Source organism: Ochotona curzoniae, unplaced genomic scaffold (genome assembly GCF_017591425.1).
Source record: "Ochotona curzoniae isolate NIBS_2020 unplaced genomic scaffold, NIBS_Ocur_1.0 contig_291, whole genome shotgun sequence".
NCBI lineage: Eukaryota > Metazoa > Chordata > Mammalia > Lagomorpha > Ochotonidae > Ochotona > Ochotona curzoniae.
The window spans coordinates 629038-748091 of NW_024465649.1; the positions used below are offsets into that span (position 1 = coordinate 629038).

Here is a 119054-nt window from a genome sequence, read left to right on the forward strand (position 1 = left end):
CTGAGATCAGCAGTTCAGTTGGCGGGATCTCCAAAGAAACTTCATCTGAGATGATCCCAAACCTGATTCTTGTGTGAGTTTGCCGGTACAGGGACTGGCACTGTCCATCGCCCCAATCAGCTTATGCACATGCTGGTCGTTGCAATTGCTGGGTCAGTTCTGTTTCCAGCCCTGTCTTCCACGTGAACCAATGGGTGTTGTAGTCCAGCTCGATCCTGCCCACTTCACACTAGGTCCCCATGCAAACCAGTGAGGTATGAACTTTTTTTTAAAAAAAAAAAACTAATTGTGAGTTTGACAAGGTTTCAATTTTAATCTGTTGCTTCAAGTGCTTCTCATGATTGACCTATCACCCTTCCATCCTGGTGGGCGACAGAACTGAGTCCTGTGGGCTGGGGAAAGGGGGACGAGCCCCCTTCGGAGTCTGGAGCAGTGGGATAGGTGACAAAACAGTTCAGATCTAGTGGAAGAAAGCTCACAGTTCTTGGGCCTTGGGTGTTGGTGGAGTTGCAATTAATGGAAGCTCAAAAATTGGGAGGAGTTTGAGGGAAGATGGCAGTAAAGGGAAGAAAGCTAAGTTATAACAGGTTGACTTTCCTGTTGCTTATAAGGTAGACAAAAGCTCAGGAAATCGAATCTTTGGCTTCTAGGACCGAGAGAGCTCCCTCAAATGCATCCTTAAGAAACACTCCTGCATGCATTGCTGTGGTAAAGTCAATGAAAAATGGGGTTGGGGCCTGGTGCAGTAGCCTAGCAGCTAAAGTCCTTGCCTTGCATGTACTAGGATCCTATATGGGTGCCGGTCCTAATCCCGGTGACCCCGCTTCCCATCCGGCTCCCTGCTTGTGGCCTGGGGACCCTGCACCTGTGTGAGAGACCTGGAAGAGGCTCCTGGTTCCTGGCTCCTGGCTTTGGATTGGTGCATCTCTGGCCATTGCAGCTACTTGGGGAGTGAATCAGCAGATGGAAGGTCTTCCTCTCTGTCTCTCCTCCTCTCTGTGCATCCGAAAAAATATTTTTTTTTTCAAAGAAATGGACTTATTCAAATATTGTAAAGTCAGAAGCTGTTTAAAAAAAGAAAAAGAAAAGTGGGGTCGAATGGGAATTGAAAGTGAAAGACTAACACAAACACAGCTGCCTCCCTATCCCCTTGCACCCACTTCCCCCTCCATCCTCATTCCCCCAAGCAAGAGTGCAGCGTAGTGAGGCTTCTGTCTGGAACAGGAAGAGACCAGAGGGAATGGCAGGTGACTGCTTTTTACTAGTAGCCAGCTATGCGTGGACCAGGAACAGTATTGGAAGGTACCCTGCTTGCAAGCTGCTCTCAGTACAGGAGAGGAAGTGACACGGGAATCATGCTAGGGAGCATTCTGACATTTGGCATCAAGGAAGCGACCTGCTAAAAATACAGATGAGGACAGCTTTATCAGCCAGGATTCTAAATAAAAGGACAGGGTGCATGTCTGGACATAAGAGGGCAGCAGGGAAGGAGGTGAGCAAGCCAGGGAAAACACGGATTGCAAGAACACAGTCGAGTTAGCTTCCATTACCAAGACAGGAGGTGGGGAGAGCTGCTTTGAAGCAGGAGGCCTTGTGGTGATCCACAACACAGACATGCCAACGCTGGAGCTGGGATGCAAAGTGTGGGGATGTTGCTCGACAGACTGGAGATGCCCAGGAAGGTGCGGGAGCTCGTCTCGGAGTGCCTGAGACAAGCACGTGAGGCACTGGCAGGCAACAGGAGTAGCAGTGTGGCATAAATGAGCAGAGCCAATGTTTGTCACTTCAGCAGGAAATCTGGAAAGCAACGGCTAAGAACAGCTGTTTACACAGGATGGGGACACGTATCTTGCTATGAGCAACGAGGGGGTTGATGCTCCGGAAGAGGGCCAAGGCAAAATACAACAATTTAGCAAGCCTAGAAGTAGGGGAAAGGTTCCTTCTGAGGCTTCCACAAAGAAAGTCAATTGTGACCATCTTGGCCTCATTCATAAGACTGTGCTGACATTATTTTGAAGACTATTATTATTATTATTTTTTTTTACAGTGACTCCTTCATCTGGCCGGAAAGACATTCACCCCCAAGCAAGACACCCCTATGAGGAACCTAGTTCCAGCCCATGCCACTGTTGAAGCCCCTTCCTTTTTTTTTTTTTTTTTTTTTTTTGTGCAGGCCAGCCAAGCTGGGACACAAAACCAACTGCAAAGTGCCAGGACTGAGACTTGGTACAAGTCATGTTAGGCTGAACCACAGGACCCCTAGCAGATGCAAGATCCAGGGCTGGGAGCATGCCTGGCAGGGGAACTGTTGGCACTTCCCTGCTAGGCTGTACCTGCCACTGGTGAGTATTAGAACCAGGGCTGGAGGTGGGCCAGCCTGGATAAAACAGTAGAATCTATTGGCATATGTGAGGGCCAGGTCTGGGGGCAGGGAGGGTTGAGCTAAGCCACAACATCTATGGCTATGTATGAGAGCCAGATGGGATGTAGGCTGGGCTAGGTTAGGCCACAGCATAAGCTGACACACACGTAAACTGGGGTTGGAGATGAGCCTAGTAGAGGTTTTGAGGGGTCATCCCACTATGCTATGGTACCCGCTGGTATGCATGAGGCCCAGGTCTGTGGTAGACTGGCTGGGCTGGGCTGCAGCGCCCATAGGTTAGCACGAGGTGTGTGGCTGGGGCGGAACTGACCAGGTAGCTGCATCCACTGGATGTGCATTTGCTGGTGCAGGTGACATATCAGACCTGATTGCAGTGACGGGTTCACAAGAGTCACGTCTGAGGTGACCCCAGGTGAGGTTTCTTGGGGAACTCTGAACCACCAGCCACAGGGAGAATCACAGGATGTGTGATCTGACTTTGGAGTGCATGTATCAGAACTGGGTCTTCAGTTGCTGATGCCCGTGCAGTGGACAACATATCCAAATATACAAGGAGGACATGTCAGCCAGCTCATCTAGGCCAGCAGGGGATGTCGAGTGCCTGGTCAGAAGATGGAAAGCAGAACAAGTTGGACGATTCTTGTGGCCAAACTTTGCACCAAGTATCTGGATGTGCGATGCACTGAGGTAAACTTTGTCAACCAAAGTTGGCATTAGTGTATCTGTCACCTGGAGCTGTGCTCTTCAATCCAGTCACCAGTAGCCAAGCGTGGCTGTTTAATCTCCATCAAAATGCAGCTTCTCAGTCACATTGGACATCCTGCAGATGCTGGATGTTTCTGTCATCTCCACAAGTTCTAGACAGTCCTGTGCAGTGAGCATGCAGGACATACGAGGCACTTGGTAGATACATCGTGGAATCAGCAGGCGTCTGCATTGTTTGCTGTTACTGCAGGGAGTGTGGATTGCCACTCTTGTCCCCTCCTTTACTTGCTGGCCACTGTGGCCAAGTTGCCCAGGAATGCAGCTGGGAGTCTCCAATCCACAATGGAGGACGTCATCTTGGGGAAGGCCAGCTCTCCGAGATCCACCCCGAGCTGGCTCACCTGCCCTCTCACTGCAGCCAGAGCCCAAAGCAACAGCAGCAGAGACGGGCCCATGGCCACTGGCCAAGCCCCCAGCCTCAGCACTCAGAGCCCAAGGGGGTCGCAGCCCATCTTCAGCTGATCCAGAGTCAGCTTCTCCCCACAAGAGAAGGGGAGCTGTTGAATGGAACTGTAAAAAACGGAAAAAGAGATGTGCTGAAGCTGCAGGTCTTCCCCGGGCTCTGGGAGAGGAGCTCCACTGGGAGGGTGGCCATCTGTGTTGGAGGGTAAGTAGCCCTCGTGCGTGGGTATGTAGTCCACTGGCAGGCCCGTCATGGGACCAGCAGGGCTCCCTGGCTTTGAGTCAGGAGCCCTGGTCCCCAGCATCTTGTACAGATCCACTGCTGGTCTTGCCTCAACTGCAAGAGCTCTTGGGGGCAGTGGGTCAGAGGCGCTGAGCACCGTGTCTCCCTCCAAGATACAGTGACCTTGGACTCTCTCTGTGAGTCCAAGGGGAGGTCTGTGGAGTGCAGTCACGACGTGGATGACTTCATTGATGACCAGGGGCTCGGGCTCATCAGGAGAGGCCCAGGGGCTCCGTAGCCTCTCGGAAAGCAGCTGTGTCTGCTCCTGAGGGAAAGGAGCCATACAAAAGTATCAACCTAAAACAATCAGCTGGTTATAAGTTCACTGCATTTCCAGTCCTACTGGGAGCCGCTGTGGCAGGGCCAGATCAAAGGATTCCAAGGGCCTTCGATGGCACCTCTGCTGAGCTGATACTAGGGCAGTCCTGAGAGATGTGCAGTAATGTCCAGATAGGGAAGTCATGGGTAAGGAAAGATGGAACATTCTGGAACCTGCTGGTGATTTCTTATGACTGGCAAGCTGAAGCTTTGGAACCAGAAGGTAATCAAGTCATGAAGATCCTTTCAAGGGATGCAACCACAGCTTCTCCTGGGTGCAGGGTTCCAAGGCATTGGGGCATGCTACACTGCATTCCCAGACCATAAATAAGGAGCTGGATGGGAAGTGGAGTAGCTGGGACACAAACCAGCACCTATATGGTATCCTGGCACTTTGCAACGGGAGGATTAGCTAGTGAGTCATTGTACTGGGCCCAGCTGCTCCCTTTCTGGTTCATTTTACTGCTAACGGTCTGGGAAAGCAGTAGAGAATGGTTCAAGTGCCTGGGATCTTGGCACCCTTGTGGGAGACCTGTCCCAGCTCCTGGTTTTGGATCAGCCCAGCTCCAGCTACTGTGGCCACTTGGGGAAGTAAACCATCAGATGGGAGATCTGTTTGTTTTCTATCTGTAACTCTTTCAAGTAAAAATAAATAAATCCTAAAGAAAAAGAAACAGCCCTGGAACATTTTTGTAAGAAATTTTCATCCTTTTTCTCCTCTCATTTCTTTTGTTTCTAACAGACAAAATTAGCTTATCATTCTGAAAGTTAATTAACTAACTTTCTCATTTTCTTCATATCCTGTCAGTTTCCAGCTCTTCAAAGTCACATTCATTTCCATTCCCAACTCACCAGCACTCCCCAGGTCCCAGCTGTGTGCCCTTGAGACACATCCCTTTTCTCAGGTGTACCTGCTGACAGCTGGTCGTTCTAAAGCATGACTGCAGTGCCTTGGCCTCCTGTGCTGACACCAGCCCTTAGCCTCGCCAGTCACTCCTGCACGTTCCTCCATCGTTAGGCTTTCCACCCAGAGCCTGCTGTTTCAGCCTCATCGTCCTGTTCCAGGAAACACACGCCTTGCACAATGCTACCTCTGCATGTCGGCTTCCACTGCCAGGCTCCAGCTGGTGTTGCCTCACGCCAGCTCCCCCTGCTTGCTCTCGTCCCCTTCCATTAAAGCCTCTGCTCTTCCCTAGACAATTGAGAGACTACTGATTGGTGCTTTGCATTGCTACTTTTTATTTATTATTACTATTTTTTAAAGATTCATTTTATTTTTTTATTGGAAAGCCAGACATACAGAGAGGAGGAGAGACAGAGAGGAAGATCCTCTGTCCGTTGATTCACTCCCCAAGTGACTACAAGGTTTGGAGCCGGGCTGATCTGAAGCCAGGAGCCAGGAGCCTCCTCTGGGTCTCTCACATGGGTACAGGGTCCCAAGGCCTTGGGCTGCCCTTGACTGCCCTCCCAGGCCACAAGCAGGGAACTGGATGGAAAGTGGGGCCTCTTAGATCAGAATTGGTACCAAAATAGGATCCCAGTCGCTAGGCTACCACGCTGGGCCCTGTGTTGCTACTTTTTAAAAAACATGGCCTGCAAGCTATCAGCACTTGGAGACCATGCCTTAAGAGAGAAGCAGGTTGACAAAAATTAGCCTTGGAACAGGGCAAACCCTAGGGCTGGTCCCAGTACTGGAACTGCAGCCTGGGAAAACTTTGCCAGCATCTCTGGGTCTGTCTGCCTTGGGCATGACCAGTGTCAAGAGAGTGAGTGACTGCACTGACTTGGGCTGGACTTCCGTGAAGGATTTTCAAAAGCTAGAGGGTGTGCATATGTGTTTCCCTTGTGGGGCATCTGCTCTTTTCCAGTCGCTGCCTGAATTGGTCCTGGCATGTTGATGTGGCTATGGCAAGCAGAATGGCCCAAGAGCTGCTATCACAGCTGGGATTACACGGTGTGGAGACAGCTCACTGTCTGCCGGGTGTTTGCCCTGTCTCCATGAAAGTCTCCCAACTACGGATGAAGGCTGTTCTTCGAGACTTTCCCAGCATGAGTTCTCTGGTTAGGTCCTTTTGGAAAGATCTCTCAAATCCCCCGTGGCTCGGGCACCTGGTAATGCCATTTTAAGCTATCTATAGTTGGATTACAGCCCAGTGACCTGGTCCGTTTGGTGGGCTTTTCCTGCCAAGCGTGAAGGCACGTGGTTTCTCAGCCATATCTGAGGAAAGGCTTGCAATGTCGGAGCACGTTTTGCTGGAGGTGAAGGACACATGACTGGGCCTCTGTTGCTACCCCAGCCAGGTGCCAAGAGAGCATTTTGATCTTTAGACTCAGTCTCCCCTCTTCCAGGATCAAGCCACATGGGGTTCTGAGGCTGCCTGATAGCCTTGCAGGCCAAGCTACTGACACTGAAATATTTTTTAAATACTTGGTTATTATTATTATTATTATTATTATAAAATATGTGCACATAGTTTTATAAAGTTTTGTTTGAAGCTCAAAGGGAATAATATACAATGAGAGTAAGAGGCCCTCGCACTCGCAACCCTTGCCCCAGAGACAACTACCACTGAGGGATTCCATGTGTAGGCATCGCTAAATGTCCTGCATACATGCTGAAAGTGTACCACAGTCTGCCTGCTGCTTATACACATGAAATCCCACTACAGACAATTGCTAGAAATTGCACTGTTTTCACCTCCAAGGATCTTGGGGATCTTTAGACACACAGTGATCTCCTTTTTGCAGCTGTTGCCCAATATCCTGTATAATCTACCTGGAATGTTTCACCTGCCGCCCCTAAGTGCACTTTACATAAAGCCCGATTTTCACTCCCTCTCTTACTTTGCCTAACCTTTGTGATCTTTCTCAGCATTTCTTCTAGATTTTTCCCGACTCCTCCAGTGGCTCTGTATCCTCCAGGCAGAGGCAGGCAGAGCCCGTGACACTGAGCCTACCAGCTTAGAAGCCAGGTGTCCGCAGCTGACCCAGAGCTGCTTCCCGTGTGCTATTTCAGGCTTTTAGGACTATGGAATCTCAGCATGGAAAGAGACTTTAAATCTCAGCCGCTTCAACTCCTGGTCCTTGGATCCCTTCTAGCATGAGCAGGTACATCCTTATAAGGCCCCATGGCTTATTGTGTATGTTCCTGTAAGTCATGACCTTGCACTAAGTGAGGCTCTAGCGTGTGAACAATGAGTAAATATTCCTATGTAATCACTTTATCATACTGAGTATATATCAGATTTATTATATTGTTATATACTGTATTACATGTAATTATATGTCGTATTATATCTATACCATTCTTATCACTCTTCGGGCTGTTGCAACTTAACAGGGGCAAAATTCCTTAATGGAGAGTGGGGACTGCAGGCATAGGCCTTTTGGAGAAGTAAACAAATGATCTTTGCTGGATGTGATCCACATGCTTTCCATGCCATCTTATGGAATCGCCACACCAGGATATGAGGGAGGACTGCTGACTGCTATTTCATGGAGGATGAAATAAGCGCTCAGATAGTTGGGCAAGTTGCCCAGGAGTCATACACGTAGTAAGTGGTAGAGGCAAGGTTGGCCTCCAGGCTCAATTCCAAAGACACTAAACTATAGTGACAGCAGGCAGCTCTTGCCCTGAGCAGAGGTTTCTCTGGGACCACTAACTTCTGGCCTGGGGCAGCATGCATGGCTAGCAAAACTCATTCAACAGCTGAAGAGAAGAGTCTTGTAGAAGGGCTCTGAGGAGGGAGACAGGAAGTCTGAGGTCACCAAGGGCCCAGGCAATGGAGCCAGTGTTGGTGTGCTGCACCCCAGCCCTGCCACTCCCCTACTTGCTCCATGTTCAGTTGCCCTCTGCTTGCAGAGCCTTTGCCAGCAGTGGTTCCTCTTGCCCACTGAGCTGCTCTTCTCTTACCAGGCAGTCTCAGCTGCTTTTTTCCTTCCCAACCCTTCCTCTCAGCTCTTATCTGCCGGCAAAGCAGCCTCTCCTTTAAAACCCTTTCCTTTGCCCAATAAAATGACTCACTGGCTCCCTGCCAAGACCAAAATACTATGGGTTTTATTTAACTGTTCTTTGCTCAGACAGGATTGGGAAAGTCAAAAGCCTCAATTATCCTGAATGTGGATGAGTCAACGCTCAGGCTAGTGCTGAGCAAATGGCGAAATGCTTGCTCTCATATTTCTGTGGAAGTACATGGAGGTGAGGAGGGCAATGGAAGGCATACAGAGGTTTGAAAAACTAGATCTTTTGGTGGTAAGCTTCAGAGAGCCCTCTGTGTGGATTGCTCTGAAGTCCAGGAAGAAAAGGAAGGCTGATGACTCAGTAGCAATGCAATAGGAGTGACTCCAGCTTGCCCCCAGAACCCAGCACCTAGTTTCCTGTAACCACAATGGAACACTTGGGTGGGGTTATCTCTAGAACCCTAACAACAGACCACTCAGGCTCCTGCATCTTACCTCCACGATGGGATAATTCTTGGCCCATGTGCTATTGGCGGGGTCTGGAATTTTTCTGCTACACCACTGAGGTCTGAGGGCCGAAAGGAGAACAAACACCCTACACAGAAAACAATGACAGGTGGTTACGTGTGTTCACAGCACCATGGAAAGTTAGTGCAGCAATTTTAATGTAGGGGTTGTATACAAATGAGTAAAATACAAACACTGAAAGACAAAGGTGATGTGTCCTTTAAGGTTGGGGTAGTTTTCAGCGAGTTTGGGTTGATGAACAAGAGACAGGATATATGGTCAGGTGTTAGGATACAACAGGGTATGCTGCAGCCTGTGATGTTGGCATCCCATAAGGGAGTGCTAGTTCAAGTCTTGGCTATTCTCATGTTTCAATCCAGCTACCTTATAATGTTTCTGGCAAGCAGCAAAAAATGGCCTAACTACTTGGGTTTCAAATACCCATGAGCTGGCCCCTATTCCTGACAGCAGCTAGGGTCCATTCTCCTGGGGGGATGTGAGGAGTCAGATGGGGAAATAGGCAATTAGGGTCTCTGGTCCCTGATGAAGTCATCTTTGTGTAATATAAAAAAATTGCTTCCCCCATTTCTTGCCCTTCCAAGAGCATGTTCTCCCTGGTTACATTCCTCAGGCCCCATTTACAAAATAGAGAAGGAGGATTTGTAGGAGGGCAATTGATTGAATATCATTTGTATGAGAACAACTGATTGGATATAATTTGAATGGGAATAATTGAATATACAAAACAGAGATATTTTCAGACAAGGGCGTAGAAACAACTGATGGGTTCTGAAGACAGGTTTATGGGAACTATGTAAGCTCCTAAATACCTCCTGTCTTATCCTATGTGACCCTCAGTCTATAAAATTGATGCCACTAATAAACTTCACCTATTGACCATCAGCCAGTAGTCCGTGCACCAAGTCCATTGATGCAGGACAGTGAATACATGTGGGATTAGATGGAGTTCTTGGCTCCTGGTTTTCGCCTGGCCTAGTCCCAGCTATTGTGGGCATCAGGGGAGTGAATCAGAGGATGGACAATTACTGGCTCAACCCACTGTGCCACAATACCAGCTTTAATAAGTCCATGTTGGGAGAGAGAGAAAGAGAGAAGGTAGAAATGGGATTTCTGAAAGGAATCTTGGCTTTGGCCTTTGTTCAACATGATGTTTAGCAATCTGTCATTACCCAGCCATACATGCACTCAATAAATACTGACTGAATCCTTAATATATGAGCTATGCAGTGCCACACAGAATAGAACAGCAAACACGAAAAAGTCTAGAAGTGTTACAGTGAAATACCTGAACTGTTAACATGACTGTGTGTGGCAATCAGAGGCAATGTGGGGTAAGAAAAAGACATTAAGATCTTTCTTATAAATATTTGTGATAAGTATTTTGAAGATACATGTGTATATATATGTATAATTTATTTATTTTCATTGGAAAGTCAGATATACAGAGAGGAGGAGGGACAGAGAAGAAGACATTCCATTTGTTGATTCACTCCCCAAGTGGTCAAAATGGCTGGAGCTGTGCCAGTCTGAAGCCAGGAACTAGGAGCCTCCTCTGGATCTCCCATGTGGCCACAGAGTCCCAAGGGCTTCGGTTGTCCTCAGCTGCTTTTGCAGGCCACAGGCAGGGAGCTGGATGGGATACAGGGCCACCGGGATTCTGGTACCCATTTGGGATTCCAGAGCACACAACATGAGAACCTCAAGCTACTAGGTTACCATGCTAGGCCCTTGGCTATATTTTAAAAGATGTATTCCTTTATTTGAAAGGCAAAGTTATAAACAGAGAAGGAGACAGAGAGAGAGAGATAAATCTTCCATTTGCTGCTTCACTCTCTAAATGGTCAAAATGGCTGGGGCTGAGCTAAGCTGAGGCCAAGAGCTCAGAACTCCACCCAGGCCTCCCACCTAGTTGGCAGGGATTAAAATCACTTACGATCCTATCTGCAAATACAGCCACCATTAATATTGGCATATATCCTTAAGGCAAGAGTGTTAATTGCCATCCAATACTCATTTCTCCCTCTTTCTTAGAAGAGGACTCCATTTTACTAGAATGGCAACTCTGCTAAAAGACCACAATGTTAAATCTCTCCTGGCCCACCAAGTCCTGACTCATGAGATGTAACCCAAAGTGTCATTTGTGACTTCTTGAAGGATGCTTATAATGAAAGTACAGACAACTTTTTTCTTCCTATTGCTGCAGAGAAGACTGAAAGCTGAACTTGGGCGCAGAAGCTAATAATGCAACTCTGGGTCAGAAAACATGGATGAGGCGCCAAGGTCACTGGTGAATACGAAGCTGCTACAATGCCTTTCGCCTGAGTGTATTTCTTTAGCTAAGACATATGTATAAATGTACATGGGTGTATATGTACTGTTTTTAAGAAACAAAATATTATTTTGAAATTTATTTTATAATATGGCAAATATTGGAACAATTTCGTTTCCTTTTCGGTCATCTATTACACACACATATGTTACCATTTAAGACTCATCATGACTTAGCCAATCCCATAGCACTGGACATTTAGGTTGCTATTTCACACTGTCCTTTTGGAACACAATTTCAGTGAACATGTTTTCCACAAAATACTTTATCTGTGATATGCTTGGAATATATTTCTACTTAGAAACTATTAAGTCAAAAGGCATGTTTTTATTAATTTAATAAATTGAATCTGCCACCACCAATGCATGAGAGTTCATTTCTCTGACTCATATCAGTAACAGCTATCATCCTGATTAAAAAATGTATCTTCCTAGTTATTATTTGTAACCAACTTACTTTTGCCGGAAGTAACGCACTGAGAAAAGGCCGATTATGATGACAGCAACGCAAATGCTTGGTGCCACAAACATGTTCCAATTGGATTTATCTGAAAAGTGAGCAAATTGTGTGACTGAGTCATCTTCAATGAACATTCCAAAATATTGTAGTGTGACCCTCCAGGTTCCACCCACAGCTCGTGATGGTTTACTCAGGAAGAAGAGCAATTAGCTTGGTCCATTCATTTAGGGGCAAAGGGGACAAGTTCTATGATGCTGCAAGGAAGTGCGGCCCTGTTTTGGTTCTCCTTCTCCCAAGGACAGAGAAGAGGGGGCTATGGTTACAAAAGACTGCCTGTGAGCCGGGAAACCCGAGTGGTAGTCCTGCTGCTGCTGTGTGTGCTCAGCGAACCTCAGGCTCTTCACCTATAACATGAGAATGTCAGTGTCGGCCTTTCATCAGGAAGGTTAAGATGGCATTTTTACCCTAGCTGTAGGCAACTACCTAGGTTGCTTTGTACCTAGGCAAGTGCTACACTGCGGGGAGAAAAGCAGTCGATAGCTGGCGGGCATTGTGGACCTGGTTAATGCCAAATCTGTGTTAACTATGCCAGTATGCCAACATAGTTGCCTTTTCTATCTTTTTAAGTTATCTTTCCCACGTACATGGCAAGAACACAACATCTGCTGGCACATGCGAGAGCCAGAACAAGGTATGAGCCACACCTGCTTGGCTTAGGCTGCAACACCAGCCAGTGAGAGCTGAGACTGCAGGTGGGCCATGCCAGGATGGCTGGGACATGCCATTCTGGCCTTCTAGGCAGGGGACTGCATTGCTCAGGGATGGGCGTCTGGGGACATACTGGAGTGGGAATAGCTGAGGGCATGTTTGACAAGGGAAGAATACTTCTGAGGGATTCCACAGACTGGGCCGCTGCACTTATAGGTAGGCAAGGGTTTTGAGGCAGAGTGGTTTAGATGAAGGAAATTGGAGGGCATGTCCAGGTTAGGCCAAGGCACTCACCTATGTGTGAGACCTGGGCCATGTTAAGTTCCATTGCCCGCTGCCTGCTGGCACATGCAAAAACTGGGGTTGCGGACATGCCTACCTGCGCTGGGTCAGAGTACCAATTCACAAGTGTTAGAGCAGGAGTTGGCCCACATTAGACTGTGCTATAACACCCACAAGAATACAAGAGAACTCAGTCTAGGGTCAGATTCTGTAGGGGACTTGTGAGTTTGCCTTTATGGAATTACAGCACCCACTAATTTGTGTGTAGAGCTGGGGGTGGTGATAGGTTGAGCCATGGTGGATCCAGAAATTGCTTGACACCTATGGGAACTGGGCCTGGAAGAGGCTAGGCTGGCCAGGAACTTACCTGACACTCATAGGAACCGGGGCTGGGAGGGATCAGGCTTGGCCATGCTGTAGCACCTGCCGGTATATCAAAGGCTAGGAATGAGGGCAGACCATGCCAAGCAGGGCTGCTGCACCTACCAGCATATGTATGATCTAGGGATGGCAGAGGGCCTGGTAGGGAAACTTGTAGAATTCACCTGCGAGGATATAGCTCCCGCTGGTGAGTATAATAGCCAGGGCTATGGAAAAACCAGGCCAGGCCAGGTGGCAGCACTCATCGGCATGTGTGTGAGCCAGGTCTGGTGGCAGGCTGAGCTTGGCAAGGACATAGCATCTGATGGCACATGTGAGAGCCAGAACAAGATGTGAGCCATACCTGCTTGGTCTATGCTGCAACACCTGTCAGCAAGAGCTGAGACAGCAGGTGGGCCATGCCAGACTGGGTTGAAGCACCATCAGCACATGTGAGATCCAGAGCTGGGGACTGGACTGGTAGGGAAACTTTGGGGACTCTCCTGCTAGGCTATAGCTCCCACTGGTGAGTGTGAGTCAGGGCTGTGGATAAATCTAGCTGGGCAAGGCTATAACACCTGTCAGCATGCATGTGGGTTGGGAGTGGATCTGGCTGGTCAAGACTGCAGCATCCAAAAGCATGCATGTGGGCTGGGTTTGGCGGTGGGGGTGGGATGGGGACCTGGGTAGGTAAGGCTGTAACACCTGCTGGTACTTGCAAGAGCCAGAATGGGTGTGGGTCAGGTCAAGAAAGGCCAAGACACCCACTAGTTCACATGGGCCAGACAGTGTCAAATTGTAACATACACCGGAGAGCCAGATGGATACAGGACTAGGTTGCAGTACCTGCCAATGAGTGCCAGGACTGGGGTCTGGCCTTGTCAGGCTGAGCCTCAGCACCTGCCGACACACACAAATTTCAGCGCAAGACCTAGGGCTGGAAGTGGGCCTGATAGGGAAACTGTGAATACTCTCCTGCTGGGCTACAACTCTCACTGGTAAGCATGAAAGCCAGGGCTGGGGGCCAGACTGGACAAAGTGGCAGTACCTATTAGCATATTTGTGGGGTGGGTCTATGGGTGGGGTACACTGAGCTAAACTACAGCACCCATTGGTATGTGTGAGTCAGATATATGGGATGGACTGGGTTAGGGGGCAGCTTGTGCCTGAACATGCAAAAACTAGGGTTGGGGGTGGACCTGGTAGGGACTGCCGGGGTTGCTCTGACCTAGGCTGCTGGACCCACTAGTATGTGTGAGGACTGGGCCAGTGGTGGTCTGGACTGGGTTTGGTCAGTTCTGCCTCAGTCATATTTCTCACATTTCTCATGCAAACTGATGGTGCTGAGGCTTAGCCCAGCCAAGACCACTATTGGCTTGACTATTGCAGCCATTTGGGAAGTGAACCGGCAGATAGAAGATCTTTCTCCCTGTCTCTCCTCTCTCTAAATATACCTTTCCAATAAAAATAAATAATTCTTAAAAAAAAAAAAAAAGAAAATACCTAGGAAAAGAAGTTCGACATTGGAAGGAGTCCGCTAAATGTATAAATTAAGGAAGAGCAGACCAGAGAAAGAGAATGATGCAAAAGCATAGAAGAGAGGAACAGCTTAGCTCTTCCAGAAAACTGCAGGTACTCTGGTGTTGCTCTAGCTTATTAATGATAAGCTTGGGGCAAAGGATAAAAGCAGTTAGATACATGGGACCATGCAGGTCCTCATTGCCTGAGCATTTTTTTTTTCTTTAAGAATTATTTATTTTACTTGAAAAGTGAGAGTTACAGAGAGAGAGGACGAGACAAAAAGAGAGGTTTTTCATCTACTGGTTTACTCCCCAAATGACTGCAAAAATCAGAACTGAGCTGGTCCAAAGCTGAGAGTCAAGAGCTTCTTCTGGGACACCCATATTGGTACAGGGGGAATTTGTCCATCCTCTGCTGTTTTTCAGGGCCACAAGCAGGAAGCTGGATGGAAAGTGGAGCAGTCGGGACACAAACTGGTACCCACATGGGATTCTGGCACTGGTAGGCAGAGGATTAGTCTGTTATACCACCATGCCAACCCTGTAACTAAGCAGTTTGACATCTAGTTTGAAGGTCCTTGGGAAGCTGCTGCTAAGTAGCAGCACAAGGTGCAGTGTCAGCGTCAAGGGTCTTATACAATGATTCTTCTGACTCAGCAGAGGATGGTCCAGGAGGGAGGGAAAGACCAGGAGGAATAGAGGCAGAGTTCTGCTAGGCACTCAAGAGGTCTTAGTCAAAACAGGCAGCCTTTCTTCCACCATGTGCTAGGCAGATTCTGACATTTCTGTAACATCTGTCTTTCCTCCTGGGAAGATGGGGCATGGCTGGAGCCCACCAGTTGAAAGACACTGACTCTTCGATCCACATCAATCGCTCATATGTTAACTTTCATGGGATTGCTGGGGAGAGAAGAGGACTTGTCAGTTTTCCCAGTGGATAGCTTCTAGTGACAAACAACAAGGTCCAGAATGATCAAGGCACGTGTCACCAGGCAAGGACAGAGTGATTCAGCTGAAAACAGATGCAAAAGAGCATTGCTGGGAGAAGAGAATAACTTGGCCGGGGAAGGAAAATTCCTGTTAGCTGGATCACTCACTTATTCATGTACTCAAACGTAAGATCATTCAAGTAGATCAAGTCTGCCTTTGATTTGCAGTTCTCCCACTCACCATCTCTACACTCGAGTAATATTTCTGTATTTGAATTCTTTTACTTGTAAAAGTGCATAACAATCCCTCATTCTTATTCATTGCTAATTGGGTGTCTGGTAGTATGGTCCAGCACAATCACATAATGAACACATTAGCACCACTATATGAGATGGGATGAATTGTGTGTCCCCAAAATTCCTATGCTGAAGTCCTAACCCCAGATCTGAGAATGTGATGTTATTTGAAGACAGAATCATGAGATGAGATGATGCTGGAGTAGGATGGACCCTCATCCCAATTGTTACTGGTGTCCTTATAAAGAGGAGAACAGGACACAGAGAATTCCTAGATGCAGGCAGAAATCTACCAGCCAAGGAGACAGCCATGGAACAGACTCTGTCTTGTGGTCTTAGAAGGAGTTAACCCTGGTGATCCCCTGACCTTGGACTTCTAGAGGGTAGACAGTACATTCTTGTTGGTTAAATCATTATTTGTGAAACTTTATTACAGCAGTTCCAGCAAATTCACAGAGTATGCAATCACTGCCTTTGTTATTTAGCGTGATTCTTATTATTTCTTGAACAGCTATTTAGTGTGCAAGCATGATCAGCCTGCCTTTTCCATTGGTTCTGTATCTGTGAATCAACCAACCATGAACGGAAAATACTTTTAAGAAATTTGCATCTGTATCAAACCAATACAGATTTTTGTCATTGTTTTCTAAACAATGTATTAACTATTATTACAACATTTATGCTGTATTAGGTATTAGAGATAATTCAGAGACAATTTAAAGTCTATGGGAGAATATGTACAGGTGATATGCAAATACTGTTCTATTTTACATATAGGATGCAAGCATTCTAGATTTCAAGTCTAGGTGGCAGATTCTACACCTGTTCCCTCAGATGCTGGCAGACAATTATGTTATCCTCTGGGTATCACTCTAGGCCTGGTGGCTACAGAGAAGTTGAATTAATTTCAACTCACTGGATGCAGAGTTTTAATTAGATGTCAATATCAGTGAATTATCAAAGGGATATGGAGATGTGTTTGGGAGACTTTCTGGAAGAGCAAACATTTCTGCAGAGATTTGGAGAAAAAAAAAAAGCAGACACTATCTATAAGCAGCTAGTGGAGAGGAAGAATGGTCCCGTTAGAGGAAACAGCAAGGGAAGAGATGTGGCAGCAAGAAAGTAATCAGTGAAGTAAGGGAAATCCGATCCTCTCTATGGCAGCCACTGTGGGAGTGTACGCCTCCAGAAGAACCCGGAGTGGACTCCCTAAAAGCTGTCTCTTACCCGGCAGACAGAATTCCCTCTCGTTTCCTGGGGCACTTTCACCAGCTGCAGTTAGAGCCGTCATCCACAGGACATACCTCACTTGGGGCTGTAGGCTGTGTATTGGATGTGAATTCTGGGAGACTTTATAGGGAATTTCTACAGAAAAAAAAAAGAAAGGCATTAAAGGAAATGGTGGACTATGAACTTGTGTTGATTTTTCATTTTCAATGCTTCATTTACATTTTTAAAGATTTATTTTATTTGTAATGGGCTTGGTAGTGTAGCAGTTAAAGTCCTCACCTTGAATGTGCCGGGATCCCATATGAGTGCCAGATCTAGTTCCAGCAGACCTGCCTCCCATCCAGCTCTCTGCTTGTGGCCTGGGAAAGCAGTCGAAGACAGCCCAAAGTTTTTGGTTCCTGTACCCGCGTGGGAGACCTGGAGGAGGTTCTAGGCTCCTGGCTTTGGATCAGCGCAGCTGTGGCCACTGCAGTCACCTGGGGAGTGAATCACTGGACAGAAGATCTTTCTCTCTGTATTATCTCATCTCTGTGTATCTGACTTTGTGATAAAAATAAAATAAATCTTTAAAAAAAATTTCATTTTTTGTTTGAAAGGCAGAGTTACAGAGAGAAGGAGAAACAGGGAGAGAGAGCCTCCATCTGTTGTTTCACTTCCCAAATGACCACAAAGGCTAGAGCTGAGCCGATCCAAAGCCAGGAGCCAGGATTTTATTCCAAGTTTAAGGACCTGAGCCGTCCTGTGCTGCTTTTCCAGGCCATAAACAGAGAGTGGATCATAAGTGGAGCAGCTGTGACATGAATCAACGCCCAAATGGGATGCTGGTACTACAAGTGGAGGACTGGACTGCTATGCCATCATGACAGCTCTACTTCATTTTCCTTTAAAGGGAAAAATATATTGCTATTTTCAAATAGTCCTAATTTGCCTGAGTGATTTAATGGGTCCTAGACACTGTAATTTATGGAGACACTCCACAGCGTATCAGAAAAATCAGTATTTTTTTGGTGACAAAGTCTCTTGGAATATATCATCATTTTTGCTTTTGTAATGACTTACCTGCAGAAAACCTTTTTATCTCCTATACCTACAGTGTTCCTGGTATTTATCAGGTATATTTCAGAATTCTTGAGGAGGAAATTAAATGTGAAAAATAATTTTTGAGGTCAATGCAATGGCTCAACTGGTTAATCCTCCACCGCCAAGCACCAGCATACTATATGGGTGGGTGCTTGTGTCTTAGCTGTTCCACTTTCCATCATTCTCCCTCCCTGTGGCCTGGGAAAGCAGCAGAGGACGGCCCAAAGTCTTGGGTCCCTGTACCAATGTAGGAGACTTAGGAACTCCTGGCTCCTGGCTTTGGATTGGCTCAGCTCTGGCTGTTACAGTCATTTGGAGGGTGAACAAGAGGACAGGAGATATTTCTTTCTTTTCTTTTTTTAGATTCATTTATTTTTATTGGAAAGTCAGATTTATGGAGATAAAGAGAGAGAGAATGGATCTTTCATCCGCTGTATCCAGGTTGTCTTAGTTTTGGCAGCCTAAGGCCTGGATTTTCAGTTCCTATGTTCTCGACACCCGTGTGGTTTTCCTCTCTGCATGGTAGATTTTGTTTTTTGAGCAATACACTGTTTTTCTTCTCTAAGAACCATGGGTGCCACTAGCCTTTAGTCAACAGGCAATCTTGTCTTCCAGGATGTCGGAGTAAGCTGAGGAAGATGATTAGGTAAAGGACAGAACTTCTGCAGAGCTGGCCTGCCTGTTCATCTGGATGATCGGCACCTGCATAGGTCATCAGAGAGTGAACACTAGGACTTGGCGTTTCACATGCTGGCCCATCAACCCAGAGAGGTTAGATAGTGTCTGCCTGCTCCATCTATTTCTGTAGCCACAAATATTTAACGACTGCCAATGCAGACAGAGGCACTAACAACCCAAAGCACAGAACCTAGCTCAAAAGGTTCACCATTTAATAGGAAAGCTGATCCCTGAAGCTATCCTGTCCTCCTGCTATTGGCAACTGGTGAGATAGAGCCCTATAATAACACCTCAGTTCCAGGCCTTTTGGAAAAGGCCTGAAGCCTAAGCAGATAGTTTTGCAACTGTAACTATCAGAAAAATTTCTCTATTTCACATCCTGTTGGGAAAAGTACCTTGTGGAAAATTTCCCAGTCACTCTAGCCTGGTGAAATCACTTCAGTGACTTAAGCTGTACGGCTGGGTGCACACACAAAAAAATCTTTCCCTATTTCTAAGGCTGGGGATTAAAGCATTAATTTTAGAGAGAGCTTCTGCTCTTCTTGCTGCAGCAAAACATCAGCAAGCAACAGAGTGAACCATGTAACTGTGTGAAGGTATTCTTAGCTCTGAGAGTGGAATGAGGCGATGGAACAGAAGGCAAAGGATCTGTATGGTCTGCCGGGCTGATAAGGTTTATTCATACACGTGTATTGGAAGAACAAAAATAGAAACTCTATGGGGGAGCAGAGAGGATCATGATGGTGTCAGCAGTTTGTTTGGCAAAACAGGCAGAGTTGCATAACAGGAGAAACAAGTCAAGAAGTCAAGCAGGAAATACCGGTCCCACCTCCCTCAGCTGTGATCTCGGCAGAGATAGAACAAGGCATTCAGGCCTTGGCGCTGAAATTTTAGACTCTGGATGGCTAAATGATAAAGGCACCTGCTTAGGAAGCTGTATTAGTCTAATCATCAAACAGGCTCTGGGCAGCAAGGTCAAGCAACCAGGCAAAATAACTGCATTGTTACTGGAAATACACTATTTACCCAATTATCTCCATTGGTTTCAACAAAAAGGAGAACAGTATTCATCCACTTCTTAATCAGCACATGCATTTTATTAAATACTGGCATTAAGGGCCTGGCTGAGTTCTTGGTAGATGGGAGACATTGGTGAGCAAATTGCTCTGGGTTCTACCCTTGTGATGACTCAGGGCTATTGGTAAATAGCATTAGGAAGTAACAACACACGATGTATGCGCGTTGGGTAGAGAAACACTCATGCTCTCGGTCCATCAGTGCATGTGGCAATATCAACAAACTTCCAGAGGAGTAGCTGTGTACCAGAGCATTCGGGCCCCCAGCTGTTGGACAGCTGCCAGTCATCTGAGCAGGTAGTCCATTTCTGCAGAAACGCTGTCCTTGACCTCACAGTCTTCCTTTGGAGAAGTCGCTGCAAAACCTTGGAGGCCAAGGTAGCCTATTTGCTAAAGGCTACTGACCCGCAAGTCTTCTGGAGAAGAAAAATACCATCAGGGCACTAATTGAACTTTCTGGAATGCAGATTCCTTGGCCTACTTCAGTTCTTCAACCTCTCCTTTCCCCACAGGCAGCATGAGATGTCTTTTGATTTTTGCTCCTGCTACACTCTCTGTGTGTTCTTAGTACTTTTGGCTGGTCAACTGTCCCAAAATACAAGTAAAACAGGGCTCTTTCTTCTCCAAGTCACCATCATCATTTTACTATGTGATGCCTATTTTCTCCCTCTTCCTCAACCTGTCACTTCCTAAATCTTTCAAGAAACTGCCCTTGCGAATTTACCAATGATTGTTGGTTGCCAGACACAACAGGTAATTGGCAGTCCTTCACTGTAGCAGGTACATCTCTTTTATGTAGCTTTTAAAATCTTTCTCAGTAGATTGTAAACTCTCTGAAGAAACGGGTGTTATTCATCAATAAGTGCTCACTGAGTTAAAAAGAAATTTAATCTAAACTGGTATGAAATACTGTGAATCTGTATTTCTTTCCCGTTTTATCTTATTTGAAAATATTCTTTCAAAGGTTTCAGAATCATCAGATTTGTGGCAGGCATTTTCCACATCTTCAAGTGCACCTTCAAGATCCAACTGATCATATCTGGTGCTAAGCAGGCATTTCAGTTTAAATCAGTCTGGTGGTAAGCAGGCATTTCAGTTTAAATCAGTCTGGTGGTAAGCAGGCATTTCAGTTTAACCCAATATTTTGAGGGGAAAAATTCATTTGAGTAATTCCTGACAGTCCATGAAGAGGCTGACTTGGCCCAACAGGTACAATGAGAAATTTGTTGGTGTGAAGCCTGTTTAATCAATAGGGTGGTGGTAGCATTGTGACACAGTGGGATGCCTACATCTCATACTGGAGTTCCAGTTGGAGTCCTGGCTACTGCAGCTACCAATCCAGTTTCCTGCTTATGTAGCTGAGAAGACAGCCAATGAAGGCTCAAGAATTTGCATCTCTGCCACCTATGTAAGAGACTCAGATAGAGTCTCTGGATCCTGCTTTCAGACTGTCCCAGCCCTCGCTGTTCTAAGCATTTGGGAGTAAATTAGTAGATGGAAGACCTCCACTCCCCCACTTTCTGTCACTTGCATTTTTCAAATAAAGAAACCTTTTAAAAAAAATCAGTGGTAGATTAGTGAAACTAATGTTTTTAAAGCGTTATGGTGAAGTACTATGGAATCAGAGGAAAAGCCACATGAACTGATGTGAGATTTCCTGTACATATTATTGAGAGAGAAAAGCAAAATATAGATGTTCGAATACAAAAAAAGACCCCAAGTATATTATGCCTTTTAATAACTGCTTCCAAAGGAAAGCCAGCTGTTTACAAAATAAAAAGCAGGCCAAACCACCTCCCAGGGGTGGGGGTTAGATTAGATCAAAGATTAGAACATCAAATCCAGCAAGTGATTTGGAATGGCTGCATGAATGAGTGATTCATAAAATTCATAATGCTAAAGCCAGAATTTATTTTAATTGCTTTAGCCTTATAGTTAAAGAATAATTATGGTTCATAAAGACATACTTATTTTATATACTATTTTATTCACTTTAAGAATAACTGAATATATACTTATGGTAATTGCCAATTTGGAGATTTAAAAATTCCCCAAATGCATTCCTTGTGTCTCTCAAGTGTCTACACAGGGGCACTCCAATGCCTTCATTGCTTAGTGAATTACTGCCTATGTGTGCGAGTCACCGCTGCAGAGCCTTTTGGTTTCCTTCATATCTGTAATCTCTCTCTCTCTTTTTAAAGATTTATTTTATTTTTATTGGAAAGGAAGATTTACAGAGAGAAGGAGAGGCAAAGAGAAAGATCTTATGTTGTTTGGCCATTCCCCATGGGGACACAATGGCCAGAGCTGAGCTGATCTGAAGCTAGGAACCAAGAACCTCCTCCAGGTCTACCATGTGAGTGCAGGGTCCCAAGGCTTTGGGCCATTCTCCACTGCTTTCCCAGTCCACAAGCAGGGAGCTGGAAGGGAAGTGAAGCAGCTGGGAGAAGAACTGGCACCCATATGGGATCCAATGCATGTAAGGCAAGGATTCAGCCGCTGAATCACTGCACTGGGTTCCATTTCTGTATTCTTAGCCATTTATGTGTCATGTAGTTTTGCATGTGTGTGGGGTTCTACTGTCTCTGTTTTTCCTTCAGAAATTCTCGTACTTGTGGAGTCTTAGCTTACACACGTTTGTGTTTTCCTGATGTCGAGAGACAAAAGTCCCCACTGCACCTGGTTGTCATACATACCACAGAACTGATGTTGGGAATTGGAGTCCCGCTCTTTCCAGTGTATCCTGTAATGGAGAACACAGCCCCTTTGCTCCTTGGCTGGAAGGTGGTCCCAGGAAATCAAAACCCTGCCCTTATCCTCTGTGATGCTGTTGATGTGAGGGCCCCTCAGCGGTGCTGCAAAATAGAACAAAGCAGGCTTCTGTCACTTGCCAAATCCAAATTGTTCTCCTAAAGCAACAGTTGGCAAAGGGTCCATGCCTCACCTTTATGCTTGGAATTTCCCAGGATGGAGCTGCATCCCACCTGCCCCGCTGACAGTGCATGCACACGGATTTTATAACACATGTAGGGTTGGATATTCTCTGCAAGGAAAGGGCAAGTTTTTACAAGCCTGCCATCGCCAGTGAGACACTAACAAGAGTCATCTTAATATCTACAGCCTAGGAGTTTCTGGCTTTTTTCTTAGGGCGAAGATGGCTTAAGCACGGGCTGGACTAAAAGGAAAGGAACAAATGCCGAGCTTTCTATTTGCCAAACACAGACTTTAGGAAACCACTGCTTCCAACTCCTACACATGAGATAAACCGACCAGACTGAGTTTCTTCCCATGTAAGTGAACAGGGTCACTCAAATGTTCACCTTCCAGAAAAGAATTTGACTTTTACAAGTCAGTCTTTGGACTGTTTACGAAAGAGTGAGGCTGCAGTTTTGCAGACACAGCACCCGGATGACTTTCCATGATGCTTATCGGGATCCGACCCAGCAGTATGGTGGCGGGTGTGACTAACCTGGGTGCTCTCTGATGCAATCTGATCCCTGCTTCCTTCCTAATCCCTCCCGGACCACATTTCAGTGAGATCTCAGTTGCTTCCCGGCCTGAGAGATTTGGAAGGTGCCCAGGTATGTTAATCTCCTTTCTAGTTTTCAAAATGCACTTTATAATTTTTGTTTGCTTACTGGCAAGTCTTTCAAGCCCAAGCTCCTCATTTCCTTGAGTTCAATTTCTGTCATCTGTGAAGCAAAGGACCCTCTCATACATATTGCCTTTGACACATCTTTACATCCTAATACTTCGAAGGAAAAAGAGAGGGAGTTACCTAATTGGTAACTATAATAAGAGTTGGCCAAAGTAAGGAGTCTGCCCCATGCTATTTGATGCCTTACTAATAGACAGCTCGGATTCCCCACGCTGACAGTTGATTAGGACTTTGTAGCTTCCTTTTGAGGGAAGGGCAATTTTCTAGCACAGGATGTTTTACTTAAGATGTATACTTCAGATGAAAATCCATCATCCCTTACATATTCTAGAAAATAGGTAGCACATGAAGCCCAGTCATTCCACCAGTGCCGTGAAATAAGAACAAGATCAAAACACATGCCATGGGTGTGTTCCAATTCAAGTTCATGAACCCGGTGAAATGGAGAAAGGACACAGTGAGCTTAGTTCCACAATCCAAAAATTCTTCTTGGGTATCATCCAGACACAGAAGCCCAAAGGGTAACACAGAGTATAGAGTCATGTTTCATTTGGGAGGGTCTGCTATGTGACTTTTTGCTCCCAGGGTCTGTTTGTTCTGCCTTTAGCTAAAGAAGGGGCCACTCATGGTACTCCTAGAGCCTGCTAATGGTTCCATTGCTTTTTGCCATGCAAAACGTGGTTCAGGGCAGGGGGCATTGAGGACTGCTGAATCCCAGGGGCTAGGTTTGATCTTGGGAATGGTTTGATCTGGAAAACTACCTGGCTCCAAAACTCAGCAGGCATTTCCATTTCAACCCAGAGGAGCCTTCCCAGTAAGCTTGTTCCCTGGTTCTGACCACTAGGATTCCTGTTTAACTGGTTGATTCTTTTTTTTTTTTTTAAGATTTATTTTTATTTTTATTGGAAAGGCGGATATACAGAGAGGAGAGACAGAGAGGAAGATCCTCCGTCCGATGATTCACTCCCCAAGTGAGCGCAATGGCCAATGCTATGCTGATCTGAAGCCAGGATCCAGGAACTTCTTCCAGGTCTCCCACGCGGGAGCAGGGTCCCAAAGCTTTGGGCTGTCCTCGACTGCTTTCCCGGGCCACAGGCAGGGAGCTGGATGGGAAGCGGGGCCGCCGGGATTAGAACCGGTGCCCATATGGGATCCCGGGCGTGCAAGGCGAGGACTTTAACCACTTGTGCCATCGCGCCGGGCCCCAACTGGTTGATTCTTGTATGAAAAAATTTCTAGATTTATCCCAAGCCAAAGAAACCTTCAATGGATGAAGCCCACGGTCCTAAAGCAATCATCTCTTCTCTGCAGTCTGCCGCCAGTTTCTGATTCATTGTCCACTACTCCCAACACGTACATACCCACCTGGCACTGTTGGACAAAGGCCCTGTCTCAGTGTTTCTAAACCTTCTCTCAGGTGTTTTTTCTGCATAAGGCTGATTTCACTTGTCAAGGGTAGAAGAAGGCAAACATTATGTGATCAATAATGAGGAGCAAATTTAGAAGTCATGAAAGTGGCAATGTGCACATGAAGGGCCATACTAGTGTAGGCATCAAGGGAGGCTTCCTAGACACCAGGATCTTATGTGTTTGTGAAAGGAGTGGCCTTTCCCAGTAAGAGCACTTTCACTGGGACATGGCGGGACTTGTAGGCCTCACAAAGCTACAATCTAGCAGTCAGGTTACAGTCTGGCCTCCTCCCAGACACCCAAATCAGCTCCAGCTCCAGTTGGGGAGAGCTCAAGCCTTTCCAATTGCATTGCATGATCTTAGTGACTGGAAAGAGCCATTTTTAGTCCATTTTAAGTATGAATTACTAAGTTATCTAAGTATTTATTTCCAGAATGTAAAATCAACATAAACTAATGGCTACCCAAGTGCTTTCAAGCAGGAGAACAATTTTAATTAATAAAGTTATTTTCTCATTAGTATATTGATTTTATTCAAATGAGCATTTCTCAAGTACTTACATTTTATTTTACCAAGTGTGGAAAATACTCCCTCTTGTCCACTCTCCTGTGGTTTTTGTATAGAATTACAGGAATCATAAGGAACCATATGTAGTATAAACTATCCTATAGGGGGTAAGCCTGATACAGTTTATAATAAGTGTTTACAATTGCATTAGTTACTAGGCGTCCCAGTTTCCTCCTCTGCATGATGGACACAATGACTCTTAGAGCATGGGATTCTTCTGAGAGCTGCATACGTTCCTCCCAGTGAAGGTGCCTATCACACTGATCAGCTAACTGATTTCTCAGTCATACGTATTTGGTCCAATTACCCTTCACCTTATTTGGCACTATGCTCTTAGTGGGTATTTCCCAGAAAAACCAGTCTTTGCAGACATCTTGTTGTTCTTCAGCGGCAATGGGACACTCAGGCACTGCCTTGAAAGGCCAAGGGCATCACATGTGTCCCTTTTCATGCAGTCACCTCTAACTGGAAGCAAAAATTATAGGTTGTGGCCTGCAATTTCTCCAAACAAATGTGAACCGAGGATCCCTCCAGAAGGTACCTGACAGCACAGCAGACACACGGTAGGGCGGGAGCCGCAGCCAGTTCAGAGGGGGCTGTGTGCTGCCTCCCGGAAGGAGCTCCTTCCAATCCACCACATACTCCAGAACCGCAGGGGCAGCTTTCTTGGGAGGCTGCCAAGTCACCAGGATGCTGTCCGTGCCCTCGGGGCTCACAGAGACTTGGTGAGGAGCCAGCAGCCCTTTATGGGGGAAAAGAAGTGGGAAACTACGAGTGCATGAAGTTACAGAAAAGTAATAACTTACACCAGCTGAATTAGAAGAAGAAGCAGTTTTTTGTTAAGGATTGCAGGGTCACAAATTTTATTCAATTCTTTTAAAAATACTATTTCTTTTTTATGGTTTTGTAAGTATAGGAGTTCTTCCCTTCCCTACTCTTCCTTCCTCCTCATACCCGACTCCCCACACCCTACTATTATTTCCCTAATTATCCAGTAGCGTAGTCCTTTAGTAATCATTACAAGGTCCACTTTCTGCTACTGAAGTTTATTGTGACATGATATAGGTAGAAAATTTAGTATCATGCTGTATATTTACACACTTCAAAATGGGAATCGTGCTTTTATTCAGGAGTAGAGATGTGGATCACAACATAACTCCTTGAGCTGATCTCTGTTACGTGGTTCATCTGTGACAGTGCATTTATCTACTTGAATACCTATATGTTTGTTTTGTAATTTGTGTAAAAAGCTGTCATATCATAGAGAACACATGGTGTTTGTCCTTTTGGGACGGGTTTATTCCGCTAAGCACGATGGGCTCCAGTTGGGAGCACTTTGTTGCCAACAGTAGGATTCCATTCTTTTTTATGGCTCAGTAGTATTTCACAGAGTAAATATACTATTGTTTCTTTATCCATTCATCTGTTGATGAACATCTGGGTTGTTTCCAAGTTTTTGCTTTTGTAAATTGTACTGCTATAAATACAAGCTTGCAGGTTGCTCTCCCAAACTCTCCATAATGACTTCCATATTGGCTGCACTTGTCTATACTCCCACCAACAGTGGAGTAGGATAGCTTTTCCCCCAAATCCTCACCAACAGTTGCTGTTTGTTGATTTATTTCATGTCAGTCATTCTCACTGGAGTTAGGTGGAATCTCAGTGTGAATTAATGGATGGAAGATCTTCCTCTCTGTCTTACCTCCTCTCTGTATATCTGTCTTTCCAATAAAAATAAATAAATCTTAAAAAGATAGATTTTGATCAGCCAGAGGGTGGGAATTTGAGGAGGGTGTAGGGAAATCCCAGACCCTATGGAATTGTACCATAAAATTCAAAATTAAAAAAATAATAAAGTAGTAAAACACCAGACTTCACTTTTTAGAAACAGTTTTAGGTTGACAGCAAAAGTGTGCATAAAGCAGAGATTTTCCATAGCCCCTTGTTCCTAGCCTTGTGCAGCTTGCCTCTGTTCATTATCCAGGTCCCATACTTGTTAGAATTGATGAGCATACACTTGAAGCCTCTAAATCAGGGTTCACTCTTGATGATGTATATTGTATACTGGTGTTTGAAAAAGATACAATGATTTATATCCATCATTGTGGAATCCTACAGTATTTTTATTGCCCTAAAAAACCCCTCTTTTCCCACCTCTTGTTCTTATCTTTTCTGGCGATCAGCAACTGAGGAGTGACTGTCTTCAGGGTCTTCCTTTTGCGGAGTGCAGTGCAGTTGGGATCCTACAGTACACAGCCTTTCAGCTTGGCTTCCTTCACTTAGTAATGTGCATGTGAGGTTTCTCTGTCTCTTCTTGACTTGAGAACTCATGTATCTTTACTACTGAAAAACATTTAATTGTCTAGAAGTACTTCACAGTCATGAATCACTTAATGACAGGGAAGCACTCTGAGAGCTACACCGTCAGCCAATGTCATCACCGTGCTAAGATCACAGAGTACATTCATGCAACCAAGGAAGCTAAAATGTCACTAGGAGATAAAAATCTTATGAGTGTTCCTTAAATGAGCTGTCATTATATGTGTGACTGCACCCACTGAGTGACAGCTGGCTTGGCTTCTTCCAGGTTTGAGCAATTGCAAATAAAACTGCTGGAAATGTTTATGTCTATTTATTTTGGATGGACATTAGTTTTTTTTTTTGAGAAAATATTTATTTTATTTATTTGAAAGGCAGGGTTACTGACAGAGAATTACTGAGAGGAATTACAGAAACAGAGAGAGACCCTTCCATCCATTGGTTCACTCTCCACAGGGCCAGACAGCCAGGTGTGGGCCAAGCTGACGCCAGAGGTCTGGACATTCCTCAAGCCTCTCATGTGGGTAGCAAGGACGCTGGTACTTTGGTCAACATACACTGCTTTTTCTGTCTAATTGGCAGGGAGCTGACTCAAAGCAGAGCAGCCGGGACCTAAACTGGTTCTCCTGTATGGGATGCTGGAATTGCAAGTGGCAGCTTAATCTGATGAACCTACTTGGGTAAATACCAAGTAGTATAATTGCTGGGTTATATGATGAAAGTAAGTTCAGTTTTGTAAGAAACTGTTCTCCAAATTAGTTGTGCTATTTATACTCCTATTAGTAATGAATGAATATTTTGCTGCTCTGTATCCGTATTAGCAATTCACGTTGTCCATGTGTTGGATTTTGTCGTTCTCATAGGTATGTAGTGATATTTCACTGTTGCTTTACTTTGCAATTGCCTAATGATCTGTGACAATGAAACTCAAGACATCTGAATTTCATCTTTTTTAGTGAAGTGTATCAATTGACATTTTTACCTGTTTTTAAATAGTTGTTGCTCATTTGGTTGATCAGTTCTTTCTTTCATTGATTGCTCCTTTGGTGTTGAATTTAAAAACTATCATTGGGTTGGCACTGTAGTTTAGTATGCTAAGCCTCAGTCTGTGGCACTGGCATCTCATATGGGCACTAGTTTGAGTCCCAGCTACACCCTTCCCATCCAGATCCCTACTAATGTGCCTGGGAAAGTAGTACTTGTGTCCCTGAATCCATACAGCAGACTTGGAAGAAGTTCCAGACTCCTGGCTTCAGCCTGCCCCAGCCTGGGCTGTTGCAGCCATTTGGGGGAGTGAATCAGCAGATGCAAGATTCTTTCTCTCTAATTCTTTCTCCCCCTCTCTCTCAATTCCTCCTTCCCTCCTGTCTCCTCTTTCTGTAACTCTGCCATTCAAATATGTAAGTAAATAAATAAATAGATAAAATAAAAATCTTAAAAAAGCCATCATCAAACCTGTGATGATTTACACTTTATCCTTATGTTAATTATATGACATTTCATTTTATAATTAGGTCTATAATACACATTGAGTTTATTTTTTGGTAAACTTTATTCTATTACTTATTTTTATTCTTGTCTCTAATTTATACAAAATGAGTAGATTTACATTTTCACAATACAGGTTTAGAAGCATAGGCATTCCTTTCTCCATTTTGCTGCTCCTTTTCTCACTCCACCTTATTATTTTTTCTGAAATTATTACTGTAGTACACATTTCATAATAACAAGCCTACCTTTCTGACACATACAGATATCAAGACATAGCAAGTAGAGGAAGGAGAAACAAAAAACGTGAGCCAAAATTAACATGGAAATCCTGTTTTTGTTAAGAATTGATGTCTAAGTCTGTGCATATGGATGTCCAGTTATCACATTTGTTGAAAAGACTTTTTTTCAATTGCATTCTCTTACTCCTTTGTCAAAGATCAGGTGAATATATTGCTGTGAATCTATTTCTGGGCTCTTTATTATAATCCATTGATGACACTGCCTTGATCACAGTAAGTTTTAAAATTGATTATTTCCACTCTTCCAACTCCGAAGTTTTCCCCTTCAATATTGTTTTAACAATCCCATTTGTTTGCCTCTTTGTGTACATTTTAGAATTAGCTTGTTAATATATGAAAAATACATGTAAATATCTGGGATTTTGGCTGCAGTTGAATTGATAAACTGTCATTATTGAGGTCTTTTATAAAAAATATGAAATATTTCTCATTTAGTGCTTTGATTTATTTCATCATAGTTCTGTAGTTTTCTTCAAATATACTTTGTACATATTTTGTTGAATTTATGCCAAAGTATTTTCATTTTGGGGGGTGAAAATGTAAAGGGTATTCTGTTTCAAATGTCAAATTCCACTTGTTCTATGAGAACAAGCATGTAAGGAATTGATTTTCATATACCCACCTTGTATCCTGAAGCTTTGCTATAATTTTTTTTTGTTAGTTTCAAGAGCGCTTTATTTTGCCATTGATTTTAAAAAATCTATACATAGATGGTCATGCCATTTGCAAACAAAAACAATTTTTATTTCTTCTGATTCTGTACCTCTTTTATTTCTTCCTCTTATCTCTTTATACTAATGAGTTCTTCCAGTACACAATGGTGAGGAGAGACATCTTGCTTTGCTCTTGATCTTAGTGGGAAAATTGCCAGTTCTCACTACTAAGTATAATTGTTAGCTGTAGAATTTCGTGGATGGTCTTTATTGATAGTGTTTCCCTCTATTCCTGGTTTACTGGGAGTTTCCATTGTGAATGGTCATTGGATTTTGTCACATGCCTTTTTCTGTATTAATATGATTATGTGATTTTATATGCTTGGTCATGCTTTTAATTTTTAAGATATTTTAATTAAAAGGCAGAATTACAGAGACAGAAGGAGACAGAGAAGGAGAGGGAAAGAGAGAAGGGTGTTCTTCCATCAACTGATTCACTTTCCAAATTGCCACAGTGGCTGGGGCCGGGCCAGGTCAATGTTAGGAGTTCTGGATTCCATTCAGGTCTTCCACAGAACAGGTGTCCAAGGATTTGAACCATTTTCTATTGTTTTCTCAGTGCATTAACAAGGAACTGAGTGGGAAGTAAAGGAACCGGGACTTGAATCAGCGCTCACATAGGATGTTTGCATCACAGGTGGTGGCTCAACCTTGCTGCTCCACAAAAGCAGTCCACACGTTTAATTTTTTTTTTTTTATGACAGAAATGCATACCTGGGACAAATCCCACTCGGGCACAAGATATCACTTTGTTGGATTTGACTACTGATTATCTGGTCAAGAATTTTTGTATCTATGTTCAGTTGTCCAATCTTCCTATTCCTATAACACTTGTTATCTGGTTTTGATATTTGTCACTGATAGAACGAGTTAGGAAACACTCCCTATTTTCTGAACAAGACTATGGAAAATTAGCATAATTTTTCCTTAAATGTTTGGTTGCATTCACCAGTGAACCTATTTCATTCTTCCTTCTTTGGAAGATTATTGATTATTGACTTAGCTTATGTAGAATTTATAAGCCTGTCCCAATGATTTATTTCTTCTTATTTGTTTTGGCAGATTGTGTTTTTCAAAGAACTGGTACATTTCATCTAGGTTATCAAAGCTTGTTCACAGTAATCATTTATTATCCCTTTTAGATCCGTAGGATAAGAAATGATAATCATTTTAAATGTATGGTATTGGTAATTTGCTTTCTTTCTCTTTCCCCCTCCCTTTATCAATTTTATCATCTTTGAAAATAATTAGCTTTTGGTTTCATTGCTTTTACCTTTTATTTCCAGTTTTAGTTTTCAGTCACTTCTGCTCTGATTTTCCTTTTTTTCTACCTACCTTGTATTTAATCTGACTCATTTTTTTTTTCAAGTTTCCTATGGTAGAAGCTTAGATGACTAATTTCAGATCTTTTGTTTCTCCTTATAATGTATGCAATTAATGCTATAAATTTCTCTTTAACACTCCTTTTATTTTTCCTATTGCATTTTCACTTACAATTAGTACAAAACAGTCTTTGAGTAGTTTTTTCTTTTTTAATATTTACTTATTTATTTTGAAAGTTAGTGTTAGAGGGACTATCTTCCATACAGATGGCTACGATGGCCAAGATTGGGCTTGGTTAAAGCCAGGAGCTGAAGTCTATCTGAGTCTTCCACATGGCAGAGGGCCATCTGGGGCCATCTTCTGCTGCTTTTTTGAGGCACATTAGTAGGGAGGAGGATGGAAGTGGATTAGCCAGCACATGAACTGGTACCCATATGAGATATTTGCATTGGCAAGCAGGGGCTTAACCCACTATGTCATAATGCCAGCCTTCTACATTTTTTTTAGTTTATTTACAAACCAGTGTAACAGAGAGAAGGGATAGGGAAGAGAAAGAGGAGAGGGAGCGAGACAAAGAAAAACAAAAAGATAGAGAAAGAGAGAAATAAATTTTTCCACCTGCTGACTCACTTCCAAAATATCCACAGCAGCCAGGACTGGGTTAGACTGAAGCCAGGAGCCAGGAACTTCCTTCTGGTCTCCCAGGCGCTTGGCAGGGACCTAAGCATATGTTTCATCATCCGAGTCCTCCTGCATTAGCAAGAACCTGGACTGGAACTGGAGGGGAAACTCAAAGCTAGGCTCTCTGATGTGAGGTGTGGGTGTCTCAAGCAGTAAATCAACCCTTTGTGCTAAAATGCCCATCCTAGTTTAGAATATTTTAAAATTTCTCTTAAGAGTTGTTCTTTAGGGCCCAGCATGGCGGCCTAGTGGTTAAAAGTCCTTGTCTTGAAAGCACCAGGATCCCATATGAGTGCCGGTTCTAGTTCCAGCAGCCCCGCTTCGCATCCAGCTCCCTGTTTGTGGCCTGGGAAGGCAGTCGAGGACAGTCCAAAGCCTTGGGACCCTGCACTCATGTGGGAGACCCAGAAGAACTCCTGGCTCCTGGCTTTGGATCAGTGCATCTCTGGCCATTGGAGCTACTTGGGGAGTGAATCAGTGGACGGAAGATGTTCCTTTCTGTCTCTCCTCCTCTTTCTACTTATCTGACTTTGCAATAAAAATAAATACATCTTAAAGTTGTTCTTTAATTCATGTGATATTTAGAAATATGTTGTTTACTTTCTAAGCTTTTGTGGATTTTTCCAGCTACCTTTTTTGTTACTGATTTCTTTCTTTCTTTTTTCATTTTATGACACAGTTCCATAGGCTCTGGGATTCCCCCACCCCCTCTCCATTGCTACTGATTTCTAATTTCATTCCACTGTGATCTGATTAACAATCTGTGGTTGTTACATTTTAAAGTCTATTTGGGTGTATTTTATGGCCCTGGAGGTGGCCTATCTTGGTGAATGGATGATGTTGGTATGAGAAGGATGTACATTCCACTGCTGTTGGATGCCTATAGATGCAAACTATGTTTCTGTAATGATTTCACATCTGTAGAATCTGTCCATTTCTGACTGACAGATGTAGAGCTATTATAGAAGATTCATTTATTTCTCCTCGCATTTCTATCAGTTTTGTCCCATATATTTTGAGACTTTGTTGTTAAGCCTCTCTATAGTAAGTATTGCTATTATCTTTTTTGAGAATTGGCTCTTTCATTTCTTGTTTACTTTTTAAAAATTATTTGCTTATCTATTTTTCCCATAATTTATTTATTTTTTTAAAAAATTATCTTACTTAGTTGATTAGGGTACAAAGGGTCAAGGGATACTGGAAAGTGGGTAGTACCATTGTTTCCACACTAATATCATTTTTTTCCCCCTGTATCTGGGTGCTTATCTATTTTAAAGGCAATGTTACTCCCTGGGAGTGTCTTTATTTTTGTTGGTCTATTTATTTTTGGGGCAGTGTCTGTCCATGCGGTCTCACTTTACTGACTGGATCCAAGAAAAAGTGTTCATTTTTCAGTAAGTTCAACTTTAACTTGCCACATGACAGAGTAATGACTTCAAAGTGACTGATTGCTAGAGTGGAAACCAGAGGCACTTGAAACAACTTTCAAAATGATCTAATTCTCTCCTCAGGCAAGACAGAGGGAGATAAGGGGGGGGGGGGAGAGAGAAAAATGAGAGAGAGAGAGAGAGAGTAAGGAGAGAGGTTTTTCTTTTTCATTTGCTAGTTTACTCCTCCAACGCGTTCAATAGCCATGGCTGGGCGAGGCTGGAGCCAGGAAGCCAAGTTTCCCATGTTGGAGGCTGGAAGCCACTTGGGCTATCTTAGGCTGTCTTCCCAAGTACTTCATTAGGAAGCTGGAACAGAAGTGGAGGTGCTGGGACTTGAACCCGCCTTCTGATGTGGCATGTGGGTATCACAGGAGGCAGCTTTCCTATTCTGCCTCATTACTTGCCTCATTCAAGTCACTGATTATTTAAGTTATGTGTCAAAGTTAAAAATTGATATAGTCAATATTTTTATTGTACTTGCTTTACCTGGTTTTGGTATCAAAGTTAAATTAGCCTCACAAAACACTTTTGGAATCCATCTTATTTTGTATTTTTTATAATAAACTGTGTAACATGAGTTTATCCATATTTTCAGAATTTAATTGTAGGCTGGGGGGCTTTTTGATTTTTTTTTTTTTGGAGGGCATGTTGGGTATAAATAGCTTTGACTCACACTAAATTATTTTCCCCTCAAGTACTTAGTAATTTATTCTTTTGAAAAGGAGAGTGACACAGAGAGAAGGAGTGACACAGGGAGAAGGAGCGACACAGAGAGATCTTTCATTTACTAGTTCATTCCTCCAAATGTCTGCAGCATTGGGGCTAGGCCAGGCCAAAGCCAGAATTCCAGAACTTTATCCAGTTTTCCTGGCAGGGTGGCAGGGACCCAGGTACCTGTGTCATCACCCAGCGCCTCCCAGGCATCATAACAGGAAGCTGGATGGGAAGATTGGGACTTGAACCCGGCTCCTCATTGTGGCACTCAGGAGGCCAAAGGGGCTGCTTAACCAAGTGTGCTGCAGCATTCATTTCATCCTCAAATTCCGTAAGGATTATCAATTTTAAAAAAAATTATCATTTTCCTAAGTTGTAAAAACTTTTTCTCACACTAATTTTAGTATTCTTTTTTCCCCCAAGTATACTCATTTCATGTAGGTTTTAAGGCACCAAATTTTCTTTTCTTTGTTGTTGAATGTATTATTTACATCTTTCATTCTCTCTCCTTTCACCATCAGTTCTGTGTGCTTGGTCTATCTAGAATCTAATCAGGGGTCTATGTAACCTATTAGGCTTTTCAACAAATGAGCTTCACATTTTTTTCATTCATTTTTATTAACCTTGTAATTTTATTGCTATGGTCAATTTTATGGATTTCTGTTATCATTTTATTTTATATTATTATAATTGTAAAGATTTATTTGTTTCACTTAGAGAGTTACAGAGAAGGAAAGACAGAGAGAGAGAGAGAAAGAGAGAGAGAGAGAAACACTTCCATTTACTTCGTAAATGGTCACATTGGCCAAGCTGAGCCAATCCAAAACTAGGAGCCAGCAGCTTCCTTTGAGTCTCCCATGTAAGTGCAGAGACCATCCTCTGAGCCTTCCTAGGCCATAAACAGGAAACTGGATTGAAAGTGGATCAGCTGGAATATATGGAATGCTGATGCTGCAGGCTAAAGATTAACCTGTTGCACTACTGCACTGACACCAATCTTTATTATTTAAAATGTTTTTTCTTTTTAGTTTTTGAAGACTTTGCTTATCTGAAAGTTGAAAGAGAGAAGGAAAGCAAGACCTTTTATCTGATATTTGCTCCCCAAATGGTTGCAAAAGCTGTGCCAGGAAAATCAAGAGGTAGATGCTTTTTCACGGTTTCTCATGTGGGTAGCAGGGGCCCAAGCACTTGGGCCATCCTTCACTGCATTTCCAGGTGCATTAGCAGAAAGCTGGATTGAAAATGGAGCAGCTGGGACTGGAACAGGTGTTCACATGGGGTGCTGGCACTAGCACCACTAACTTAATCCATTAGGCCATAGTGCCACCCTATTATTATTTTTAAAGATTTCTTTATGTATTATTAGGCAAAATTACAGAAAGAGGGAGAGAAGAGAGAGAAAGAAAAGAAGATCAGTTTTCTGTCTGCTGATTTATCTCCTAAATGACTAAGCCAGGCTGAGGCTAGGAGCCAGAGACTCTATCTGGTTTCCCCACGTGGGTGACCAGGGCCAGGTTTTTTTGGCCATCTTCTGCTGCTTTCCCAGGCACATCAGCAGGGAGTTTGATCATAAGTGGAGCAGCAGGAACTTGAACTCGCACTCCTGAAATGCCAGTGTTGAAGGCAGCAGTTGAAGCTACTGTGTCACAGCACCAGCCTTACTTTTATTATTTCCTTCTCTTTTGTTTCTCTGAGTTTACTCTATGCTACTTTGTTTACCTGTGCTTCATTGTCATTTCTATTTAATTTTTTAAAAATATTTATTTATTTATCTAAAAGGTAGAGTGACAGAAAGGAAGAGAGAGGAAAAGACAGGTCTTCTGTCCTCTGGTCCACTCCCTTAAGGTCCGCAACAACCAAAGCTGCACCAGGAGCCAGGAAGTCATATTCCAGTTCTCCCATTAGGGTGGCAGGACCCCACCCTAACATCCACTGCATCCCAGACACATTAGCAGGAAGCTTGAATGGAAGTTTGGAGTGGCAGCGACTCAAACAGGCACTTCAAAATGGGATGCAAGTATCCCAAGCGGGAACTTAATCTATTGCACCACAACGCCAGCTCCACTCACATTTCCAATTGGTGGTTTCATTGAATAAACATTTCCAGATTCAGAGATCTTTTTTGTCTTCAACTTAAAAATATTACTTTGCTGTATTTTATATTCTTTTCTTTATTGTTGTTAACATTATTGGTGTCCTCTGTTTCTTGGATCCTTAGTAAATAATTTGCTTTTCCTTCCCAAATGCCTATTATACTTTTTAAAAATTTGTTTTGGTTTTAAGGAAAATTAATTTCACTATATTTGCTTTTTTCACTTGCTTTTGAGTTTCCTGCTCATACCCTTTGATTTCTTACATATTTGAAAAAGTTATATAGATTTTGGATATGTAGATATCTATAGCTAACTTTTTTCCTTCCAAACTTTGTAGTAGATATTAAATGTCCTCTTACAATATTATATGTATATAATATATAAAATATATAATAATACAATATATAATATATAATATAAATCATATATAATATATTGTATGTTATATAATATTATATACCCACAATATATATAATGTATATTATATTATTTGGTATATTTAAATATGCAAGGATTACATGAGTTTTAAAGCTTTATTTTATTTTACTATGCATGAAGTTGACGTGTTTCTTCTACTGACACTCATTCTTCCCTTGAAATATTCCTCCTCAGCTGCCTCTCCCCTGTGAGGCACACACCTTCTCCTCATCTACTTTAACAACAAAGTGTTGCTGTCTGAACTATATTTCTGAGCCTCTTTGGCAGCTGGTGTGGGCCCAGTAAACGGGTCACCATGAGACCTTGGCAAAGCTCCTTAGAGTGACAAGCAAGTTTTTCCTTTCATCCTTTTTTATTGCTGTCCAGAAGAAAGTAACTAGAGCAGTGGCAGCCACCTTGGATGAATTCCACCATGAGGATGAAAGCCAAGCATGGCAGAGGAAGCAAAAACACAGTCTTGATGAAGCCACAAAGCTATCACACCAGCTCTGGGCTGTCTACCTCTGCACTAGCACACGAGAGAATCAATTAGTCACGCTTTTGAGGAAAGCAATTTTAACTCCTATGAGTAATTCCTAATTCATATGTCAACTCAAGGTTGTCATTTGTGTGTGTGTGTGTGTTTTTTTTTTCAGATCATTTTCATCTACTACATTCTCAGGTATATGACTGAAAAGACACATAACCAAGGCCCAACAGTATAAATAAAAGAATGTTTTCATGGAAGTATCTTCAACTTATTGCAAAATCCACATATGGATAAAATTGTCTCACTGAGTTTCAACAAGGAACCTAATTAAAGAGTTTTATTTATTTTCCTTTTTTTTTTTTCTTTTTTGACGGTAGGTCAATGATCTTAACCTGGAATCCTTTTGGAATGCAGATCTTGAAAATAGCATTCATTTCATTACCTTCTTGAGAAGGTAATCTTAAGAATATACGACTGTGAAATATAAGGCTAAGGAGTGTTCAATAAAGATTACTGAATATAAACTAAGACTGTATAATAAAGAGCTGTAGTATAGCAAAATTTTACTAGAGTTTCATTATAGACAGAATTTGATTTTAATATTATTGGTTTTAAAATACGTTCTGGCAGTAAGTATAAAATGTTTTTCTAGAATTTAATACAAATATGTATATATATTCTTGCTTCTGTAAAACATATATACTAGTGTTCAACTTAATGTAACTAGGATTTTTTAGCTATCATTTCTCAAGTACTTAGATATATTTAATCTTGCAAGGACCTACAAGACAGATAATATCATCTCTATTTTGGAGAGGAGAAAATTGAAGCTTAGAGGTGTTAATTCGCTCATCCAAGGCCACTCATTCTACACTGCTGACTCCCAACTCTAAATTCCTGAGAACTCAAGCCAAGCCCAGGGCTGGGTTGACAGGAAGAGATATGACATCAGCAAGACACAATTTCCATAGTTAGTATTAAGGAAAAGTTGGCACTCACCTGTCCCGCACAGGTCTGTCATGTTAATATGAGTAGGTAGGGAAATGCCTTTTGAGTTGGCTGCAGACACAGTTGCAGCCCAATTCCCAGTTCTTGGAATAACCCAGGTCCAGGAGGTATGTCTTGTGAAGTTCTGTGCTATAGTTTTCCTTTTTGCCATCTCCTGCAAGGTCACTTGATAGTAGAGGATTCTGCCTCTTGCTTCTGAGGCACTCAGATTCTGCAACAGAACACATTTACCTACTGTTTACTCCAGACAAGACAGCTGAATGCTCTGTGCTTTGTGCCTGGATCAGGCCACTGCTGGAGCCAGGTACATGTGAGTGACTTCTTTGTTTATATCTTCACATCTCATCTATACATTTGTATGTAAGCATCCCCACCCATCCCACACAGACAATTAAGAGGATGAAAGTACCTTTTTAAAGATAATTCTTTAAAACACAGTGATTTTCCTTATTAGTAGTAGACTTACTATTGGTAGACAACTTACTAATGGAAGACAGCTTGATTATAAATAATGAAACAAGCGTGGAATTGGAACTCAGATGATCTGGATTGGAATTGCAGCTCTACTAATCCGGCAGACCCAAAGGAAGGCATGCAGAATCTTTGAGTCTCCATTTCTAAATTTGTGAAACACACACACACACACCACGTGCATGTGACTTTTATATAGAAAGCACGATGCAGTTCAAGACATCAAGCGCAAGATTTTTAAGAGCTAAACTAGTGAGATCTATACTTAGTGCACTGAATTAGCCATCTGTGCTAGGAAACTAAGACACTGTTCATAAATGTGTGATTAACACGTTTTGGAACGGCAAAAATTCCAATTGAAATCAATTGGGAGCAATCCCAGAAAGCAAGCATCACACTAATTATTTGTATTGCAGCCCTGTTTGGACAAAGACTACAAGAAACAGAGGCAGGGAGAATGAAGAGTCATCATGTCCAGCATGAGCAGTGCCCGTCCTTGCCTACTGCAGGGAGATGAAGGCCTGCTTCCCCCAACTTAAGCATTATAGGTTTTTTTTTTGGCCAGGCTGTTCCTCCCCTGGTGAATAGAGTCTCCAGCTGTCTTTGCTGAAGAACATGCCTTAGGATCAGCCATTACTCTTGACTTTGACTTCATGTTCACCAATCTTTTAGCAATTTTGTTTCCTATGTAGTTTATATGTAAGGAAAAGCTGAGCTAACATGAACACTTGGTTCACTAAAAATTTATGTTTTCACTTTAAGTGATTAAATTGGTCTTCTGATTTTAATTTGGCTTCTGAAACAATTAGCACACTGGGAGAAAATGTTCCAATTTGCTGATTCAAGCCTTCTGTTTGGTCCAACAGCTGCATTTCTCCCTGTAAATGGAATCATGAACATCTGACTTTGTATAATTCCATTTTTGGAGGCTTGATTAATGCAGGTCTATTCTGAGAACCCTTCTTGGATTCATAAGGTCCAAGACTAGATCTTAAATTATGGTCAGTACCTCAGGTGAATGTCATGTTTGTGGGAGATGCTTTTGGGTGAATGCTCAATCTTTTCTAAAGCTGCCATTTTAAATATCTGTCACAGCTGATTGTGCATTAAAATAAGCAAGCACTTTTTAAAGCATAGTGCTTTAAACTGTTATTAGCAAGCATATCCTTTCCTTTGTCAGAGGAGAAAAACAGGCTACAGTAAAATCCGCTAAAGGCCACATCCTCAGCTCTTGCTCACTCCATCCTTCCCTCTAGTCCCAGAGGTAGGACTATCCTCACCCCTTTCACTAGCACCCTGCACTCTAAGACCTCCCACGAGAGTTTAACTGTATTCATGAAACCCTCTGTTCTTGTTAGGGACCTAAGAGGCATTAGTTTCACAATAACAACCGAGGAAACACCCATCACAGGAAAATAACACTTTACAAATCATCTTTACTTTCTCTCACTGTCTTTCATAGAAGCTCTGGAAATCTTGCCCAGTCTTATAATAAAAGGTCGAAACTAGGGGAGAACATGCCATCTTGGATCTAACGAACTTTCATGGTAATATGGTGTTGAAAATCAAATTAATCAGAGTGATCTAGTAAACAGAGGTGTGGATCTGAAATACTATGGAATTTCCCGGGGAGTAGTGAAGGTTCTCACCGCAGACCCTTGCATTTTATTCTCCAAATCCTATGTTTTAGTTAAAAAGATCGGTGAATAGGTAAGGACGGGGTAGAAGCACTTAGACAAGCAAATGTGGCATCCTGTGGTTATATTCATGACAAATGTCAAGTTCAAATATCAGGGTAAAAGTTAGCTTCTCTTGTATAATTAGCCTTAACCAAATTAAAAAACAGATTTAATTGGTCCAACTGGGTCCATGGAACAAAAAGTTCAGTGAGCCAACAGGAAAAAGGGCATTTACACAGATGGCACTTGGTCTCTTAAAGGAATTAAAAACAGCATCATTTGATTTAAAAGAGTGAAATAAAATGTGCAAATACTGTGCAGAGTCAACCACTTTTGGATTATGTCTGTCTCTGGTGGAACGGAATATCATCATGAAACCAGCAGATGGAATGGATGATAGTGTTCCCAATTGATTCAACATTTCATTTTACAAATGGAGAAACCTGAATCCAGGGACACAGGGATAGGTGGAAAAGGCAGGGGGCAGAATACTGAACTCTCAACATCTCAGTCACTGTACCCTTTAGTATGACGCACTGCTCGGTACACCAGCAACGTGATGATGAACTGGTGGACCCACACAGCCGTCTTTCAGAACCGGAATCTCCAGTCACGCTAGTGGTCACAACTTGCAAAACACCTTCTTTAGCTGCAGTACATTCTGATGCTGAACATCAGCAGAAGGCATGAAATCGGCAGTTTGGGAAGGTGAGGATCCAGAATTATCTTTTTCCTCAAAATCAGTAGGTTTTGAGTCATAGGAAGCAAGCTGTGAACCGCAACTCCCCATCCCCACCTCCAAAAAAACAAACAACAACAAACCAAATAAACAACAAACAAAAAATGCCCTGCAAATCCAGGGATCCAGCTGAGCCTCCTCAGATAACTCTGTTTATACTGAAAGGCTGAGCACAGAGACTGACATTTATAGGGCTCTGCCATGAGTCAGGGATTCTGCATGTTTAGACACATTTTGCTTCTCACCCCCATCTTTTTCAGGACATTCCATCTTTAATTGCCTTTGATCCTATATTTGCCACAAACTTGTTTGTAGATATCCAATATTTGGAAAAGACAGAGTAAATAATAGGTTAATACTTTCTCTTCTTTTGATCCAGAGTTTCATACCTACATTATTTCAAACAACAGAAAAAACTTGTCTGCAAAAGGTACTTCAGTAAGTTGATCTGTAACACTGTGCTTTCCATTGTCATAGAAACAGGATAACCCTTTAATGGCTATTTCTATTAAAGCAATACAACACATACGAACGACTCCTTCACCCTCCCCACTTTTGTTATTTTTCCCTCCCCGCTTTTGATGGAGTTGAAGCTTGGAGAAAAGTAATGAGATTTTAGAGTGCCCTCTGGTGGATATGAACGAGGATCTACCTAACCAAGGTTTGCACATCTTTGTCTCTGCAAGTTCTTGTACCTTCTCTAGTAGTGCTAGACTGGACCTCAGGCCGGTGTTCCTATTGTTATTGTCACCTTCTTCTGTCAGTAAGAGTAGGCTAAAACAATGTCTTATTGATTTCCTTCTTCAGTTTTCTTTCTGTTGTGTAGCAAATCTTTATTAAATTTTTTTTTTCTTTGAGAGGTACAGAGAGAAGCTATCTGTTGGTTCACAACTTAGATGCAGTGAGTGCAGCTACTGCTGCTGCTTCCCAGAGTCTGCACCGGCAGGAAGCACACGGCAGGGCTGGTGCAGGGAACTGAACTCGGGCTCCAATGTGGGAGGCAAGCCTCTTCCCCACTAGGTTAAATGCCTGCTCCAGTGGGAAGGTTCTTACAGTTAAGATGGAATACCTTTCTCATTTACATTTACCTAAGAAAGGAGGGGTGAACAGCTCCTTCAATAAACCTATTGTGAGAGTTTTGCTCCCTGAAAAGGCTGTTATTGCCAAAAATAACTCAGTGAATGTAATGGATAGTAGGAAAAAATTGGACACATTTTAGAACACAATTCACATTTTTTTTAAACAAGTAAAACTCTAACTTTGTGACTAGATGATTTCTTCCAAAGACTTAAAAACCATACTGTGTTCATTATAAAGTAATGCTTTCTTCTGAACTTGCCTTGGTGCAGCTATTGAAGAGGAGTACGGTGGGGCTCAATCTGCCTCCTAGGAGAACGTCAGTAATCTCCTTAGAACCTGGAAGAACTGGAGCCCTCTCCATCACTCTCTTGGGGTTTTGCTGTGGAATGCTCCTGATTTCAGTTCTCCCATCAGGATAGATCCTTTGTGTTCTTTCTCTACCATATACCAGCTATGTGAGCTGGGACAAGTTACTTTGCCTCAAATTCCTTATCTGAAAAAGAAAGATAATTGCATGGGCCTCACAAGCATTCTGGGAGGCAGAGTTTGGAAGCATGTTTTGCACATGACCTGTTTTAAGCCTCTTGGTGAGTTTCCGACTTTCAGTTACTCTGAAGTGATACAAAAGTCGCTGTGCTTGGCTTTCTCCCTATCACTCCTACAGCAACCTGGAGAACAGGGACTTCTTGGGTCTTGAGTTGTATTCGGGCTCTACCCAGAGAACAGAACTCCATTCACAGGATCAACTTTGAATAGCTGGACCATGGCTAGCACCTCCTAGTGGGTCTGCTATACTGAAATGATTCAACTGACAGTGAGACCTCAAGGTACTTTCCCTGGCGTAAATAATGTTTAGTGTGTTTGCAGCTTAGAAAAACAGAAAAACTTCAGAGAGCACAACTTTAGCTCCTTTCCCTTCTCTGACTTCTTTCTTCTATTCATGCTCTGCTACCCACTCCTTTATTTTTGTCACTGGCTGCATTTTGCTTTCCAACCACAATTCTTTGAAGATGCTGTGCCAGTCTGTGATGGGGCCAGGATCAGGAAGGAGAAGGATGTATATTGTAACAAAACTCTACCATCTGTTGCTTTTGTGTTTAGATATTAATGCTGGGCCTAAATAGCACCTATAAGTATAAAAGGCTCTGGGTACCTGGGAGCCAGTACTTCCTAGGGATTTACAATAAATCTTCAGCCTATGGCAACAAAAATCAGGTAACAAATAACTTTTTATGAAGCCTCTTTCATGTGAAGTGCCTAAAGAGTCCACCCCCTTCAGCACAGTGTGATAGAGGCTGGAATATTTGTTCTGTTACAGAGAAACAGAGGGGAGAGAGAGATAAAGCAGGGTGCTGGATAAGCTGTCCGAGCTGCAGGTCTTCTCTCTAAGACTGGGTTGCCCACTTTTTTTTTTAAGTGGCTCAGAAGAAAGCTTTATTGACTGGGGCCATAATAGAAGTAGATGGTAGCAGGAAGGTCAGGCTCCCACAATCGCAGTAGCAGCATAGGCTGTCCACTTGCTTTTCACTGTCTGTGGTTCCAAGACATCAGTTTGTGAAAATGAATGACTTTGCTCAAAAAATGAATAATAAAATTCCAAACCTTTCCCCCCTTTAGGAACCAAGAGCTTTCTTAACTCTTTGTACTGCTTGTCAAAGGTCCAGAGCTGTGCTGTCCAACACAGGAGGAAGCCACTTACCATGGGAAGCCAGTAGCCCTCAACCAAGGCCACTCTAAGCAAGATGTTGTGCCATCTGGACAGCAAACTCCCACCACTGAACTGTACTGGGACTTAGTAGACACAGTGGCACACCGGAGATCTGAGAGAAAAAAAACAAGCTCCTTCTGGGTCTCCCATGCCGGTGTAGGGTTCCTAGTCTTTTGGCCATCCTCGACTGCTTTCCCAGGCCACAAGCAGGGAGCTGGATGGGAAGCGGGGCCGCTGGAATTAGAATCTGCGCCCATATGGGATCCCTGCGTGTGCAAGGTGAGGACTTTAGCCACTAAGCTACTGTGCTGGGCCTGATGATTATATGTTGAAATGACAATTGTTTTAAAGTACAAAATTGAGCAAATGGAGCTTTCAGGATAAACCAAGGCATGGGAAAATACATAATTACTTGGAAAATACGATAATAAAGATCACCTTCCCCTTCATCTCAAACACATTCACAGAAATACATATATACTCACTTTACACTCACAAACCACCCCCACACTCACACCCACGGTCTTCCCGTGTATGCTCATACCCACGCACCTTCCACACACTCAATGCACATATACATGTATAATTCATACACTTCTACAGGCACACACACGTACATAATCCTTCTGACTCATCACTCCTGCATGCATGCTCAGTATCTACACACCCATATTAATACATTGCTTACACATAAACTCACGTGCATTAACACATATTCAGACACACAACATACACACATGTGAGGTCTTCAAATAGCTCATGAAAAAGATGTAAAATAAACATACGTAATTCCAAATTTTTTGTATTAAATAAACTTATCCTTTACCTCCATTTTCCATGAATTTTTGAATTACCCTTTTATGCCCTCTGCATCTACTCACTCCCTTCATTCCCCAAATGCCTTCTACAGAGGTTGCACCTATTCAGCCTTGTTGGCTTTCTTCAGATGTAAACATCCTATAAAACCTAAAGGCCACTGCACAGATACAAGAGTAGCAAGCTCTGCTGGGGTTTACCTGGGGCTTCCTTTGGTGCCACAAACTGAAATTCCCCTCTCTTCATTCATGCGGTGTCCTTTACACTTGGTTTCCCACTGTTGCTCACAGTAAAAAACCCACCACACGTGAGTCTTTGCTTCCTTCCCCCCCACCCATGAGCTATGCCTTGTGCTGCACCACAAAGCACTTTCATTCTGCTGTGACATTTAGATGAATCCTTGTACTCTCTCACTGTCCAATCAAGCCAGGCAGCCTGTGTGGGGGTGCCAGAAGGGGTCCCCAGCTGAGGAGGAAATGGAGCTTTCTGAGGGGTTCACTCAGAAAGGACAAGTACTTCCATCTAAGAAGGTCTCCAGCAGCAGCCATCTCCCCTGAGAGCCCTTCATTGCAAATGACCTCTTTTAACCTCAGTTTCACGTCTGTCAAATGAAGGGGGCTGGGAACTACAGGCTAGCTAATTCTCTAGACTCCAGACATCTGTGATTCCATGGTCCAGTGCAGGACTGCTTTTCTAAGGGACTCTGGTCAGTATTTGTGACCCTATGCCCAGGTGAGTGGCATGAGGAAGTTCAGGATTTGACAGAAAAGGACATGGTCCTGAAAAAACTGGGGCTGCATGCACTTGCCTTGGGGCCCCTTAGGCTGGCTTGGAAGTTGCCCTCTGATAGCCAGCAACTGGTTAGAAACTTCTACCTTTTTAAATTTCTTATACAAACCAGCTCTATTCCATAGCATCCTGCTTGGGTCCAAAGTTCTGGCTTCTCACCACAACAGGGATCCACCCATGGCACAAGCTATTGGAGTCTGGCTCCAGCAGAGACACCTGTGTATCCTGGCAGGAGCAGGAGTAATGTTCACAGGAAGAGAGCATAGACCAGAAGGATATTGAAGGTCCTTCAAATTCCAAAACTTCATTCCAGAGCTTAAACATAGGATAGAGATAAGACCAAAAGAGTAGCAGAGAAGAATCTGCATGTGTATACATTTGCTAAGCATTGCTTTGGCTTAAAACAAAACAAAACAAAACAAAAAAGCCAACCTTACCAGCATGTGCTGGGCATGTTGCTTTCACCATGAAGATCAAAACTAATGGCATGGTTCCGTTTAATTTCATCTGCTGATCCCCAGATTCTTACATGTGTGTCCTGTCATTGCTAGCCCACACAATGGTTTTTGTCAGTGCTACAGACCGCAGCATTGTTACACTCATTCTGTTGAGGGAAACCCGTGAGAAGATGGGGTGACGTAGAACTATCACATCTGTCAGATCACCACTAAGGATGTTTTATGGGGAGAAAACTTTACGGTAAGGATTTTGGTTTTAACCAAATTTATTTTTTTAAATGAAAACCAATAGCTGAGAACTAGGCTTTTTTTTTTTTTTTTTTAATATTCTTAGGTTAGTATTGTTCTGAATGGCCTGCTTTGAGAATGGAGAATGGTCTTGCTATTAAGAGAGACAGTGAGAGACAGAGAAGGAAATGGCTTGTTTCTCAAAATTAAAGACAACCGCAGTTAACAAAATTCATCATATTAGAATAACCAGAGGACGTTGTAGTCATTGCTTTGACTATTCTATTTTCTTACTCACTGGATTCATAATTCCAAGACTGTTTAGTTACACCTAACCAGAACAGTTTAGTGGAAGGTGCTTGAGTTTTGAGAAATAAAGAAGAAGACACAACCCTGGAAATCCCTTCAAAGAAGCATGTCAGTTAGTAGCTCAATTAAATTAGTATTTTCTTTCACAAATATGAGTCATGATGTAGCAAAAAAAGTTCTGGATGGTTGGGGTGGGGCAGCATTGTGGTGCAGAAGCTTAAGTCCCTACTTACAATGCTGGCATCCCAAATCTGACTACTGGTTTCACTCATGCTTGTTCCACTTCAAATCCAGCTTCCTGTTAATTTGCTTGGGAGTGTAATAGAATATGCCTCAAGCGTTAAGGCCCCTGCCACGCACATGGGTGATTCTGATGGAGTTCCAGGCTCCTTGTCTCAGCCTGGTCCAGCCAAAGCTGCTGGCAGCCACTTGGAAAGTAAAAAGTGGAAGGAGTGCCCTCTCTCTGACTTTCAAATAATAAAACCTTCTTTGTTTAATTCCATATTTTCACTTAGTAGCTGGGTGGCTTTGAATATGAACTTCCTCTCTGGCAACTGGTTTGCATATCTGCTAGCTGGGGAAACCAGTGCCTCCCTCAAGCGGCTTCTGTGCAGATTGCAAGAAATGGCGATGCCAACTTCCAGCACTTGGTGGAACTTGTACATTATATAGTAATGTTAAGTCTCATTGGCTTCTGGAAGGCTGTTCAATTTACTGCTGACCAGGGCTCCTTTTCATTCCTATTTATGTTTTTTTTTTTTTCCCACTGTTATTGCCATTCCTCCTGTGAGGTAGCTTTTTTCCTATTCTCTACTTTTTAGGAACTATAGAAAATGTATTCTCAAATACCCACACTTACAATTTCCTCACCTTTGTTTTCCCACTGAGAAGTAAGAAGATAAGGCATCAGGGTCACTGCTGGGCATACTGGCTTAGGGAAAGGAAGAAGTAAAGAGGGAGATTTAACAAACAAGAGGGACAGTGTTGTGGCTTGGTGGGTAGGGGTACCATCTGTGATGCTGGCATCTCTTATTGCCAACTGCCCCTGCTAATGGACCTGAGAAGGGCAACAGAAGATTTTTCAAGTACTTGGGCTCCTGAACCCATGTGGGAGACCTGAAAGAAGCTTTTGGCTTCAGACTGGTCCAGCCTGTCAAACAGCCATTTGGAGAATGAACAAGTAGAGGAAAGATCTCTGTTTTTCTCTGAAATTCTACCTTTCAGATAAATAAAATAAATCTTAAAAAGAATCACAGGAGAACTGAGAGTTGGGGGTCAGAGAGTAGAAAGTGCCAAGGTGGGAAGGGATCAGCATTGGATACAAAATGCATGGAGAAAGGAGGTGATGGTATAGAGGAAAGAACTCAGCCAGAACTGCCATCCGTCTCTGGTAAAGGTTAGTGAGACTGCATCATGCACCTTGTCTGAGAAAATGAGCTCCAAGAAAGTTGCTGAAGCATCATATCCAAGTCACTGAGGATGTTGAAATTCATCATCCAAATGCATAACTCCATTGGATGATTTTTTCCAAGATTTAAAAAATTAATTTTAAAGTGTTCATCCACTGGCTCACTCTCAAATGCTCACAGTGACAGAGGCTGGGTCAGGCTCAAACTGGGAGCTGAGAACACAGTCCAGGTCTTTCACGTGAGCAGCAGGGACCCAAGCACTTGAACTGTCACCTGATGATTTGCAGGTGCACATTAATAGAAGCTGAAATCAAGAATGGGCCCAAAGCAGTAAAAGAGGCACTCTGACATGGAGTAACCTGCTTAGCGCTTAGGTCAAACACCCTGAGTTTAAGGTTGACACTGAAAACCTACCTTCCAGAAAAGAAAAACATGTTCTTTGTTGTCGTCCACGTGCTCTTTCATGTACCAGACATCTAATGTTCCAGTAGGTTCTGTTTTGAAGAGGAAAAAAAATAAAACCATATTTTCACATAGATGTATATTGCAGTAGCCTTTAAAAGTGAACTGTCATTCAACAAACAACTCTTGGAGGGTAAGGTTTTAGGATAATCTCAACTTTCTTTGTGTCCAAGTACTTCCCTTTTTCTTCTGTTTAACAATGAACACATACATATTTTCAGCCTCAATTTAGGAAAAACAAAGCTTACTGTAGAAGCTTACTGTTAAATTTAAACATTATAAGGAGAATGTTCATTTTCTAATTTTAAAGCATGTATTAATAACAAAATAAATGTGCATGCTTTTTTGCTGTAATTCAGGAAAAATTCTAAACAGAAAAGTGAAGACAATAAAAATGGTTTCTCATCTTGTAAAAACAGAAAATTAATACAAAGGACAAGTCTTGCATTTAACTTTGTTTCTGAACTAATGTGAGAGTGTAAACATTTGCTTTCAAGTCATTAGATAACTTATTTGAAGAACATATATCTCATTTACCTGAATGTTCCCTGTACATAGCACTGTATTTAGATTTAACAGACTACCAATAATGTGTCAATGATGAATTAACAAATGACCAATCAGAAGATGGCCAATTAGGCAATAGGCAATGCTCTTTGATGCTAGAAAAAAAATAAACAAAACACTGAACCAAAAGAGGGAATAACCAGCAATCAGCAAGTCAGTGGTCAAATACGGTTTTATTTAGCTTGAGAAAGTCAACCTAGCATATTTTAGAAGAGACTCAACAGTCAGCTCCTGTGTGTGTGTGAAGTAGTTTTGTCTCCTCTGTTATGAAGTTACAGATTTGTTTCTATCTATAGCCCAGACTTATCTATACCAGCTTAACTTCCTTGATGGTGAAACTGGGAGTGGCCTCAGGCAACACTGAGTAGAGGTTTCTTATAGGATAGAAGCTTCCATTTAACCAGATGGGAAATGTCTAGACAATTAAGTCCCACTATGTGGCTACCAGAAGACAAACGCCCAGGGAGAGGGCAAGAGGGAAAGGAAGGGCACACTTGCCCCACCGTGGGGAGCAGAGCCTGTGTGTGCCATTCACAGTTCTGTCTCATGTCTTCCTTACACTCTAGACTTGGCTTCAGTGCAGTGCCAACACATGAACTCCAGGGGTCCATCTACAGGTAAAGCCTGGGCTCTGTGACCATTTTTTAAAGTTTATTTCTTTAATTATTTCATTTACTCTAAAGTATATGGCTGGGGTTTAGAGTCCAGGACAAGCAGATTTGATTTCTGATGGGTCAGAGAACAACTTGGACACATTTGTGGGCTTATATCTCCTTTACTTACAGTAATGGCAAGAAATGCACAAGGAACAGTAACTAATCCTTAACATTGGTTGGGTCACAGGAGATACCCACCTCTGTCTGTGGTGACAGTCAGACATGCAGACAGACAAATATACACAAATCCACACACAGTCATATACAGATGTCCACATCTATCCACAAGCAGTCAGATCCACCAATAGCCATGTCTAGCTGTGCCCTCGAGCTGGCTATATAATACATTTGGATAGCAGATCGGCCTATTGGTTATCATGACATGAGTTGCCATAGAGACACATAAATAAGGGGGCATGGACAAAATGTATGGGAATTTGATAACTTCACCTTTCCAAATCTTCAAAAACACAGACAAACGGTTGGCATTGCAGTGCAGGGGTAAAGGTGCTGTTTATGAGGCCAGCATATTATGTGAATGCAAGTTGAAGTCTCTGCTGCTTTCACTTCCAAGCTGTTTCATTGCTAATGTGTCTGGGAAAACATCCAAAGACGACCCAAGTGCATGAATCCCTGCCACCCACATGAGAGACCTGGGAACAGTTCCAGCCTCATGCCTTCAGCCTGCCCCAGCTGAATGCATTGCAGCCATTTGGGGAGTTAACCATCAGATAGAAAATCAGCCTCTTTCTCTGTAACTCTGCTTTTCAAATAAATTAAAAATAAATCTTTAATAAAAAGAGACACTAAATCCACAGTTATCCTCAAAAGTCAAGGTAAGAACAGGTAGAGGGCGGGAGCCAGAAACTCAATCCAGGTCTCCATGAGTGGCAGGGGCCCAATGACTTAAGCCAAATCTGCTGTCTCCTAGGATGTACATAATCAGGAAGTTGGAATTGCGGGTTGAACCAGACCTTGAACCCAAGCAGTTGGATACAGAATGTTCCAAATAATGTCTTAACTGCTAGGCTAAATGTTGGCCTTCTGGTTCTGTGATCTTGAACAAACATTAGTTGCATTCTTTAGCCAGTTTCCTCATTTATCAAATGAAAATATTAATTCTAAACATGACATGGAATCTTCAAGGGAATTTAAATAAACAGCACTGACAAGCGACACAGCACCCGTAAACATAAGCTGTTATTTTGTTTGATCTGAAAAGGTTCAGGATCTTATTGAATATCTCAGAACTAATATTCAGAGAAGCCAGGCTTGGGACCTAAGTCTGTTTTATCCCATAGCCTCTGGTCTAGTTTCTGCAGCAAAAGTTGCCTGGCTCTGAGGAAGTTTGCCATTTTTCTCCAATGCTCCCATTCCCCACATGTGCCTCTTTCTTGCGCTATTGTCTTCCTTTGTCACCTCCTCCTCCTGGAGCTCACTCTCTTCTCATATATTTTCCAAACTACTACTACTGCTGCTTCTTCATTTTCTTCTTCCTTCTCTTCCCATGCTTCCTCCTTCTTACACACCTCCTCCTTCTTTTAAGATTTATTATTTATTGCTTTTAAAACTCAGAGTCACAGAGAGGGAGAAATAGATCTTTCATCCTGTGGTTAATTACCCAAATGGCTGTAATGGCCAGGCTGAAATCAAGAACCAGGAGCTTCCTTTGTGTCTCCTATATAGCTTGCTGCTTTCCCTAAGGAAAAGGAGCTGGACTGGAATTAGAGCAGCCAGGACACAAACAGGTGCCTATAAAGAATGCCAGCATTGAAGCTGGCAGTTTTATTCACTATGCCCCAAAACTTCTTTTTTCTTTATTTTTTAAAAAGATTTATTATTTATTTTTATTGGAAAGGCAGAAATACAGAGATGAAGAGAGAGACAGAAGAAGATCTTCCGTCCACCAATTCACTCCCTAAGCAGCCACAATGGGCAGAGCTGAGCCAATTGGAAGCCAGGAGCTTCTTCCTGGTCTTCCACATGGGTACAGGGTCCCAAGGCTTTGGGCTGTCCTCGACTGCTTTCCCAGGCCACAAGCAAGGAGCTGGATGGGAAGCAAGGGTGCCAGTATTAGAACCAGCACCCATATGGGATCCCAGCGCATGCAAGGTGAGGACTTTAGCTGCTAAGCTACCACGCTGGGCCCAACATCTTCTCTTTTCTTTCTTAAGTCTTCTGCTTTCTTCTCTTCCCATTGGTGGTAATATTTACCCTTGCTATGAGAAATAAAGGATAAGTAATGTTAATGGAAACATTTGAACATGCTCTCAGTTCTCTAGAATGAATGAAGACTAACCTAAGAATCAAGCTCAGAGCTTCTGTGTGGTAACTCAGATGTAAAAAGGGAACTGAACAGAACAGAAAGCAATGGTATCTGATGTTAACTCACCCACTACCAAGGGTCAGGTAATGTTTGCATACTTTATAATATAATCTCATTTAACTTCCAAATAATTACATTGGGAGTATCTGAGAACAACTGCTTCATAACCGAGAACAGGGAGGCTGGGAGAGATTAGATGCCCGACAAAAGACCTAGGGCTAGTAAGTGGGCAAGCTGAAAACTGAGCTCAGGTTTTGCTTTCAAAGACACTGCTCTCCCCATTATAATTCACCATATTGGGCAAAGATTTAAATGCTCCATGGACTAGATAACGCACAGACACTGACTACACAATCAGAATTTGGAAATTTGAGCGTACTCTGGGTAGATTCCAAGCCAGATGATTTATTTCATAGATGTAAATGTCTGCAGTTAATTACATATTAGTAAGGGATTTAAAAAGAACATCATTTGCCTCATTAAAGATCTGCAACTTCAGAGATTATTACCAACCGCAGAATCAAATTTTAGAACCATCCTCTCTTCACAGGACAAGTTGCAAGGGAAAGTGAAATTTTAATGGCCCACCTGCAGTATATGCCTCTCTGGGGGAGAAATCATTAGTTGAATCTGTATGAGTTTCAAGTGAAAATTTCATGACCGGGTGTCAGATTACTGCTGCTTTAAGCAATATAATCTTTGATATGTGATTGTCGCAAAATCACTTAAAGTCCTAACCTCAGTGTCATTGAACAACAATTGGTTAAAACTATCATAGGCAAGTAAGAAATAGTAAGTTAAAGGCTTATATATTCAACTTATTTCAAAATAAATGGATGCAAATGACCAAAAATACAAACATGAAAATGAAAATCAGTTGTCCTAAGATGAAACTAAAGGGAAAAAATTGTAGAGTTGACAAAAGAGGCTACCAATATGGAAAAAAAGGGACCAGATTCTAAATTAAGCAGGTTGACCTAACTGACCTAAAGGGCCTTGACAGTTCCTTTTGATGCATACAAGTGATCTTTAAAAAGCTCATGGAAAAAAATCTATATCATGAATGTGTATGAATTTTAAAATTGAATTTTAAAATTGTTTCATTAAAATAAGTTTATCCCTCAATATTTTTCCACAAACTTTTGAAGTATCCTCCTTATGTTGTAAGCAAAGAACACCGAATTCATGTGTTGCTTCTGAGATTAAAGCTCAGGCAAGTTAGGGGAGTCTGACAATGGAGTCTCAGTGTAGAAGGCAGTAGCTCTCCAGAGATTTCAGCATGCAGTGCAGACAAGCAAGGCGATCACAACAGCGACACTGGAGAAACTGGGAAAGGCCTAACTTGGGAGGTTTCCGGTGATACATTAAATGAAACAGATCATGGCCCAAATCATGCTTAGAGCAGGACAAGATGTAGATAAAGAAACACTTTTGCTCCATGAGGATTTTTTGGAGAGCAGGTTTCAAATAACTGCATTCAAATAGATCTTTTGAAGAGCTACATGAAAGAACAGGGTGTTAGAGGGGCCTGTGCCTACAGAGGAGGCTGTGCCTCTTTGGGAGGTTCTACACAGACCTCCCCAGTCTCGCCTCCTCTCTGACTTCTACATCTGGTACACATTGTTTTTCCACCTCTTTCCTGTCATTATTCTTAGTGACTGATGAGCCACTTGTGTGTTGTTTCCAGTGGCTGGTACCAGAGTTCCTCTACCTGATTGCTTCCAGGATCTATTTATCTCAACTAATAGCTTTGCCTCAGACTTCACTGAGCCAAAGAAAGCAATCAGACAGGAATCCCTTTATCTTGCCCTCTCAAATTATAAGGAAATTGCAATGTTAGTTACTCTGATTTGACCAGTACCCGTGGGATAATGACATATCACACTGCGACCTACAAATGGCTAATGCATACAATTACTACGTATTAAACAAAAAATTTAGAAGATGTTTGCAGAGATGAGAATCTGCTCTGAAAATTTTCAGACTTTCTTATCAATTCGGTAGTAGTGTCCCTACTGGTATCACAATAGACATCAAATCGCTACTTCCATCACAGTGCATCATCTTCATTAGGGTTCTGCAATTCATCACTTCTTGTTTCAGAAAGATTTCTTTTCCACTATTATTCCCAATTTCTCATGTTATTAATTTCTCCTCCTTTGCTAGAAGCTTATCTTCTGCTTGAAAATACACTGTTACTTCTAATCAGCACTTGAATCTCAGGTCTGACTGCTTAGCATTATGTTCTGCTGGGACACAGCTTCTTACACACACAAACACACGTCTCACAGACCATCCCAAAATGTCCTTCTGCATCTCTTTTCACTAGAGGGAGTTACAAAAAAACACTTTTTCCTGTTGGAGTCATCACCATCTTGCCAAATAACAGTGCCCAGGCATTTACTTATTTCAGATTAATTGTTGAGTTTAGAGGAGAGGAAAAAAATAAAGGGGGATGGACTGACATTGGATCTCAAACCCAACATTTTCCTCTTAATGAAAATGTTTCCTGATAAAATCTCTTTAGAAAGCAAAGGATCATTCATTCTCGTTTCATGAAATCTGAGGCAAAAGTGCATTAAGTATCACGCTTTTGAGTTTTGTTATTTTAGGGGACACAAACTATGGTCCACGGGCCAAATCCAGCTTGCTCCCTATTTTTGTATAATCTGTTACCTATTATGGTTTTCAATTTATTTCATTAACATTTTTATCAGCATATATTATACATTTTAATGGGGGCATGGCACAAAGTTGAGCAGATGAACACAGCATGAGCTGAAATAATCAGCACCAGCATTATTTTTTTATAATTTTAAGTAGTTAAAAGAACAAAATAAATATTTTAAGGTGTGAAAAGTCTATAAAATTCATTTTCAGCTATCTATAATAAAGGGTCATTGGAACACAGTTAATGTTAGCTGGTTATGTGCTGTATGGTTAACTGGACACAACAGCAGTTACTATTAGTAGCTGTGTTAGAGATTGTACAGTCTGAAAAGTTGAAAATACTTACTCCTTGGGTTTTTAGAGTAACTGTTTTCCAAGTCTCAAGCTAGATATTATGAAATGCTTCCTATCTAAGATAGTAAAGTAGCCTTTAATATTTAATTATTCACATCTACCCAATTGTAGAGGCAATATTTGAAATTAGATGAATTTCTTTGTCGCTCATGGCTGAAGCTGGCTACGATGCACTTCCTTTCCCTCTGGGCATCTCTCATCCCTCATGTGTATCATCACCATGATGGGAGAGGGTGCCTCCTTCACCTTTCTAGGTCACGGGTGAACACACAACACTTCCTGTGCTGATTATTTGTAAAAATAAAGTTTAACAAGACAAAAGCATATTAACAAGACTGTAAAAATTGGCAGATGAATAGATGACACATACTGATCAGATAGTTCTAAGGAAACACTTTATCTGTCCTTTTCTTGGAGCATCTGCCTGCGTGTTCTACGAAGAGGTCATCGCTTTCCCTAGCACCTGGATGTTTCCTCTACCTTGCAGTCTAAATTCAAGAACAGTTTCATACTAGAAGAAATATAGGGTTGCCAGGTTCCTGTACTGGGGCTTTTCTCTGATGGCACTAATCTGGGGACTGTCTTGTTATTTGAAAGGCAGATTTATAGAAAGAAGAAGAGACAACGATCTTCCCAAATGGCCACAGTGGCTGGAGCTGAGGTGATACAAAGGCAGGAAGCAGGAGCTTCTTCTAGATTTCCCACATGGGCAGGGATTCAAGGACCTAAGCCATCTTCTGCTGCTTTCCCTGGTCGTATGTAGAAAGCTGGATGGGAAAGTGGAGTATCTGGGACTCGAACCAGCACCCATACGGGGTACCAGCAGTGAGGACGGAGGCATTAGCCTACTACACCAAGGTGCCAGCTCCTGGGATTGTCTTCAGTCAAGCAGTGTGATGTTTTCCCTCCTTCCCTTTACCAAGTGGTCTTTTAAAAAATGTTCCTCCTGAAGCTGCATGACAGGAGTGCCTCTAAAGCCATATGAAAGGCTGCAAGGAGTAAAGAATGCTCTAAAGAGGGCTGAAATGATGCACACAAGGTGCCCACCCTGCCAGCAGAAGCTACATTCCTCTCAGTTTTGAGAAACAAAGGCTGCCAAGAAAGAGCTCAGTCACAAATCATTCAGTTTTAGACAATATCTAAAAAAAAAAAAAAAAAAAGGCTTACTAAAAGGAAGAAGTGTTAAAAAAAATTCACACCTTTCAGACTGACATCAGTTGGTGCTTCATAAAGAAACTGATGACAGAAACAGCGGTAAGGGGTGAAAACCATGCAGCTTAGAGGAAAAGGGACCATGTAACAGCCCACAGAAAGATCAAACACAGCCAGGGAAGCTGCAGACACTGAGCAGAAGTTAGCAGAGCCTGATAAATGTGGCGTGTTAGAGGATACGGGTCTCTTTATGAATGTCCACAATTAATCCAAGCATGCCATCTTCCCCGGTTCAAATTATAGCCATTCACCAGTTCATAACTAGTTCATAACTAGTTGCTGTACTCTTTATAACAATGGTAGTTTGTTTTATAGGTATAAGAAAGCTACAGTCCTGTCTTGATTTAATTTGATTCAGCAGGTAAACACATGGTGAAATAAGTCATTACCAAAGTGAATTAAGATGATAAGAATTCACAGACCAGGTTCTCTATAGTTTAGTTTATTGTGATATAACTTAAGTATTTCTCAGCCTATTTATTAACCTGGACTTTGATATAACTTATGGCCCATTTTCAAATATTTTATTCGACTACATATGAACAAAATCTAATCCGTGAAGTATTATTTACAAAAATACAACACTTACACCACTTGGCAAAGCCATTGTCTGCAAAGACCTCATCCTATATAGGTGCTGGTTCAAATCTTGGCTGTTCCACTTCCGATCCAGCTCCCAGCTAATATGTCTAGAAAATAGCAGAGGATGGCCCAAGTACATGGGACCCAGCACCTATGTGGTAAATCTGGAGGAAACTCCTGTGTCTTAGCTTTAGACTGGCTCAGATCTGGCCATTGCAGCCATTTGGGGAATCAATCACCAGATGGAAAGATTTCTTTCTCTCCTTCATTTTTCCCACCCTCTGTATTTACCCTTCTCTTGCTCTCTTTGTAACTCTGCCTTTCAAATTAAATAGATAAATATTTTTAAAGAATACAATACTTGCAGGCTGGTGCGTTAGCCTAGCGGCAAAAGTCCTTGCCTTGCACGTGCTGGGATCCCATATGGGTGCTGGTTCTAATACCGGCAACCTTGCTTCCCATCCAGCTCCCTGCTTGTGGCCTGGGAAAGCAGTCGAAGATGACCCTGTACCCATGTGAGGGACTAGGAAGAAGCTCCTGGCTCCTGGCTTCAGATCGGCTCCACTCTGGCCATTGTGGCTGCTTGGGGAGTGAATTGGTGGACGGAAGATCTTCCTCTCTCTCTCTCTCTTCATCTCTGTATTTCTGACTTTCCAATATAAATAAATAAATCTTTAAAAAAATGCAATACTTGGGCCCGGCACAGTGGCCTAGCAGCTAAAGTCCTCGCCTTGAACGCACTGAGATCCCATATGGGCGCTGGTTCTAGTCCCAGCAGCTCCACTTCCCATCCAGCTCCCTGCTTGTGGCATGGGAAAGCAGTTGAGGACAGCCCAGAGCTTTGGGACCCTGTACCTGTGTGGGAGACCTGGAAGAGGTTTCTGGTTCCCGGCTTCAGAGTGGCACAGCACTGGCCGTTGCGCTCACTTGGGGAGTGAATCATCGGACTGAAGATCTTCCTCTCTGTCTCTCCTCCTCTCTGTATATCTGACTTTGTAATGAAAATAAAATAAATCTTTAAAAAATGCAATGCTTGCATTAGGTATAATAGGAGGATAATAAGAATAAATTCCTGTATTGTAAAAGTGACAGGCAGAAAGGTGACTCACATTTAATTTAAATTTTATCATAACATGAGAGGTAATAAATAATTATTTGTTGGATAAATTCATCTTGATATTTTAAAAATAAATATATGTAATCTATATATAAAGACAAACAGAATACAGAATCATTCTCCACATTGTATACCTTTAAGTCCTTGAGAGTCATTGTTAAACCATCACTAAATGCCATCAGTTACCAAAACAATAGCTCACAGCATGAATTTAATCATACACACACCTCCACAAGTATTTAAGCCTTTTCACATAAACCTTACCAAAGCTCCAATAATAAGCAACAGTTATGCCAGTAATTTTTCCTCCAAGCCAAATTTAGAAAAGTTTTACATTATATCACCAATTGTGCTTTTAAAAACTAATATTCAGATGGTTATTTCTTGTGTCTCTAAAGATTTATTAGTATTGGCATAAAGTTTATGTAAACATTTCGTTCAATATGTTATTTCCTTATGTATCAACAAATGTCTTCCCAATATTAAGCATAAAAAAGTTATTAGACTGAAAAATATACTTGATATTGTCTTCATAGCTAAGGTTGGTATGATGGTGCCCATCAGAAGGACCTGAAGAAATACAACAGCATAATACCTGCTTGGAGAGAAATACAATACGGTAATATTTGAAGAGAGGACTGTTGGATGCCAACTTTTATGTGGAAACACTGTTACTGGAGTATACTTTCTTTCAAGATTTTGACATGTTTTTATAGTCCTATTAATTTGTATGCAATATAACAAATAAAATGTATCAAAAATTCACTACAAAAGGAAGGCAAGACAGCTATGGACAGTTTAGTGGAAGGAGAGAATTATTATAATAGTAAAGAGACAGGCACAAGGATCATGTCTGAGCATTATTTAAACTTGTAAGCAGCTTATGCTTGGTTTGACAGGGGGCAAACAGAAGGCCCTGGCCAGCTTTAGTCCCTAAGTTAATGTCAAATTTAAGTTGCTAATTCATGCATTCATGCTGTTTGATTTGGTACTAATGTGCAAGGAAATGATAACATCTTCGTCTCTCCTCTTTGAATATTTTAATTTCTACCCCGTGCCTTTTGGACACATACCTTCTTCTGGTGTTTGTGTTCTCAGTGGTTCACTCCAATCACTCCAGCTTCCCTGATTAGGATGCAACTTAGAAGAAACCTGAAATTCATAGTCTGTAAATGGCTTCAGATCCAGCAAATCATGTCTTCCTCTAGCATTTGTAACGTTGACCTTGTATCAGACGAAAATTTAAGAAGTGCTTATTAATGTTAATTTTAAGATAAAAAGAAAAAAATAGAGCCATTGACTCTTTATTTTCAGATCCACTATCCAATGCCAAAAATATAAATGACTTGGTTACTGAATATACATAATCTTAATCTGAAATGACAACCTCTCATTAAAAACAAAAACAAAAATAAAAATAGCATTTCCATGGACTAAGAACCTATCTGTGCTGGAGAGGGAGAAGGGGTTTTAAAACCAGTTGATAAATTGGTTGTTTTTCCTTCTCTCTCATTCTGCCTTCCACATAAGTATGTATATCTTAAAAAAAATAATAACTTCTGGTATAAAAATTTTGCAATTAGAGGTCAGTATACCTCCTAATAATTAGAGGTGTACATGGTTTTCTAACAGATTTCAAGTATAATTTTGAGCTAATTATTCATTTTTTAAAAATATTACATATTCTTATTTGAAAGGGAGAATTATAGAGAGAAGGAGAATCAGAAATCGTCCATCAACTGATTTACTCCCTCCCCCAACTACTGCAACAGCCCAAGATAGGCCAATCCAAAGCCTGGTCTTCCACATGGGTGCAGATCCTCAAGAACTTGGGCCATCCTTCACTGCTTTCTCAGACCATAAGTAGGGAGTTGCAGAAGGGGAGTAGCTGGGACACAGACCAGTGTTCATATGGGATGCGGTGATGTAGTTAGATGATAGACTCTCTATGTGACAGCAATGCCGGCCCCTGAGCTAAATATTCTCAAACCCCATATTTTCTGGGATGATAAGCCTGAGGTCTGCATAGCAATACCAAGAACCCTTGAATGTGTTGCACTCTCAAGGCCATTACCATTTTCCAGGACCTGCTGCTGCTGAGCCGATATCTGAGCCGATTAAGTAGCACCCATTCTTCATCTCTCCACTGAAGAATACATCTGCTCACAGAAGCATTTAGAAATATGATTCCAACGTCCCACGGAGGAAGAGGCCTCACTAGTAATCAGGACAAACAAAACAGTGTGATCCAGCTTCTACAACTGCCTGATGTGCTAATGCAAGCTATAAATAATTGACCAAATTAATTTCCAATACCTACAACCATTAAATTTGGTAAAGTAAGAGAGAGATTTCTGGCTCTTAGAAAGAGAAAAATGTTGATTTTGCTTCTAAATCATTAAAATAACTCCCATTGACCTAATCTTATTTTTCTAAATTACTACTGCTAACATTAATGAGACATCAAATACACTCAATCTAATGATTTGAAACTTAAGGTGAAGACAAAGTTGTGATGACTGAGAAGCCAGAAGTGGCTCACGGTGATTGTTTATGGAGGAGAAGAAATACTGATAGGAAAATTAAAAACAAATGGACAGAGGAACAAATGCAGAGAAGAAAAGAATAAGAAGGTGGTTTAGAAATGAGCAGGTCTGTGGAGAGATGGAGCTAGGATGGGGAGAGTCGTTAAAGCAAAGTGTGTAGTCTAGTGCTCTCTTCAGCAGCACAAATACCTAAACTGGAACAATTCAGAAAAGATTAGCATGGCCCCTGAGCAAGGTTGATATGCAAATTTGTGAAGTTTCATATTTTTTCATCATAAAAAAGAAAATGTGTAGTATAGGCCTAAGATCAAACACACTGAAGTGGGTATGCAAAGAGAAGCAGTGAGTGACAGACGGGAGACTCATACTGTGAGTCTGAACTTCAGGCAGGTCACAATCCTAGTCACACTGGATGGTTGGATCTTGGGATGCCTGAGATTGATTCAACAGGACCAATTATATTTGCTTCAAAATGTGGTAGAATTAGCTCAGTCTAGCTCCCAGGCTAGTCAGAAGGGTGGAGCAAAGTATCCTCACAAGATGTTTTAGTACTTGGTGAAGTTGTGCTTAGAGTTTGCAGCTAGTAGCTCTAGCCCGGCAGGTCTTCTGTAGCCTACTTCAGAAGAGTGGCAGTAGCCAAGAGGATGAAAGAACACTTCCTTCAAGAAGGGCCTATGCCAATCCTCTTGATTGACCTCACGGGACCCTCTCAGACAGATGGTATGATTGGCAGTGATACATTCATGGGATTTGAATCCAGACATTGTTATTTCTCTAATTGAGATTGATACTGAAGTTTTCATTTTGAACACCGGTCTGCTGGTATGAACTCTTCAACTCAAAACCCAGCAACTTCTATCTCTTTCCTATGCCTGTTGGCTATTTGCATCCACCTCTGTCCTTGAAACAATTCGGATTTGAGTCATCTAGAAAATAGTTTTCATGTGCCAATAAGCAACATCCATAAAAAGTAAAATAACTTCTACCTATGTCCAAGAATGTGAACATAGATGCAAGTGAAGAATTTCCAAGCATGTTGATGGCAGTAACCTTAACTATGAAACTGGATCCATGTAATTCAGGGGTTAGGTTGAATCCAAAGTCCAAATGATCACAATATTGATCATTGCATTGCTTTTTCCAATTCAAAATTTTTGGTCCATTTAACCTATAAACAAAAGATAATTGCGTTAAACAAGGTACTTTATGCATTACTTTCTCCTTTTGGTATCAAAGAACAAAACGTTCAGATACTTAAGATTCTAGACAGTTTTTAAAGATCAGTTTTGTTTCAATGGACTATGCCATGGGAATACTTATAAGTTATTGTTACAAATAGAACCATATTTCCCAGCCCTCCTTTTTGGGGAGTAAAATTGAGATTTTTAAATTATTGTTTGTATATATAAGTAATGATGCTTCTACTACTGGAAATCCTAAAATCCTGGCTGTCATCTTGGTTCTTTGGGGAATGTTTTAATCACTATTGAAAGGATCTATGGCCACTTTGGCAGTCCCTGGACATAAGTGTCAGCTCCCAGAAAAGCTGTGATCACTCAGGCTTCCTGGGTTCCTCTTACTCAGACAGTGTGAATCAGTTGGATCTTGGATGGGATAATGGCATTATTTCCCAAGAAACAGAATTTCCCAGATCTTTTATTTATTTATTTTTGACTCTCATATCGATCGACAGTGCTTTAAAAAGACACTCTAAGCTAACTTCCAAGCTAATAAAAACTGTAAGGAAGAATCTATAAATGCTGTCCCATGTTTCTGCAACTAACTGCAAAGTAGGCTAACCCTACTAAAGAAGGGAAGAACACTCAGAACTTGGATGTCCTGAAAAGAACTCAGAACAGACTCAAAATGTTAAGTCTTATATTTTTCATGAACAAACCAGTTTTAATTGATGAACACCAGAATTATTTTTAAGCAGTAGAGTGCTTCTCTCTGGTAAAACTTCGTTGTTAGATGTTTATAAATGTCATCAAAGAGACCTACAACTGTAAGTACAAATAGATTCTCACTCACTCTAAAGTGTACTTAGTATATAGATGGGTTTCTCGTCCTCTGTCCCAGGTGCAGACCACAGTCCCATGTTCTCCTTTCTGCATGCAAGACAAGCCTTGAGGCTGTTCTGGAACAACTTGAAAAACAAAGAGCAAAAACCACACTTTACCATTTGCCAATTAGATGGCAATACTTCTGTTAAGCCCCCAGTGGATGAGTCTGAAGCCTGAATTTTTTTCTCCTAATAACAATAATAACAGTGAACATAGACCAAACCCTAAATACCACACCCTGTGCTAAATGTTTAATGTGTAGTTCTTCTCAACTAGAAATTATAGCACCCCATGAAGCTGATACCATTGCTGTCTTAATTTTAACAAAGAGGAAACTAGGACTTAGAAAGGTTAAACTGGAAATTAGGACTTAGAAAGGTTGTCCAAATTTAAAAGATGATGAAGTAACACAATGTGGGTTCCAGCTCAGGAATGACTGATTTGAGCACAAACTTTTCACTAATACATTCTCACATGCTCCCTGGTATAGGACCTTCAGTGCTAGAACTCTGAAAGAATTATCAACAGGAAGTGATGACAATGCTAGTTGTAAAAATACAAGATAGACATGGTTCCTTCTAATGTAAGATGTGTATTTTATCTGAAGATTTATTTATTTATTTGAAAGGCAGAGTGAAAGGGAGGGAGGAAGGTGAAGAGAGATGGAGAGAGAGGAAGGGATAGATAGATAGATAGATAGATAGATAGATAGATAGATAGATAGATAGAGATCTTCCACCAAATAATTCTCTTCCCAAATGCTTGAAACAACCAAGGCTGTTTCTGCTGAGGTCGGGAGCTAGGACCCCCATTCTAGTTTCCTGAAGAGTTGCAGGGATCCAACTCTTAGGCCAGTTTCTGCTTTTCCCCAGATGAATTAGGTGGAAACAATCAGAAATGGAATGCCAGAATCACAAGCACTAGTTTAACATGCTGTGCCACAACACTGGCCCCTGGTATGTATTTTTAAATAAAACCATTTTATGGTTAAAATAAAGTTCAATGGCTCAGTGGCTAAGTCCTTGCCTTGTGCACTGGGATCCCATATGAGCACAGGTTCGTGTTCTGCTGTTCCACTTCCCATTCAGGTCCTGCTTGTGGCCAGGGAAAGCTATGGAGGATGTTTCAAAGGCTTGGGACCCTGCACCCACGTGGGAGACCTGTAAGAAGTTGTTGGCTTCAGGCTTCAGATCAGCTCAGCTCTGGCTGTTGTGGTCACTTGAGTTGTGAACCAGCAGAAAGAAGATCTTTTTCTCTGAAAATCTGCCTTTCCAATAAAGACAAATCTTTAAAAATAAAATAAAATAAAGATTCAAAGCTAAGAAATTCTCATATTTGAAAGAGGAGGAAATACTGTTTCTTAGTCAAACTTTTCTACCCTGTTACTGAGACTCCCCACACATAGATAGTTCTCTTGGGAGAAAGAAAAACAAGTGCAAGATTGATACTCCACATATTGTCTACAATGAAGAAGCTGTCATCAATAGAATATCTGTTTTTCTTTGACACGCATTGTAGGCATGGGCATAGTAATATCACTGTGAACCAATTAACTTCTTAGAATTGTAGTGTCATCTGTAAAATGGGTATAATTATATATCTAACTTACATAGTGTTAATAATATAATAACATCTTTTTTCTTAAAATGATATTTTTATTTGCATACACACATATGTACATGAATGTCTATATATCCTGGAATACTGTATACACATACTACACATGATTGAGTCAGGTAGAAACTTGCTTTTTTTGACTCACAAAATATTTCATTTTTATCTTAAGATATATTTTTAGACTTGACATTTTACAGAATGACTATAAATCACTGACATAAATTTAACCCAAACTCAAAGTATGTACGTGTCTTCTACACTCAGCTAACTATAATTACTTGTTTTGCCTTTACCCATGGTTTTATTAGCAATTTCTTAAATCTTGAAAAGAAAAGCATAAAAATTACAAGTAACGCTTCACAAAAATATAATCTCTTTAAAGCATCACTTCAAAGAACAGAGAAAAGTCAAGTGACAGCAACCTGTACATAAATCTCAAGATCTTATTTGTGAAAAACTGATATAATTATTGTAGAAAATGTAGCCCTGACTGGATGGCAGACACACTGAGGAGCTTTGATGACTACATACTGACACACTGATATGCTTTAAATATACTGACTTATCTTGATCTGGCTCACTACAGCAAAATATAACTGTAGTCTTTCAGTTTTTGATTGCTTAGTAATCTTTTAAAATTTCAAGAACTTTTGGCTTATATCTAAAATTTAATAAGGTAATCCTGGCTCTGTAAGTTTATATATATATGTATATATATATATAAAATCTTTTAAACTTGAATTATTTTGTTTTTCTGAAGCTGCAGTTATTCTTTTCCAAAAGATGTTACTACTGATTTATGGAGTCATTTGTTCTTGCTTCTATTATGAACATATATATATATATTATATAAATATATAAATATATATTCTATATATATTCTATATGTATATGCACACACATACACAAAGGGAAAACTGAATTGAGTAAATATTAATTTTTGTAGCTGTGGCTTAGGTTTCAAAGGCCAAAGGGAAGAGAGATGGAGAGAGAGGAAGGGATAGATAGATAGATAGATAGATAGATAGATAGATAGATAGAGATCTTCCACCAAATAATTCTCTTCCCAAATGCTTGAAACAACCAAGGCTGTTTCTGCTGAGGTCATCTAAGATGGCTTTTTGTTTTGTTTCATTGCCCCCTTTTCCCTCACACATTTTGCTTTTTAAAAAAAAATCTATTAGTAATAGTTACTACAAGTAAGGAAAATATATGATATTTGTCTTTTGGGACAACCATAATGGTTTCCAGTTGCACCCATTTTGTTGCAAAACACAGGATATCATTCTTTTTTTATGGCTGAGTAGTATAACAACCTTTTTTAATCTTGATGTATGTAACTATCTTTTATCCCTATGTGTTTTGTTTTTATTATTAACACAATTCCAACACTTCAGCAAAATATTCATTGATCACTGTTGAATGTATTTAGAATCTGGGGGCTGGAGGCGTTGTTACCGCTGTTTGTGATACCTACATCACATATCAGAGTGCCTGGGATTCAGTCTTGCCTCTGCTTCTGATTCAGCTTCCTGTTAATGTACCCTGGGGGCAGCACAAAATGGCTCAAGTACTTGGGTTCCTGCCATCCACGTGGGAGAACTGAATGGAGCTCCTGGCTCCTGGCTTCAGCTGGACTCAGCCTGACTCAGCTCAGGCTGTTGCCATCAGTTGGAGAGTATCAGGAGACAGAGGATTTCTCTGTCTCTCCTTCTCCATAACTCTGCATTTCAAATACATAAACCATTTAGAAAAAAAAGCCATTCAGAACCATCAGTAGTACAGTTTCAACTGCTTGAGGATCTTTCTCTTGAAATTTTTTGGCTTTCCAACAAGACATTTGCCTCCACACTTGATATACAGCTGTCATTCTGGGATTGGCCATCCTCAGTGACCCAGAAATTCTGTCTCCCATTTCCTGCATAGGATCTCCTGTGTCTCAGCACCAGGGATTCTTCTACATGGATGTAATTACTTGTGTTGGTAAAGCATAGCACCAAGAATTCCCTGGGCTAAGGGACAAGGGAGGAGATTTTGCGAGCCTGGCTGAGAATACCTACATTTTACCCTCACACTTGACTAATTGTTTTACCCTCACACTTGACTAATTGTTTTACTGAGTATAGAATATTATAAGTTAAGAAGGATTTTTATTCAGAATTTTGAAGCTACCCCATGGTTTCTGTATTCCAGATCATTGTTGAGAAGCCTAAAGCTATTTCTATTTTAGAATTATCATATAACACCCATTTCCTCTCTTGATTAGAACTTTCTCTTTGCTTCCTTTTTTCAGAATTCTCACAACAAAATGCTTTTGGAGGGTCTACTTCTATTAATTCTACTGGATTCCCAGAGTTCACACATTCTGCAAACTTTTGAGAAGGCTTCTTGAGTTATATTCCCAGTGATTCAGACTCCTTACTCTTCAGTATTATTCTTAAAAGTCCTTATGTTCCATACATTTATATTTCTCTAAATTTACATTTTGTATTTTATTTTGTTATTTTAAAAAGATTTACTATTATTATTATTTGTTATGCTTTCATCTTACTGGTTCACTTCCCAAATGATTCAACCCAGCTACATGTGGGTGGCAGGAATATAATTATTTGCGGTATCATTGCCGCCACCCAGCATCTGTACTCATTGGAATGAGGAGTTGGAGCCAACAATTGAAGTCAAGTACTTCTGAGTGAGATGGGAATATTGTAAGTGTTGTTCCAATTGCTAGGCTAAATGCATTTTCCCATATTGTTATATTTTTGTTGACATATAGGAGCAAGGAAGTAACTTAAAGATTGTGCATGTGTGTGATTGGTCATATGTGCGTATTTGAGTTGCAGGGCATTTGCTAAGTTTGAGTTTCATCGAAGGATGATCCGACTAGGTTTTTGGAGAACTCCTGTTTCAACATTTTTAGATATTTTCCTTTGGCCTGATCAGATTTATCAGAAATGATTTTCTATTCCGCTTTGAGGTGGATGCGGGTTTGAAGGGAGCTATGTGTACACATCCCTTCATCACTCTTGTTTAGAATGGAAACTCACCAATCACAGCAGAGGTTGGAGCTCCTTGTCTAGTGACCTCTGACATCAAGCCTCTATTCATGCCAGAGAGATGCCATCTGCGTACTTGGAAGGAATTTGAGAATCTAAATACTTTAGAAACAGACTTTGGACAGCATCTCCCATTTTCATTCTTACTCCCAGAAGTACAAGATGCCATCACTTTCTGAGTTTAAGAAAGCAGCTTCTGCATTAAATCAGGTTATAACTTGTATTTTTAGCTTCTCAGAATATGAATCTTATATTTTTACTTATAAGGCACAACTAAAGAGAGAAGGACAGAGAGAAAGAGAGATCTTTCATCCTCTGTTTCACTCTCAAAATGGCCACCATGGCCGGAGCTGAGATAATCCAAAGCCAGGAGTCAGGAGCTTCTTCCAGGTCTCCCATGTGGGTGCAGGGGCCCAAGGACTTAAGCCATTCTCCACTGTTTTCCTAGCCTACAAGCAGGGATCTGGATGAGAAGTGGAGCATCCAGGACTACAATTGGTGCCCGTAAGAGATGCCAGTGCTACAGGCTGAGGATTACCCTGTTGAGTACTGTGTCACCTCCTCAAAGTATTTTTTTATTTGTTTCTCCTATTTTTTTCTGACCTTGAGGGCTTGTATCACTTGAAAATTTTATTGTATCTTGGCTCTATGTCAGCAGCAATGAAAGTGTTCATCTGTTCAACCTGCCATTGTCACCTTAACTCCTTCCCAGGGTATTTTCATGAACAAATGAGATGAAACTTTTACATAATTAAACAGTACAACTTCTCTCCTTATTCCTGACAGTATGCAGAAAGTCTTATTTTAAAGACCTAAGCTTTCACCCATAATTGAAGTCAACTTTCTCAATCAGGAAGCTAGTGTTCCTCAGCTTAGGTAGAGACCATACAAGGAGATGCCAAACATCTGAATACAATAGCACAATAGCTGAGTCCAAGCAAAGAACATATATAAGAAATTCTGACAACTAAAATAGCTTATAATACAAGACATTGCCATGGTTGCTATCTATTACTTTCTTTTTTTTTTTTAAGATTTATTTTTATTATTTTTTCATTGGAAAGGCGGATATACAGAGAGGAGAGACATAGAGGAAGATCTTCCGTCCGATGATTCACTCCCCAAGTGAGCACAACGGGCCGATACTATGCCGATCCGAAGCCAGGAGCCTCTTCCGGGTCTCCCACAGGGTGCAGGTTCCCAAAGCTTTGGGACGTCCTCGACTGCTTTCCCAGGCCACAGGCAGGGAGCTGGAAGGGAAGCGGGGCCGCCGGGATTAGAACCGGCGCCCATATGGGATCCCGGGCGTGCTAGGCGAGGACCTTTAACCACTTGCGCCACCGCGCCGGGCCCGCTATCTATTACTTTCAAACTCCATTTATTGTAGGAAATAAAAAGTCTTAGAAAAGTGGTTTTCTGAAGCATCAACAGTCAAAGCATATATTGAAAATGGCCAGGCAAGATTTCGTTATTTTTATTGTTTTGTTTTAATAAATTGTTGTGGATCAATCATAGAAGCTTATGGATAGGTACTGGCTGGTTTTTATACAGTTTAGTTGAGCTCTTGGAAGCAGAGAAGCCCAAACATGACAAGAGGCCAAGAAGAAAAGGCTTGAAGACTTGCCTATTCTCAGTTCTGAAAAACTAGCTAACTTGATGACAGAATGCACCACGATATGAAAGGACCCTGGATTGCCACTTAGCACAGAAACATAAATGAGCTGATGACTCCCGGACTGACAACCATGAGCTGAGCACACTGGATGAACTCAAGATGCAATGTGTCTTTTCTTGGAATGACTGGCCAAACTCAGAAAAAAGTGCTGTTTCCAATCAATGTAAAGCTGTTAAACTTGCTCAAAGAGCAGCAGCTTATGTATTTATGGCTTGAACCTGTTGCACAAGCAATACTCTGCCTGCAGGTGCCACCCAACTTCACTGAACCATGGTGGACACCCTTGAGCATCTCTCTAGTCACAGATGCATCCATGAACATAGGATGGAACATTGAAAATGAAAAGGGTGGTAGCTCTCTAATATATGATAGCACAGATGTAAAAGCAAATGGAATTGCTTAGTACATCTGTAAGAGTACAAACTGCCAAGGCTGTTACTGATCCACTGCAAAGCAGAAATACCAGCAAAGCTGTGGACACCTGGAACTGAAATCACAGAGGTGAGACTAGCATAAATAGGAATTTAGATGTGACAAGATGGGGAAATACCTTGGTGATATATGCAGGTGCTCTGAGAATGAGGGAAGCAAAGAACAACTCTATTTTGAGAAGAAATTAATTTTGTCTATAATAATGTTTATATTTTCTTTTAAAGGAGTTGTGTACAGCTACCCAGCGTGATGCATGCATGAAGAAAAGAGTCCAGCTGGCTGTAACCACAGTCCTACAGCTTACAAAGAATGCTATCATCTTCATAACACATATGGAGAAACTGAGGCACAGAGAATTGAACTTGTCTGAGGTCAGACTGCTCGAGGCAGGGTTGAGACTTAAAGTCTATGCTTTTTCTACTGCAGGAGAGCCTAGCAGATCTGACAATACCTGACTCCTAAGTGCTGTGAAGAGGAGGACCTGAGATAGAAGAGGAGTACTAGAACTGGAATTGGTTGAAGCAATCTCCCCTCTAGTGATTTGTTTGGCTGCTTGCTTGACCTGCTGCTAAGTGCTTCTGGTAGTGCTACAGGAAAACTACCTTGCACCAATCATATCTTCCTTGGCAACAGGAAAGAGCTATCCACTTCTCCTGAGAAGAATCTCATTGAATGGCTTATCATCACCCCCATACATAATAAAACTGTGTCCTTGTAGCTTTGTCAGCCAGCTCGCCACAGGGATTCCCTCTAGTTTCAAACCTCTCAAATGCCACATGGAGCTCACCTGAAATTGCGGAGGCCCAAGGTTCCACAAACTTCCTCAGGGTCCATGCATGCTTACTGACAAGTGTGGGTGGCTCAGAGAAGCTGTGAGCCACTGGCTGCAAAGCTCAGGCAGGTGTCTGTTAGCTCACACTGCACATTATAGCAGATGCAGCAGATATCATCATAGTACTTACTTGCCAGCAGCTGCTTGGAGGGGCCAGTGATACAAACCAGAAGTGCAATAGGACTGATGTTCTGCAAACTATTGTCATGAGAGATAGTTAAATTCTTTCTTAACCTACTCATTACATTTCCATTCTTTCTGAGGATTTCCTCAAAAAAAAAAAAACCAAATTATTTTCTATTAAGTCTGTTAGGTCAGTAATGTTACTATGTTGTTTAAGTATGCATCACACAGCATTTCAGCTGGAGTCGGCATGTGGCACAGAGACATAGAGCTTAAGGCACTGCTTAGAATGCCTGCATCCCATAACAGAATCCCTGGGATGAAGTTCAGTCTCCACTTGTAATCCAGCTTCCTGCTAATACATACCTTGACAGGCAAAAGTTGCTGGGTCAAGTACTTAGGATTCTACCACCCTTTTGGGAGACCTGGCTAGAATTTCTGGTTCCTGATTTTGACCTGGACTGTTCCTAGCTGTTGTAGGTATTTGGGTAAAAAGAATCAGAGGCTGGAAAATCTCTCTCTCTCCTTCCCTATTGCTTTGAGTTTAAAATAATTAGGGCCTGGCACAATAGCCTAGTGGCTAAAGTCCTTGCCTTGCATGCACTGGGATCCCATACGGGTGCCTGGTCATGTACTGGCGGCCCCACTTCCCAGACAGCTCCCTACCTGTGCCCTGGGAAAGTAGTCGAGGACGGTCCAAAGCCTTGGGACCCTGCACCCATGTAGGAGACCCAAAATAAGCTCCTGGCTCCTGGCTTCGGATCAGCTGAGCTCTAGCTGTTGTGGCCAATTTGAGAGTGAATCAGCAGATGGAAGATCTTCCTCTCTGTCTCTCCTCCTCTCTGTGTATATCTGCCTTTCCAACAAAAATAAATAAATCTTTAAAATAAATAAATAAATAAAATAATTAAACCTTAAAATGCTTCAGTCAAAATATATGCTGATGGCCCAAGAAGGGTATGTCATCTAATACCATAGTTATTTTAGTTTATGTAACTACATTCTGTCATTTTTGTATAAGAGCTGAAGCAGCTAACACTGTTTCTCAGACAATAGCCCTATTGCTAACCAGCTGGTAATTATATTTGCTTTTGCTCCCTGCCTGGCTTACTCCTTCCTCTTTGCCTCCCCAGTATTATGCAAACTCCCTATCATCCCAAGCCCACAAAGTGTCAGTCTGTCAGTTTTGCTTTGTGCAGTTTTCTAGAGGACCAAAAAGCTAATAATTGTAAGTATAGTTTCCTATTAACCCCTGCTAAGTATAAGAACCATTGGTTGGAGGCAGACATAGATGAGGCAACCATGTTTCATGCATTAAGCTGGGGTGGCCAGGAGGTGCTCAGCTGTACATAGTCGCCCTGACCTGTATAAACTGACAACTTGTGGATTTTTCCCAGAAGATGTAACTATTTTTTTAAGTTGTTTTTTTTTCTCTCTCTCTCTTTTTAAAGTAGAGTTACAAACACACAGGGAGAGGGAGGGACAGAGAAAGACTTTCCATCCACTGATTTACTCCCCAAATGGTTACAGTGGCTGGAGTTGGGAGAGTCTGAAGCCAGAAGCCAGGAGCTTCTTCCAGGTCTCCCATGTGGGTACAGGGGCCCTAGCATGTGGAACATCTTCTGCTACTTTCCAAAGCACATAACCAGGAGCTGAATCAGAAGTGGAGCAGCCAGTACTAGAATCAGTGTCCATATAGGATGCCAGCACTGCAAACAGCAACTTTATTCATTGCGCCATGGTTTTGGATCCAGAAGATGCAGCTTTGAGCAAATTACCCTAAGTCAGAAAGGCATGAAGACCTAGCTGCAGAGATCAATTTTCCTACCACTGGAGTCCAAGGACATAAGGGTAATGGTCTTAGTGGAGGCCAATGAGAAAGAAGGAGCCTTATCAAGTGAATCTTTAAGTCTAATGAGGTCTGGATTTATTTTGAGCAACTCGTGTTACTGCCAAGATCAAATATTTCCAAGAGGCAAGAGTAGAACTCTGTTCTGCATTTAGTTGTCTACCTGGCACATGAAAAGCATCAGAAAGTTCAAGAATTTTTAGAAATTCAGAAAGGAATGCTCACCACCAACGGAGATCTCTGCCCCACAAATTTGAAGCTCATTCTCATTGATGCAGGCCAGCTTGCAGACAAACAAAGTTGTCCCCAGGGGAAGATCTGAGACTTGAGTAGTGAAGGAGTCACCATGGTGAAAACAGATTGTTCTGTTGAACTCGTAGAGGATCAGCCTGTTAAAACTGGAGGAGTTCTGGCAGCCTTTTTTGGGCTTCACAGTGCATGAAATATTGACAGTTGATCCAAGAGAAATTACATGTGAAGGCTTCACAGTCACATCTCCTCTCTTACACACATCTGCAACAATATACAAATGCAATACTCAGTAAGTTGTGGGGCAAGTATTTAATGAAATGGTTAGGGTCACATGTGCTTGGGTTGCACCCAATGCTTGAGTGCCTGAATTCAAGTTCCAACTCCACTTCCAATTTCAGCTTCCTGCTCCATGTGGAGCAATAAATGATGGATCCAGGTACTTGGATTCCTCTGCTGATATAGGAGAGAGATCTAGGTTGATTTCTGTGTTTTGGGCTTCAGCCTGGTCAATTACTGGCTATTTCTGGTATTTGGAGGAGAGGACATGAATCAGTGGATAAAGGAGCTGTGTGTGTGTGTGTGTTTAAAATAAAATGAAAAATAAAAACTGAGCATTGTGCAATTCCCCAGAGCAAGGTAAGATTAAACCCATCCAATCATGGATATAAAACAATTTACATTGCTCTGGTACTTTGTTGGTAATGCACAATGAAACAGATGATGACCATATTAAAATCAAACTGGATTTGAATTTAAATATGCATCCTTTCAAAAGCAGTAATACTACAACCAAAACTATTAATAGGAAAGTGATAAGAAAGTCGAGTTGGAAGAACATTCAGGAGCAGTTCCAGGAAAAACCAGCCTCTCTTAAATGCAAATTATTCACCAAACTGCTAAACAGGGCTTCCCAGAATAAATCACGTTGGTTTCCATCACTAGGTATGACATAAAATATTTCAGTACTCATACAAAGAAAAAAAAAAGACAGTTTCAAAAGATTATTGCAAACTTTAGGGACATATTAAGTAATAATTCCTTCTCTTTTGCTCTATTAGTGGCATAAAGTATGTGTAATATGCAACATTATTTTATAGTAGAGCAAAATATCAAGGGCTCTGGAACTAAAGGTGGAAATTTGGTCTACCTATGTCGTATTTTGGTATTCTTACAAAACGTTCAGACTGTAGGATAGAAGACCTATTATTCTGTGTGGTTAAATATGAAAGTACATGAATGAATCCTTTTAAATAGCGTTCTCTATACCATTTACAATATTTCGGTTGCTACTGTTATTTCAAAATGAGGTCCAGAAGTCTTTATATTAAATAAGAAAACTATTCAGAAACAGTAGTCAGTTCTCAGCAACTGCCAATGAAAGAACCTTAAATCACAGATTTCACTTTAAATTTTTCAGATGGATATAAAGTCTCCCCTGAAAGTCTTTTTTTTTTTGAGCAATTATGAGATTGTCAAGCTAACTACTATAGAAAGAAATTGACAAAAAGTTCTTTAAGTTAAACAAAGGGAATATTTAAAAAATCATTTGAAAGAAAAGTCTTCTCATCCTTACTTTCAAAACTATAATAAATTGTACCTCTCTTATTGACTAATATTTAGTTTCTGCTTCTTTGACCTTTTTTTTTTTTACTCTAATGGAACAGAAAGAACTAAACAAGTTTTCAACAAAAGCCAAAGAAAAAGAACCCATCCATATCCATACTTTTGTTAAACTATACCACAGTGTAAGCATGCATTCATGATGCCTGGCTGGGCTACCCAGCCAATTTCTGAAGGGAAAATGATATGACTGGACTCTTACATTAATCATCAGCATAAATTAAATAAAATGCATATGATTACTTATATAGAACCCAACTTCTTTACTTACATAAATAGAAGGTTGACTATAAAAGCCCAACTACCTTTAATATTTGCCACAAATGCCTAGTTCAGTTGTAACAAAGAATTTAAACCACAAATCCTCCTGTCAATTGTCTTATAGAAATAACTTACCTATTTTTGCTTTAATTGACAGCCACATGATTATAAGAACAATTGCCAATGAACATCCTCTAACGGCCATGAACAGTCCTCTCTGGAATACAACTGAGTATTCTACCTTGTAAAACAAGAAAACAAATTCATGTATGTTAAATAGATTCAGAAAACATTAGAAACAAAATTATTCAGAGGGTAAGGTTCCACTTTGTTTTTTTCCATAATGTTAAGATTGTGTTTGTGAAAAAGTGAAAAAGTGAAAAGTGAAGCGTCAGGCCCGGCGTGGTAGCCTAAAGGCTAAAGTCCTCTCTTTGCATATGGGCACCGGTTTGTGTCCCAGCTGCCCTACTTCCCATCTAACTCCCTGCTTGTGGCCTGGGAAAGTAGGCAAGGACAGCCCAAGGAATTAGGACCCTGCACCCATGCAGAAGACCCTGAAGAAACTCCTGGCTCCTGACTGAGGATCAACAACTCCAGCCGTTGTGGCCACTTGGGGAATGAATCAACAGATGGAAGATCTTTCTCTCTATATTTCTTTCTCTCTGTAAATTGGAGTTTATAGAAAAAAAGTAAATCTTTACAAAAGTGAAGTGTATATTTAAAATTAAAAATTCTTGGCTCTGTGTCAACCCCGTCCATCTCAGTGAAGTCTCTTCACGTCAACAAAGGATTGGAGCAATACATTGGTATCTTACTCGGCTTTGGCTGCTATGACAAAATACAAGAGACTGAATGGCCTACAAACATAAAAACTCTTTCTCCCAGTTCTGGAGGACTAGAGAGTCTGAGTTCAAGTACTAACAGACTGATGTCTGGTGAAGGCCCACTCTCTAACTAGTATGTAGTGATTCTGTTTGTGTCCTTATGTGGTTGGTGTGGCATGGCACCTGTCTGGGGTCTTTTTTTTGTGAGGATATCAATTCCACTCACGAAGGCTGTACCCTATGATTTAATTATTCTCAAAAGACTTTTCCTCATAACATCATTCATGTTGGGGCTAGAATTTTGACACATTAATATGGGGAGGATATAAATATTCATATCATAACAATGGGATTTAAATGCTTTTATATTTAAATATAAGGTCTCTTAACCTGCCTGAGCCTCAATCCTAAACAAAAATTGTTTTGCCAAATAGGACTGCATCACCATAGTCAAACAGAGTAGTCAAAGAATTTCTAATCCGATCATGTGATTCTGGGAAACGATAGATTAAAAGTGGTTCATGGGCCTGGATTGTGGTACAGCAACTTAAGCCGCTGCTTGTGATGCCTGTATCTCATGTGAGCACCAGTTCATGTCCATCTGCTTCTCTTCCAATCCACTTCCCTCCTAAAGCTAGGAGGGCAGCCGAAGATGGCTAAGGGCCATTTTTTGTGAAGAATACTAGCTTTTAAATATAAATCAGATCATGTTAGCTACTCCACAGCACTGCTGTTAGCACTAGGTCTGCGTTGCTGTTGGAATGAAATCCAAAGTCCTTTCCACAGCTCAGCCACTTCATAGCCTTACTTGTCATCTTGCCACCACAGTTGTCTCTGCTTCCTTGCATGGCTGCCTCTGCTCCCTTCACACTGACCCTCAGACTATTCCTGAAACAACACACGCTCTCAGTTGCCTGGAGGACTTTGTACCAACTATGTCATCTGCCAGAATCCTCCTCCCCTGCCTCTCAGTGTGCTTGATTCACGGACTTCGGGTCTTGGATCACATGATTTTTCTCTGTAGAGTCCTTTCCTGACCGCCTGTCCCTATCCTTCCCAGACCTTCCCTGAAGCAGTAGTTTCCCCTGATTGCTTTCAATTCATCATCTTGCTTATTGTCTTCGTGGAGCAAAATGTAACAGCTTTGCTTTCCTACACCCATTTTATTATTGTTATTTTATGATACAGTTCCATTACCTCCACCCCACACCCCCTCCCCCAACACACTGATTTCCCCTATATTATTATAATAGCATAGTTCTTCATAAACTGTCATAAGTCCTTTATCATTGGTATGGACAATGGCAGAGAGTCCAGAATCCTATTGTTAAGATAAAGTTAAGTTTCACTGGGAGCCCATTTTTGATCTGGAATTACAGATGCATACTGCACTGTATACTCACATTTGGATAAGATAATCTCCATTACACAGTTACTATACATCCCCCTTAAATGAAAAGCCACAAATCAAAATCAACAATAGGAGGAAAAATAGAAATTTACAATGCCATGAAGTTAAATAACATGCTACTGAATGGCTAATGTGCCTCTGAAAAACTGAAGAAGAAAATCAAGAACCTTCTTGACGAAAATGATGCAACTGTATATTCTATGAGTCAATGAATAATTAAACATAAAAAAAATTATTTTGAAAAAAAAATCCATGATATAGTTTCTGCTGATCTTTGTTGGTGAGACATGTCTCCTGCACACAACAGATAAATGGGTTTTGTTTTATTAATCAGGTCTACTAATCTATGATGTTTGGTTGATGAGTTTAAGCCATTTACAATCAGGGTTAGTATGAATAGGTGGTCACTTGGTCCTGTCATTTTAGCAATGAGTTCTTCATTGTTTGATTTAGTCTTCTATTGTTATTTTACCAGAATGTTCTTCACATTTCCTTTTGGTTTTGGTGGGTGCTATTCCTTTTCTCTGTCAAGAGAACATCTTAAAGCATCATTTGTAGGGCAGGTTTGGAAGAGGCATACTCTTTTAACTTTTCTTTACTGTGGAAGAATTTTATTTCATTTTCAAAGACAAAGGAAAGCTTTACTGGGTACATAATCCTGGCAGACAATTTTTTGCTTTTAGAATCTGGAATATGTCGCTCCATTCTATTCTTGCCTGTAGAGTTTCCTGTGAAAGGTCAGCTGTGAATCTGATTGCCTTTTCTCTGTATGTCAATTGATTTTTTTTCCATGAACACAGTTAAGAATATTTTCCTCATGTTTGATCGAGGAGAGCTTGATTATCATGTGTTGTGGTGAAGATTGCTTTTGGTCAGCTTTGTTGGGAGCTCTGTGCTTCTTCTGGATGTTGTTTCTCAATTCTTTCTCTGTATTAGAGAAATTTTCATTTATTATTTCATTGAATACAGTTTTAATCACAGATTCTCTTTCTGCAATTTATGGAACTCTCTTATCTCTTATATTTTAATAGTGTCTTTCAATTTCTGAATACTTTTTTCACTTGACCCATCTCTGCTTCCAGTTTTTTGATTGTTTCCCTATTGTGACAAGAAATATCTTCCAATTTTGAGATTCTTTTGTCTGCCTCCTTCATTCTATTATTGAGACTTTCCATTGAAACTCTTTCATTTCCAATAATTCAACTTGATTTTGTTTCAGTGTTTCTGTTTCCTGTGTGAATCTCTGAATTCTGTATCCTGCATTTTCTCAATTTCTTCCTCAGTTAACTTTGAGGTTAGCAAAGGCTTTTGCTCCTTTGCAGGGGAGTCTTCAGTAATATTAAATGTGCCTTTGTCTCTTCTTTTGCTCTTGGTCATTGTACTTCTGGTTCTCAGGCTCTTTTCCATAGGGCTGGTTTCTAAGCTGTGTCACCCACAGGTCTACAGCTTGATTTTACTTATTGTGTTTGGTATTTGGCTCTTTGTTTGCAGTCACTTGTGCTGCTTCCTCCAGTGAGTTGCAGGTTTGGGCTCTTGTATTAGGCTTCCACCATGGTCTCCAAAGCCCCAGCTCCTGGCTCACCACTTGCCTGTGCTGTTGCACCATTTTCTGTACAATCTTTCACCCATTTCTGGCTCAAGCAGTTTCCAGGATTAGAAACCTGCTGGATGTTAAGTCTGAGTGCTACCTGGACCTATTTTCACCAGTAGGATGCCAAAATTGGTATTATTTTTCCTTTGGGACCAGTGCAATGCACTGAGCTGGAAGTCAGTTTGCTCCCAATTCAGCAGATAAGCAGAGTCTGCCACACTGTACAAAATGGCATCTGATGTGCCACTCGTGGAGTTCTGGATCTGCTGACTAGTTAGGTCTGGGGCTACCTGGACCTATTTGGGGTGGAAGCTGCAAATTGCCACATCAGTGCAATACACTGAGCCAGAAATGAGTTTATTCCAAGCTCAGTGTTTGTGTAGTCCTATCCCACTTTGCCTTTGCCTCCCTACACAGAATGGTGCCCAATCCAGGTCTTGTGAAGGTCTGGGCTGTGAGATCCATCCTGTTCCCATACTGCCTATTTGGGATCTACTGCTGTGTCTCTGCCCCTGGTTGAAGCCAACAAATCAGCAGTATAGGAAGTTCTTTGCCTAGGTTACCTCCTGAGCTCCTGATAAACTCCCCTTCCTACCAGGCTGCTGGTGGAGCTCTGGCTACTGGTGAAGTTCAGTTCACCATTCGCTGACTGTTGCTCGGCTATCTGCAATGCCACATCGTTGTCCCTGCTGCTTTCCTGTGTCCGTCTCCAAGTGTCCCTCTGCATCAGCCTGTTCTCCCCTATTTCCTGGAATGTGCCCTCTCTGCTTCACCCTGGCTAGTGATGCCCCATCTGGTTAAACATGTCCTGACCCTATTCTGCCATTTTGATTCTCCAGCCTCATTTCTTAATCACTTGTTTGTTCTATATCTTCTGTACCATGATATAAGGCATCACAAAAGCAGCAATGCTGATCATCTTGATCACAGCTATATCCCAGCACTTAATGTTGAGAAAGAGCTAATACAACAAATACCTAGTGCAAGAAGGGGGAAAAGCCTTTAAGAGCTATAGAAAACTCCCTGCAAATAAACCTGAGGTAGGCAGAGCATGATTCACTTGATGATTTTGCTTTTAGTCCTGGAACTTGTGAAAATGTTACCTTTTAAAATTTTTATTAATATAAAAGAATAGATTCCATGTGTTTTATAGGTACCATTTTAAGATCAATATACTTCCCTTCCTTTCTTCCCTCCTTCTCTCCCTCACTCCTTCCCCTTCCTTCCTTTTATTTTTTCTTTAATATTTGCAAAAACATAATTACAGAACACTCAACAATCAAAGGGTTAATATACCACTAATCATAATATTCAACAAGTAACAAGCAGAGATTACAGTTCTATAGGCATATCAGGGGCTAAAAACAACAATCAAATCACAAAACATCTGTTTTGGTCCTATACATTTTTTGTATCCCATATTAACTAACATATGTCAGAGAGAATATGGTATTCATATTTTTGGGACTGGTTTATTTTGCTAAGCATAATAATTTCCAGTCGCAAAAAATGAGATTTCATTGCTTTCTTCTATGACTGAGTAGTATTCCATAGAGTCTAAGTGCCAAACTTTAAAATTCATTTATTTGGATTGATTCCCTGTCTTACATATAGTGAGTTGAACTGCACTGAAACATGGGGGTGATAACTCTTTCATGTAATAATTTCATTTATTCTGGGTGAATTGCCAAGAGTAGAATGACTAGATCACATAGTAGATGTATTATTAGAATTGTAAAGAATTTTATTTTGTTTTCTATAATGGCTGTACTAATTTACATTCTCACCAACAGTGTACCGGGGTACTCTTTTCCTCACAGAGCATATTACCTTACATGGCAAATACACCTTATAGATGTGAAGAAAGTTAAGGATTTTCAGATGTGAAGTTTATCCTGAATTACTTGAGCGGGCCCATTCTAATTACACAAGTCCTTAAAAGTGTAAAAGAAAGACAGAAGTGTTCGTTAAAGAGATACAATGTGAGAAGGACTCAACCTGCCACTGCTGACTTTTGATCATGAACCAAGGAACACGGTTACTTCTAAAAGATGGGCTGGATCTCAGTTTACAGATAGAACAAAAAGTTTCTTCCTATATATGGTTGTAAAAATGTTTGAGAAACACAGATCTAAACCAAATTGGCTGATTTTACCCCTTGCTAAACCAAAAAGTCCAAAGGCCTTCAGAGGTGAGCTCTCTTTATCAGCAGCCACATCTGTCACCACTCTCTGCTAACACTTCACTCTTGGTTGACACTGAGCTGCATATGGCTCCTCTGCACCTCTCATGTGGATTTATGCCTCTGATCTTTTGTTCATGCCATTCTCTTTATTTTTCCATGGTCCTTAGGTTGAATCTTCAACATCCATTCAAACTCAAACACCTTTCACCCAAATGAGTGAATGCTACACACCAGAGGCTTAGAATACATTGAGGGACAGGCAGCATTTTGACTTCTCATTCAAACAATGTTCTGGAGTGCAGACAGAAAACAAAGAGACATAGCAAACAGGTTTAGACAATGACACAAGAAGATCATGGAGGAGGAGACAACCTGGAAAGGAGAGGAGCTAATCCATGCAGTCATTTCAAGGAGCTGCTGATTGAAGCCTGAGTTGAAATTGCTACTACAACTGGAGATTTGGGAAGGGTTTCACCCACAGAAGAATTTTGAAAGTTATGTGTCTGGTAAAGTGTTAACAACCAGAGTATATAACAAACTCAGAAGCAAAATAAACAAATAAATAGATAAGTAAACCCTCAAATCCCAAAGTCTCCAACTAAAAATGAGCAGTAAATATAATTAAGCATTTCTCAAAGGAAGACATATAAACAGTGAACAAATGTGAAAAAAACATTCAAAATTACATCGCTAATCATGGAGGAAATACAAATCAAAACTACAATAACATACCATCTGATTCAGGTTATATTGACTATTATTAAGAAGACAATAAGATAACAAGGATTATTTCTTAACGCATGACAAGTGGAGAAAAGGAAACCTTTGCATACTGTTCAGAGGAATATAAATTAAGATAGCCATTGTGGAAAACAGTATGGGTATCCCCCAGAAAAGTAAAGAGAACTTCCAAGTGATCCAGGAATTTCACTATTAGGTAAATGGGAGGTACATGAAATTCATCTGTAGAAGAGATATCTTATCTGTACTTCTATGCTTATTTAAAACACTGATCACAACAGTTAAGATATGGAAACAATCTAATTGTCCAGCCACTGGTGAATGGACAAAAAAAAGTGGCACAATTTAACACTACTCAGCCATAGAAAGGATGAAATTTTATCATGTGCAAGAGCAAAGGTACAGCTAGATGTCATTATTATGTTGGATGAAACAAGCCATGTGCAGAGATCAGTATCACATAATCAAACTCCAATGTGGAGTCTAAACAAAGACAATCTCATGGAAGTTAAAAGTATCATGGTTTCTAGAGGGTAGGGAAGAAAGGGGCAAGTCTGCTCAGGGGAAGGCTAATTACCAGGTACTAAGTTTTAGCTAGACAGAAGTAAAAATTTGGGGTTCATTTGCAAGATAGAGTAACTGTAGTTAATGCACTGTATATTTCTCTGTAAAAAAGAATAAAACAAGAAGATAGGATTTGGATATTTTACCATAAAGAGATGTTAAATGTTTAAGTATAAATATTTATATTACCCCAATTGGGCTTTATACAGTGCATTCAACACACTATTCAATACACTATTCATGTATTGAAATGAATAAATTTGTACAATTTTATTTTTGTTTAATTTTCATTAATTAAAATTATAGATTCAAGTTTACTTTAGTATAAAATAGGAAATCTGGCACCAATGCTATGGCACAGTGCATTAAGCTGCCACTTGCATCTCATATTGGAGTACTACATGGCTTCCAACCCAGCTTCCCACTAACGCGCCTGGGAAGGTAATGGTAGATGGCTGAAGTGCTTGGCCTCCATCACTCATGCGGAGGCTAAGATGGATTTTCTGACTTGTGGCTTCAGCCTGGCCAATAGCCGGCTATTGAGGTCACTTTAGGAGTGAAAAAACGGGTTGAAGATTGATCTTGCTCTCTCTGTCACTCTGCCTTTCAAATAAGTAAATAAACCTTCAAAAAAAATTCCTTCAAATCCACAGTCTTTTCATTGTATACATTATTCATTAACATTCTGAAGATAACTGATATAGACGAACTGAAAGAAGTTTTGTACAAAACATTTTAAAATTTCATTTTCCATTAAACTTTTTGAAAAAGATTTACTTTATTTTTATTGCAAAGTCAGATATACAGACATGAGGAGAGACAGAGAAGATCTTGCATCCACTGATTTGCTCCCCAAGTGACCGCAATGGCCCGAGCCAGTAACTTCCTCCAGGTCTCCCATGTGAGTGCAAGATCCCAAGGCTTTGGGCCATCCTCCATTGCTTTCCCAGGCCACAAGTAGGGAGCTGGATGGGAAACGGGGCTGCTGGGATTAGAACCAGCATCCATATGGGATCCTGGTGGGTCCAAGATGGGGACTTTAGCTTCTAGGCCTCCACGCTGGGCCCTTCTTGAGACTTATGAGGTATTCTTGTAGAAAAATGTTTAAGAGTTCATTGCAAGAATTTCAAAAATAGATTTATATGCAGCTATGATATATACTATATTGTAATATAGTCAATATATTAAATAGGCTAAATTATCTGTATATTATATATACATGCATACATGCATACATTCTATGGTAAAAGAGATGATACATTTATATAGCACATTGATCCAAAAACAAACTGTAATTTTCTATAAGTACCAAGTAAAACAACTACTCCATTTATGAGAAGCTCAGAATCCCCAAAGACCTTCAAGTAAATGAGGTATTTTCCAATAAAATGAAACCGCCAACCAACTGTAAACATCCCTCCTAAGGCCTGCCTAGAGGGTGGATATCAAAACTACGACCTTGTATTGAATCAGAAAATCAAAGAATATGTTATGTCATCGACTCATGATTCAAGCAGTGTCAGTTTCCAGACTGATAATGATGTCTCATAATGGGGAGGGGGAGTTGATTGTAGCAAGACAGAAATACACAAGTCACAGGAAGCAACAAACAGTTATTCCCTGACTGGTTCCTTTTCCCCATTACTGCACAAAATACACAGCTCCTTCAAACTTGCAGCTGCTAGACAATACTTTGGAGGTCATTTATTCTACCTTTTCCATTTTAAAGATGAATAACTGAGACACTTAGATAAAAGGATTAGCCCAATGTCAGAATACTGTAAGGATCCATATCAGAACCCAGTTCTCCTTATTTCTAATCCAACATTATAGAATGTGGCATTCCTTCTGATCTGCAGCAACACCAGCAGCATAAAACCAAATAATGCAAATCTTATGCTATCACCAATACTGCTGCTACAATTTGCTTGTATTTTAGTATGTTCCAGGGACAATACTAAGCCTATTGTATACCATCTTTATGATACGCATCTAGCAAGGCATCTAGCCAATACTTGGAGATAGAGGATTAGCCAACTGAACAATCATACCGGTTCCTCAATGCCCAATGCTTTTAATCCCAAGAAGGTTGAATTATTATGTTTGTTATCCTCCTCCCCAAAAGAGAATGAAATAACAAAAATCAGTGCATATAAAATATGTAACCATTATCATCTATTTCATCTATTTTCATGTGTATTGAAAAGAAAATCAAATCTACCAATTGGATAACTTGCAGCTTAGTCATTGTAGCCAGGCTTCTCTTACCCACAGCTTTTCAAAAACTGTCATGAAAACCTTACTCTCCTGATAACATCTGCCTTTTCCTTCCAAATCCACCACTTGAAAATACTACCAAGCAACAACATGGAGAAAGTTAGAGTTTTCATGTTGAGCCCCATCATCAGATCAGCCCCTTTGTAAAATCTTATGAAATGATTTGAAGGGAAAGGAAAGGGACACCAGTCCATTCCCTTCTACTTGTTCCTCTCCAAAAGTCCAAACCCATTGACCTAAGCTGAATTTGACCCGCACCTCTTTCCTTTTATATGCAGTAGCCAAGACCCACTGAGTTTCATCTCAACAATCTGTGCATGTGATCCTGAGATTCTTTCATAGTTTTCCCTGAGAACAGCGACTCTTCTGTTGCTGGAATTCAAGAGATTTTTGAACTATTTATTTTCTCCTAAAAATATTTTATTGTTTTTCTCCATCTCCTTTTTATGACCTCTTACCATTTTCCTAAAAGTTTCCCTTTTCCTATTCCTTCTTTTTCCATTTGTCTGAAATGTTCCTCTTGCCAATTTGTCTTTATTTCTGTCTCCATCTACGATCCCACTTGATGCACCTGACATTAAATTTTACTTGTAAACAAATCACATCTGAAACAAATTATAGAGTCTTACCCCAGCCGAATCTATGAATAGTTTGTTTGAACAAGAATTTCTCCAATACAACCATACAAAAAGAAAGACAAAGGAAATAAGATGTGGATGGCACCTTGAAGTAAAATATTTTCAAAAATATCAACTGACAATACTTGTTGAAGGTCTTTTTTTCCTTTAGATCCCATAAGCCTATAACCTTTATTCCACTTGTTTGGTAACACCTTAAAATCCAGTCACCTTCCTTTTCATTCTCTGCATCCTTGTACAACTATAGATAAAATAAGAATATTTACTGAGAAGCAAACTGTACTGGAAAGAACATAGCAGAGGGGACTGAGAGCCTTATAACTCTGTCACCATGATAAGCATCTTCCTATTTCAAAACCTCTTTTACTTGCTTTAAAAATAGTAACCAACAGGGCCCAGCATGGTAACCTTGGGGCTCAAGTCCTCACTTTGCATGCACTGGGATCCCATATGTGCACTGGTTCTAATCCTGTCAGCCCCATTTCCTGTCCAGATCCCTGCTTGTGGTCTGGAAGGGCAGCTGAGAATGGCCCAAAGTCTTGGGACCCTGTACTCGCGTGGGACATCTGGAAGAGGCTTCTGGCTCCTGGTTTTGGATCAGCTTAGTTCCAACCATTGTGGCCACTTAAGGAATGATTCGGTGACAAAACATTTTCCTCTCTGTCTCACCTCTTCTCTGTATATCTGACTTTCCAATAAAAAAAAAAACTTTAATAATAATAATAACCAACGTTTGCTGAGATAACTTTTCTCTTTTAGTTTCTTAGAAACTTTCTTGCCTTCACCATCTTCCATCTTGAAATGTCTTTTTAAGGGTAAGAACATCAGTGTGGAGTTGTTTTTTGGAATCTTGCATATTGTGATATCTTGGCTGGTTCACCTCACCTGGGACTGTTCACAAAGGGCTATCAGGCTTTAAAAATACTGAGATACAATGTAATTACATTATTTTGAGGATCTTCCAGGCATTTCCCAGTTATCTTAAGATAATGGTAAGCATGTTTAGGAGGAGGCTAGAAGGAACTCAAACTAATGATCTTATTTCTTCAGGTTTCTTACTCCTAGTGAGACTATAACTGAAGTCTTTACACTATCAATGCCGCACCTCAGTATCTCTACATGACATTTTATTTCTTGTGCTTATTTTTGCATACCTTTGACAAACAGAAGTTAATCAGGATTCTAATGTTCATCTTCTTTTATAGGCTTTAATGTAGCAGTTTATCACAATAGATGAGTGGTTCATGTTCGGGCCATTGTATCAATATTACACATCAAATAAAGTAAATATTCTCTAATCCACAGATGTAGACATCTGCCAAGTTGGCCGAGACAATACAGAAGACTGGAACTAAGCAATAATTAGATAAGAACTGCATCCTTTATTTTCCTGCTTGTTCCATGATCACCAGTGAAAGAAAACGTTGGTCTTGATGCTCTGTTCATCTAAGTGGCTGTCTCTCTCCCTCTAACTCTTAAAATTCTATGGGAACAAACTCAACACTATTCATTACTCTCAGAGAACCTCAGCGTGCTCAGGCTGCCACAAGGCCACCAATGTAAAGATGAGCTAAACTGTGCTCCCCCCATCATCCCAGCCAAAGCTTCCAGAAGAGCCTCCTGAGCAACTAAGGTAGCAATGAGATGAACAACAAACCTGGATTAGGACACCTGAGTCAGGGCTCTGATGTTCCGGCTGTGTGATCTGCAACAAATTACTTAACCACCCAGGTGAGGGTTACTGAAAAACTAACACAGTGCCTGGAATATAGTGCCCAATAAACAACACCCATTGTTATTATTGAGAGATAAGGGACAACATCACTTTTCAAGCACATTGTCAGAATTAAGCTTGACAGTCTTGTTTTTTAGCTTCTCTCTTTGCTCATTCATCTAACTCACCATTGAAAGATTAATTTGATTAAGACTAGATTCCACACTTCCCTGGCACTCATAATTTGTAGCACACAAATGTCTTCATAATTTGTATTTCTTCAAACAATGTTAGCTTCTGAAGGATAGAAAGTGGATCTTTTAAATGCAATGTAGTGTACAATGATTTATTGAGTCCACTTACACATATTTTATTATTGATATATATATATATACACATATATATAATATATACATCACTACCAAAGGGCACTAATAGCTTCCCCCAGCAATGAACATTGCAAAAAAACTTCTTTTTGCTTTTGTTCAGGGCGATTTACACATTATTATGTAGAAGTTGCTAGAGAACAAAAATAACTCCACCGTTGAGAAATACTGCATAATACCTACTAAAAAGAGTCTTCTTTATCACACATGTACTTTTATCACTAACATCCATTCTAATACAAGAAATATTCAATTTGTCAAAACTTGGAAATTCACCATCCTACACAACGTTTAAGAAACACAATACATGGGTCTGCCACGGTGGCCTAGCACTAATGTCCTCGCCTTGAATGCGCTGGGATCCCATATGGGCGAGGATTCTAATCCCAGCAGCCCCGCTTCCCATCCAGCTCCCTGCTTGTGGCCTAGGAAAACAGTCAAAGATGGCCCAAAGATTTGGACCCTGCACCCGCATAGGAGACTGGAAAAATCTCCTGGCTCCTGGCTTTGGATCAGCTCAGCTCTGACCATTGTGGTCACTTGGGGAGTGAATCAGTGGAGGGAAGATTCTCCTCATGTCTGTATATCTGACTTTCCAATAAAAATATACTCCCAAAGGCCAAGTAGACAATAAGCTGAATACAAATGTTTTTCAGCTATACAGAGCACATACATAAACGGACGAGACAACCAACCAGCGTTCTAAAAAGTGGAAAAAGACGATTTTTTCCTATTGTTTAATCAGACCAGGCACAGTCCTTCCAATTTCTGGTTACTATTTGCATCACTTAGCTCTAATTGTGCAAACACATAATTCCTCACAAAACTTACATTTAGCGGACCCCAACAGGTAGGAGAGGAAGGGCCTTGCCTGATGAAGAGGCAGTTAACAAATGAGAAAATTGAGATTGCAGACTGGTTTCTACCGAGCATACTGCCAGCAGGAGTCCGGCAGGAACTCGGGGTGGGTCAGCAGAGACGCCTCCCCACTCTGCAGCCAGCCCAGGGAATACCTTGTAGGCTCCGTCTGAACGCCCCCTCCATACTGAGCAGCCCCCCCAGAAAAGTAAGCATCGCTTCCCGGAGGGTTTCGGCTGGGAGAGGAGGCGCAGGGAAAACCCGGTCGTTTAGATCCCCAGCTTGACCCATGCTCCCGGACCCCCGGGCCGCCCGTCACTCACCGCGCTGCGGGCCCCAGGTGCCGCGCTCACCGCGAGCGCCCGCTGTCAGCGCCCGGCGATCCGCCTCCCGCGCCCGCCGCGCTCGCCGCCGGCCTGGGCAGTCCGAGCTCGGGGGGCCCGACCCGCGCCGGTGGTTTCCACACACAGCGGTGGCAGCGGCCCCGGGGGCACAGGGAGGGTTCTGCCCGCCGCGGGCGCGAGCACGCGAATTCACACCTCAGTTTCCCCTCTCGGGCGGCACGCCCGGCGCGGGCACCGGCTGGCTGAGGCGTGGCGCAGGGCGCCGAGCACCCGGCCTGCAGGGGCCGGGCACTGGGGTGGCCGACCGGGTCGGCGGGGCGACGCGCTTCCTCTGCGCTCGGCTGTCCGGCCCTGAGCACCCCCTAGTGTCGTCGGGTCTCGGGGGGCTCCCGGCACGACCACACGCGGCGGGTGTGAGAAACCTCAGGGCCTCCGTGGGAATCTGCAAAGTCAGACGGCAGGTCCCCATCTCGTGGCTGAAGTGACCGGGGGCCCTTAAGGTTCCCGCGTAAAAAGCGGGGACTGAGAGAAGGAAAAGTGCCCGGGTGACCGTGTTTCATGGAACCTGGCAACCCAGTATTCTTGGGCCAGGAAGGAACTGAAAGAACTGCCCCCTCAAGCAAGACACAAGGCTTCCTCACTCCTTAGAATCTTCTGAATTCAAGTTCTAGTTCTTGAAACAAGCCTTTTAGGTTTACTTGAGGCCTATGTTTATTAGCTATTATTAATGATGAACTCAAAAAAGAAAGCAGAAATGTAAATAAAATAATTACGTGCAAATCTTCCTCACTTGGAGGCCCACAGCCCTGAGCACCCTTTGGCACTCCGCGGGGATGTCGTTTCCCCAGCTCAGAGCGCAGCATTTCTGACAAGATGGCCCCTGTTGTCCCTGGCGCAAGGGCCGAGGTGGCTGAGCACAAGCGCATGCGCACTTAGCCTTCAGTCGCCTGCTGGCGCACGAGCCCAGCACCTCTCCAGGTGTGTAACCTGGGGAAAATGTACGTCTTAGAACTGACAGTGTCTGACAGAAGACTTTTACAGGATAGTGATATGCTATAGCTTACATGCTTTTGATATTTATCTACACAAACGGTTTTTTTTCTTGATGAATGCTGATCAGCAACTGTTTATTAACTAACTACCCAGTGGAGTGACAGAACAAAGTTATTAAGTTATAATTTATAGCTTCATTAAACTAGAATCAGTGTCTCAGTCATCACAATGGTGAATACATATTACAGCTTTGATAGAGTCAAGTCAGTTCTTAAAAAGCATTTAAATCGTAGAATGTTGAGGCTAACAAGATGGTACTCGCCAGTGAACATTGCAGCAGTCAAAAGTTGGATATGTTTAAAACTAATTTTTAAAAGATTTATCTATTTTTATTTGAAAGGCAGATTTACAGAGAGAGAAGAAACAGAGATATTCCATCTACTGGTTTGTTCACTAAATGGCCTCAAAGGTGGAGCTGGGCGGATTCAAAACTAAGAGCCAGGAGCTTCCTCCCAAGCTCCCATGTGGGTTTAGGGGTCCCAGGTCCTGAGCCACCATTCTCTGCTTCCCAGGAACATTAACTGGCCTGGATCTGAAGTGGAGTCATTGCCAGCAGAGGCTTCACTTGCCCATGGCACCTGCCCTACTAGAATTATTTGTATTAAAAGTTCTAAAATTTGCTGACCTTTTCCATAATGATGCATGGTTCTGAGTTGAATGTCACGTAAGAGATTTTTTTTTCTGAAACAAACAAACAAAAAAAACCCCACAGGTTTTTGTTTTAAACCCTTTCAAGGTAATGTCATTATTTGTGTGGTTTTACTGAAAATTATGTAAGTCTGTTGCTAACAAAAAACAAGACCAAGGGAACAATTTACTATCTTGTTTCACTTTTTTTGAAGTGCTCAGTACAGTAGATTTCGGATCCATTTTTAAAAAAAATGTGAGGCAGCAGAAGCTTCTAGTTAGTTCGAGAGGACAATTGATTGGTATTGGGGTAAAAAGACTATGGTAGCCACATGTTCATAACAGTTTTTCATCATTTGTCAATTAGGTTTGTTCAAAATAATTTTTAGTAAGAAGAAAGGATTTTGCTGTTTGTAAATCATTATGCCAACGGTGTATTTTGTAATTTATCATAGTTTAGATTTAAATTATGTTTTTATAGTTGTGCGCATATGCCTGTAATTTGTGAGTATATGTAAAACCAACAATAAAAAGTGGGGTTAGAGTCTTCAAATCCTTTTTTTCTCAGGTGTTTGGAAGGCTACCTCTCATTCCAAGTTCTAATTGCATGATCTTCCAAATTGCTAAATCACACGTAAAATGGTGTTCCAAATGCATCTGATACATTTTCTTTGAGGAAACAGTTGAAAAGTACTGAAATTTGTTAGGTGAGGATAACACATGGGAAGAATTCATAAGATACAGGTAACAATGAAAACCATATTTAATTTCTCTTTTTCTCGAGATGCAAAGAAATTAGAAGATGAACACTCCTCCATAGAGTCTATTAGAAAAATCATCATGTTTTAAATCCATCAGTGGATCACTCAGTGTAGGGCATACAGGAAGTGAAAATGTGTGCTACTGGTTATTGACAGCATCATAAAACTTACTGAATTGAGCTGAGTTTTCTGGAGAGATCTTATTTTTCTTTGCTTCGTCATAATTATAGGTGTCTCATCTTTTTTTCCCACCCCCCCTTTTTTTTACTCCCTTTTTAAATTCTCATAAAGTGAATAAATGTTATGTGTTTCACAAAAAATTGGGAGCATGCTGACATTACCCATCCGACCTTCCCTCCCCTTCCTTATTTCTTTATTTTCTTATTTTTTACAATGTGACCATTGCATTTCACTTTCAATCACTGGCTGAATACTCCATCTCCTTGTGGGGTAATGATATTGACCCAGAGCAAACAGAAAAAAAAAAAAAAAGCAAGCTACTATTCCTCAGTAGCACAGACAAAGCTATAAACAATAATCAATTCCCAGGATGCCTATCTCACTTATATAGACTGTATTTTCTGTGCTCTGTGCATTAGTTATCATAGATCAGGGCAAACATAAAATTTGTCTTTTGGGGACTGGTTTATTTCACTAAACCTAATGGTTTTCAGCTGCAACCACTTAGTTGCAAATGACAAGTGTTCATTCTTTTTGAATGAAAAGGTAGTAGTCTCGTGTATATATGCCACATTTTCTTTATCCAGTTATAAGTCTATGGGCATCTGGGTTGATTCCATATCTTACTTACTCTGAATTGAGTTGCTACAAACATGAGGTTACAGATAACACTCTCAAATGCTGATTTTCTTACATTTGGATAAATTCCCAGGAGTGGGATGGCTGGGTGATATGGTAGATCTATTTTCAGATATCTGAAAAATTTCCATTCTGTCCTTCATACTGGTTGCACTGGTTTGCATTTCCATAAACAGTGGATTAGGTTACCTTTTCCCTCACATTTCATCTTCAAAATACACAATTTTCTTTAGCAAATCAGTGATAAGTTCTTATTTCTTCTTTCATTTCCCTTCTTGCCTCCTTCTTTTAACATTGGGGAGTTCCAGTAACAGAAACAAGACTGTTATCAGTGTTCTGTCCAGTTAGAGAACAAAGTCCTTGCTTCTGTGCTTTCTGAAGACTAAGCCCTGCACAGCTGTTGTCTGATGAAACAAGAGCCTAATATACAGACTAAAACGCCTGCCTGATTGTTCGCATTATAGTTTTAAGTTGCTGGGTGTAGTGGGGCATTCTACATTGCTATTAGGAACTTGAATACACTAAAGTCAACAGCTCTTAAACTAAGTGAATAACCACAATGACAGTGACAAAGTCTTTTCTAGGAAATACTGGTTCTGTTTCCATTTCTGGTATATTTCCACCCTTTGAAATGTTGATCTGGGTTCATTGTTGATAATAAACATTCTGAAAATACTCACTCACACTTTTCTATGAATAACAAATGTGTTATGCTTAAAATGCCAATTTTGAGGATAAATTAGAGGTATTGCCAACACTGTGAGCTGACAGTAACAGACAAATGCTGCCACCATTAACTTAATAAAATTTTAACATAATTTTAACCTACTACTTACAACAAGGAGACTCAGAATTTAATGTTGATTGTCTAACCTGTTTTCTCCTCACATTCTTAATTTCTAACAGTTCTAATTTATTAGTTTTGCTCATCTCCTCAAATGTTAAATGTACAGGATATCAATATAACTTCTAAATTTACATGTAGCATCTTGTGTTGAAAAAGCTTATTGAAAATAGCATAATGCAATGTTCTTAGATTATGATAATTCTAGAAGTCTTTAAAATGAATATTTTAAAGTTGCAATTTCTCCACAATTGACATTCAAAAAGCACATTGTTTACAAGAGAACAGCAATGAATGTGTAGAGGTTTTAAGGTTGCCAGAAGGCTTGAGAAATGATAAAAGTTAAATGGTCCAGTGAGAGTCATGACATAAATTGAAACCTAATAGACACAGAGCCCTGTGCAATATTTTAAAGTTATTTTTTCTGAGAGATTTAAAAAGAGAAGGTGGAGAGAGAGAGAGAGAGAGAGAGAGAGAGATCTCCATCTGCTCCCAGTGGCCACAAGATTATGGCCAAGCAGATCTAAAGCCAAGAGGAAGGAGCTTCTCCCAGGTTTCCATGTGGGTGCAGACGCTCAAGGATCTGAGCCGTCCTCTTTTGCCTTCCCAAGCCATAAGCAGAGAGCTGGATCGGAACTGGAGCAGCTGGAACTTGAACCGGCACTCAAATGAGATGCTGGTGGCTCAAGTGAAGATTAGCTTGCTTAGCCACCAAGCTGGCTCCAGGCATGTCAAACATGAACTTGATTCACATACTGACTGTGCTATTTTCAGCAGCTAAATCATACCTTGTGGATTATAGGGTTCTTGGATTCCGTAATAAAACGTCTGGTGTGCTGATCATCAGGCTTAGAACTTTCAGTGGTAAGAGACTTGCAGATTCTTACAAAAGGCAATTTTCTCACAAACATTCGTATGCAGTCACACATGTAGTCCTTGATTTTTAGCTGTTTTCTATGTGTGTGCATTCTGAGAGTGCCTCAACCAAAATCTGCTGAGGATCATAGGAATGGGCTGTTGTGTAAACAGTCACATGAACATTTTTTTTTACATTCTACTCTGCCACGCCCTGGGTAGTTTTTTATTTCATGCTTCTCAAATATATTAAATATTCTTATTTTACAAGTGAGAAGACCCAAAGTCTTATCCAGTCATGAATTCAGCTCACACCCAATCTTTCTGAGCAGTGAGTTGTGATGACTGCCATTGAAAATGGCCCCTCTGAGTCCAGGGCCCATGAACTAACAGCATGACACCGGGACCCCATTCCTCACCGTGATGCAACACAATAGAAAAGGCATCATGGATGCTCTGTGTTAGCGAAGAATGTGAGACACCAGAAGTCACTGGGCCAAAGCACCACTTCCTTTGGGACAACTGAGTTTTTTGATTTTTGTTAATAGGATTTCTGCTAAATTTGAGGCAGGAAAAAAGTCTCAATTAAGGATTCTTTTCTATATGTCAAACTCTAGAGTAGAATCAAATCTTCATGATTTTTCCTTTGTTTGGCAATCCTTCCTGTCAAGATAATAGTTTTGTGAAAATTATCCCACATTTTCTTCATGCCTCTCTAGATATATAAAAAGCAAGACAAATTTTTCTGACTAAACAATATACAAAATATAAATATCCTATAAACAAGCTGAGATATTCTATTTCTCATCTCTCAAGCCATCTATCTTTTGTTTTCCTTCATTCCATAATGTCTGATAATTTAACACATTTCCTTGAATATAAGTATCTTATTCTATGAACATAGTAAGATCTAGCTAATCATTTGCTCATGTATAGGTCTTTAAATTTTTTTCAACCCCATATCCCAATAAGCAATGCAAGATTCTCACCAAAATGAAAAATACTTCTATACAAATATTTAGGGTTTATAGCATGTGGATTATTGAGTCAGCAGGCATGAGTTTTCACACTTTGATAGATTGTGCCAGATTATTATACAAGCTACAGTATTTTGCACTCCGGCTAGCATACTACATTAACAGGGAATGTTTTTCTGGCACTATTATCAATTTATCAGGTGAGATATGTTATCTCATTGTCCTAAATTCTGTTTTAAAATATGAACATATTTTGTTATGTGCAATGACTTAAAATAAATATTATCAATTTATCTTAGTCTATATTCAAATATTATTATACTGGTTCAGATATTATGCAAGAAATTTACACTAGTATACTTTTGACCTTATATCTTTGGTGTTATTTTATTGAACATTTTAGCTTTCACATGTTATAAATTCTATAATACACTGTTATAATTTTTGCTTTAATTGATCTTTTAAGACAATTTAAAAATAAGAAAGCAAATGTGTTGTGTTTTCCCACAATTTATGGTTGCTCTTGTTATCCATTTCTTTGCATTAATCAGTTTTGACCTGGTGTAGTTTTACTTCAAATGAAGAAACTCATTTTAACATTTCATATAGAACTACTCTGTTTATGATAAATTTTCTAAGCTTTTGTTTGGCTAAAAATAATTATTTTATTTTCACTTATGAAATGAATAATTTTTAAAGATTTTTTTTTAATTTAGAGGCAGAATTAGAGAGACAGATAGGGAAAGACAGAGAGAGATGTCTTTCATCCTTTGGTTCACTCTTCTAATAGCCACTAGAGCCAAAGTTGAGCTAATCTAAAGCCAAGAGACATAAGTTTTTCCAGGTCTCCCATGTAAATGCAGGGCCCAAGGACTTGAGCCATCCACTACTGCTTTCCCAGGTCATAGCAGGGAACTGGACCAGAAGTGGAGTAGCATCTGATCTGAACATGTCTGTGGTGTCCCTTGGCACAAGTATGGACTGGGTCTAAGGTGTGCCAGACAGGGCCAAACCCAGCACCCATTGTTGTTCATGAGAACCAGTGTAAATGTAGGACAGTCTAGGCCAGGTCTCTGCCCCTGCTGAGCCATGGGTGAGCTGTGTCTTGGTGTGGACCAAGCTTGGCTGGGCTGTAACATCCAACAGTAAGATTTGGAATGGATGAAGACTGCTCAGGAAAGGCTACTGAACCTTCCAGGACAGGAGCGGACTAAGTAAGGTTGGCCCAAGGACCCACCAATGGGCTCGAGATCTGGCACTGGGACAGGTTCTGATGGAGGAGTTGGGGAACTCCTCTGTCGGGACACAGTCCCTGCAGGTGAGTGCAAGAACCGTGAAAGGGAGTATCCCAGGCCAGGCCACGGGCATACATTCGGCCAAGGTTGGTGGCAAACCAGGCTGAGCCAGTTAATATCACCTGCTGGTGAATCCGAGCATCAGAATGGAGTGTAGGTCAGCTGGATCAGGCTGCAACACATGCCAGTTCACCTGAGGGCTGGTACTGGGGGTTGACTGGGCTGGGCTAGGCTGTAGCCCCTACCACCAGGTGATGGGCTAGGACAGGCTACAGCACCCAGTGGCAAATGCCAAGATAGAGTGGGCCATGCCAGGATGGGGTGCAGTATCCAACCAGCACACATGAGACCCAGGGGTGGGCAGGCAGAGAGTGGGCGAGTCTGGTACGGTGGCTTCAGGGTTACCCCTGCTGGGCCACTACTCCCACTGGTGAGCGTGAGAGTTAAGATTCAAGGCAGACCAGGCTGGACAGGGCTATGAAACCCGTTTTCCTCTTGTGAAAAGGGGAAAGCCAGGCTGCATTTGCTGTTCCTACTGGTGCATGCATAAGCCAGAGTGGGTGTGAGTTGGCTGGGCTTTGCCACAGCATCAGTTGGCAGATGCTAGCACAGGAAGCAAATTCTGTCAAGTTAAACTGCCAAACCACCTAGAGAGTGCAATATCCAGGAGTGCAAGTGAGCCCATTAGGGAAATAGTGGGCACCTCCCTCTTGGGTTGCCACTCCCAACGGTGAGCATGAGAACTGGACTGGGACAGGCATGGTTAGGCAGAGAATGGCACCAGCTGGCATGTATGTGAACTAGATAGTGGGGTTGGTTAGGTTGAACTAGGCTTCAATGCCCATTGACATGTATCAGAGCTGAAGGGAATGTGGGACAGACTGGACCAGTCTACTGTACATACTGGCAAGCATGAAACCAGGGCAGAGGGTGGGCCTGGTAGGGGTTATTGAGAGTCATTCTGACTAGGCTACAGTTCCCACTAATGTATGTGAAGGCCCAGTGTGTGCTAGGCAGGACTGGGATGGGCTCCAAAACCCATTGTTTTGCATAGAAGACAGGAGTGGAAACAGAACTGGCCCAGCATTTGCAACTACCAATGTGTGTGACAGACTGTGCCAGACACTATAATGGCAAGCACATACAAGAATCAGGTCTGGGAACACCTCAGAGGAAGTTTCTGTGTGGATCCCCTCAACTGAATTGCTGGACTCAGAATCCCAAATATGGAGAGAATTGCAGGTTCCATGGTTTGATTCTGGAGTGCATTTGTCAGAGCTGGGCCTCCTCAGTGGCTCAGACAGAGCACTGGACAACATATCCAGGTACACATGGAGGACATGACAGTATGTTGGAACCTGCAGAGGACACCTGCTACCATAACAGAGGACAGAGGTCAGAACAAGTTGATCAACTACTCCAGCCAAGAATTGCCAGTGAATATCTGGGCAAACAGGGACTCTAAAGTGAACTATGTCAACCAACAGATTCTGGAGAGATGTCATTGTGCTTGGAATGACAAGATCGGCAGTAATTCAGTACTGTTGAAATATTAAAGCCCTTTGAGTGGGACCCTTGGAGCTTGTCTCACATTGAGGACCCTGGGATGGCATTGGGTGGCTGTCCTCCATGCCAGGATATGGAGGTGGTTGGGAGGCTGGGTATGGCTTTTCCCCTTCTCTTTCCCATTTCCTCAGTCTTTTGAGTATATGGCTTGCTTGTTCAGCAGATGTCAGGAAGAATGATAACGTCACAGTAAATAGAATGTTCTCCAACTACATATATTGTTTATTTTAAATACTGGAGAATGGTGGTCATATTTCTTAAATATAAATATATGTTATTTCCTACAAGAGAGAAATATATAGGTGGCATTCAAAATAAGATTAAATCAGGAGATTATGGGCTGTCACAGAGATAAGTTTGAGAAGACCTCAGTGATTAAGAAATTAAATAAGAATCCTGTCTTTTGAAGATTTGCCTGCTGCATTTGATGTGAGTAGGTGATGGCTTGGGGCAATCACTTTGACAGTCTGGAACTTAAAAGAGAGCTCTGGCGTAGAAATATAAGTGTTGAAGTTATCAGCATAAAGCAAAATTTAGACTTGTGAAAGTATGTGAGATTATCCAGGGAAATTTTAAAGAGTTCTTGGGACTCCAGGCATCACCAGCTAATAATGGAGATTTAAAAAATGAGATAGACAAGAAACAGTAAGAGAGAGGGAAGCGGAAGCGGAAGGTGGAGCTGTTCTGAGAAGCCAGAGAGCAGTCAGCATGATATATCATGCCTCAGAGGAGTATCTTTGCTCACTCAATTCAGTTCCAAAAGACTTACAGGTACTCTATTCTGTTTTAAACATCACAGAAAGAAAAACGCTAAATATTAAGGATAGAAACACAGGTTCTGGCAACCCACATCCCAGCAGAGAAACTATATATGCAAGCAGTTGGACAATGAAGTATTTAAGGGACTTGATCACTATTTCCAGGAGGACACCAATGCAGGTGAGATGAATTCTCCCTTGTAGAAGGCAGGGAGAAAAGAAAGGATTGATACAGGAAATAGTATAAACAGAAATATCAATTGATGAAAATATCAGTTGGGCTTGGCATCAGGAAGGACGGTTATTATCTGGCTGAGAGGATTTTTTTCATTTTTCAAAGTAATTCAGTTGTGCCTGTGAGTAAATGAAAAGGAAATAAACATGAGATTAAGTTGTTCTTTTAAGAAATGTGGCTCTGAAGAGAGTTTCAATACCTTCTTCCCTCAGCTGCTGCTGCTAGCCGTGACCCTCTTCCGTGTGCCATCTTTTTGACTTTCTGTGTTTCATGTTGCTTTGATATATTGGTGACTTTTTGCTTTGACTGTCCCTCCTAGAGCTATCTAATCTCAGATACAGTAAACAGTATGGCTGTGAATACAATTTTCATATATAAACCTACCAGTCCAAAGAAAATATTTCAACTACCTTATGCATGTAACGTCGATATTTCCCTTGCCCTAAATCATCCCATGATCAGATATGGAACAACTAGATTATTCAAACTGTCCAAACCTAAGCTTTATCAAATTTGCCTCCCCTTCTTGCCAGTGGAAGCCACAAAGTAGACTCTGATCATGCCTTTCCCTCTCTCCTGCCTGTTGTCCACCCCAGTGCTCTCCACCTGGTCCTGTGTGGCATGGCACCTTTCTTCATTTGCGACTAGCAGAGTAAAGCTTCTTTCATTGTTAATGACATTCCAGTGTGGTTAACCCATGGCAGCTAAATCCCAAGTATAACTAAAACAGTATTCTGATTTTGTATTATAAAGGAGAGAGGTCATGACTGAATTTGTCAGTCACTGTATTAGCTCCTATGGATACCATAGCAAATTCCACAAGCTGTGTGGGCATAAAACAAAAATAATGTATTCTATCACAGCTCCAGAGGTTAAGCCTGAGGTCAAGGTGGGGTATGATTCATCTGCAAATTAGTGAAGACTTCTTTGCATCTTGCCAACCTCTGGTTGCTTAGTGCTAATCCTTGGCCTTCCTTGGCTTCTGGCAGTACAGAACCTCTGCCTTTCTTCTCATATGACCATCTAATAAAAATGCCATTATTATAACATATTATATGAAGTATGATCTCAACTTGTTACATCTGCAAAAATCTCTTTTCCAAATAGGATCACATTCTGAGATTCTGAATGAATATGAATTGTGGGGGGTCAAGACAGTGTTAGACCCAGAACTGTTGATCTCCAAGCTCCTGTTTTGCAGGGTTTTTACATCACACTGCTTATTCTGTTAGCTGAGCTGAGTCCAATAGCCCAACTTTAAGACAGAGTTAGCTCACCATCTCCTTTAAAACATACACAACTTTGGTCTACTAGTTGCAAAAATGAATGTCATCAAAACAATGACTCTCTAAAGAACATAGTTTTAAGGAACGCTTGCCACCAGATCTGTCTATACCCCGAGTATTGGAGAAAACTGATGATGGGGCTGGGTGTTGAAGAGGTAGTAGCAAGAGGCACTGAAGAGACACATTCCACAGACCAACATTCAAGAGACGCATTCAATAGACCAACCTGTGTGATCTGACCCTGGGATTTCCTGAGAAAGCCAGCTTCTGAGAAGTAAGCTCCAGTTATGTCTTTTCTCATGCAAATATAGCTGAAAATGATCAGAGAAAATGGTGGGAATTTGAAAGATTAAGATTTGGAAGTGGGCTCGACACAATAGTGTAAGTGGTTAAAGTCCTCGCCTTGCACACACTGGGATCCCATCTGGGCACTGGTTCTAATCCCAGCAACCCACTTTCATCCAGCTTCCTGCTTGTGGCCTGGGAAAACAGTCGAGGATGGCCCAAGGCCTTGGTACCCTGCATCCCCATGTGGGAGACCCAGAAGAACTCCTGGCTCCTGGCTTCGGATTGGCGCAGTACCAGTTGTTGCGCTCACTTGCAGAGTGAATCATCGGACAGAAGATCTTTCTGTCTGCCTCTCCTCTCTGTATATCCACCTTTCCAATAAAAATAAATAAATCTTTAAAAAAAAAAGATTTGGAAGAACACAAAAGCTAAGTATGTGAACATGACATTTATACCCTATCCTCTTAAAGGCATCAGACAAAAGTAGTGGATGAAAAGCTTCATAAAACATCTTATGATCTGTAGGCACAAAACATGAAGGAAAAAAAAGATTCCCTTATAAACTTTATATATTCAGTTGGGATTCTGAAAAGTTTTTCTTAGTAATCAACATGATGACAAATAGACTTCACAAATATCAAGGATTAGCTTTGAAATATCTAAATCACACACTGCTTTAGTGATCTACTTCTGGCTAACCATTCTGCCAGAAACTAAAGTTAGTCCTCTGGAGATTTAAGAATATCCAGAGTCTCCTATTTCCTTTATAATTTTTTTCAAATAAAATGTCTAGATCTAGAGCTCAGTAAATCTCTGATACCTACAAACACAGTAATTGACCCCAAACAAAAAAGAAAATATAAACATCCATTAGAAGATACATGTATTAGAGCTTTTCAATATGGATTTTAAAATAACAATGCTCAAAATAGGCCCCGGTGCGATAGCATAGCAGTTAAGTTCCTCACCTTGAACGCGCCTGGAATCCCATATGGGAGCTGGTTCTAATCTCGGCAGCCCTGCTTCCCATCCAGTTCCCTGCTTGTGGACTGGGAAAGCATTCGAGGACGGCCCAAAGCCTTGGGACCCTGCACCTGCTTGGGAGATCTGGAAGAGCTCCTGGCTCCTGGCTTTGGATTGGCTCAGCTTCGGCCATTGTGGCCGCTTGGGGAGTGAACCATGGGATGGAAGATCTTCCTCTCTGTCTCTCCTCTCTGTATATCCGCCTTTCCAGTAAAAATAAATAAATCTTTCTAAAAATGCACAAAATAAAAATACACATATTTGAACTAAATAAATTAAAGAACCTATTGTTTAATAAATTAAATAGCAAGATGTGGAACTAGGTGATAGAAAATAAAGACTATAAAATGAATCATATATCAGTTCTACAACTAACTGAACAGTGCAATTGCAAAGCAAGAACTAAATGGATTGATTTAATAGTTTAATCGAAGCTAGAGATAAAATAAACTTGAATATAGGTCAGAATAAAATATTTAGAATGAAGAGGAGAGAGACAGAAATGTAAGACATACAAGTGACAATAAAAGGTTATTATGTAGTTCCTAGAGACAAAAGAAGAAGGAGCAGAGCACACTGCAGTCTGAGAATTCTTCACGGTGATGAAACACTTCAAACCACGCGTTCAAGAAACACAAATGCAAAGAAGTCCTAGGTAGAACAAATAAGAAAGAACTCATAAGGACTCAATGTTATGTCTATTCTGTATCAATTTTAAATATTAATTTCAATAATCCAGAATTATTTATGAATCAAGTGCACAAGTAGAAATGAGGATGATTTATTCAGTCAGTGGTGCTGGATACAATCTCTTCTCAACTCAGCCCGCACTAACTCTGACATAGAGCAGACACAATCTCCTCTTATTCCACACACAAAACAAATATCAGGCCTGTACTTCTTCATAGCGTGGAGGAAGCAAAGATTCTCTAAACAAGATTTCAAATAATTAATCACAAAAGGAAAAAAATGAACAAATTGGATTACATTAAAATTAGGGACTTTTGTTAGAAGACATCATTCAGAAAGTGAGGAAATATTTGTAACCAAGAACAGAGAGGAGGGGCTTGAATCTAGGATACATAAACAGTTTATATTAAGAGCCAGCTCAGTGGAAAAATGGGCAAGAGACTTGATCAGATGCTTTTATATCAGAAAATGTTACTGGCTGAATTGTGCCCTCTCTCTACTTCAGACTTTGAAGTTCCAAATCCCAATAACTTGGGAAATGATTCCTTTTGGAGACTGTCTTTAAAGAAGTAGTTAGCTTAAAATGAAGTAATTTAGTGTCGACCCCAATCCAACGTAACTGATGAGGATGCAGATACCAACAGGGAAAGACCGTGTGAAGAAACAAGCAGAGCACAGTCATCTATCACCAAGGAGAGAAACCTCAGAAGAAATCAACCATTGGCACCTCGGTCTCATACTTCTAGCCCTGGAAACTGTGAGAAAATAAACTTATGCTTTTTGAGACACCCTGTGCGTAGCAGTACTTTTTATGACAAACCTAGCACATCAGTTAGGGTATTCAAAATGTCATTACACCGTCTCTTTAGTCACCAGGGAAATGCAAATTAAAACCACAACAAGACATCATTATTCATCCACCAGAATAGCTAAAATAAAAATGCCTGACAATGCAAAAAATGTTAACCTTTACTATGATTGTCTATACAGCTAATAAATTTCAATGAAACACCATGCCAGGTACTGTACTAGCGCCAGGGGCCACAGAGAGAAGCAAAGCAGATTTTGTGCTACCCTCTTTCAGTGGATCAAGGAGGGAAGGCAGAGTGCTGAATGAGCTCAAATATGTAACATACCCAGGAGTTGCTGTGCTTGTTGCAGCAGTTTTTGAGACACACATGAAGAATGTCTAGTCAGATGTGGTGGTAAAAGCAGTGACAATTAAGAAGGGGTTTGGATTTCAAACTCTTTCGATGACAGTTGAATTGAGATATTTTTGCTCCATAAACAATAACTGATACTCCTACACAGATGTAGATTTTCAATGAACTAAATGTTTAGCATTTACTCATATATGAAGTTGAATCTCTTTGGAAGATGAAGGGGAAGTGGTGCAATGTCATGGTGTTATAACACATTAATCCTCTACCTGCAGTGCTGGCATTCCATACGGGTGCTGGTTGGAGTCCTAGCTGCTCTACTTCCAATTCAGCTCCTTGTTTATGACCTGGGAAAGCAGCAGAGGATAACCCAAATCCGTGTGCCTCTATACTCATGTGGAAGACCCAGAAGAAGCATCCAGTTCCTGGTTTTGGATCAGATTAGCTACGGCCATTGTGGCCATTTGGGAAGTGAACAGGAGCATGGAAGACCTGTCTCCTTTCCTTTTTGTAAAAATCTGCTTTTCAAATAAAAATAAATAAACACTTTTTTGTTGTTGTTTTTGTCTTTACTTTTGTTTAAAAAAAAAAAAAGAACAGAGAGGGACCACAAGGCTTGCTTCCACCTGTCCCCTGCTCTTCACAGCAGTCTTCTTGGCCCCAGTGGAACCTTTTCATAGCCAGGTGGCTGTAAACAAGGCTGGTTGCACACACATGTGACATGTGAAACTGTGCAGACCCCAGGCTTAGGAGACTCTTCCTCTTGATTTACCACTCTGCATGAAGTCTTGCTAATTTTGTAATGAGCGGCTCCACCTTGTCACATGGCACTGGGCTCCTCATCTTAGGTAGTGATTTTGCCTGTAACTAACATGCCATCTTATCACTTTAGCATGCTCCTTGGGACTCGTGCCTTGCACGAATTGTTGTACATAAGCTTCTTAGGACACTGTTTAAAACTTTTGAACTAGAATCTGTTTTCAAATTTCCTCCTAGCAGTTTGAATGCACAATAAAACTCAAGAAATATCAATTCAGGTGGGTTCATCCCTATATATTTTAAGTGGAGCTAACTGTATCCCTGGCTCCTGTGCTAGGCATTGATCTAATGTGGCAAATGACAGCAATTCATTCCCTGGTGACAATGACTAATTAGTGTAAGTATGTGGTTCATGCTATGTCAGGCAATCTTTATCTTAGACTTTATGTAGGCATTGCTCAGCCAATGTCATTTATTCCCCACTTGGACTGAGTAAGGTGATGCGAGTCTGATGTTGTTAGGGTTGCCATCCGAAGCCTAAAAACTAGGCCAATAATGTAGAAGGATAAGACAACCCACGGGGAGAAAAAGCTCTTGACACCATTGCCTGAACTCTTGGGTCAATGTGTACTTGAAGTTAAAAATATTGTTGGGCTTTTCAGTTTCATCGAAGCTATTTTGAGTCAGATTTTCTATTCTTCGGAACAAAAATAATGCAGATGGGTAAATAGCTCTTCCGTTCACATTTATAGAAGGCAAACCTCAGAGACAAGAGAGCTATTTGGTTGCAACAGTGTGAACGCGCACTAGGTGAATTATTTGTATGAATTATCCAGTTTGTTTACCAAGTTACAGAAGTTCACAGGATAGTTGACAACTTTCCACTCCTTTCTGCTTTGCTTTAAATGGCCTTTGAAAGTAATTTGTAGGTGTTTTCCAGCTATTTCTTTTTTTAAAAATATATTTTTATTTTGAATTTTGAGGTACAATTTTGTGTAGGCTGGGATCCCACCCCCCAATTCCCACCCCGCATCAGATTTTTCCCATTTTGTTACAATAGTGTAGTCCTTCATAAGGAATCATCATTTTATCAGTCTCTTATTTAAGTGTACCCCGACATTATTGGTACAGACAATGTCAGACTGTCCAGCATATAACTTGCTTGTAGCTACCAGTGGGGTCAGGGGTCAGGGGTGGGGGAAGGAACAGTCAATTTCAGTGTGTAATAATACTTTCTTCTGGAGTGAACTTCTTCAACACCATGGAGAACGATGAGCTCCTATTTGCACATGATGCATATGTTGCTAGAAGACTCTCAACAAAGCCCACTTCTCCACACTACAGTTAACAGAACTGTAGCTCAAGTTTCATTAACTAAAGGAAATGATTAACCAAGTTTTTGTAATACTATCTTAGAGTCCTTTTTTTTTCCCCCTTTGCAGCATTCCAAAACTGTTTTATTCACCCCTGACTGGGTGGTTTAATCCTCTACATAAAGTTCACAATACTCATAAACAGGCCAAATGTTATATTTTAATGTTACTACTGTATCTGGAATATTATGCCTTGAAGGGACCTTAAAGATTCTTTAGCTAAATCCTTTAGCCATAAATCCACTTAAAAATTTTTAAATAACATAGATATCTTTCCCATTCACTTCCTTTGCTGACTAGAGGTGAGCATTATGGTGAAGTTGATACAGAATAACCCAACATACATTTTTGTACCTTTATGATATATTTTGTTGCCTGAAAATTTACATAAGTCAAATAATAATAAAGGTACAGTTATTTTTAGTCAATGTAATTTTACAGCTTGCTCTTTTTTTAAACTAAAAGTAATTTTCTGAAGTTTATCCATGTTAACACATATGATGTGTTTGCATATGGGCACACAAGAGAGGAACAATAGACAGATCGGGGCAGGCATGGTGGCTTGGTGGGTTAGACTGCCACTTGAGACACCAACATTAAATCTCAGAGTGCCGGCTAAATCTCACCTCTTCTTCTGACCCATCCCTGTTAATGCACTTGGGAAGGCTGTTAATGATCTGTTAATGATGGCACAGACCCGTGTGTTCCTGATGTCTGTGTGTGAAACTCTGACGGTATTCCTGTTTCTTGGCTTTGGTCTGGTAAAGCCCTCATTATTTGTGGCATTTAGGGAGTGAATCAGCAGATGGGAGATCTCTACCTCTGTTTCAAGTAAATAAGTTGTTTGTTTGTTTGTTTATTTATGTAAAGTTATTTTTAAGAAGGAATACAGGGCTCAGTGCAATGGCTCAATTGACTAATTCTCCCCTAAGAAGCACCAAAATGCCATCTGGGCACTGGTTCATGCCCTGGTTGCTTCACTTTGCATTTAGTTTCCTGGTTGTGTCTTGGTAAGGCAGTAGAGGGTGGCCCAAAATCTTGAGTCCAGTCACAGCTTCTGGCTGTGAATCTGCTTGGCTCCAGCCGGTATTGCAATTTAGGGAATGATCCAGCAGATGGAAGATCTTTCTCTCTGTAAATCTGTCTTTCCGATAAAAATAGACAGCTCATTAAAACAAAAAAGCATACAGATGTTTAATGTAGTGCTCTTTCTTGTAATAAGGGGAAAAAAGTGAAAACCCCAAATGTAGGGAACTGGATAAATTGAGGTCTGTTTAGATAATTAAGGCCAATCCACAGTTAAAACAAATAACTAGGGCCTGGTCCAGAGAAATGATGTAAAATAGCAAATGTCACTCAGATGGATAAATGGCAAATCAGAACTTGAAACAAGGATTCCCGGGACTAAACCTGGTGCTCTTTGAATTTTTTTGTGAAAAAATGTGTTTGAAAAGCAGAGAGAGAGAGAATCTTCCATCTGCTGGTTCAGTCCTCAAATGGCTGTAATTGCCACTCTGGGGCAGATGGAATTCAGGAGCCTGGAGCTTTTGTTAGATGCCCCATGCAGATGCAGGGGCTCAAGCACTCAGGTCATCCTCTGACATTTTCCTAGGCACATTAGCAGGGAGCTGAATTAGAAGCAGCCGGGGAAAAAAACTAGCAGCCATAAGGGATGCTGGTATTACAGATGGAGGCTTAAATGGATACACCACAATGATTACTCAAAATTCTTTTTATTATTAACTTTATATTTTAGAGTTATCTAAGCTTTCAAAAAAATTGAAAACTGAACACAAAGAATTCCCATATGCCTTTTATGAGCTTATCTATTTTAACACTTTGTCACATTTTATTCATTTTCTTTCTTTCTCTCAGTGTGTGTTTTTCCCTTAACCATCTAAGACAGACTGCTTCCATCCATTATGATTCTTTACCTGTAATTATTGTTTTTCATTTTAGATGTTGTATTTTATATTTCTAAAAGATGTATTTTATTTAATTGAAAGGCAGATTTATAGAGAGAAGGAGAGACAAAGATCTTCCATCTGCTGGTTCGCTCCCCAAATGACTGCCTTGTCTGGAGCTGAGCTATTCTGAAACCAGGAGTCAGGAGATTCTTCCTGGTCTCCCACATGCACACTGGACCTAATGCTTTGGGCCATGAACTATTGCTTTCCCAGGCCAGAAGTTTGGAGCTGGCTGGGAAGTGGAGCAGCTGGGACACAAACCTGTGGCCAAAAGGGATCTGAGTGCTTGAAGGGGAAGGATTAGCCAGTAGAGCCATTGCACTGGCCCCTTATAGCACATAGCTATGCACACTGATACTTAGTTTCTATCCAACTTGGCTGTCCCATGTACTACCACTTCAGCCTGTTCACACCAGGAGATGTGGAAGCTGACACTTAGGTCATTTCTTCCCCAACTTCTGAGAAAGTTACCTGGTTTCTGTACAAGCAGTGATAGAGGGCTTTCTTTTTTACATGCTACACCCATCACCCATGGTACCATGCGAAAGATGTTTGCTTATGTAGTCACAGAGAAGGAAATTTGCATCAGTTTGCCTGAGCATTTTGGTTAGCCATACATTACTCACATTCTGAAACTCAACTTTGTAATCTAGAGGGAATTTCCTGTACTTAGATGATATGTAATTTCTTAGTCCAGGAATTATTATTAAGATGGAAAATGACAATTATAAACAGTACAAAATTAAAATACATTAGAACTTAAAAGTAAAGGGTGTTGGAACTTAGTTTGGTTCCTTACATTTCTAAATAGGATGCACAATGACTGGATAATGCAGCCCAATGTTTCCTCATAGGCTTTGAAAACAACATGTTTTCTTCAAGTTGGATTCATGTATTGCCAATTCTTTCATCTGTTATTGCAAACAGATTTCTGCAAGATGAGCTAAGGACTAACTCCAACAACAATTTGTTGAAAACAACCTAAGAAATTTCGTGTGTGTGTGTGCAGTGGTTCCTCTTCAGTTTCAGAACAAGGTACAGCAAACACCGTCAGTCATTGCTAACCATCACTTTATTTTTAAGATTTATTTAGAGGAAAGGCAGAGTGGAAAGGGGGGCAGGGTGCGGCGAGACAAAGAGAGAATCTTCTATGACGTGGTTCACTCCCCAGATGGCCACAGTAAGGCTAGGCCTGGGCCAGACTGAGTCCAGGAGTCAGGAACTCCATCCTTGTCTTCCTTGAGGATGACAGAGACCTAAACACTGCTCGTTCTCAGGTGCATCAGCAGGAAGCTGAATTGCAAGTTGAATTCCAGAACTTGAATTGGCCTCTGATATGGGATGCTAGCTTTGCAAATTGTGGTCTAACCCAGGGTGCCTCTCTACACAGGCTATTGCTAATAATTATTAAAAGAAAATCAGGCAAGTTCTGGGAGGTTAAAATTTCAAAGCTATGCAAAACTTTTCAAAAAAAGAAGTTGTATTTGAACTTTCAAGTATAAATAACCAAAGCCTGATCCTAAGTAGCTCAAGAAAAGCACAGATTATATGAGAGGTTTCTTAGGAGTTGTGTGAGAGAATTTCCAAAAGTTCATGGAAAGTGGAGTTGAAAGATAGGTTTATTTGATGGAAAAGATTTGAAGCCTATGTATAGCTTTCTGTTGATACATATTTTCCACAAACTTTTTGAAGTGCTGTTACAAGTCATAAACATGATTGAATTTTGTTATCAATTAAAACCAGGAATATAAATGCTTTAAAGAGTCTCATTCTATTGCTTCTCTTTGCCCTTTTCTATTTATCTTTTTATTCCTCTTGCTCTCTGTACACAAACCATTCTTTTATCCTAGCCACATGGAGAAAAACAAGCCTGAAAACAGCTTCTGAACTTAGCATCTAACCTTCTGTCCCTGTATGGTCCCTCCCTCTCATCTCTGTATTGCTATGTCTGTATCTATCAACTGACTAGCTATCATCTGTTTATCTCTGCTCTATTTGTCATTTCTCTACCATTTACTTATCAGTCGTAGGTATAATTACAAAATACCTAGGGAAAACCTTCTGTTGGTTCAGTGTGGATCAAGTTTATACCCTAAGCCCAGTCATTTCCAGAGGCAGATCATAGGGAAAGCTTCTGACTGGCCTAATTTGGATCAGTTGTGAATATCCTGTCACTCAACTTCAGTTACCTGACAGGAGTGACTCTTAAGAAACCTGTGAATAGGAGGAAAGGAGCTCTTCCTAGAAAAAAGGGATTGACAGAGGTCACAGGATATGGACAGGATGAAGTCCCACAAATCCATATGTTCAAGCTGTAACTGGGGTTATAAGGATTTGATCCTAATCTAATAGAACTAATGGGCTTTAGAATAAGACAATGAGGGGCTAGTGCAGCGGTGTAGCAAGCTAATCCTCCGTCTGCAGTGCTGACAGTCCATGTGGGTGCTGACTTGTGTTTGGGCTGCTCCACTTTTGATTCAGCTCTTGCTAATGTGCCTGGGAAGGGAACAGAGAAATGCTTTAAGTCCTTGGGCTCCTAAACCCATGTGGGAGACCTGGAAGTAGCTCCTGGCTTCCAAACTTCGGATTGGTTCAGCTCTGGCTGTTGGGCCGCTTGGTAGAATGAATCAGCAGAGGAAGAACTTGATCTCTCTCTGTCTTTTCCCTCTCTCTGTAATTCTAACTTTAAAGTAAAACCAATAAATTTTGAAATAAGAAGAGGACGAGACACCAGGAACTGTTTCTCTCTCTTGATCTCTCTCTTTCATTTTCTGCATAGAGAAGGCAATGTGAAGAGAATACAACAGGAAGGTAGATGTTTACAAGACAGAAAGCAGCCTCATTAGAGACAAGTACTGCTTACATAATTAACCTTGGACTTCTAGCCTTCAGAAATGGGGAAAAAAATAAATATTGCTAAAACTGCCCAGTCTTGAATATTTTGTTATAGCAGTACTATATATATATAGTACTATATATAGAAAGGATGTATTTCATCAATGCCCTGAAAAAATAATTTCAAGTTATCTGTTATGCCCATTGGAGTTATTCAAATAACAGGACTACCAATAATAGTGACTTAGGAACATTAGTGTGAGGCCAAAGAAGAAGAAGGAAGTGATCCAGGGAAGCTCCTCAGATCATCAGGGAGCTGGGCTCCTTCTGTGTCTTGCTCCATTGTTTTCATGTGTGACATCTCTCTTCAGGCTACATTCTGCTCTCATATGACTACTGGCGCGCCAGCTCTTCTCTCTACTCTCCAGTAGCAAACAGATGGAGAAAGAAAGGAACAGGAAAAGATTTCTGCATTTTTCCTGTCCTGCCCTTGAAAAGACGTATAGAAATCAATCTAATAGCTTCTGTGTGTGTCCTGTTGTACAGAGCTCAGTCGCAGGGCCACACCTAGCTGCAAGAGTGCCCGGAAAGCGAACTGTTGATCTGGGTGCATTGCTGCTGTCAGCAGCAAGGGGTTCTATTAGTAAGAATGGGAGAGCAGACATTGCATGCATAGTCAACGGTCCCTGGCAGTTATTGTGAGGCAAATGCCTTGGTGTGTACTGGCAGCTAGCTGAGTGTGACAAACAGACCATAGCCAGTCCATATGGGGGTGTGCTCCGAGGGGAGAGTGCAGTGCCACATGAAGAGATCAGCCAGGATGGCACAGGTACTCGTTTTTTCTTTTTGCAAATCAAGAGAAAGAATGTGTGAAGGTTGCAGATGGTTGATGGTGAGGGTGCCGGAGTTCGTACCTGTTGGCATTTCCTGACCTTGGACAGAAGAGGTGATGGGGCAATCAGGGTAACAAATAATAATGGACAAAATTTAAAAAGCTGTTTTCACAAGGAGGAATAATTATGTTGGCAGCTGCCAATGCTTGACAGTGCATAAAACAAATTTAAAGTGTCCTTGAGGCCTATAGTAGTGCTTAGGCATCAATCATTTGGCTTTAGTAGTCTGGATTATTTTCTAAATAATTCTAAAGTTAGCCAGGCAATTCGAATGTTCAGGCAGGGTAACAACCTCTGCCCCAGTTCCAAGGTGCTGATTGCATGTGAATTGCGATAGAACCATGGACTAGGAGTCAGGAAGATGGGAGGTGTCTCCACAATGCCTTTGTGGAAATCAAGTCAACTACAACTTCATTAAAACTGAACAAATTCTAATCAGAACACAGCTAGTTGGCATTTAGAAACAATGATAAATAAAATGACCTTCTATGGATTACCTCTTCTGACTATTTCAAGTAAAATCATCTATAATTTATAATAGAAGTGACAGATTGTTTTACACCAAACATCCAATCCGGTACAAGAATGTCTAGTCAAAATTTAGCAATTGTTTCTTATTAGTAAGGCATTTACTTGACATTCTGGAAGGTGGTTTTACACCTGCTGGCTTGCCCATTTTCTTTAGCATGCATTTACTATTTGTATGCCTCTGATTATCAGCCAGAGAGCTGTCTAATGTGTGGGGCGCCTAGTAGGATTTCCTCTCCCAGAAATAAGGCTGGAATTTGCACTCTGAGGTGTTATTAACTCAACCATTTTAGTCTGTGTGAAGTAAGGGTTTCAGTCTAAAGTGTAAATGATTCAAAATGACTGTCACATTAGAAGGACTTTCAAAAATTGCTTAGATGAGGGGAAAAATGTGTAACTTTATACTACATTATTGCTTATTGGTCATTATACAGCGGTAGCTCAGGGAAAAACAACACTGATGATAAAATAACAAAGCATTGGGGCTGGCATTGTGGTGCCACAGGTTAAGCTCTGCTTGCAATATTGGCACCAATAGCAGAGTGCTGGTTTGAGTCCAGGCTGTTCAGCCTCTGATCCAGCTGCCTGCTAAGGCTCCTGGGAAAGCAGTGGAAGATGACCCAAGTACGTGAGCCCTGTCCCAGACATGGAAGATGGATGGAATTCCTGGCTCCTGGATTCAAACTGGCTCAGCCCTGATGATTCTAGCCCTTTGAAGGAGTAACTAGAGGATAAAAGTCTCATTTCTGCCTCCTTCCTTCTACCTCTCCTACCCTCACCAACTAACTGCCTTCTTCTCACCCTTTTTCTCTTTCTGTGTCACTCTGCCATTCAAGACAAAAAAAAAAAAAAAAAAGACAGATCTTTAAAAAAATAATGGAGTATTATAAAAGAATCTCAGAAAGTATCTCCAAGTCTGAGGTCTCTGATGTCTTCATGTAATATCGTTTTCTTCTCATGAAAAGCAGGTACAAGCAATAGATTGGTCTATTCATTGTTTTCTTTCAATAAATGTTTATTGAATACTTACTATATGCCAGTAATTGTTCTACGCATTACTTATTTACAGGGAACCATTAACCAAAAATTATAGGAGAGTATTGTTTTGTATTGTGTTCCTGCACTAGGCCCTCCTGACCAAACAAAACGGAGTCATTAGTGTTAAATGCTATATACTGAAGCTCAAATTGTAAGAAAATAATAGAGTGTGTTACCAGAATTGGCTGTAACCCTTACAAAAAGTAATCTAAAGCTAGTCAGTTATTTCTTTTTATTCTGCTTCCTTGTTGTCGCTGTACAAATGCATTGGCTTGCTATTGTCACTGAGCTCTCTCACTGCTGAGTAGAACAGATTCTCCCCTCGTCCATGAATCCTAAGTAAAAACCAATTAGATCGATGACTAGAAATGCCTGAACTTTCTGTTTAACAAAATAATGCAGACAAAATTTCTGTTTTCCTGGATCCATATGACTCTCATGTCAGTAGGAGATAGAGAATGAACAAGATTAGTGAGTACAATTCGTGAAATATTCAAGTTTAGATAGTGGTGAGTGCTGCGAAGGCAGGACAAGGAGAATAGGAAGCATGGGATGCGGGAAGTTTTTAAAGCTTTATTTATGTGAAAGGCAGAGTTAAAGAGAGAAAAAATCTTCCAAACATTGGTTCATTCCTCAAATGGCATCAATAGCCATGGTGTGGTAAAACCTGAGCCAGGAGCCTTACACAGGACTTCCAGGTGGGCGACAGGGACCCCGACACCTGGCCCGTCTTCTGTTGCTTTTCCCAGGTGCATCAGCAGGGAACTGAAACAGAAGTGGAATAGCAAGAACTCAAAGTAACTACATGGGATACCAACATCAAAGCTTTATATACTACACAATAGTGCCAACCCTGAGGTTTGCAGTTTTCCCCCGAGTGGCTAGGGAAGCCAGCAAGGCCTGAATGGGAAGGCTACAGTGCTTCCCAGGGATAGTGAGCCAGTGAGCAATGGAAACAACTTGGGAAGAGCTTGCGAGGGGGAAAGCAAAAGAAGTAAGACTGAGAAGATAAAAAAGAATTTAGAGTGCTATTTTAGAAAGAAATGTACTTATTTATCTTGGAAACGTTACATACACACACAGAGCTGTCTCCCATTTGCTGGTCAGTGTCCAGATGGTTGCAACGGTAGTGCTGAACCTGGCTGAAGCCAGGAGCCAAGAGCTTCATCTGGGTCTCCCATGAAAGGGGCCCAAGCACAGGATCTTTTTTTTTTTTTTTTAAAGATTCATTTATTTTTATTGGAAAGGCTGATATACAGACAGGAGGAAAGACAGAGAAGATCTTCCATCCAATGAATCACTGCCCAAGCAGCCGCAATGGCCGGAGCTGAGCCAATCCGAAGCCAGGAGCCAGGAGCTCTTCTGGGTCTCCCACATGGGTGCAGGGTCTCAAGGCTTTGGGCCATCCTCGATTGCTTTCCCAGGCCACAAGCAGGGAGCTGGATGGGAAGCGGGGCTGCTGGGATTAGAACCAGCGCCCATTTGGGATCCTAGGCGTGCAAGGCGAGGACTTTTAATTAGATCTGTAGTCCTCCACTGGCCATTGTTTTCCCATTACTTAATATCACCAGTAGATATTCTGTCTTTAAGATACATTTTTCCAAACATGATACCCAATCCAGAAATCACAAAGAAAAACAGTGTGAGATTGACTACACACAGCATGAAAATTTATGTTTGGCTAGAGATAATGTAAGGATTAATTAAACAGCAAATAATTTGGAAAAAATTACTCAGAATATATGTAACAAAAAATGTTATGTTTTAATCATTCCTAAAGTTAATTAAGAAAAGCACCAATTAATCAAGAGGAGAATGGCCAAAGAATGTAACAAGGGCAAATTAAAAATAAGAAATTAAAAAAAAAAACACAATAAAGGTAGGAAAAAACATTCAACTTTATTTTCTAAAGAAAAGGTGTCTTCTAACAGATTGTTAGATTTTTTAAACTCTGATAATACTTGCAAAGTCTTTCTGGAGAAATAATTGGCAAAATTGACTGATATACAAATGATCTGATTTCTTGATGTAGCTATTCAACACTTAGGCATCTACCCTCACTCTTCCCCTGTTACCAAAAATATAATGCTTTGCATATAATGATATGTCCAAGAGGATTTATAATAGTGGGTATAATAGTGAAAATTTTGAAACAACAAAGATGTCCCGTAATAGAACAGGCAATGGATGGAGTTATGGTGCAGTGTCTTGAGCCATTCCTGAGAGAGTTGTAGGTCTGAGTCCTGACTTCTCTGCTTCCAGTCCAGTTCCCTAGTAATGTTCCAAAGCACCAAAATCCCTCCAACCCATGGAGGAATCCCAGACGCTGTTCTGGTTCCTGGCTTCCCTCTGGCCTCGCTAGCCTTAGCTGTTGTGTACAGTGGAGGAGCCAGTGGTTAGAAGACCTCTTTCTCTCTTTCCGCCTACCTCCCCAACACCACTGCAGTTACTCTCCATTTCAAATAAATGTCTTTTAAAAAATATTTATTTCTTTCTATTAGAAAGGCAGATTGGAAAAGAGAAGAGATGGAGAGAGATCTTCCATCCACCGGTTCAGGTTCACTCCCTAAATGGCCACAATGGCCAGAGCTGAGCTGATCCAAAGCCAGGAGCCAGAAGGTTATTCTGGGTGTCCCACGTGGGTGCAGGGTGCCAAGGACGTCAGTTGTCCTCTGATGCTTTCCCAAGCCATGAACAGCGAGCTGAATGGGAAGCTGAGCAGCTGGGACAAGAACCAGTGACCATATGGGGTTTTGGTGCTTGCAGGTGGATGTTTAGCCAATTAAGCCATTGTGCTGGCCCCACAAAAAAGTCTTTTAAAAAATGGAGTACATAAATATAACATATTTATTCCATGTGATACTATGCAACTATAAAAACTAAGTAGAAGCATGTATAAAGGCTTATGAATATGTGTAAGATATCACTAGGTGAAAAGTAGCAAATCACAGAATAGCACCATATTTTAATTACTTAATTAAACTAGGAAGAAAAGTACTGCGTGGTGAGAGTCACTACCTTCGGCAATGGCAATAGGAAGCAGGGGTGTGAAGAGGAACTGTCACTTTTCACTCCTTTTTTGACTCTTACTTTGAGATTTTCAACTACATTTTCATGAATTACTGTGTAGTTTAAAAATAAAAACGCTTTCTCTTTACTTCACTATTCTTTCTCTCTCACCCTCTTCTAGTAAAACTCTTGGGCAGGATGTGAACAGAAAGAAAACAGCAAGGGTTATTGACTTCCGGATCTCACACTTGGGTTCCAGTGTTTGACTTTCATGATTTCCTTCCTGTACCCTGTCAGTCACTAATTTTAGCTACACTTTTATGGTTAGATGCAGCGTTTTGTTTTTTGCTTGACTTTTTAAAGTGTTTCTACATCATGAATGCTCAGCCTTGCTTGTTTCCCCTCATCAACAAGGTCAGAAGGGTCTTATCATCCCAAACAAACATTTTAGAATAAATTCTCAATCTGTTGCTGAATGCTAAGTATTAGACTTGGATGATAATGCATATTTCTGAACATCAACTTAAAGAGAATGAGTTTGTAGATGGGAATTTTGTATATAAAAGATACAGGATGATTATCCTAAATTAGGAACTGAAGTTAGCAAAGTGCTAAGAGTCCTAACACAGAGTATTAATTGGATTTAATTGTGTAATCATAGCAATGGGAAACAGACATAATCTTATGTCCAAATGTTTGTTAGAGTTTCTCGTAATCTTGCTTTAATTGCTGCAACCCAGAAAGTTGTGCACAACTCATTCCATGAATCAGAATCCAATTATTTTCTATTAGCCTCATGCTTCTACCCAAGAGAGCTCTATAAGTTATTTTTAATCACTTCTTTTATTTAAAATCAATAGTGTCTGCTAAGTGGGTAACATTTCCCATTAAAATATAACCTCCTATAATTGGCATAATTACTTCACAGAGATAAACCATAGCACAATTTGGCAATCTTGGGTTTATAAAATATAATTATGTCTAAAGCACAATATTTTATTTTTAGTGATCTCAAGAAGAACATAAACTTGAACAAACTCAGACACTTATAATAAACTAATTGGAAAGGAACAAGGTAATTACTGCATTTAGTTCTGTGTGTACTGCCTCAAGTGAGGACCTCTAAGACAAAGTGCTGGTTGGCAAAGTCCTTAAGGATACAGGGAACTTTGGGGGCATTCTGGTTTCCTTAGCCTGAGTTGGCAGCCACGTGGACTCAACCCCAAAGTGCCCCCAGCATCCAGGCAACCTGAGAAAAAGGAAAGAAGCCCTAGCTTTACATTTACACCTTGCTCCACAGGCAGGTGCAGAGGAGAAAGGGAGGAGGCCTTTGAAGGGACCATCGACTCCCACCGCCAACTCTGTGACGACAGGTTAGCGCTCATCTGCTTTACATCTTGTGATTACGGACTACATTGCATTTAGAAACAGTCTGTTGCCAGAATTTATTTTTAAAGACCTGTGTCCTATGCCCCAGTCATGTGTTGTTCGAGATCAAAGAGAGAGGACTAAAAATACAGACAAAAGAAGTTGGGAACACACCAGGAGGCCAACAGCAATTCATGTTTCCAGAGAACCACATTTAAAACTCACCAGCCTTCTTTTACCTTCAGTATTATGTTCAGTTCTGATTTTTTAAAAAATGCAAATTTATAAAAAGGTGGAGCAACCACACACACACACACACATACACACACAGAAGCACATCAATATGGAGCAACATGAGTTAGACTCAGTTTTGCTACTGCCATTGCTTCAATGCCTGAAAAGGATGCTAGAAGGCCCGATAGATACCTGAGCAGAATGAAACTGGATATTCCGTAAATTGCTTCATTCATTCAAAACTGTGGCATTTCTTTGTGCTTCTGCATCTCTAGGTACTATCGACCTGTCTCTCTTTACTTTCTCTCCCTTTCCTCTTTTTGAGTGGTTCCTTGAAAGGCTTACAAGGAATTTTAATAATAGACCCAAGAGTGAGATTAAAAGATTCTATGGAAAATTCTGGCTGGAACAAGAAGGTGGGGTTAGATACAAAATGAGTGAGTGGCAGAGAGCAATACATACAGGAGGGAAAGACAGAAAGGGATTTGCCATGCAGGATTTTTTTTTTTTCTAGAAGGGACTTTTAAGTGGCAAACTGAATCCCACATGCTGGCTCCTGAGGTTCAGATGGCAACCTCAGTGTCACTTCTTGGGAGTGATTTTTGCTGACCACTCATTGTGAAGTGGCCACCTCATTGCTCCTCATGACACAAACCCCTTTGCTTCTCTACACACACTTACTGAACTTTTCCTTCTTTACTTCTTTCTGCCTCTTTCAACCTTTACCATTAACCCTTCCCCAGTAAAATGTGAGCTCTTTGAGGGCAATAACTTGTCCTCGTTTCTTCTCTTTGTCTAACCCCTAGTATTCAAGATCAAAGGCCTCATGTTCTAAACAATACTATGCAGCTGAATAAAACCCACGGCTATGTCCGCTTGTGTATCCCTCAAAGTACCTCATATATAGTAGAGGTAAGGAAGTAGGTAAGGAAGTAGCTGGTAAGAGAGGCTTAAGCTCAGCAGCTCCTCCCTGTAGCCCCATCAGCTCTGCTCACGTTTCTCCAACTCCTCCCTATCTTTAACACATACACCAAGTCATTGCAGTTTTCATGAAACCACGACTTAGAGCTAGTCCTGCTAAAAATAACCAATACGCCACTCCATTCTATGACTATTCAGTTAAACCTGGCCTGTGCCACATCCATGTCCCAAAATCATATGAGGAGGTGGGCCCAAACCTTGCTGAGTGCAGCTCATCTTTCAGCATGCCCAGCTTCTCTTTCGTGTACTTTCATTTTGCATACAAATAAGTTTTGTTCCTCTGCTGAATTTTGCCTATATCTTTGTTCTCAGTTTTTTTTCTTGGGCCAGAGGCAATGACATCTTGACCAAGCCACCTTATGGCAGAATTACCAGTGCTTCCCCCATTCTGAACAGTAATGTGAGTGAAGGGAAGAAACCAGGCCCACTTTCCACCTCTGGAAACAACAAGGAACTTTTAAAGGAGGTTCTCACCTCCTGGGAAGCATCTGAACATAATCAAATCATGTTGTGGTCCTTCAAGCTTGGAAAAAAAAACCATTATAATGAGCAATGGGTCATGATTATAGTGAAAGGCATTGTTAAAATAATTTTAATATATTACTAGATATCCTGATCAAGTTGGTAAACACCAAGATTTGCCTTAGTTTCTGGTCACTTCTGTCTCAGATACTACTAGCTTCTTTGCTTCTTTATAATTCTTCTTTCAGAGGAGAATAAAGCAAAGGGATATGATAATTTACAACCCAAGATATTTTAACATTGGACCCAGTGCAGTAGCCTGTTAGCAGCTAAAGTCCTCGCCTCGCAATGCACTGGGATCCTATATGGACACCAGTTCTAATCTAAGCCTTGCTTCCCATTCAGCTCCCTGCTTGTGGCCTGGGAAAGCACTTGAGGATGGTCCAAAGCTTTGGGATCCTGCACCCACGTGAGAGACCTGGAAGAGGCTCTGAGCTCCTGCCTTTGGATTGGCCCAGCTCCAGCCACTGTAGCTGCTTGGGACCCTGAACCCACGTGGGAGACCAGGAAGAGGTTCGAGGCTCTAGGCTCTTGGCTTTGGATCAGCACAGCTCTGACCATTGCATCTGCTTGGGGAGTGAATCCATGGATGAAAGACCTTCCTCTCTGTTTCTCCTTCTCTCTGTATATCTGACTTTCCAATAAAATTAAGCTTAAAAGATATTTTACATTAATATTTTATTAGTAATTAAAGTATATTCTTTTCAGAATTTGTAAATTATAATATTTATCAATCTATATCTGTGAAGATGAACAGGATAGAGCTTTATAGCATGGGATTTCTTTTTTTTACACTGAATGATTACATTCCATGTTGGTGCAAAATGACATCAGTAAAAAATAAAAAGTAAATAAATAATTTTTTCCCATGGAAAGATGGATTCTGAGGACACATTACATGTGCCAGATATCAAGCCGACCTCACAGGCCGACTGAGCCTGTGCGTTAACCATCCACAGAGGATGCTCTCACAATGACAAGGGGAACTCTTCCTGATTATCACAGGAACCATGAACCAGACCCAGGGCAGAGCAGGTAAGCTCAGGTGCGGACAATTTCTGACAGTGAAATTGCTTTTAGATTTAAAAATTAAAACAAAGCAATATGGCTTCATCATAGGCAAAATACTCAGTAGGCAATGGAAAACTTTTTTTAATTACCTGATTTGTTTAGAAAAATAAAACTGGGCCTGGTGTGGTGGCCTAGTGGCTAAGGGTCCTTGCCATGAACTTGCCAGGATCCCATATGGGCGCTGGTTCTAATCCCGGCATCTCCAAGTCCCATCCAGCTCCCTGCCTGTGGCCTGGGAAAGCACTAGAGGATGGCCCAAAGCCTTGGGACTCTGCACCCATGTGGGAGACCTGGAGAAGGTTCCTGGCTCCTGGCTTCAGATCAGTACTGCACTGGCTGTTGCGCTCACTTGGGAAGCGAATCATTGAACAGATCTTCCTCTCTGTCTCTCCTCCTCTCTGTATATCTGACTTTGTAATGAAAATAAAATAAATCTTAAAAAAAAAAAGAAAAATGAAACTAGTAAGTCTAAGCTTAAGTTATTATTGACAAGTGGTCTAAGAGAAACAAATTCAGCAAGCTATTTGCAAATTGTACTGATCATTAGA

General features: G+C 41.1%; 1 protein-coding gene and 1 non-coding gene across 2 annotated transcripts; one reads left to right on the plus strand and one right to left on the minus strand.

The window, feature by feature from the left end:
- Positions 1 to 2983: 2983 nt before the first annotated feature.
- On the minus strand, positions 2984 to 87377 carry IL12RB2 (interleukin 12 receptor subunit beta 2). The gene is made up of 16 exons (XM_040978395.1): positions 87321 to 87377; positions 74294 to 74399; positions 72251 to 72538; positions 62410 to 62524; positions 61365 to 61546; positions 59907 to 60049; positions 58906 to 59056; positions 48301 to 48380; positions 38192 to 38411; positions 25764 to 25964; positions 22532 to 22630; positions 22284 to 22442; positions 16751 to 16888; positions 11425 to 11515; positions 8607 to 8706; positions 2984 to 4098 (listed from the first exon to the last, which is right to left on the minus strand). Exons 2-16 carry the CDS (start codon positions 74361 to 74363, stop codon positions 3574 to 3576), a joined length of 2562 nt encoding a protein of 853 aa, XP_040834329.1. The 5' UTR covers positions 74364 to 74399; positions 87321 to 87377; the 3' UTR covers positions 2984 to 3573.
- LOC121155392 lies at positions 60543 to 60649 on the plus strand. Its single transcript, XR_005883654.1, has one exon. It is a non-coding gene; the product is annotated as a U6 spliceosomal RNA (small nuclear RNA).
- Positions 87378 to 119054: the final 31677 nt, after the last annotated feature.

Bases quoted from the DNA above. Each gene is read 5' to 3' on its own strand.
- IL12RB2 (XM_040978395.1), bottom strand. From the start codon at position 74,363: ATGGCCGTTAGAGGATGTTCATTGGCAATTGTTCTTATAATCATGTGG. The intron at 62,525-72,250 runs GTGAGCATTCCT...TTGTTTTTCAAG, and splicing joins GGCAGAGATCTCCGTTGGTG to TTGTTCCAGAACAGCCTCAA. The intron at 4,099-8,606 runs GTAAGATGCAGG...CCTTTCCCTCAG, and splicing joins AGAATTATCCCATCGTGGAG to GAGCAGACACAGCTGCTTTC.